Source organism: Pinus tabuliformis, chromosome 3_2 (assembly GCF_031772625.1).
Source record: "Pinus tabuliformis cultivar Carrire ecotype Pingquan chromosome 3_2, CPIR1, whole genome shotgun sequence".
NCBI lineage: Eukaryota > Viridiplantae > Streptophyta > Pinopsida > Pinales > Pinaceae > Pinus > Pinus tabuliformis.
Genome location: NC_142302.1, coordinates 183320333 through 183464511, shown reverse-complemented (window position 1 = coordinate 183464511; position 144179 = coordinate 183320333). Strand labels below are relative to the sequence as shown.

General features: G+C 38.7%; 1 protein-coding gene across 3 annotated transcripts; it reads right to left on the bottom strand.

Annotated features, from left to right (window-relative positions):
• Positions 1 to 39925: 39925 nt before the first annotated feature.
• YY1 (zinc finger (C2H2 type) family protein) lies at positions 39926 to 124499 on the bottom strand. Of its 3 annotated transcripts, none has more exons than XM_089416098.1 (6): positions 124174 to 124499; positions 94687 to 94745; positions 47492 to 47682; positions 46841 to 46930; positions 43671 to 43814; positions 39926 to 40884 (listed from the first exon to the last, which is right to left on the bottom strand). In XM_089416098.1, the coding sequence occupies exons 1-6, from the start codon at positions 124329 to 124331 to the stop codon at positions 40291 to 40293; spliced, it is 1236 nt and encodes a 411-aa protein (XP_089272224.1). In that variant the 5' UTR covers positions 124332 to 124499; the 3' UTR covers positions 39926 to 40290. The 3 variants fall into 3 exon arrangements, with proteins under 3 accessions (XP_089272224.1, XP_089272225.1, XP_089272226.1); XM_089416099.1 differs by having other exon boundaries at positions 43671 to 43763; positions 124174 to 124498; XM_089416100.1 differs by lacking the exon at positions 43671 to 43814 and having other exon boundaries at positions 124174 to 124492.
• Between the last annotated feature and the right edge of the window lie 19680 nt (positions 124500 to 144179).

Here is a 144179-nt window from a genome sequence, read left to right as displayed (position 1 = left end):
GAAATATAGACAGAGGGATTACCAAACCAATCGAAAAACTGCAATATACACCTTGGTAGTAAATTAAAGAGAAATTACCAAGGACTTTACGTATGGCAGTCAATCTTCCCGAATGTTGTGTTAATGCATTACGATCGATAGGGCGGCAGACACAGCTTCCTATGGATAAAGGATATCAGCCTATTGTGGTCTCCCAAAATATACTCGACGGTACGGGGAGCACAAGTCCGTACTGGCACTTGTCGTATCAAAGAGGAGGATTCACCCAACCTTCGATGAAAACGATAGTTACCAGGATTTACGACGCCGAATAATCTCTAGACTAGACTTCTAGATGTTGTGCGTTACGTTCCAAAGCATTTTTATGTTCATTGAGATTTATTTTAGAGTTGATCTTGCTTAGAAGTTTGCCTTTCAAGGTTCACCGTGTGATGTAGATGTAAAATTCCTAAATATGTAATCTAAGATGATAAACAGTTGTTTATTTTCTTTTAACAATGAAAATCTTAGCTACTAAGGAAAGAAGATAATGATTCTTTCAGCAGAAAGCAAAGAGCACACACTAAATGCACTTTTCCTAAATCATTTTCCGCATACAGTCTAAATGCAAATGCGAATGCATGTATTTGTTTTTCAATTCCTTAATGTGAGAATGCCAAAAAGGAAACTAAATGCAGATCTGAACTACTTTCTTCGAAGCGACACTTCGACAATTTTTTTTCAAAATGAAAGGAAGACTAAAACAACACTTTTCAATTTTGAAGAGAAAACTGCTTTCAACACTTTAAATATTAACAATTCAAATCAAATACAATGGAAAAAGTACAATCGACTATCTAGAAGAGGAATACTTTACGACACTCTTCTTCTTGGCTCAAAATGACAGTTACGACACTTTTGTATCAAAAGACGACAGTTCAGTTAAGCTACTTTTGACAAAGAAGGATTGTAAATGATTAACAAATACATAAAAACACTTACAAATCCTTATCAATGGAGGCTGAATAATGTAAAGGAAGGAGGCTTTAGCAATGATATATTGATCATAAGCAGCAAAACTACTTAATAGAGCTGAAAACAAGGAGGAAAAAACCAAATTCCAAAGAGGGAAAAATTATCATTCAGTCATCGCACCTGTCCTTAAGGGAAACAGGGATGCATCTCACCTACAACACACGAGAGGTGCGATGCATACAGGCTGCCAGTTACAGACAGTGCGATGGGCCAGGGAACGAAACTGAGCTTGGTTTTTGCTCAAAATTTGCAGCTAAGTTCAGTGATTTGGGTTGAGCTATGATAGACAGTAAAAACAAAGTATAGGGGTTTGATCTCAAGAGGTTATTGAGCTACCACAAGGACATTTATGATGCTTGTAAGTCAGATGTTCAGTTCATAAACCAACCTGGAGATTGACTGAAGAAGCATTCATCTACTTTGCAGTTGCATAGGAAAAGCAGTTTGAAGGCTAGCTGGCTAACTTCAGGCTCCGTCTGTAGCTTATAAAGCAAACAACAATAGCAAACTAACTAACTAATCGCTCCCCAGCGGAGTCGCCATTTTGTTTCCAGGAAAACTAGTGTCTTTTCGAAATGCTAGTCCCACTAAGATGGGTAGCTATCTTAGAAACAAACAATTCAAAGCGCTTCAAGATTTCCTTTATGTATGATAGATAAGAGAGAAGCAAAGAGGACCAACCTGTATCTTCCGCTTGGCTCCTTGCTTGTTTCCTCTCTCCCTTGATAGAGCTCACCACTCTTTTCCTACTTGTCCCGTTTTAGAGAATACCTATAGAGGTAGAGCAACAAAACACCATCAAAAAATCTTGATCTATGATATCATAAACAATGCAGAATCATAAATACATTAACCATACAATTGCATCTACAAATAACAAGATTCACAAATACACGATTATATGGAGGAAAACTCAAAGAACTTTATTGATAGTAGAAATAGAAGAGAGGATTACAACCCAGTTGTCTGATCCAGCATCATCCTCCGAGCATGAAATCCCTCTTCACCTCATGAAAAGCAAGATCACCCAATAATACAATGTCTCTTCTCAAAGAGAAACCAACAGCACTTCCTTACAAATTACAAAATTCCAGCCTTCTAGATCTCTCAGATGAGGGATCTATATATAGATGTCTTGCAAGGGTGTGAGTCAGCTCTAGGTTTCTGATTAGTGTCATTCCATTGATAGTTCTTGGTTCCACTTAGATATTTCTTTGATCTTTTACTCATCCCTAGGCGAATTTAGAGAGGAAAGTGTCATATGAGAAGTTTCTAGAAGATTCCCTGGGTATCCACTTAGCAAACTATCTCTTCCATTTGTCTATTCTCGCTCATCACACCCCACAGAAGGCTCTTTCAGTATGCATCACACCTGGCTAGTGTAGCAGCCAGTATGCATCACACCTTGACCATGGAGCAGTCAGTATGGTCCAGTTTTGGCCAGTTCTGAGTGGTTTCTCAAGTGGAACTTCTGGGAAATGATGTAATCAGTTGACCATGATCCTTTAGGGTATGAAACAAAACTTTTAGGGGTTAAAGAGCCCTTGGTTTATCGACATATGTGATTGGGGCTTCAGTGCCCAAATATGTCTATAACACAGCTCCAAGTGGAACCTGCACAAAGATTTTTGTCCTCCATGGCAACTCCTAATCACATGCACACAAATATGACGATAAAATTTATGAGAATTGAAATCATATTGCAAACCATAACTTATAATTAGTTATGTCATATGTGAGTTTGAAAGATCTTGAATTATGTTTGAATCTGCACATGTTGCGACCTACCCATTGATACAAGTTTCATGTCCTTCCTATCAAATGGATCTTTGTACACTTAAGAACCACATGCAAATGCTATCTTTGTATAATCGAATGTAAAAAACTCCTTTTTGTACTTGCTTCTATATGAATTGGTATGCTCACTTGTAACCCATGGACCAAATCATTTCCCATGAGGATAAAACTATGTGACTAGCATCCCATGGTGTCTATGTCATATATGGGATTACCAATGAAGAAAAAATAGCTCAATTCCCATTTATAATTATTAACTTTGATGAATGGATCCATAGTTTCCATTTTTTTTAGGTCACCATCCTCTTAAAAAGCATCCCTAATCATTGAATCCTTCTCTTCCAAATCAATAGGATATGTTTCATGTCGATCAATTGCTTGGAAAGGAATGAAGGATGTTTAACTTTTGCCTTAATGTAGAAGAGGTAGGGTGGGTTCTTGAATATTCTTGATGCCAAGACTCTCATGATACTCTTGTTTCTCAATTATTTGTTGATTCTAGATGAGAGAACAATGATATGATTCTACGTTTCTCTCTTCCTTAGACTCTTTAACTTCTTCATCTATGAAAGTAGGAGTGTCTTCCTTTGATTCCACCACTTTGTCGTCCTTGATGAGATGGGACTCTGCCCTATTTTTCTCCTTTTCAGGAGACACATTCAATTATGTGGTAAGGTCTTGTTGATGCTTTTCGTATTTACCACTTGTACCAAGCATTTCTCTGGATATTTTCAAGTAGGCCACATGTTCACTATCATTTTCTCGGTCATGCAATAATGGCTTACAGGAGGGGGGATAAGGTTGATTCACTCTATGGAAATCTTCTTCTTCTTCACTTACTACCCCAACTAAAGGTACAGGACCAAGGCCATCTTTTAGAATTTTTTGTGTGCCAAGTATGGCCTTTCTATTTTTCAGATAATGGAAATCCAATTTTCTAAATCGTAATCCATATTGCACAAAATGCTTCCAAACTTTTTTCAAAATATGGAAAAATACCTTTCCCAAGGATTTGAACCAAATAATTGCATATTTTCTCAAACCTTTAGTGAACTGACTCATGATGACATGCTTATGGAGGGGGGGCATTTTTATTACAATATTTTATAAATGTGGAAAGGTGGTTTGCAATAGATTCCTTGTATCCTTGGAAAATGGATCTATCATGTGACCCAATTTTATAATCATGGGGGGAACCCTTCATACCTAAACAATCAATAGTATCATCCCATGGTGCTCTCCAAGGATGTTCTTTCATCCCTTCATTTATTGTAAAATTTTGTAATAAGGCTAAAATGAAATATAAGATGAAAAATATCATAATGGAGTCAACAATACATACGCTATTAATTCCACCAAAATACAAACAAGATAACTTACCAAGATGTTGTATAGACAAGGTAATTGTGCTTCTCGCAAGTAACGCCCCCATAAAATGTTTATGATAAAATTAGTAGTGTTTTTGAGGTCCATGCAACTTGATATGATTGGCATACACAAGATGAGGTCCCACTATCACCTTGGCCCAAATCCCTACCCTTTTAGCCCAAATCTGTCCAAAAAGGATATGGGATGATTCTCTTAATTGAAATTTCATCCAATAAAAAACTAGTCGTTGACTTATATGGGGTTTTCGGTGAAGTAGAGGATTAAATTATTGTTGTTCCACTAGTTTACTATGTAAAATATGCAATAAACTACTCTAAACCAACAAAATATGTTATTCAAAGTAAGGATATATGACATTAAAATAACTCAAATGAGTGTACTAAAAGTATGGTATCCAAATATATGAGTATTTCTTTGTTTATACCTTTGGTTGGAATGGTTCTTTTTTTAAATTGATTGTCATCCTGTGACCGCAGACTGTAAAATCTATAGAAAAACATAGAAAATTGCAATAATGTCCCTTGAGAAGAGTCATTGAATAGTGCCTTAGCACTCAAGGTCAAATATCTAGTGGTGGGGAGGCTAGGAGGTTAAATATAGACCCTTTTGGACCAATCCTAAGCCTTATACTAGCAACAAAAGGTAATTTCAAGCAAGATGGAAATTAAGTTGTCGAAGTTATAGGGTTAGACCCCATTGGGTGATCATTGACGTAATTATTTTGAGAGTAATAGGTTTCTCATTTCCATTTTAATCTTACATTATTAACTTGAAAATGTGTCAATCAAGTTGTGACATTTCTATCTCTTATTTATCATGCGTCATAACGTTTTTGGTAGTGCATACCCTCCATTGAAAAGTCTATATAACACTCTTTTTTTTCACTCCGTGACCATGTCGAGCTTTATTTGGAGGCTACGAAACCTATTTATCCTTGCCGTGACCATGTTCATGCTTCTCTCTCATACTTTTTTAGCCATGTCCTAAAGGGTTAAAGTGATTATTTTGTCTCTTTATATTTGAACTTGCTTATTGTAGCTTGCATCTTTGTGCTTATCACCATTGTAGTCAACAGTACCTATTCTATGATGTTATTTGATTTATTATTCCAAGCACCATTGTAGTCACTTTTTTACCTTTGTAATTTGTATCTATTGCTTATGTTTCTCAACCTTTATACCTAGAAAGAACACATTTAGGAGTGAACACAACTTCCCAATACCTCTCTCAGATTTGCTTGCATTGGTATATTCCATGCACTTCAATGTAATCATGTCCTTATGCCACTCATTTTCTCCACTATATTTTAGAATTATTTTATTCCTCTGCACATTAAAAAAACATAAAAAAAACAAAAACAAAAACAAAAACAAAAAACAAAAACAAAAACAAAAAACAAAAACAAAAACAAAAAACAAAACAAAAAACAAAAACAAAAACAAAACAAAATAACAAAAAAAAATAAAAACAAAAACAAAACCAAAACCAAAACAAAAAAAACAAAAACAAAAAGACAAAAAAACAAAACAAAACAAAAAATAAAAAAAAGAGTGATAAATCATCATGATCAATAATTATTTTCTACTACAAGCCCATGGTTTTGGTAAGCCATGGAATCCACCTATGGTATTTGAAAGGTGGAAGAAAAATAAATAAAAAATTAATTGTATAAATATCTTTTACCATATAAAACCATTAGTTAATTTTTATCATAATGATTTATGGTATTCAACCCATGATTTTTTGTAACCCATGGTATTTGAAATATAATGAAAGCCTTTGACTCTAGGTAAAAAGACACTTATGAATAGTATAAATACCAGCCTTCACCATTGTAAAATCCATGTGGTTTCTCATGAATTAGTCTTATGACATTTCTACCATTTAATAACAATAATTAAGCTCTTTTCATATTATTTTTTCCTCTACCTTATTTCTTTTATGCACTTGCGATGTTTTATATTGTCAATATTTCCTTAGACAACCTTAATCAATTGTATCAAAGTAATTTTATCTTTGCCATTTCTTAATGCGTGTCTCTTACAAGGTCAAAATATAAATAATTGAATCTCAAGCTAATTTCATTTGACTACAACCTCTCATCAGCCCATGCCACCTCCCACGGTGTAATAAAGGAGAGACAACAAAACAAAAGATGTTATTAAGTCATTGATCAAGGAAGCACTCATGTGACAGAGGACTAAGATGATGAAAAATTTCACCTAGATCCTTCAATGATTACCAAAAGCATTCGACGCACCTTCAATAAGCCACAATTTTGGAGGTGTGACACCTTTCGAGATATCGGTTAAATTTGATATCCCCTTATTTGAAGGCCAAAGAGATGGAAATGCTTTGGAGAAATGGTTAAATCTATTAGAGGGCATTTACTTTGTCCAAATTTTTCCCGACAATGAGATCATCGCTTTCGCACTCCTAAAATCTCTTCCCCATATATTAGATTAGTAGGAAGATCATGAGGATAAATGCAATGAATACAAGTTTGGGATATTCAACACAGGCCCCAGTTGGGAAACTTTTGTTGATGCCCTCAAGGAGGAATTCTACCCTAGAGGGAACTATGATGACCAGTACATAAGATGGACAACTATGTGAAAAGAGAAATACAAAATACTGCTAGAGTGCACCAATATTTTCCATACCTTGCGCTCAAAGTCAGATATCAAAGACTCTGAGTGGAGCTTAGTTTTGAAGTATTGTAGTGGCTTACATAGGTACATCCAAAAAAACATGGATTTCATGGACATCTCCTCACTAGGAACCACTTACTGATATGCTATCAATCTAGAGAAAAAATTGAAGCAAAGGAATATTAGGGTGTTTGGGTCTGCAAATCCACTGCAACAAAAGCCTAGAAAAAGAGGTCCTAACTCATAGAACAAGGGACAAAGCAAGTCGAGCCAATATCAAGATAACTAGCCCAAGTCACAGGTAAAAAAGGGTAATGGGAAGTTGAATAAAGACACTGAAAGTGGTGTGTGTTCCATAAAAACCCTAGCACAACACTAACGAATGATGCTTGAAACAATAATTTTTAGTTATGCTTGAAGAGAAAACACATACCTTGGATTAGATTCTAATTCAAAATAGGATAAAGGAAAACTAATCATCGATACAGAACCCAATGCTACCATTGCAACTGCAAATACCAACCAGAAGAGTTAGAGGAGCCTGAGGAGGAGGAGCACCTCTTCCATTCATAGATGTGGGTGAAGGGGACCCCACTCCATTTCATTATTGACAATGAAAGTTAGAAGAACATGATTTCCACCGGGGTCATCAATTTTAAGTTGTCATCAGTGCCACACCCCCCAACCATACACCATTGGTTGGTTGAACCATCAACAAGGCATACGTGTTAGCCAGCAATGCCACCTTCCTTGCAACATCAAACCCTTTAAAGGTGAGGTATAGTTTGATGTTTCCCCACTTGAACTTTATGATGATATTCTAGGACAACCTTATATATGGAAATGTTATGTTGTTTATGGGTCTTGAACCTGTAGTATCATTATTATTCAGGGGGATCAACTCTACAAAACACGACAGATAGTTCCAACTATGAGAAATTCACTAATCTTGGCAAAAGAATGCACAAAAGTAGTCTCTCATACTTCCAAGTTTGTCATTATTTATAGTTCAACTAAAAGGAGAATAAAAGGTCACTACAACCACCAAACTTCAGCATATGCTCTCTCTACAGAACACAAACATGTGGACAAGCTTGTAAAAGAGTCCAAAGACACATTCACCTCACATATATGGGTACTCTATACTATACTTCCAGGCCAAACATCCATATACATGGGATGACATCCTTTCATATGCTCAACATGGCTACAACAAAGCTCTTCACAACTCTATTGGTCATAGCTCTCTTTAGATGTTTTCGTAGGTTCAGCGAATAACCCCAATGGATTTCACTCTTTTGACTGCATCTTCACCAACAAAGTCTTCCAACACTTGGCTGAAGCAGATCGAGCAACTAAAATTGTTGAATAGATCCAACATTTCCCGCAACAAAGTTCACAATATCATTTACTTTGTAATACAGTAATACAACTACTTTGTAAGACAGTAATACAACTAGATTGATATGCAAACCCAAAAAGTACATTTTAACATAGTAATGTAACTGCACTGATATTCAAACCCCGAAAGCTACATTATCATAAGATAGTATTATTCAGCTTTTATATACTTCATATAATACATAAAACTTTTTTCCTTTGGAAAAAAAAGATAGTAATGTAATTACATTGATATTGTTAACATGTGATATCACAATATAGCGTGATGAATTATTCAAACCCAAAAAAAACTACCTTGGTATAAATAGTCGATTAAATCAATGATATGCAAGAGCATTAATTTGCCTATTTTAAATGTGAACAAATTAACAAAAATAACAATCAACAATGAGGTTAATACATTTTGAGAGGGAAGCAATAAGAAAAACTACTTACGTTTTCAGTTAATACATTTTGAGAGAGAAACGTTAAATAATAAGAGAGACTGTAACATTTATTATCAATGTTCCTCAAGTTTTTGGGATGGGAAGATGCGTGAACAGTGAGATAGACATGCGGAAGCATTCCAAATTTTAGGGAAACAAAGGGACGTCAGAGTGTGTTTATATTTATGTAAATATTATTCAAATTTAAATTTAATAATGTAATATAGTTATTTAAATTTAACAATGAAATACATTGAAATAGAAATAGTAAAATATTGTATACATTAATTTAAATTTATTATTCATTATTCTAGAATTTGAAAATATTGTATACATTGATTTAAATTTATCATTCATTATTCTAGAATTTGAATTTGATTACTACTCAACAAAATAGTAAATACTAAAATATAAAGATTGAAATAGTAAATTAAAATTATTCAAACTCAGAAATAATAATAAAAAATAAAGTCAAAGGCATAAATATTTAAATTTCAGAGTAAATAAATAAATAATATATACATGAATACATGAATCCAAACCATTATATACAAATATGCAATGTTTCTCATATATATATATATAGAAGTAAAGATACATATAATACATATATATTGATGTATATGAATCCAAACTATTATATACAAATATTCAATGTTTCTCATATATATATATAGAAGTAAAGGTACATATAACTAAAAATAGCATTGCTTGCAATCCATATTTGAACCAAAAATACATCAACAAATAGACATTAGCTATACTCAAGAAACATATGGGATTGGAATGGGGGATGGTTGTTAGAAATTGATTGTATCCATAAATTTTGGTGACAATGCCAAATTAACAAGGCCTCACTAATTGACAAAGATATGATCTCACCCCAAATCTTAGGACCTACTATTAGGAAAAAATCAAGACATAGGAAATAGAAGAATAGGTCAGAGCAAATCTAGATAGCCTTATAACTTGCTGGAACATCTGGAAGTGGAGGAACAGACGTATTTTCCAGGACTGCCGCCTGCCGCTTGTCTCCATTCTTCATGTAATTTTGGGGTCTATGCCCACTCCGCTCTAAAATGGCTCCTCATGCCATTCCATTATCAGTGATACATTACTTATAGACAAACAGCACATTTGTATATTTGATACTTTTCAACTCTTCTGGCTCATTCTGAACAGCTCTTACAGATCCTTTTGGGGTTTTTCCTATCTCTGCATGCTCTTTTGGCTTTGATCATTATGTTTCCGCCTTATTGGCTGAGGTTTTATGCTTCTATGTCTTCATGATCATTATATATGATTTGCTCAATATGTCTTGCTATACTGGCAGAGGTTTTAAGCCTTCAATGTACACCTGATCATTATATATTCTTAATATAATCTATACTGATTTTTCTCTCTGAAAACAAAAATATTCCAAAAAAAACATGCTACAACAAATACCTATGATCAAAATCATTGTATATTGGGATCTTCATCTTCAATAGCTTGCTTTAACCATTAAAATAAGATAGAAAAATCTTAACATGTCAAATGAAGATTTTGTTTGAATGATAGAAAAAATTTTACCGAGTCGTAACAAGGTAGTTCAACAATCAATGCAGCCAACATTGAGATACATAAAGGGCTTGGTCCTCTTGATTAAATCCTAACTACATACCCTCGTACATATACGTGATAGAAAAATTTACTCTTCCTTTCAAAAATCCACCTCAAACTCAATATATATTACCTAAGAGACGAGTGAGTTTATTGAAATGGTAGAATATGGTTGAGCTGTTTGACACTGAGAAACGGCTGGCGGGGGGACCCGGGACAGAAAAGAGCCTCCTTCCTTCCCACTGAAGCTCTTCACCCTCTTACTCTCTCAACAACGTTAATAGCTTAGGGGACCTTCGACCTCTTCCACGGGAAGTAGTTTGAAGGGATCAAACTACTTTCAGGGTTTACAATACTTTCTCCGCCTCTCTGAACTACCAAGGAATATGGACCCACAACGACATTCCCGTTTCATAAAATTTACACCCTCTTTTAAAATTCCGTATCAACATCTTCATGAACATGAGAAAAAACAAATAGTAAATGGTAAAACCCCATAAACTTAACTCTCTGTGTTTTATTAGTACGAAAACAAAGTAATACATTAAAAATGGTAAATAGTAAAAACCCATAAGCTAAACTCTATATGTTGTTTTGTTTTACTCGTACAAATGTTGATACAATGTTGTTTGATTAACTAGTAATATTTGTCAACAATGTTGTTTGATTAACTATTAATATCGGTGTGGTTGTAAGATCAAAAAATTAAAGTAATTTTTTTTTTAAATTATAGTAAAAGTGTTTAAATCACGTTTTTATGGTATAGTGGAAATAGATTCAACGCTATCAAAAATTTGTAAAGTATTCAAATAACTCGGATTTACAAAAAATTCTACCAAATTTTATTAAAATCTTGATTTACAAAAACTTCTACCAAATTTTATAAAAATCCTACCAAAATTTCCATGATTTTAGAACAAATCTAAAACCTCGTTAAACTATGGAATTAATATTGAGATGTGGCCAACTAGTGTATTGTGCCTCACATATATTTATTTGTAGGCTGCTAGTGTGTTGACGATGCTGGACCCGCCAACATGTCAAGGGATCTCCGTGGTAAGAAGTCCCAATTAGACCTCAAACCGTTTGGAGTAGGAGTCCCAACAATGGGTATCAACCTTGGATGGTTGTAGAAAGACCAACTCATCAACCTTCTCTTTGTGATCCTCGGTGACGAACTGATGCCATGCTTGATAGTGCGCGATGGTGTCTGCATACTCTTTGATGATGTCCTTCTAGAAATAAACTCTTGCCTTGATTGCTTATGGTTCTATTGATTTGGAACCTCGGTCCAACTCATCATGTAACATGTGCAGCGTAGTCCTGAGCAAGGTCGGACCAGCGATGTACATCTGCATGTTACCTATGCTGACTTTCAAATTCGCACTGGTGGCAGTGAGCATCAGCTAATCAAAGTACACATCGAGCTCCAGTTTGACTTTGTTCTTCTCTTTGGCCTCGGTGAGCGTACCAATTGACAAGGTGCCATACTTTCTCACCACAACATCCAAACTCTTGTACAACCATGCATACGAAGCCTCAACAATGGTGATGAGTGGCAGGAGTTCCTTGTAGTTCCATATCTGACTCTGGATGTGTGCTTTGTCCAACTCCACCTGCGGCTTCATCATCTTGTGCAACTAAAGTGTGGCTCCCTTGTACCTCATTGCCCATGTATGTACATGATCAACTACGGCATGTATGTCTGCGAGTGTTCGCGCTATCTTAGTGCAGCATTGTTGATGACCATGTAGGTGGACAACTGCCTTGTGCACAGTGACGAACCTATCATACAATCTCTGCGTGACTGTCTCAAGAGTCGATACTTCAGCAAGTATGGCCATATTCATATTTTCTCTGGCGGATCCTGTTGATTGTTCCTCTCTCTACTTGGCTACTTGCAACTCCTTAGCCATGTGCTACTCTTTTGCTATCAAGAACCTAACGCTCGAGCTTGTGGCTTCGGCGTAAGCCTTTGTAGCAGTGGCTAAGGCGGTTGGATGTCTTTGTACATCTCACACAATCACCCATTCTTCCAAGTGCGTAGGTGATGCATGCTCATCCGAGGTGTATGCTCTACATGTTTGTACAACACTGTGTTGCGACTCATCAAAGGCTATGTTGTACACCTCTGTTCCTGGATGGTCCCCAAGGAGAACGTTATCCGCTTTTTCACTCAAAAATTTCATTGTTGTTAGAGCTGGTAAATCCTATGGAGTGACCTCGGTTGCTTTTAGCATGAGGTCGATATCTTGATCATATTCCGTCTGCTCCATATCCATGTCCATCTGTTCTACTATCTGTTCATCCTGCAGAGCAAGTTCTTGTTCCTGCGACTGCTCACCCCGTTCCTCATCTATTGTTGGTTAATACTCTTCAACCTGTATTGGAGTAGTTTGTGTTGTCTATGTGCCTTGCACTTCCTCCTATTCTTGTTCCCGTTCATGTTCCTATTCATGCTCATGTTGCGCTTCCTTCTCTCTTTTGCGCAACTCTTGTTCTTCCTTGATCTTAAGTTGGACTTCCTGCAACAACCTCTCTATATCTTCCAGCCTTTGCTTCTCTCTCTTTCTTTGCGCTATCCTCCTGTCGCGTTGTCGCCTCTTCGCATCTATCTCTAAAGCTACCTTTTCCACAAGTGGGTCTTCCTTAAACTTGTAGCTTTGCTCTGTCTCTGTGCCTTCGAAAATATTCCTCTTGCCTTTATCTTGCACAGGTTTGCTGCTTACTGCTACTGTTGTTGTTGCTCCCTATGGTGTTGTCACCTTGAGTGTTGCTAGCCACTCCAACTCATCATGTTGTCGCCTTGGGTATCAACCTTCGATGGTTGTAGAAAGACCAACTCATCAACCTTCTCTTTGTGATCCTCGGTGACGAACTGATGCCATGCTTGATAGTGCGCGATGGTGTCTGCGTACTCTTTGATGATGTCCTTCTAGAAATAAACTCTTGCCTTGATTGCTTATGGTTCTATTGATTTGGAACCTCGGTCCAACTCATCATGTAACATGTGCAGCGTAGTCCTGAGCAAGGTCGGACCAGCGATGTACATCTGCATGTTATCTACGCTGACTTTCAAATTCGCACTGGTGGCCGTGAGCATCAGCTAATCAAAGTACACATCAAGCTTCAGTTTGACTTTGTTCTTCTCTTTGGCCTCGGTGAGCGTACCAATTGACAAGGTGCCATACTTTCTCACCACAACATCCAAACTCTTGTACAACCATGCATACGAAGCCTCAACAATGGTGATGAGTGGCAGGAGTTCCTCGTAGTTCCATATCTAACTCTAGATGTGTGCTTTTTCCAACTCCACCTGCGGCTTCATCATCTTGTGCAACTAAAGTGTGGCTCCCTTGTACCTCATTGCCCATGTATGTACATGATCAACTATGGCGTGTATGTCTGCGAGTGTTTGTGCTATCTTAGTGCAGCGTTGTTGATGACCATGTAGGTGGACAACTGCCTTGTGCACAGTGACGAACCTATCATACAATCTCTGCGTGACTGTCTCAAGAGTCGATACTTCAGCAAGTATGGCCATATTCATATTTTCTCTGGCAAATCCTGTTGATTGTTCCTCTCTCTACTTGGCTACTTACAACTCCTTAGCCATGTGCTACTTTTTTGCTATCAAGAACCTAACACTCGAGCTCGTGGCTTCGGCGTAAGCCTTTGTAGCAGTGGCTAAGGCGGTTGAATGTCTTTATACATCTCACACAATCACCCATTCTTCCAAGTGCGTAGGTGATGCATGCTCATCCGGGGTGTGTGCTCTACATGTTTGTACAACACTGTGTTGCGACTCATCAAAGGCTATGTTGTACACCCCTGTTCCTAGATGGTCCCCAAGGAGAATGTTATCCGCTTTTTCACTCAAAACTTGCTCTGTTGTTGGAGCTGGTAAATCCTATGGAGTGACCTCGGTTGCTTTTAGCATGAGGTCGGTATCTTGATCCTATTCCGTCTGCTCCATATCCATGTCCATCTGTTCTACTATATGTTCATCCTGCAGAGCAAGTTCTTGTTCCTGCAACTGCTCACCCCGTTCCTCATCTGTTGTTGGTTAATACTCTTCAACCTGTATTGGAGTAGTTTGTGTTGTCTATGTGCCTTGCACTTCCTCCTGTTCTTGTTCCCGTTCATGTTCCTGTTCATGCTCATGTTGCGCTTCCTTCTCTCTTTTGCGCAACTCTTGTTCTTCCTTGATCTTCTGTTGGACTTCCTGCAACATCCTCTCTATATCTTCCAGCCTTTGCTTCTCTCTCTTTCTTTGCGCTATCCTCCTGTCGCGTTGTCACCTCTTCGCATCTATCTCCAAAGCTACCTTTTCCACAAGTGGGTCTTCCTTAAACTTGTAGCTTTGCTCTGTCTCTGTGCCTTCGAAAATATTCCTCTTGCCTTTATCTTGCACAAGTTTGCTGCTTACTACTACTGTTGTTGTTGCTCCCTATGGTGTTGTTACCTTGAGTGTTGCTAGCCACTCCACTGTAATGCTGACCGGTTCATTGAGCCTAGAGGAGTTGTAACAATATCTCCATGGGTCTTCCTTTGGCCAATGACACACCCCGTGGATCCAAGGATAGTACACTCTCGCATAGTGGTCCCTACATAAACCATGTGGGTCGTACGGGTTGAAACTCCTGGTGTCGAACTTAAACTTCTTGAAGTCTTCCACTTCAGCATCTACTTCTTTCAAACTCCCGATCGCGTACAACCCAATTCGCATAGGAAGTGTGGGCCATGGTGCCTTATTCTTCCTGTGAAATCCAGTTGAAAACCCTGTGGAGATGTGGTATGCAACCTCTTGCATGACCAACTTCTCTGTGGCAAACCTTGGTAACGAATTGATCCTCGGTGACGAATTGATGCCATGCTTAATAGTGTGCAATGGTGTCCGCGTACTCTTTGATGATGTCCTTATGGAAATGAACTCTTGCCTCCATTGCTTTCGGGTATACTAATTTGGAACCTCCGTCCAACTCATCCTGTAACATGCGCATCTTAGTCCTGAGCAAGGCCATACCGGTGATGTACATCTGCATGTTATCTGTGCTGACTTGCAAATCTATGCATGTGGTCATGAGCATCCGATGATCAAAGTACGCATCGAGCTCTAGTCTAACTTGGTTCTTCTCTTTGGCCTCGATCAGCGTACCAATTAACTAGGTGCCATACTTTCTCACCACAACATCCAAACGCCTGTACAACTGTGCATATGAAGCCTCCACACTGGTGATGAGCGACGGGAGTTCCCCATAGTTCTGTATCTAACTCTAGATGCATGCTTTTTCCAACTCCACTTTCGGATTTATCATCTTGTGCAAGTGAAGTGTGGCTTCCTTGTACTTCATTGTCCATGTTTGTACATGATCAATAGCAGCATGTATGTCTACGAGTGTTCGCGCTATCTTTGTGTAGCACTGCTGATGACCATGTAGGTGGACAAATACCTTGTGCACGGTGATGAACCTGTCATACAGTGTCTGCGTGACTATCTCAAGAGTCGATACTTCAGCAAGTATAGCCATCTTCATCTCTGCTCTGGAATATCCTGCTGATTATTCCTCTCTTTACGTTGATGCTTGCAACTGCTTAGCCATGTGCTAGTTTTCTGTTATCAAGAACCTAACACTCGAGCTTGTGGATTCAGCATAAGTCGTTGTAGCATTGGCTAAGGCAGCTTGATTTCTCAATACATCTGACACAATCACCCGATCTTCCAAGTGCGCAGGTGATGCATGCTCATCTAGGGTGCGTGCTCTATGCCCTTGTACAACCTTGTGTTGCGACTCATCAAAGGCTATGTTGTACACCTCTGTTCCCGGATACTCCCCAAGGAGAATGGTATCCACTTGTTCACTCAAGACGTGCTCTGTTGCTGGCGCTGGTGAAGCCTGTGGAGTGACCTCAGTTGCTTTTGGCATGAGGTCGGTTTTCTGATCCTGTTTCAGTTGCTCCATCTCCATGTCCATATGTTCTATTATATGTTCATCCTGCAGAGCAAGTTCCTATTCTTGTAGTTGCTCGCCATGTTCCTCATCTGTTGCTGGTTCAGAGTCTTCAACCTGTATTAGTGTAGTTTTCTTTGTGTGTGAGCCTTGCACTTCCTCCTGTTTCTGTTCCTGTTCCTATTCTTGTTCATGTTCATGTTGTGCTTCCTTCTCTCTTCTTCGTAACTCTTGTTCTTCCTTGAGCTTCTACTGGACTCCTGCGACATCCTCTTTGTATCTTCCAACCTTTGCTTCTCTCTCTTTCTTTGTGTTATCCTCTTGTCGTGTTGTTGCCTCTTCGCATCTATCTCCAAAGCTACCTTTTCAACAAGTGGGTCTTCCTTAAACTAGTAGCTTTACCCCATCTATGTGCCTTCGAAAATCTCCCTCTTGCCTTTGTCTGGCACATTTTTGTTGCTTTTGTTCTTACTCTGTGTGGTGTTGCTGCCTTGAGTACTGCTAGCCACTCCACTGCAATGATGACCGATTCATTGAGTCTAAGGAGTTGTAACAATATCTCCATGGGTCTTCCTTTGGCCAATGACACACCCTGTGGATCAAAGGATAGTACACTCTCGCACAATGGTCCCTGCATAAACCGTGTGCCTCATACGGGTTGAAACTCTTGGTGCCAAACTTAAAATTCTTAAAGTCTTCCAATTTGGCATCTGCTTCTTTCAAACTCTCGGTCGCATACAACCCAATTCGCACAGAAAGTGTGGGTCATGGTGCCTTCTTCTTCCTGTGCAATCCAATTGACAACCGTGTGGAGATGTGGTATGAAACCTCCTACATGACCAACTTGTCTGTGGCAAACCTTGGTAACACATGCGGAGCTTTCTCCGCGATATACATCCAGCTGAAGGTTCCCTCGGGTGAGGCATACCAATCTACAATGTTTAGCAATGCCTCCATTGATGCCTGGGACATGCAAGGCGCATCTTGTTCAAAGATCATCGTGTACAGGGGGCGATGAAATGGTCACACATTCTAGCCATGACTCCTCGGTAGATGTAATCTGAGAGCAACTTGCAATATGTTCACAACACTCTCTAAAGATGTCCATGCCCAACACATGCTAGGAAACTATTGACGAGCACATATTGCATCGAGCAGGTAGGAAGACATGAAGAATTTTGCTGCTTGATCCTTGGGTGGACTACGAGCATTGGATAGATTCACTTTCAATTGGAGAGCCAACATGTTGGACCAGTTGAACAGTTTTCCTTCACTTGCCAGTTGATGCAGCATTGAAACCCAACTCTGCGGGAAGGTTTTTGTACTCCCTTGGCCATACAAGCAGCATGTGAAGATGACCAAGAACAGATATGCCTTCTTGGGTGTCTTCGTCCTGTATATTTGGTTGGGTGTCGTCCTCAACTTTGTTGGCCCCTTTAGCCAACGCTTCAATATGTCTCTTGTGTTTGTGCTGCCATTGGGAGTGTAGAATGGTGCATCCATCCTGCTCACTAGGAATGGCAAATGGTATATGTCCTGATAATCCTCCATCCTAAAGGAAGCAATCCTTGCTCCACTGGCATTACTTAGTATCAATGTCTCAAGATCAGTGTGTGAGACAATCCAGTGGATCACATTTGCGCAAGGGAACACGGGAAACCTGCATGCAACCTTGTATAGTCCTAACTTATGGATGTTCACATAGACCTGTCGATCCTCCAAATTCTCCTCAAAGCTGCTTGAGAAGATGGTGTTGATGTCTTTCCATGTGATCTTGATGTCCTTCTTGATGAACAGGTGTGTGTCTGTGTACACGGGCAAGCTCATTGACCCCTGTTCAACCACGTCCCCAGTATTGCTTTCAACTGTGTCTTTTGATCCAGCTCTCTTGGAGGCCATGATCCCTATACTTCTAAGAAGCTACTCAAAAACTTGTGGGTGATGGAGACAGAGAAGACACTCATGGCAAGACAATGTCAGTTAAAACATCAAACAACTTTGAGAAAAATTCGGGCAACAAACTGGTGATTGTTGGGCAAGATTGCACAGCACTGACTTCAGGAAGCCGGGAGACTGTCAACTGGAATTGTGCATTGTGCAGTCCCAACTGCCAGTGAGGCTGACTGTTGGTTGGATCTGCGTAATGCGCAGTCCAGGCAGGCTGACTACTGACTGAAAATGCGCAATGCGCAGAACAATCATGTCGGGTTGCTGGCTGGAACTGTGCATTGCACAGTTCCAGCGGGCAGGGTTGGGCATTGCCTCCCAGGATTGCATAGAGAACAGCCTGGGTGCAATGTGGGCAGCCTCTGCGCAATTCCTAGAGGCAATTCAGAGCCTTGATTGCCAAGAATGCGTAAAACTTGCTGAGAGACACAGGATCGAGGCTGAGACAACCGAGATCTACCCAATGGCAACCCGAAAACACGAAGGAGTGAATGTGTGTGCGAAGCTAGTGCATATCTGAGTCAAATCAACATGCATGTGATTCAAGCGAGTGCGGAAATTAGTTAAACGACAAAACCAAGAAACTCATGAAGTGAGCCGTCATAATGGCGACTATGATTGCAAAAATTAGTTAAACGACAAAACCAAGAAACTCATGAAGTGATTCGTCGTAACAACGACTATGAATGCAGAAACAGTGTTATGTGTCTGACACTAAGGAAAAGTAATGCAAAACTTGAAACATCACTTATACAAGCTAAAATGTATTGAAACGCCAGCGATTGTTTAATAAAACCAAGGTAACAACACACATACAAGCCGAAAACTAAAAGGTGACAAAAAACGATAAAAGGCATGAAAAGCAAAACTTACCCGAAAAAGATGTGTCGACTGTTTCTAAGGTTCCTAGGTGCCTTGAGAATGCCAGAGCACAATATTGAATGTGAAGAATGAGCTCTAAGGCATCGTTTAAATAGATTTGGCGAATTTAGGGTTTATGATGCGCATGCCACAAATCTAAGAAAAAGCGACACTTGTCGGGAAGTTTCTAAAAATGGTTTTGCATGTAACTCCTGCTACTAAAAATAGATCCCTAAATTTTAGGGATCCTTTTTGGTTTTTTGCTTTTTCTTTTTCGAGAAAAGTTGTCTGGCATGCAAAGAAGGATTGCGCAATTCTGGAGGGAATCGGGCAACCTGCTAGTACATGTGACAGACAACAACAGAGGGAAAACTTTTGCATTGTTTTTGGATTGAGAGGCCTTTGCTGACTGGCCATCTCTGCACAATTTTTCAGAGCAATAATGTTGGGTTGCTCTACACATTTCCAAAGAGCAGTGCAGTTGGCCAGTTATGCACAATTCCGGAGAACAGTGCATCTAGCCTGGGCTGCTCTGTGCATTTTTGGAGACCAGTGCAACTGGGCTAGTTTCTGAATAATTCTGGATGGCAGTGTAGCTGGCTGAAACTGCACATTTCTAGAGATTAGTGTCGACTGGCCTGCTCTGTGTAATTTCTAGAGCAAGGTTGCATGGCCTGCTTTGCGCAATTTCTGAGTGCAGGGCAGCTGTTGGGCTACTTTGTGCATTTCTAGAGGGGAAGACAAGCTGCCCTCTAGATTTGTGCAGTTTTGCCCGACAGTCGGTTGACTGGATGTGAACCAAGAGTTGGGTGTGCTTGTGGTTGACCAACGGGACAATTGATTTAAACACGAGCTGTGAAATGACATATGAACTCAAATAAACACAAGTACCTAATCAGTGTAGGATAGTTGTGATGATTTCTAGGAGGGAGGCTGCAAAACAAAGCAAAGGAAAAATTTTGGAGGGTGGTTGTAACTGCTACAACACAGCGATAAATGCTAAAATTCCCTACAACTAATGTAGCCTACGCTAGTTAGAGAGGTGCCTGGTATGTGTGAAGAATAAGCAACCTATGGTTTAAAAATGGTTAGCCTACAATCATTAGAGGAGAGTGTGGTTAAGTGCATAGTGATATATCATTAAAAATAGTTTAACCCATGAACATGATGAGTGAAAAAGCAAAAACAAAATCTACCAAATACAAAAAGCTACTTTTTTAAAGTCATGGGATTACTTAGAGGTATATTACATATAACTGTATGTTACTTTTAGACTTATGGATCACTTTCAGTAACCAGATTGCTAAATGACGTTTATTTAGAGGTAGTGATGGAAATATGGTTATTAATGAGATTATGTTATTTTTGGAGTCATGGATCACTTTTAGCCACGAGATTACTTAGTAGTGATGAAATATATGACTAATGTTATTTTTAGAGTAATGAGATCACCTTTAGTAATAAGATTACGAAGAGATACTGATGGAATATATAATTATTAATAATGGGATTATTTAATTCCCTTATGTTTAGAGTCATGGATCATCATTAGTAACTAGATTACTTAGAAGTAGTGATGGAATATATGACTAATAATAATAAGATTACTTAATTGTATGTTATTTTTAAAGTCAGGGATCACCTTTAATAAGGAAATTACTTAGAGATAGTGATAGAATATATAACTATTATTACTTAGAGATAGTGATAGAATATATAACTATCAATAATGGGATTACTTAATTACTTAGAGGTACTTAGGAAACATATAAATATGTTATTTTTAGAGTTATGAGGATCACTTTTACTAACCAGATTTAGAAATAGCAATAAGATATATAACTATTAAAAAACACTAATTTTATTTTATTAATTTAAAAATCAAGTAAAATGATCTTACTAATGTCCAATGCTCACATACTCACATACAATCACCTGGACATTTTTTAAACTTTAAATTCCCAAACCTGAAAAATGAGAAATTTTTAATTTCATTAGAGATAGTGATGGAACATATGACCATATTAATAAAAATTAATCAAATTAATCTTATGACCCATGCCCGCATACGGGAATCAAAATTCACCCGAACATCCTTTAAATTTTAAATTTGAAATGCCCAGGCCATAGATGATGAATCGGGAGTTTTAAAATTCTCACCATTATAGTAATCAAAACCCACCTTTACCTTTGTTGATTTTAAATGCCCAAACCATAGATAAAGAATACAGAGTTTGTAAGGTGTTCACCATTATAGTAATCAAAACAATTACCCACTCTCTGTTCTACCCAAGACTAAAGTTCTCACCATTATTTAATCAAATAGTAGTTATATGGAGTAAGTTCGTTTCTCCCCACACAAGCTTTCTGGTTTAAATAACATATCGTCAAAGTTCGTGGAAAAAAAAAAGAGACCACGTTGACAATCCTAGTTTCTTTCTTTGAGAGGAGCAAGTGCCCCCCCCATTCACTCACTCACTCACTTTTCTTTCAACGAAACCGAAAGGATAAGCGTTATTCAACCATTGATATATGCGACTGGTGAAGTATTGCGTATATTTGCGGAGGTTGGTTAGTTCCAGAATGAATTTATAATCGAAAAATTAGTTTACATTAATTAATGTGCATATTTAAGATGGATATAGATATAGGTTAATTTAATTATTAATTTTATTTTTTTATTTTGATACAATTTTACTGAGTTAAAGGGTTTTAATTAATAATTTATTTTTTCAAAATGTAGTAATATCATATAATTGGACATTACAACTCTTCCATCATGACCCAAAAATGATCAAACTATGTTTAATCCACGGGAGACCCAGATCAAACCTCATTGCTAATAACACCAAGAGCATTAATCCACGGGAGACCCAGGATCAAACCTCATTGCTGCCACTATAACACCAAGAGCATAACCAACCACCTGCAAGTCGGGTATGCTAAGATCCTATGATTTTAGCAAGAGCAGACCCAGCGGTCAGGGGGGTCCGCCCCTCTAGCCGCCACCACAGCAGGTCACTGTACTCCATGAGATTTGAACTTCAGACCTCCCGGGCTTCGCCCATGTGTCTTACCGTCAAACCACACATCACTGCACAAAAAATTATAAAATTTTATGATTGTGGAATGAGAAAGATTTTGGGCATATGGTATTGATGGGCTGTGGTATTGGCCCATGGTAGGGTATGGTTAATAATAACCATGGTAAAGTGAGATGAGTATCCATAGTTAAAAGTCTTGCTAATTGTAAATATTATTTGATTGTGAAATGAAGGATGGCTTTTGGGCACATGGTATTGATGAGTCATCGTATTAGCGTATGGTAAACGGTGGTGAATATCCATAGTTAAAAATCTTGTTGTATTGTAAACATTAAGGTTTTTTTTTGTTTATTAATGAAATTTAAATGTGGTTACAAAATTATTGTTTTAATTTACATGGTGAAATGGATTTTATTTTTATAGCTACTTTTTATATTATATATTTTTATAGCTACTTTTTATATCTTATATATTTCCATGTGATAGAGGTATAATTTAAAATTAATTATAATATTTTTTCTTTTATATTTAATGAAAAATGTTACAAAATTAAATTCAAATAAAAGGATTTTTGAGCATGTTGTATTGATAAGCCATCATATTGTAACAAAACCTATTTGCAAGTTAATAATATATATATATATATATATATATTGTAAGTTTATGTTATAATCATTATTCTATTTTATAAGGTAAAATAGATTTTAATTTATTGTTGCTCATTATATATTTTAATGTAATATGTATATTATGATTTTTTTTTAATCTAAAGTTATTCGTAATTTTACTAATAAAAACTATGTTTATTACTTTTAAATTTTTAAGGAAACTAAATCATCTCTCTTGGACTCTATTAAAATTAATTGCCATGTAAATGTTTACCAATTTACTTATTATAAATTGATCATATTAATACAAACTCAACATATTAAACCGACACCTAAAAAATGTTTACAAACTTTCTTATATTACATCTACATATTACCCCTATACTGAGCCACACTTGTAAACCATTACATTACGTGTATATCGGGGAGATTGCCTAATTACCAACTATGTTCAGCACAACTATCTATAGGGTCTTAGATAGTTTTGTTAAGACAGACTCTTGATGTGAAGTCACCGATTCAATTCCCCACCCGATCGGAGTGATATATTGAAAATGATGATGTAGTATCACCCAAACTTTAAAAAAACTTAATATGAAGTCACCCATTCAATTCCCCGCCCAATCGGAGTGATATATTGAAGATGATGATGTAGTATCACCCAAACTTACCAAAAAAAAAACACCTATGCTTAACGGCACAACTAAGCAACTAAGCAGCACAACTATTTATTTGATGGCGTCTCCAAAACGAAAATCTAATTAACTATTAATATAGAGGAAAGTATTAGTGTCTATGGTTGTAATTAAAGAAAGATATAGTTGCCAGTATGGTTGTCATTAAAGAAAGATATACTTGTCATTTGACAAGTAATTGATATTTTAGCTTTGCATTGAATTTGTATGCAAAACAATAAAACAACCAACATCAAAGAAAAATAATGGATCTTAAAGCTACAACCACCTGGTCCAAATAAGGATTGCAAGCTATTATTAAAATTGTGAAATCAATCTTAAAATGTATTTGACTTAAGTTTGACTAATAAATGATGCAAGAGCATTCAGCCCAAGAAAGATTATTGTAATTAAGTAGACATAGGGGGTCATGTATTTTTAGGAAGTTGGATTCCTAAATGATAAATTAGGCTTTTAAGTGATTTAATTCAATAATTGGAGGAGGTTGTAAGTGCTCTAGAATAAATGAGAACATGAGTAGCAATAATGACAAAAGACCCTAAAGTCAATTAAGACTCTTTAAACATTCCATGATTCGAGGGACAAGAGAGAGACTTTAGGAATTAATTAGAAGTGGATATAATGCACAGAGGATTTAGGAGTTGGTTCAATAGATTTAGGAGTCAATCTAGGATTTACCCTAGAATTAGTTCAACATAACCATTTTGGATATATGTAAGCCTACTGGCAAAATAGTAGAGGGGGAGAGGCCACTGACATTGGAAAATAGGTTTGTGCAAGACCGAGAAGTCTCGAATGTAATCCTTGCTTTTACATTAATATATGCAGACTTTGCTTCCTCACTATGTCAGTGCATTGGGGAGTATTTCATGAATGATTTACTACGAATTTATAGGCTCTACAACAAGGTGCAGGCAAAACTCTGAAGGACGCATTTGAACGGAGTTGATTCAAAGGAATCGTAAAAGGATCCTTGAATCGAATTGAAGATGCAGAGTAAAACTCTGGAGAGAAGGAGCGAAGTGAGAATTCGTTGAGGAATCAGCTCAGGAGGGACTCGCAGCGAAAATAGTAAAGGAATCGAACCCTTTGAAGAGGTGTTGACCACTGGGAGATTTGAAGACTTAGTGTAAAAACTAAGCAAAAGGGAGAAGCATGGAGAGAAATATCGATGCTCAGCAACCGTCAAACCTCGAAGATCAACGGTTCAGATGACGTCGCTGAAGAGCAGGGGGAATATCACATCAACGAAATTAATCATGTAATTTTGGCCGCAAGTGAAAAATCCAGTTTACACTGAAAATGAGTGCAAAACATAGTCAGAATTAAGTTCCGGACTTGAAATCCTATGAAGAGCAGTTTATACCCTTATCGGGTCCAGGCGATTGATCGGATCGGCATATCAGAGTGAAAAGGGTCCGACTTGAGGAGAGTGATTGCGATATTGCGATAAGATCCTAGACTGTCGGATCGAAAGTCCAGATCGACGGCCCAAATCTAATCGCTAATCGCGTTATCAGAGCTGTCAAGGGTTATGGCAATATCGATGATATGTGATAATCGGCATTCGGAGGTGTCAGCATTTCGGGAGGCGAACCCGCCGATAGTTATGAAGGCGAGTACATAGAATTTGAAGTCCGAGTATCTGTGTTCGAAGCGAAGTTATAAGTATTCCTTCGTATTCGCGTAAAGTGTTGTACCGATGCTTTTAACGTAAAGGTATGAATTGAACATTCTAATAGGTGAATATCGAAGTCGAAAAGGAGGTGAGGCATATATCTATGCATGAACCACAAATGGAGCGATGGCCGATTGCGATGGAATTAGCCTCGGGAAGTGTGCAGAGACCGTACCAAAGCAGGGAAGAGGCTTGTTTGTGGGATTTTCCTGTGTAATGGGGTTTATAAAGTGAGAATTGCCGATAGAAGGTTTTATACGTTAAAACGTATATAAACAATGTATTAAAGGGTTAATGAGAGGGTCTTAATTCCCAATAGAAGGAAATACAAGAAAGACTTTAATAAGTCATATGAGAAGGTTAAGGGGTGATTTAGTCCCGATAGAGGGTTTAAAACGGGGTGATTGGGCTCCAATGTAAAGAACTGTTATATAGGGCCTTATCCATTTATGGTTGGAAGATTTGACTCCTTTGAGAGTCAAATACCTGAGACAATTGTGTTTGTGCATTTTTATGCATACTGTGGGTATATGCGCGGGGGTAACCCTACATCATTAGTGGTATCAGAGCAGGTTTGTAATCAGAGCAGAATTGAAATCAAAATGAGGACTCCTTTGAGAGTCAAATACCTAAGACAGTGGTGTTTGTGCATTTTTATGCATATTGTGGGTATATGTGTAGGGGCAACCCTGCATCATTAGTGGTATCAGAGAAGAATTGAAATCAGAGCAGATTTGTAATTAGAGCAGAATTGAAATCAGAACGAGGAAGATTTCCTATGAAAGGAGTTTGCACACAAAAGAAGGTAATATGCATGAATGAATGATAGAGGCTACAGTGGGAGATTGTAGCAATTCTAGTAGAGGCTTGGAGTAAACAAGAATAGAGAATTCCTTAAAGGAAAGAGAAAGCAAGATTGCTTAATGCAAGTTCTGAAGGGAAGAGACAAAACAGAGGACAATCCATTCAAGGAATAAGTGAAATGGTGAAACAATATCACGCTGAGATCTTGAAGGGAGGTAATATGTTATGTTTTAAATTGAGAATGTGTGTTTTTATACTAATGCACAGGTGACAGCAAGAGAAGCTGTGAGAGGAGAACCAGATGTGTTCTTGAAGACAGAGAAAGGAAAATACTCTAAAGGAAAGTGGCAGTGAACCTGAAGAATCCAACAAGAGATTAGACAAAGAGGAACGTGAGAAAAAGTGAGAGATTGCAAAAGCCTAGAAGGAGCAAAGGTGTTGCTCAAGAAGAGGTTCCAGACAGAGGACCGTGCTTACCAAAACACTGAGTAAGTGTAATATTCCCAATTAGCCATGGCTAATTGGAATATTCGATTTTGCTCAATTTTGCCTTCTATAGCTATTTATAAATAAAAAGGTGAAGAAAGGGGGACATACTCACTTCATGAATAAAGACACTCCCTAGTAGCACAACGTTGTAACTTAAAAGGTGAGCCAAGGGGGGCCAAAGAACCACGTAGAGGAGGGGCCCACGTAGACACTTGGAGTGACTGCGCAGATGGTGAGAAACACGTGGCAAGAGGAAAGCTACATTGGAGGAGGTGAGCCTTGGGATTGAGAGAGGCCAACGTTATAAAGGAGAGAGGAGCCTCCTCATTTTGGCATTCGATTATGTGCATTTGAGCTAGTCACTTCGACTTTGAGCACGCTCGTTGTTTAGCTAGTCTGCAGCACTGCTTAGTGCATTGAGTGTCTCCGTTCGGAGATCCCACCCTTAGCCTCGGGGGACTTCGAGTGCCTGCTCAAGCAAGGTATTTCCATCAGTATTTTTGCAGTATTTTCATCAGCATTTTCGCTGGAGGATTGAGCATCTTAGATGATTGCGTAGTCTTGAGAGGGATGACGTAGTTCTTTCTGGCAGGAGTTCTGGATTGAGGTTTTGCAGGGGGATTTGTGCTGGGAGGTTGAGCAAGGGATCAGCCCTTGCATATTGGAGGGTTTTTGCTGAGTTTCAGGCAGAGTTGTGGTGAGCTTATTTCAGTGGCAGCGCAGAGCCTTGAGGGATTGCATGGGTCCTCAAGGGGGCGATTTTCGATGGTCGACCATTTCAAAAAAGCTTTCTGGGTTTTTCTAGGTTTCTTGAGTAGAGTCTGACTCTAGAGTTTCAGCGTTTTCTGAGGAGGGAAACAGCCCCAAATCCTCATTTGATTTCTAGCAGCAACAGTAGCACAACAGTTCTCCGGCAGCTTGGACGCAGTTCCGAAAGAGAGGCCACTCCTTTTTTATTCTGAGTGTATTTTTTCACTTGCTTTGTGCAAGTCGAGGTGCCATCTTTCTGATCACCTCCTGTACTCATTCTATTACTCAGTATAATAAAATGGCTTAGCATTTCTCTCTGCATTTCTTGAGTATCTGCTTATGGTTATATTGTTATATGTTGCGCCATTGTTATTTTTATCTCTTTGAGCTTCCCGGCTACTATACCACTTGTGTGTTTTCTCCTATACTCTTAGACAGAGTCTGGAAAGGGCCAGGTAGCCTCCAGATCTCGTCATCTTTTCAGAGGCAACATATCTGGTAAATGCCCTCCCAATCCATCTCTGGTTGGAGTTTGCTTGTGTTTGAGGAATATTCCTGATAAGGGATATTATAGTGGTATCAGAGCATAGATCTGGCTAAGCCTGTGGAGCTAGCAATTTATGACACCGAGGGAAAAGCCCTATATCTGTTACAGAGGTAGGAGATACAGAGACATTGGGCGTAGGTTGGAGAACACCTACGGAGAGGGAGATTGTGTTCCAGTGGTGGACGTAGAACAGGAGGAGCCTGTGGTGGACGCAGGACAGGAGGAGCCTGTGGTGGACACAGGACAGGAGAATCCGATGGCAGATGATGACAGGAAGAGATTTGCGGACATGCTCCTCAAATCAGTGCAGGATCTGTCGAGGCAAATTGAGGTGATGGGACAAAGATTCACGGCAGTAGAGGCTAGACAGCGTGAGAGCCCACGGGTTTTCCAGGTTGGTGAGGGATCTGGTGCATCCCACCATTTGCTAGAGCAGCATGATACTACTCAGCAAGTGGCCTCACATGCCCCTACATGCTCCACCATGCCCACTTTCTTAGGAGCAGACACGGGGGCCAGAGCCCAGCAGGAGGCAAAGCCCGGTGATATGGGCAATTATTTTGCAGAATACCACGCCTATGGGCAGAAGTTCAGGGAGGCTCTCTCATTCAGAGACTTTGTTCAGCTCCAGCGGGATAGTAGACCCCGCAACCATCACAGAGGGTACCGGCATTATCATGATGGTGACACCCACCGTCAGCTAGTAGATTCCACTTGCCTACATTTGATGGTTCATCAAACAGTTCGGCAAGGTCTTGGGTGGAGAAGTTGGACACCTATTTCCAGCTTAACCAAATGTCGGAGGCAAAGGCCATCAAGGTGGCGATATTACATTTGGATGGTGAGGCCCAGGATTGCTGGTTCCATGGGATGGTTACACTCGGACATTCCACAGTGACGACATATAACGAGTTTACTAGGAGATTGATAGAGAGATTTGACCGGAGGGATCCGGAACAGCAATTTGTTGAGCTGACCAGGCTCAAGCAGACAGGGAGCCTAGAGACCTACATTTCAAATTTCTTTAGGGTTTCAGTGATGGTGTCAAATCTATCCACGGCACAGAGGATCTAAATGTATGTTGAGGGGTTAGCAGAGCCACTTCGGGGTCTAGTCAGATCCGCTAGACCAACCACCCTTCAAGATTCTATTAGCAGGACCCAGGACTTACAAGATGTCTTACCCAGGACTCGGACACCTTACCCCCAGCGACAGGTTTTTCAGCCTAAGGGGAAGGATGTGAGGATTCTGCCTCCGAAGGGGAATCCAGGACGAGTGCAGCTTGATGATGATGCCAAGAGGGAGTTGAAGAAGAAGCAGTTGTGCTTCACCTGTCAGGAGCCGTAGGCACCAGGACATAGATGTGCTGCTGGAAAAGCACATTTTATTGAGGCCTTCTCCAAAAGCAGCGGGGAAGAGGATGAGGAGGATGATGTGGAGGCACGAGTTAGTCATGTCGCGCAGGATCGTTTGCCACCTCCACCACCACCAGCAGATGGTGCAGCTTTTGCACCTACAGGAGGGGCCCTTGCAGCGTTGTGAGGAGTTCCCAAGTATTTGATGTTGCGCGTATGGGGGACAATATGTGGCCAGCGGGTATCAGTTTTGGTTGACAGTGGGGCAACCCACAACTTCATTGATGCACAGATGGTTGAGCGAAGAGGTATACAGACAAAGAGCTTCGATGGCCTTTCAGTTTTGGTCCTAGGAAATCAGAGCATGGTGTGTGCTCGTTATGTTCCAGAGTTATCAGTGACGATGGGCACCTACACACTGACTAACCACTTTTTCGTGGTCGATATTCTGGACACCAACATGATATTGAGTGTTTAGTGGCTTATCACTCTAGGGAAGGTCACGACAAATTGGAAGACCCTAGAGATGGAGTGGGATGATGAGAAGACAGGGAGGCATGAGATGATACGGGGATAGCACACATATCCGCCTCAGACTGTTTCGGCTCATCGAATGGAGGCAGTCTTTTGGAAGGGAGACGTAGAGTGGGCAGTGGAGCTGTGTGCATCAGAGGTGGGGACTACAAGGCAAACAGTGCACCCAGAAATACAGTCCATCCTTGATCGGTATGCCATAGTATTTGGGTAGATTCCGCCAGGACAGCCACCGGATCGGGGGTTTGAGCACACCATTGAGCTTGAACAGGGCATACAGGCAGTGATTACTACCCCCTATAGGCATCCCAAGGCCTATCGGGATGAGATTGAGCGGGCCATTCAGGAGTTACAGGCTCTTAGGCACATTCAATCAAGCATGAGTCCTTTTGCTTCTTCTGTGGTGTTGGTGAAGAAGAAGGACAGCACATTGAGGATGTGCATTGACTACAGGGCCCTGAACAAGAAGACCCTGAAGAACAAATACCCCATACCCAGGATCGATGAGTTGATGTACGAGTTGAGAGGAGCATGGTTCTTCTCAAAGATTGATTTGAGATCTGGGTACCACCAGATTCACGTGAGGGAGCAGGACATTCCCAAGACCGCCTTCAGGTGTCACTATGGGCACTTTGAGTTTCTAACGATGCCCTTCGGGCTAACCAACGCCCTAGCTACATTCCAGTCTTGCATGAATCACATCTTCCGCAATCACTTGAGGAAGTTTGTGTTGGTATTCTTTGATGATATCCTCATTTACAGCAGGACTTGGGAGGAGCATCTCCAGCACATTGAGACAGTATTACGCATCTTGGAGGAGCAGCAGTTCTATGCCAAGCTCTCCAAATGTGAGTTCGGGTTGACGAAGATGTTATACTTGGGACACATCATAGGAGTGGACAGAGTGAGGGTCCACGAGGAGAAGATCAGGGCCATCAGAGATTGGCCGGAGCCGAGAAACGTGACGGAACTTCGAGGATTCATTGGCATTTGTACTTACCACCGAAAGTTCGTCAAGGGTTTCTCACAGCTTGTTGCACCCCTGACAGATTTGACAAGGAAGGGGGAATTCAGTTGGTCGGATACACCGCAGCAAGCCTTCGACAGACTCAAGGAGGTTATGAGCAGCTGCCCAATGCTTGTGTTGCCAGATTTTACGCAGCGATTTGTTTTGGAGTGTGATGCGTCGGGAGAGGGGATCGGCACAGCATTGATGCAGGGAGGTCACCCTATAGCCTTTGAGAGCCGGAAGCTCCCTCCGCACGAGAGGTTGTATTCTATCTACGACAAGGAGATGCTGGCCATCATGCATGCATTGGCTAAATACCGGCAGTATTTGGTGGGTAACAAGTTCAGGGTGAGGACTGATCACAACAGCCTCAAGTTCTTTTTGGAGCAGAAGCAACTACAGAAGAGGCAGCAGAAGTGGATCAGCAAGATCCAAGCATATGACTTTGAAATTGAGTATGTCAATGGTAAGAACAACGTGGTAGCAGATGCCTTTTCACATAGGCCAGTCACGTTGTCTCTTATGAGCTTGGACGCAGACTGGAGGGCTCGACTCTTGGTAGAGTACTCCAAGGACAGATTTGCGTGTGAGGTTCTGGATGGGTAGGTGGCGGATGACAGGTACAGGGTGGTCGATGAGATCATCTACTACAGGGACCAGATCTTCTTGGCTGAGGGGTCTCAGCTCAAGAAGAAGATACTCCAGGCGTCACATGATTCACCATTGGCAGGCCATCAGGGGTTGACCAAAACCTACAGGGCCATTAGAGAGATGTTCTCATGGAAGGGCCTCAAAGAGGACGTACTCCAGCATGTCCAGGAGTGCGATGTTTGCCAAAGGAACAAGGGGGAGATGAACCATCTAGCAAGACTATTGCAACCTCTTCCCATTCCGAAGGGGAAATGGGAGAGTATTTCGATGGACTTCATCACAGGGTTGCCCATGGTGCAGGGCAAGGATTGTATCTTTGTCGTCGTTGATCGACTGGCAAAGTATGCACATTTTTTCGCCATATCCACACACTACACAGTAGCACAGGTGGCTACGATGTTCTTCAAAGAGGTCTTCAAGCTACATGGTCTTCCTAAGACCATCATCAGTGACAGGGACAGTGTTTCATGGGCGGGTTTTGGCAGGAGCTTTTCCGATTGGTGGGGGCAGAGTTGACACCGAGTACCAGTTATCACCCATAAACGGATAGGCAGACAGAGATAGTTAACAAGTGGTTGGAGGGCTCCTTGCGTAACTATGTCAGTGGGCAGCAAAGAGCATGGTTGAAGTGGCTACATTTGGGGGAGTACTGCTACAACACTACACATCACATGTCCATCGGTATGTCACCATTCTATGCTTTGTATGGATATCAACCTTTATCTTTTGCTGACGTGATGTTTGGTGCTAGCAAGACTCCGAGAGCCAAGATTTGGATCCAAGAGAGTCAGGATATTTTCTGAGCTCTCAAGGATAATATTCTACAGCGCAGAACCAGCAGAAGTTGTACGCTGACAGGGGTCAGGTGGAGAGACAATTTGAGGTAGGGGACTTGGTCTACCTACGATTACAGCCATAGCAACAGTTGTCACTGAAGCAGAAGGGGGCTGAGAAGCTCAAGCCCCACTTTTATGGGCCATACAGGGTGATACGTAGGATTAGACAAGTTGCATATGAGTTGGAGTTGTCCCAAGACAGCAAGATTCATAACATTTTTCATGTATCATGCCTAAAAAGGCATTGGGGCAGCGTGTGACAGTGACAGATGAGCTACCACCCACGGATGATGAGGGGCATTTGGTGTTGCTGTCAGAGGCTATTATTGATACCAGGGAGAGGCGGCTGCAGAGCAAGACAGTCCGGGAATTCTTGGTGAGGTGGAAGAATTTACCGGATAAGGATGCCACTTAGGAGAGTGAGAAGATCTTGCAGCATCCATCACTTCAGTTGCTTCAGGACAAGCAACATTTTTCCGGGGGAGACTGTAATATTCCTAATTAACCATGGCTAATTGGAATATTCAATTTTGCTCAATTTTGCCTTCTATAGCTATTTATAAATAAAAAGGTGAGAAGAGGGGGACATAGTCACTTCATGAATAAAACACTCCCTAGTAGCACAACGTTGTAACTTAAAAGGTGAGTCAAGGGGGGCCAAAGAACCACGTAGAGGGGGGCCCACGTAGACACTTGGAGTGACTGCGCAGATGGTGAGAAACATGTGGCAAGAGGAAAGCTACATTGGAGGAGGTGAGCCTTGGGATTGAGAGAGGCCAACGCTATAAAGGAGAGAGGAGCCTCCTCATTTTGGCATTCGATTATGTGCATTTGAGCTAGTCACTTCGACTTAGAGCACGCTGGCTGTTTAGCTAGTCTACAGCACTGTTTAGTGCATTGAGTGTCTCCGTTTGGAGAACTCACCCTTAGCTCTGGGGGACTTCGAGTGCCTGCTCGGGCAAGGTATTTCCATCAGTATTTTTGCAGTAGTTTCATCAGCATTTTGGCCGGAGGATTAAGCATCTTAGATGAATGCGCAGTCTTGAGATGGATGATGTAGTTCTTTCTGGCAGGAGTTCTGGATTGAGGTTTTGCAGGGGGGTTTGTGCTGGGAGGTTGAGCAGGGGATCATCCCTTGCATATTAGAGGGTTTTTGCTGAGTTTCAAGCAGAGTTGTGGTGAGTTTATTTCAATAGCAGCGCAGAGCCTTGAGGGATTGTGTGGGTCCTAAAGGGGCGATTTTTGGGGGTCAGCCATTTCAGAAAATCTTTCTAGGTTTTTCTGGGTTTCTTGAGTAGAGTCTGATTCCAGAGTTTCAACATTTTCTGAGGAAGGAAACAACCCCAAATCCTCATTTGATTTCTAGCAACAACAGTAGCACGGCAGTTCTCCAATAGCTTGGACGCAGTTCAGAGAAAGAGGCCACTCCTTTGCTATTATGAGTGTATTTCTTCACTTGCCTTGTGCAAGTCGAGGTGCCATCTTTTTTATCACATCCTGTATTCATTCTATTACTCAGTATAATAAAATGGCTTAGCATTTCTCTCTGCATTTCTTGAGTATCTGCTTATGGTTATATTGTTATATGTTGCACCATTGTTATTTTTCTCTTTGAGCTTCCCGACTACTATACCACTTGTGTGTTTTCTCCTATACTCTTAGACAGAGTCTGGAAAGGGCCACGTAGCCTCCAAATCTCATCCTCTTTTCAAAGGCGACATATCTGGTAAATGCCCTCCCAGTCCATCTATGGTTAGAGTTTGCTTGTGTTTGAGGAATAATATTCCTGGTAAGGGATATTACAATGAGGAAAGCTTAGTGAGGTAAGATTGCAGCAAGGATGATTCGTTGTTGCAGAGGTTTGTTGCAAAGGAGCTCATGAAGAAAGAAGTGGAGAAGATGACTACTGATAGTCATCGCAGAGGTTCTGAGAGAAGCCAACGGCAGAGGATATGAGAAGAAAGATGCCAAGGCAAATGGCAAAAGGATGAGTCAAGAAGAAATTGACAAAGAGATTGCAGAGTTAAAAGAACAACTCAATGCATTAAGGAGAATGCATGAGGAAAGCCAGAGACTAGGTTGGGTCTTGAAGAGGAAGCCAGTGGAGTGGCATGAAATGCAGAGAAGGCTACAGCAAAAGCAAGTGAAGTCGCTGATGGAAAAAATCAAGGATGTTGAGTTGGGAATGGAAGAGTCCATTTGTGAACCAGAACACGGAGAAATTCTAGGAGAGACTGAAGATGAAGACTTGAAGCATGAAACTTCAAGTAAGGCCAAAGGGACACATGGTTTTAAAACTGACAATTTGTGTATGTTTGCAAGAGAAACATGTAAAGAAGGACAATTTGTTGATATTGTGATAAAGGAGGAGAAAGACAAGCAGAATCCAAATTCTGTTTTGGAAGAAGATGAGATAGATAAATCTCATATGCAGTTGGCAAAAAATATCAAGGAACAAAGTGAATGGATTGAGGAGATTGAAGAGGAGACGATCAAAGAATTTCTGAGTAATAAAGAGAACTTGGAACAGCAATGAGATATGATGGTCGAAGCATCAAGTGGGACCACAAGGTCTTATGTTTTTAAATCTGATAGTTTGTGTATTGCAGGAGAAAAACAACCTTTGGAAGATATATTCAAAGGAGATGAAGATCTAAAAATAAAAAGTGACAAAGAAAAATTTTCAGAAGAGGAGGAATTTGATTGCATACAAAGGGGAAAGTCTATGGATGAGTCTATAGAAGTTTTCATGGAAATGAGGAATCAGGATCTTATTCTGATGAAGAATGAAGAATGAAGAAATATTGTCTCAAAAATGTAATCAAATGCATTTGATTAATGCTATTGATGAAAAGCAAATGCAGGAGAATGTTAGTGAAGATGATGAGACAAGGATAACTTTGGGAGAAGAGATACAGAGGGATAGAAAGGCAAAATGTACTAAAGGAGACGAACATCTACTAAAAGATGTTAAGGAAGAAAGAAGTCGATGAAAAAGACTTAGCTAAGGGAGAAAGGACTTCTGATGATCTATCCATAACAAGGGAAGGTATGGAGAATTGTGTAAAATTTCCAAAATATACTCCAATTGAAGTTATTGAGTTATATAGAAAAATAGATTTTCAAAGAAGGGAGTTGGAAAAACAAAGGATAGGTGTTCAAGATAGAATGTTGAAGAAGGAAAACAAAAGAATTGTCATGAATGACAGTCACAAGAAAAAGGAGATGGATATAAAAGTTCAGCAGATTGACACTGCAAGAGAAAGAGTTCACTATGGTGGAGAAGAGCAGGAAGGTATCATTAGGACAGATGGTGTGGAAGAGAGACTAATGGGCAATCTCATGAATTCTTTTGAGAGTTCAAATCAGCGTATTGATGTGCTGACAGAGAAGAAAGAAACAGAGCAGCAAATTGAATTGTTGCCAAAGGAAGATAAGGCACAGAAACCTTATGTTTTTAATTTTAACAAGTGTTGTGAGGGCAAGTTTTGTTGCAATTGCTGGAGGAGAGTTGGCACAAGTGAACAGCGAAGTAAAGATGAAAGAAGAAGACTTCATGGAAGAATTCAATCCATGGAACAAAGATGTTAAATTGCTTAAGAGAGTGTTGAACAGTCATAATTCAATCATGAAAGAGGGTAAGGATGATAAGGACGCAGTGAGCAAAGCAACCAAGGAAAAAGTTGGAGCAAACAAAGTAGAAGTCAGCATAGCAAGCAAAGCAAGAGTCAGCATAAGAGATAGCAAAGCAAGCAAGGCAAAAGTTGGAGTAAGTAAAGGAAACCAACAGCAGTTTGAAGAACTAGTGGACAATAGCAACAACCTGAAACAAAGACAAGGAGACAGAAATATGCAGCAAAATATGAACCAGTCCAAAGATGCATTGGAAACAGAAATTGAAGAGATATGGGCGCTGATGATGAAGCAATCCAAATGGAGAAAAATGACAGCAACAGGAAGAAAGATCAATCAGAACTTGAATCTGATTGACAAGAAGAAGAAAATGGAGCAAAAAACAGCGGAAGTGCAGCAGCAACAAGGGAACAAAGCATGTGGACAATTACAAAACAAAGTATGGGATCCAGGTACACAAAGATCAGAAGACACATGATCAAGAGATCGTGAATATTTTCTACTTTGGGAGTCTGATGCATGAGCATTCAGCCCAACAAAAATCATTGTAATTAAGTAGAAATAGGGGGTCATGTATTTTTAGGAAGTTGGATTCCTAAGTGATAAATTAGGCCTTTAAGTGATTTAATTAGATAATTAGAGGAGATTGTAAGTGCTCTCGAATAAATGAGAACATGAGTGGCAATAATGACAAAAGAGCCTAAAGTCAATTAGGACTCTTTAAACATTCCATGATTCGAGGGACAAGAGAGAGACTTTAGGAATTAATTAGAAGTGGACATAATGGACAGAGGATTTAGCAGTCGGTTCAATAGATTTAGGAGTCAATCTAGGATTTACCCTAGAATTAATTCAATAGAACCATTCTGGATATATGTAAGCCTACGGGCATAATAGTAGAGGGAGAGAGGCCACTAACATTGGAAAATAGGCTGTGCGAGACCGAGAAGTCTTGAATGTAATCTTTGCTTTTACATTAATATATGCAGAGTTTGTTTCCTGACTGTGTCAGTGCATTGGGGAGTATTTCATGAATGATTTACTATGAATTCATAGGCTCTGCAACAGGTTGAAGGCACAATTCTAAAGGACGCATTTGAACGGAGTTGATTCAAAGGAATCGTAAAAGGATCCTTGAATCAAATTGAAGAAGCAGAGTAAAACTCTGGAGAGAAGGAGCGAAGTGAGAATTCGTTGAGGAATTAGCTCAAGAGGGAGTCGCAGCAAAAACAGTGAAGAAATCGAACACTTTGAAGAGGAGTTAACCCATGGGAGATTTGAAGACTTAGCATAAAAACTAAGCAAAAGGGAGAAGCGTGAAGAGAAATATCGAAGCTCAGCAACCGTCAAATCTCGAAGATCAACGGTTCAAATGACGTCGCTGAAGAGCAGGCGAAATATGGCATCTACGAAGTTAATTATGTAATTTTGGCCACAAGTGAAAAATCCAGTTTACACTGAAAATGAGTGCAAAACATAGTCAGAATTAAGTTCTGGACTTGAAATCCTACGAAGAGCAATTTATACCCTTATCGAGTCCGGGCGATTGATCGGATCGACATATCAGAGTGAAAAGGGTCCGACTTGAGGAAAGCAATTGCGATATTGCGATAAGATCCTAGATCGTCGAATCGAAAGTCCAGATCGACAGCCCAGAGCTAATCCTAATCGCGTTATCGGAGCTGTCAAGGGTAATGGCAATATCACCGATATGCGATAATCGGTTTTTGGAGGTGTCAACGTTTCGGGAGGCGAACCTGCCGATAGTTATGAAGGCAAGTACATAGAATTTGAAGTCAGGGTATCTGTGTTCGGAGCAGAGTTGTAAGTATTCCTTCGTATTGGCGTAAAGTGTTGTGTCGACCCTTTTAACGTAAAGGTATGAATTGAACGTTCCGATAGGTGAATATCAGAGTCGAAGAGGAGGTGAGGCATATATGTATGCATGAACCACAAATGGAGCGATGGCCGACTGCGATGGAGTTAGCCTCAGGGAGTGTGCAGAGACTGTACCAAAGCGGGGAAGAGGCTTGTTTGTGGGATTTGCCTTTGTAATGGTTTATGAAGTGAGAATAGCGGATAAAAGGTTTTATATGTTAAAATGTATATAAACAATGTATTAAAGGGTTAATGAGAGGGTCTTAATTCCCAATAGAAGGATTTACAAGAAAGACTTTAATAAGTCATATGAGAAGGTTGAAGGGTGATTTAGTCCCGATAGAGAGTTTAAAGCAGGGTGATTGGGTTCCGATGTAAGGAATTGTCATATAGGACCTTATCCATTTATGGTTGGAAGATTTGACTCCTTTGAGAGTCAAATACCTAGGATAGTTGTGTTTGTGCATTGTTATGCATTGTGGGTATATGTGGGTATATGTGCGGGGGTAACCCTGCATCAATAAAACAAGCGGTGCCTCAAGTCCCAACAAAACCAACCACAAAGAATAGTGATCTTAAAGTTACAACCACCCTTTCTCTCAGTTGTGTTTGTGCATCTTTATGCATACTGTGGGTATATGTGCGGGGGTAACCCTGCATCAATAAAACAAGCGGTGCCTCAGGTCCCAACAAAACCAACCACAAAGAATAGTGATCTTAAAGTTACAACCACCCTTTCTCTTAGTAACATCTTCATGGCAACCATCGCTGCTCATAATAACAACTCTATTTAAGATTATGAACAAAAAAGCGAAAAACGTTTATTAACTAGTATTAAAGAAAACGTTTATTAACTAGTATTGAAGAAAACGTTTGTTATCTTAGTATGAAAGAAATTACACAAAAAGCAAATAAACGATATTAAGAAAAGACTTATTAACTAGTATTAAAGAAAACGTTTGTTATCTTAGTATGCAAGAAATTACACAAAAAGCAAATAAACGATATTAAGAAAAGACGTTTATTAATCAGTACTAAAGAAATTACGCAAACAATCAAATAAGCAAGAAATCTAGTGGATATTTCAATATAGCTAATCCTTCTTATGTTGCTTAGATTGAGACTCTAGAGGATGGACACAACTATTTTGTAACTATCAAAAACGCTTAAAAATAAATATCAACAAAGGCTTAAAGCAGAGTGTATCATACCTCCCCTACTCTCACCTAAGATTTAAATCGACCTAAAGAAATGTTTCACACCTTTAGCACACTTTTTCAAGAGATTAAGACCAGCGCAAGTCCCTTTTTTAATGTCCCCTTTTCGAGAGATTAAGAGGTTAAGGTCAAGTGCAAGTCCTGGGTAACTGTTTCAATAGATTAAAGTCAGTGCAAGTCCCTTTTTCAAGAGATTAAGGCCCAGTGCAAGTCCTGGGTACCTGGGTAACTTTGCTGGAATAGATATCCCACACACGTGACTTCTTGAAAGGGATCAGATCTTTTGAGTGTCATAATTCACCTACATTGTATCTTGAAAGGGAACAGATCTTTCTGGAGTATCATAATTCACCTACATTGTAGGTAATATACCCAAATTAGTGAAGGGAAAGCAACCCTGTAATTCACCTAGATTTCATTGTAATATATACCCAGATTGGAGAAGGGCAAGCTTGTTCTACAAGTAATAATGGCGTTGGAAAGCATCTCGTTAACCCGGAGAAAAAATAAATAAAAACATGTGACAAGGCTGATAATATTCACAAGAAAGGACGATACATAGTCTGCAATGTTTTGACGTCTTCGGCATATGGCTCCATCCAAAAATTATTTGTAGCACATATTGGCATTCTGCTAGACCAAGAACATAGTCAACTGACTGATAGTAGACTACTTCAACTGTAAGGTTTTTGACGTGTTTGAAGACCAGGCCCATAAAAGGCATCATAATTGTATCATGGAATATATTCGTGAAACGAGTAGAGATTGGGAAGCATCTTGTTAACCCAAAAGAGATGAGAAAAAACAAAAAAAACATGTCACAAGGCTGATAATATTCACAAGAAAGAACGATAAATAGTTTGCAATGTTTTAACTTCTGAAAGCTTCGGCATATGGCTCCATCCAAAAATTATTTGTAGCACATATTGGCATTCTGCTAGACCAAGTAGCATAGTCAACTAACTGATAGTAGATTACTTCAACTGTCACGGTTTTTGACATGTTTGAAGACCATGCCCATAAAAGACATGGTAAGTGTATCATAGAATATATTCGTGAAAAGAGGACATAAGATACTTCTTCAATAGGCCACTGCAATTACCATCAATATTCTTAGCTACCATGAAATCAAAGAATCTACTATATGCCACTTTCAGAATGAGATGCAACCACTTCATTCATATTAGAACCAACATAATAGAATAGAATAGTGCGTAGCAATGAGTCAGCTTCAAGGATAAAAGGGCAGTATGCCAGATAAGAAAATCTGATCGACTTTTAACAGTCAAATCCATGCACACCTGATAAAATGCATAAATGATCTTCTCTTCATAGCTGTCCTATTTGATGATCCCCCTCATCAACAAAAGTCGACACATTAATTATGACCTATTCCTCTGAGATACTTATTTCTCACATCTTTCCTGTATGACATTTCAAAATGTGTATTCACTTGCAAAAGAAAATTTGTTTTACACGACTTGATTCTTGCCTGTAACAATTATCTACACCTACATTAATTACCTAGTCCATGTCATCCTCTGTTTCTTCTTCATCAGCATCATCATCGTCGTCATTGTCATCTTCATCATCATCATCTGTTTCTGTCCCATGGCCCCAACCTTCATTATCTGTATCTTCCTGGTCTTCTTCTTCTGTCTCTTCACTATCTTCTCGAGGATGTCCCTTCCCAGGCTCTTTTGATTCCACAATTGCTCTGGAACTGGTTTTCGTATTTAAATCAACAGCTGCTGCATTCAAAAACTTTCTATGAAGATTTGTTGCAGAAGATGTCTTTGAATTAACCCGAAGTCTCCCTCGCCCAGAACCTGTCATGATGCCAGTATTCCTACCATTTCCATCTTGGTCGCTTCCCTGATCCATTTCATCTTCGCTATCACTTCCATGTCTTCCATTTTCTTCGATAGCATAACCTGCGTGTTCTCTTCTGAGATGAAGATTTAACTTATACTCGTGTATGTAGCACTTGTCACAACCCTCGTAAGGACAGGCAAATGGACGATCCGAAGGGACAGAGCCATACAGTGAAGTTGGAGCTTTTGGATGAGGAAACTCCCTTTCAGTCTGAGGGGGCAGCTTCACCGCATTTGCCAAATTCTGCATGCCAGAACGATTTATTAAGTGCATCTATCACAAACATTTTCCATAAATTTCTAAAATTGTAGATTTGCTTAGGCAATTTTACATATTTTCAAATCATTACGAAAGAAACCTCATCCTAGTGTGCTTGAAATTGGTGACCATTGCATGTCTCTAATAGAGTGATGAAATTGGTGACCCTTGCATGTTCCTAACAAAGTGTAGGATAACTATAGATGAACACAGTAAGTACATTTCACCTTTAATACGGGATCTGTCAAAATATCTATTATCAAGGAAAAAGTACTTCAAACTTTGCTATAAAAGAGTCTCAAGTGATTTGCAGATAAAATAAAATATAAATTACCAGCACAATATTAAATTTCGGATTCCAAAAAATATCAACCCAAGAAACATCGCACTAAACCTAAACAGCAAATAATCAAGTCGCTGTCTTACACCAGGACTCATACCTTGGCTTCAAACAGCAAAGACATTTCCTTGGAATACCAAGATGAGTAAGGGTGAGTCAAGAGATCAATCTAAGTGACAGGCAGATAAAATGCATCAGTAAGATATCCTTTATATAAACATAAGCGATGGATTCTCCAGTAACTCGAGAGATAGGCAGATTTAAGCACCCGTACCTGATGTAAATATACAGGAAGTTTAGTTAAGTGGAGAGGACTGTGCACTCCTGAGTCCTAACACAACCAGGAAGCTAAATGTAAAAGGAATCCCGAGACAATTTGATCAAAATGGCTTACTAAAAATATACATCTTGACTTATCATGTAGGTAGCTTCGCCATTGTAACTATGGTAACCCTGACAAGAGGAACCTTAAGGAAAACTACCAAACATAATCGGGCTCTGGATAGCTTTGGCCAGCTACTCTCTCATGGCTCCCTTAGGTTCTTCCAGGAGCAGTGGATAGCTTTGGCCAACTACTCTATCATGGCTACCTTTAGGTTCTTCCAGGAGCAGTGGTAAAGACATAACTTCCTGGAAGTATAAATAAATAAATCGATGACAGAATACTACCATGAACACAATCTTTTGTGGCAGCTTTCAAATATTTTTCAATTTGCATAGATGTGGCTCAGTGTGTCCGACGCTCCAGCTATGGGCCTGCAAGGGTGAGAACATATAAAACAATGGGAGAATTGGTGCATCAATTTTCCTTTGTATAAAAAAGGAGATTTTCAGACATGGTGCTGCAAGCATAAATTTTTTTGTCAAGAGAACGTTATTGGCAGCTGGGCATGGTGGTACGAGTGTGACTAAATGGGGGATTGAAGAATCCATACAACTATGACTACTAAATGGGGGATGGAAGAATCCATACAACTATGACTACTTCCAAATGCAGTAAACTCGGCAAGTTGCCTAAAACACTATTAGGATTTAGTTTCCCACAGAACAGCAGGCACTTAGTTTGCATTGAGGTACCCAAGAGTGTTAGAGAATCATGCTACATAGCTATGGTTCATAGGTATGCGAACACCAGTTTTGAAATTATAGTGGAGGGGAGGTGCATCACATAATTTGTGTACATATGTGAAAAAAAAAAGAACTAAAATTTATGTAAAGCAATAAAAACATGAAACCATATCCAGATTCTGAACCAGAAACCAAACTCTTCACCATTCAAGTTTCAACATCGATACTCTACAATTTATGTGGCTTTACCAAGACTCAGGGCAAGGGTACACAGTTTTGAGAAGTGTGAATCTTGAGGAAAGCTAGTAGGTGTACAGTCAATAGTTTCGCACTAGGGATATGGGTTGGGGCTCTGTAATAGGTTGTCATACAATAGAAAACACACATCCAAGCTTTGTATGGATACTGGACATAAAATGCACAGACTAAATATCTAGATCAGCTAGTTGGGCATGAGACACGCAGGTCACACTCTTAGGATAGTTTGCTGGACAGCTTCATGCAGCATATCACATGACATGGAAAATGTGAATCAGACCTTAAATCAATTTTTTGGGAATGGGTCAGACCTTAAAAATGAGAATCCCACTAACAGATTAGATCATACAAATCATAATTTCGGATTGTTTCACAGAAACATCCCTCACGTTTTGTACAGGATGCCATCATGCACCAGGGACCCCAGAACAGGGAAAATTATCACAGCTTCATGCAGCATATCACATGACATGGAAAATGCGAATCAGACAATAAATCAAATTTTTGGGCATGGATATGAGTCAAGACCCTAAAAATGAGAATCCCACTAACAGATTAGATCATACAAATCATAATTTTGGATTGTTTCACAGAAACATCCCTCGCGTTTTGTACAGGATGCCATCATGCACCAGGGATGTGGGATGTATCCCCCAGAACAGGGAAAATTAACACATGGACAGCCAGACACAGGGATGCATCTCACAAGGCTAGGGACGCATCCTTTGGCCACACAGCAATCACACATGTTGTCAGCAATAATGACAACTAGAAAATATAACTCACTTCCACTAACTTAGAGACGAATCACCAAACAAAAAGTTCAAATCGCAGATGCTACGAGAGAAGCAGCATATGGCTCACAAGAATACACAGCACAATGCACATTAGTGGATTATGGGAGAGCTCTTAATTTTCCATCCTGAGATTAGAGTAACAGGAACATTACAAGTACTGAAAAGTGTCTCATAGTGCTGTTACTAATCTGATACAAACTTCAGCTAACTATTAAGATCTAAACTATATAATCAGTAAAAGAAGGAAAAGGAGCAAAAAAAGGACTAAACAAGAAAAGAATACTCCGGGATTATATAGAACCACTTGCCTTCTCATGTGTAGACTTTATGTGAGCTTTTAACTTGTATTCATGTGCATATCTTTTTCCACATTCTTCGAATGGACAAATATGATAGTTCTCCTGTGAATGTGTTCGCATATGTGCACGCAAGTTAAAATCCAAAGAAAATGCCTGCATTCGATGCTCTAGTATCAGTGTCATGTTGATGATAAAATATTTTGCTAGTTAAGAAATTTTCTGATGATAGAATATTTTGATTGTTAAATGCCCACAATTATATAAGAAAAGACTTTGCTGAAGAATCATTTTATTTGTAGGTGAAAGAGTGAGCAGAAACACCATAAATTTCAACTCCTCATCTGAAGATTATGAAACATAATTTGCGGAAACATTAAGTTAATAATAATATACATAGTTTCTTTCTTTGATAAAACTAATAAAACATCGATTCATAAATATCTCATCTGATGTATCCCGAAGAAACATCTCACCATAACCCTGATTCATAAGTATCTCATGCAATGTATCTCGAAGAATCATCCCACGATAAACCTTAATAGCAAAAGCCTTAAAATTGAAAAAGAAAATACATCCTGACAAGATATTGATATATATTTGTCTGTCAGCTTGATGTCTAGTGGTAAGTTTGAGCACTTCCAATGATGGTGATCCAGGTTCAAATCCCAAAGTAGTGGTTAAGTGCTGTGACTTACAAGAGGTCTCAGGTTCAACCTCCTAGGCTGACTACCTCTATGATGTAATTGATACTGAAGCCTCACTCAATGTCCCTGCCAAGTGTGGCACACTTTGTCTACACCACTCACTTTACACTAGGTACCATCCTCGGAATGAGGGGAAATGTTTGAGAGTTTCTATATATATGAAAAATAATTAGCAAATATTAAAATAATAATATATATTTTTGAACAATTAATATATATTTTCATAAACCTAATCAAGAAAAACCAAACTGCCTGAAAATAATAAAACCCAACTACAACACTCCCAAGAAAATAAAAAAACCAAAGTAAACACCAACAATCACCAATAAGATGATGAGAAAACATGTCTACGAAGATATTATATACAAATATGCACATGAGTTGCCTTATAGTAAATAACTATACAAGAGCATACAAATAAATACAAATGTGTAGAAGTAGACAACAAGAGTTTGAGTCTATCATTTTTAACTTTTGCCAAAAAGTGCGCTGAATAAGCACGATTGCATCAGAACTCCCAAGTAAAAGAGAGCTTTAAATTAATTCCTGCTCGTTATTGCTATATGCACATACACTTGCAAACAAAAGGCAGATATGTAATGAGACTAATTGATTTAAAAAGCAAGATCCCATTTTATAGACTTTTATTTTCTAATTATTTTAGATACAAACTCGCATTATCGCCCAAATGGGGAAATATTGGCCTGAATTAAGTTTGAACCAAGCAAATGATGCATTTTGAAGAAATTTATGTAAATCAAGCTTAAATATGGATAAGATAAAGGTAATTTTATTAACGCACTTCACAAGTAGGTCAAAGGGACTGCTGAGTACAATGATGTCATTACAAAGCGGAAGTACCAAAAGGCCTCCCGTAAAATGCAAGATGCAGAAGTAAAGGTAGAGTAGAGAGTGAGATCTAAGCTGAGGCATGAACAGCCCTCAACCCCAAGCCCAGAAACCTGCTTTGGGGTGGAGATGTATAGAAGAGCAATCTATGTATTATTTCAAAAACAGCTCAAAATTAAGGCATTTGATTTTATTACTAGTAACATTAAGATTCCAAAATGAAAAATCACTGCTACACTGGAAGGCATTCCCAAGGTTAGGAAGCATATTCCCCAGACACAGTTACTCCAGTGGGTACATTTTCCTGAGTACCCTTTTTGGGGGGATGCCAGGAAACACACATAGTGACGTCCCCATGAGAAAACGGGGATGCCCACAAGTACCAAGAAGAAGAAAGAGTACTTCTGGAGAATCCCAAAAATATGTGGCATGGAGAAAAGTCAGTATTAAAGATAATAGTTACTAAATAGTACGCTAAAAGAGAAAAGCCCCAATCCTAAAGCATCTACCCAAACTCACATTCACATTTATCCTTTTTCATAAATTTGAATTTCAAATTTCTATTATTTTGGGCAAACCTATGTTGTGGATGTCAACATCCCCTATGGTGTTCCCTAAAATTTGAAGGGTGCCTCCACACATCCGCTGGATGCCTTCTAAATTCCTGCATCCCTCCTACATGGCCACATCCCCACACCCAGTGAAACATTGGACAAAATCTTTCAATAGAGAGAAAATTTAGACAAAATTCCCTTTGAAGCTGAGGTATTTAGCAAATTAAAACTGGAACTGGAAGCGCTGTACGAGATTTAACAAGACTACATTTCTATTGTCTTTTTAATATATAGATATATATATATATATATATATATATATATATACAAATTTTAAATAATTGATATATAGGCCTTTTTCTGTCTTTAATTTTTATTTCAGAAACAAGCAAGAAACAGCCATTAGAAATGATAGCCATTTCCTGAAAAATGCAGACTCTTACTAGATAAATGAACTGGATTTTGCAAGAATAGCCGTTGTTTCTCATATAATGTCTTTCCTTTCAAGAAATGGGAAATGGCTATAGCCCATCAGAAATGGCATTTCTGATGCCATTCCCATTTCAAATGGGGATTTCCCCAGAAATACCACCTGTTATGCAATTTGTGGTAACAGGATTCTTATTGATTGTTATTTCCCTGGTCTTGGAATAGCCTAGTAATGACTTTGCTCCTCGTCTCATTTCTGTGATATCCTGCAGAATGAATCTTTCAATTCATTCCCTTCTATGGAACCAGAAGAAAACACCAATGATAGTGACAGATATTTAAACATTTCTTCCCCACAAATTCCCTCCGCCACAACTAGAGTCTCCCCAACATGATCTTTAAATTCACTTCTGTTTGAAATATAAATAATATGTTGTTTAAGCTTAACAACATTTACACTAAAGTAAAGATGCACAACAGATATAAGACCATTGTAATAGCATAGTTCTCACATGGCCAATCAAAAACTAAAAACAATGAAAGCACAGATAATCATACATCCAATCAGATAATATTATGTTGCAACTATCAATTAGCTGAAGAAATTCGAGAGTAGAAATGTGGGCCTTATAAAGGTAGTCACCTTACCACAACCTTCATGTGGACATGTAAAATGCTTTTCTCCCGTATGGATGAGAAAATGCCTCTTCAGCTTGGAGCTATCTAAAAATTTCTGCAAGACATCACCTTTGTGTCATTAAATCAAGTAGTGGAAAATATAAGCATAACAACGGATATCTGTGCTCAGCATCTTTGTGTGGAATTGTTTTCTCCCAAGAATTTCCCAATATTTCTCATCTTGACTCTTTCGTTGCATGCATTCAGATACATGTCATGAGTTGAGTTTGAAGTACAAAATTAAGCTTTATAACGACATAAAAGGCACACAATATGCTCAGCAGATTAGAAAAATGTGTTAAAATTGAGAATGCTCTGCAGTTCTGCAGTTCTAAGCAAGACACGAAAGTCTGTAAATGAGACCAACCTACCACATGACTGTACCACTAATGTTTAACCAATAGCAAAGAAAGACACAAGCACAGTCATTATGACAGCAGACACCTCAGCAGGGGATGCAACCATAGGTCCAACTATGCCCAGAGTTGTATATGCTTATATCTATCTTAAGTTATATAAGTTTATTCATAGTTATGCTGCCCTTTTAGAGGAATGAAATGACACTAACACGTGCCCATATGAAAATCAAAGGTTAGACAACACAGTAAATTGTTACCCTGCCACATCCTTCGTAATGACAAACATGTTGCTTCTCCCCATGCACATGTGAATGCTTCCTTAGAGCTCCAGCATCTGTAAAAGTCTTCCCACAACCTTCATAGCTGCAAAGAAAAACCCTTGGAGGAAGTGTTTCAGGCTCCGGTTCCTTCTCTTGCTGTTTCTCTTTCAGGGTTTTCAAGGTATCCTCTAAACAAACACCAGTACAGAGATATTAGTTTTCCAACAAAGCTATGCATTTCAGATACAGATGATAAAGAAATTCCAAAATCTAAGCTAATAATAAACCTGGGCATGTGCTTCATCAGAGACAAACATTGAAATGTCAAGAGACAGATATGAAACTGGCCATGACTAATTGATATGGCCAAAAATGGAGTAAGATAACAAGAGCTGAACATAACTTCTAAGCGAGTAGAGACACCACAAAGTTGCTTGAAGAGAATTCAAGATTTGTATTATCCACAAATTCTGGATGATGATACATGTGAGAAGAGCGCCATTTTCTAGAAAGTATAACTTCACATAAGAGTGTCGTGTGGCCTTTTCTTGTGTACAATTATCTTACATGCAACCAATTTCTTTTTGAGACCTACTCTACTTCCCCTGATTATGGAGAATAATGTGGAAATGCACACATGATTACAATGATTATAAAAAAAAATATACTTGAGTAAGGTAGAAATGCTTTTTGAGACCTACTCTACTTCCCCTGATTATGGAGAATAATGTGGAAATTCACACATGATTACAATGATTATAAAAAAATATACTTGAGTAAGGTAGAAATGCGCACGTTTGCACATGACCAAAATAATTACAAAAACTTTGCACATGACCAAAATAATTACAAAAACTTTACGCTTGAGAAGAATCTAGGTTGAAGGCTCGTGAAACTCTAACCCTAGAATTTTGGTGGAATTCTCCTAGAAACCTAGTGCTCCAAAACAATGAAAGAAGATACAATATAGAAAAGTACAAGATAGGGGGGGCAGTGTGCTCTGTCCTTTGCATCTCTTACATAAGATGATGAATGAATGATGAATGAAAAGACTATCCTTCATCTATTTATATGAGACTAAGGGAGAACAACAATATAGTGTGGACATAAACCCTTACAAGCAACCTATTTCTAACAAGTAGGTCCACACATGAAAAACACTCCACTCCAAAAGACACATGCCATGCTCCAAGGTGATGTTGTCCAACAGCAAGGCTTGAAGGAATGAACACTCCACAAGATTTTTCCAATGCTCCACCACAAGCCTTCCAAGCCATGTGCTCTTCCAAGTCCACCACACCTACATGACCACTCCCTCAACCCAAGCATCCTCAAGTTAAGTACAAGCCTTGATGCAAACAATCCAAGTGTGCCCAAGCCATTTAGGTCTCAATGCCCTCCTCCAAAATGTCCAATGCTACTCTTCTAAAGCAAGGCATCCTCCAAGCGAGCAACCAATTCCGATGTGCCCGGAAGGCATGAACACTCCACAAGATTTGTCCAATGCTCCCCCACAAGCCTTCCAAGCCATGTGCTCTTCCAAGTCCACCACACCTACATGACCACTCCCTCAACCCAAGCATCCTCAAGTCAAGTACAAGCCTTGATGCAAACGATCCAAGTGTGCCCAAGCCATTTAAGCCTCAATGCCCAATGCTACTATTCTAAAGCAAGGCATCCTCCAAGCGAGCAACCAATTCCCATGTGGCCAGTATGAAGGAGATCACCAAGCTATCTAAAGGACTCCAACACTATTCAGAATATCCATATTCAGACTTTTAATCTTGTCCATGGATCCCACTGAACAAGTTAAACTTATGGTTGGTCTATAAAATACATACCTAGATAACATATGTTAAACAAAAATGAAACCAAGTTATACTCATCATTAATCTATCAAATACATATCAGGATCACATATGTTACACAAAAACAGGCCCTCCAATGGTTTTCTAGAACACCCATAAAAGTAAATCAACTGAAGTAACATGTAGCTATCATATCAACTTCATAATTTCACTGGACTGTGGGGACCCTTCCGATGAATGATGCATACATTCTGCTTTTACTACTCTGTAGATAAAAAATTCGTTTAACTTCTTTGGTGATACTTATGTGGTGCATCCATTGGTTGAGAAGGCTTACTAGAAATTCTCACTCGCTTGCCATGGAATTATAAAGACAAAAAACTACCACAGAATTGAGAAATTACTAAATTGGGCCGTTTGAAAATTCAGGTTGTCTTAATATCATTAATATTCTTTATCCTATCTCATAACTTGATTGTTCCTTTTGGATTTTGAGTTCTAACTCTCCTGGTATCTAGCATGTCCTATGAGTATTTGCTCCTTTTTCATTATAACTTATTTTCCCATACCAGATCTACCTACATATTGGCTAGTGTATATGCTACACAGTTTGCCACCCTTTTTCTAGTTGCAATCGTGCATTTGATAAGGATGGCAATAGAAGAGACAGCTCCTTCAAAGGATGATTCAGTCACCAGTTTGTGAGGTGTTAGTTAATTCTTTCTCTTAGCCCAGGTCTTCCCACTTTCTCATTGGTTCCTTGTGAAACTCTTACTATCAAATGTTTGATTCCTAATGCCTTCCCCAAGTCGAGTCCTTTACTCAAAGCCATCAGCTTTCTGCCAAATCATCCCTGTTGGATGGGAAAATAACCCAATAGGATATCCTAAAAAGTTATGTATGGCCCCTCCAATGCTAGCTCTACCTGCATTCCCTCTTGGTGCTCCATCAAAATTCAGTTTAAAACTGACTTTGATGCTCACCGTTTGGGAATGTAAGGAGCAGTTGGTCGATCTTCAGGTTAGGATGAGGCACATTGATCCTTTGGATTCCCATGTACATTTAGCTTTTGTTGGTCTTCTACATACATTGGCTCTTCATCCTGACTCCTTCCACTTTATCATTATGATTTCAGATATAATTTGGATATTTTCTCTTGTACATGCATAAAGGACTTTCTCTATACCTTAAAAATCCTATAATTGTGCTCTATTTAGTTCCAAGTCAACATTGTAGGAATAATTACCCACATTATTGTCTCTATTCTAGATTTGAAGAGACTTCTTGATCAAATACAAAGAAACCTTTCTATGATGTTATGTATGGGGTGTTACATTTGGTTCCTCGTTGTACCACTCCCACATTGAATGGGGATAGGGCATTAGATGAACAGGTGGTCAAAGGATTTTAACTATTGTAGCACATTATACATTGTAATGGTCCTGTTACTCACCAATTTGTATGTGCCTTTGAAGATGAACAGAATGGCACTGGCCCTCATGTATTCTTCTTGAAGTGGCATCTGGAGCAGTGAGGTTGGTTGATGCTGAAGGTTTTCTTGGACAATACTATAGTCAAATGACGTTTAAGTTATGTTGGGACATCACAGCAAAGCCACCTATGAACCCACCATTATGGATGGATTTTTTGTACTTAACCAAAAGGATCTCATCACAAAGGTGATTTTCCAATAGAAGATTGGATATAAATCAAATGGGGTTCCAATATCATCCTAGCAGGATATGCATATGGTCCCTATTGCCCCATCTGATTCTATTTGGAACTAATGAATAAAGATTTTAGAGAAGGCCACAGTAGCAACAAAAATTGTAGAACATTGTTGCTACAACTAGTCAAATTGCTGGCCAAAATTGGAAAAAGGCAAACTTCATAGTTGGATTCGCACTATAGAGAGACATCATAGAATGCGAGAAGGATAACAATCTCATCGATCTGAGGACAACGTCAATGATTCTATATTATATGGATTCTGAACATACGAATATCGCATGACCTCAATGGCTCGAGTGCTTGAAACAATGATTCGATGCATCATTGTGGAGTTTATATTATGGCTTGCACTCCATTTACGCACTCAGTAGTTTGTTGTGGTCCACTCAAAAGATATAACCATGTGTGTGACTACAATTTAGTAATCTCGCACTTACAGTGGATGGCCTCAATACATGATGACAGTGACTGAATACTAAGTATTGACGTCATAGATTTCAATTATGATCACACCGCTACTGTGGATCGAAGGTTCTGTACAATGGTTCATTCTTTCCGTAGCTTGCTACAAAGTTATATATCAAGACTTACAAAACTGGACGACATCATCTTGTTGACTTGAACAAAATAGGCTGTAGATCGCATAGATGGTTCATTGGCTCGCAAACTTCAGAGACTCGCTATCTATATAGAATCTTACGAAAAGGAGTCTTTATGTCAAAGAAATTCATACCAGCTCGATGATAATTAGAAAGAGCGACGGCTTTGTTAATGTAGAATAAACGAAAAAGTTTGGTTGGGTCACGTCTCATTATTTAGACAACAAGTGGGCTTACAATTAAATGGACGGATCGCTCCTTCATTGACAAATTAACGAGGTCAAGGTAATATTGACTGAATAAGTACTTGTGACCTACCACATATAGCAAATATGTTGAGCCGACCTTGGACAGCATCGAATCTCTATAGCTTTAGATCAATTATGAGGAACTACGTCTTCACAAGCAGAGAACCTCTCCAGCTACTGAACTCTAAAAAAAAGACCGAGATTTTTGAGTTTGATAAAAAATCATTTCAGTAAGAAGAAATCTTGGTGAAGACAATAGTAATCTCAGAAAGATGGTGGCATAAATGAAGAAAGTCCTTCCAAGCAGTTTCTCAGACAGAAGTACGCAATCTTTGTGAAGTATGCATATCTAGCTTATAAGTTATAATGGATAAAGTGTATGTATATTTAATAAAGGTATGTTACATAGGATTTTGTAGCATGTTTTGTATGGTTAGAATCTAGGGTTTATAAGACTTTGCAATTTTATTTTTATTTTGGTATCTAGGGCTCATAAACCCTAGATGAAAGTTGGATTAGAAAAACCTAGAAAAGGAAACTCTATATAATTGTTCCCTCATTGAAAAACCCTAGCTCTTGATATCTAGGGTTTGCAAGAAGAATCAAGGGAATATGGTAAACCCTAGCGAGGGTTGAATTGGATAAACCCTAGGATATGACATCAAAACCCTAGGGTTGATGTTTCCAAGGAAAAGATCAAGGAATTTAGGGTTTGTATTTAAGGGCCCTAGGAGTTTACCCTCTGAAAAAAACCATGGAAACCCTAGATCATCAAAAATGACATCATGTTATTGTCTTTGTGTATTTTGCTTGGTTGTACTTGTTCATGAAAATTATAGGTGCATAAAGCAAGCAAGATAAGGAGGATAAAAGAACAAAACAAAGCAACACTCGTGCTTGTTTAGTACTTGAAAATGATAATCATTATGGAAGAAATTGATGCTAATAGGGTCATTGTTGATGAAAGGAGTGAGCATGCATCATTGTATTTGCTAGAAGAACCTTGATCTAGTATGGCATCATAGGTAGAAGCATGTGATAGTAGCATATTTAGAGTCTACTTGATTGAATTGCTTTGATAGAATCATCTTAAGAATGAAAGGTTTGGGAGCATTTTGCATAATGTTCATCCATACATTGTCTAACATTATGTTAGAGGTAGTTATTTTGCTAAGATGAATCCTCAATATCCTATAAGAACCATCATTTTGGGAGTTCCTGGAAAAAACATTATGACAAGGATTAGTATATATTCCATTTTGTATGGAAACAATACTCTTAAAAGGATGAAGGAATGCAACTGGTCAAATTGCAAGCTCATTGTGCTAGATGATTATCTGAAAGATTAAGAATGCATGTTTAAAGTAACTTTTGGGTAGGATTCATATAATCTTGTAAGAAAAGTTGGTCATAAATTATGCATAGTGAACCTTTCATTTGGTTGTATGATGCCTAAGAAGATGAATTTGACTTAATAATCAACATCTAATATAATCTCTAGAAGAATAATGGTAACTTTGTAATCAAGTTCAATCCTTGGGCACTCTAATGCATGAAGGAAGATTCTAGTAGAGATGGACCATAAGGATGTTGATACCTTGTTGAGAAGGTCGACATGATAAGGTAAGTCTAATGTTAATAATTATTATTGGTTATCTGGTTAACATATTGTTTTTGCTACCTGGAAAGATAGCGGATGACAGTGGAGGCAAGTTCAATTGTATGGATGGAATATATGAAGAATGTTGAGGCAAACTCAACATCTAATACCTGGCAATTATGAAGTCAAGATGAATAAAAGGTGGTAGTGCGAGAAGATAACCGAAGGTCAAAGTTCGTACTATAAAGGAGATCACTTTCATAAGGTGCTATGATCATCCTGAAGTTTGGAAGGCTCAATATAATGCCTTCATTGATGATGACAAAATGAAAGTGATGTGTAAGATTGATGACCTAAACCCTGTCAAAAGATTTAAGGAAGAAGATGGCTCCATGATAGCAAAGAATGAAGCAGACTCGATACAATGAGATGTAGAGGAGAGAGGGAGCCAAGCAACTATGGAGAACTAGTAGTTGATAATCTTATGAAGACAAGCTAGAGAGCTTGTGGTTATGACTTCCCAATAAGAAAGGAAGTCAGGAATCCCCTTCTAGATTTGAGAGGGAGTAAAGGAGTCTCCTTGAATAGGAGCAAGGATCTATTCCTCAATCAAAAGGAATGGGGATATCTTCTCTGGTTGAGAGGGTGTGATGTTGTATATCACATGTTCATTCTCTTCTTCATGTGTCTTGCTCTTTAACAGCACTAATAGCCGTAAGTCTAAGTGAAGCCCTTGAAGTGAGAATGGTGGAGGATTGGATAAGCATTTATGGTTTCCTTGAGGATATAGCATCCAAGAAAGGAAAGGGACCGACGTTCTTTGAGGATAGGACAGGTGTCCAAGATAAGAGTGGTAGAAGAGGACTGATATTCTTTGAGGATTCAGATTTGGAGATCCAAGATAAGAATAGTCCTAAAAGAACATACCTTGTGAGCATCTGAATGGAGTATGTGCCTTGTAGAGGTAGTGTGGTATCACACATAAAGCTCCCCAGCATAATGCTCTTGAATAAAGATGAGCATGTCTAGTTCGGCCTCAAAGAAAATGTTGGTTATAATGTTGATGCTTACAATATGGCTTACCAATCCGACTCTTCTTATGAGAATATTTCAGTTTGAGAATATCCTTGTTCCAAGTGTACAATTATGAATATCTCCCTAGTTAAAAGGAAGTGTTGGAGAATGTACCTAGTTTCTATCTTCATAATTTGTACCATTATGTATTTTCTGTAAGAAAGCAAAAGAAAAGGAAAAAGAAAAATTATTATTATTTTCAAGATAAACATGTTCTACATGCTTTTAGGCTTTTGAGTCAAAGAGTCAAAGTCCTATTTTGGACCTATTGTAAAAGAAAATGAAAAATAAAATTTTAATGTAATTTTTGGAATAGAAACCCCTCTAGATGCCAAGTCAGCCTACATGATAGGTTGGCCTTGCCCCAATGGACATGTCTATGTGCACCCTTCCAATCTATATAGATAGAGGGAAGATGAAGCTCATTTGGACACACACTTGGATGGATTCTTTGGTGTGAAATATCGCAGAGAAGATGAAGATGAAGAAGGCCGAAATCTGGGAGAAGATTTACCTTGGTATTGTTGCACCTGTTTTGTCACAAGTCCAAGGAAGCAGTGGTGCAAATTTTATCGAAATTTACAATCATCAACCAACACTTTGATGTATCATTGTAAACCAAATTTCTGCCAATTGTAACGTAAGTGATCCTAGTACGACCGTTTAATTTTGTAACAACACCTAGGTAAGCCTCTGATTTTGGCGGCAAATTTCATACTAGGAATTTTTTTAACCTCACCGCATTATGTGTCTTTTTAAACATGGATAATCGGTAGGGTTTTTCCTCCAACTTAAACCCCAAAGCTAGGGTGGAATTTATTGAAAAAGTCTTAAGTGAGTCCTAGTGTTATTGTAAAAGTGGTTTGGGATTAATTTAAGCTATTTGGCTAAATTATTTTATTACAGATCACTTGGTCTACTAGATCATATTGTGTCACAAAATTGGGTAATTATTTTGAGGGTCTATAACGAATGGGTATTCCCCCTTTGAAGGCTAATTTTTAATTATCTAATGTAAAAAATATTTTAATGCATGGTCACTGGCAATCAAACACCATGGCTAAAGTATTTGAGGGTGGAGAAAATAATTAATCCCCTCTTCTGTCAATTTAATTTAGAATCAGAAAATAAATTTTAGAGAAATTAATTTCTCCAAGTGGAAAATGACCAAAAAATTCGTGGGTTAGAAAGTTAATTTTTGGAGGTCCCCCACCAAGGCAAAAATCGATTTTTTAAGATAAATTAAACCCGTGCACTTTGGTGGTTAAGTCAAAGTCAATTTTTTGAGGAAATTAATAAAATAAAAATGGGTTTTATGAGAAATTCAAAAATTCCTCAAAAAAAAAATCAATGGCAAAGATTAAAAGATGATCAAATATTTATCAACGATCGAGATTATTTTGACATGGATCAAGCCAACTAGTCATTAATTTCAATTTGGAGGATTTATCTATAGATTAGAAGCCATTTTGCTTCTCAAGTCATGATGATGACTCTGGTTCTAGATTGATGTAATTTTGTAACACTAGTATTGATCCATGGATCTGTTGGAAACGTTTGAATATCATAATAAAAGACTTTGGGGTTCAGTTCATGGTGTCTTTGCCTCATTGATTTGTGGTACGTGATGGCTATGTGCTTTCCTATATTGTGCTAAATTTTTATATAAGCTTATTATTTCATTTGCCAATGATAAGAACATTATATTTGTATATTTTGCGTCTATCGTAAGTAATCTGATTCACCATATGCCTAACAAGTTTTCTTGAAGAAATATATAGAGATTTGTAGGTACACCAACCCTTGGGCTCCAAATTCACAAATTGTGAGGATGGGCTGACCTTGTTTGGGCTCCGGGAAATTTATATGATTTTCTTACTTCGTTAAAGGTTGTGGTTAATACTCTATATATCGAAATACATTGGGCCACTGTCATTATTTAAAAAAGTATTTCTCAAAAATTTTCATTCTACAAGCATTTTATATTTATATTTTGTAAATATTTCGCAAAACAATTTTATGTAAAATATTTTTCTAACCCTTGCTTTGCCACAATTGGGGTTTGGAGTTTTACTTTTGAATTTTGTATATATTGGGGTTTTGGGGAAAAAATTATTTTCATTTGTGCAGGTGAGCTTCAAAGTTGATCAAGAAAATTTTGTTGGTGTTTGGAACTAGATCTAGGCCCTTGAGGGTAAGGTCTAGTCTCCATTAAACTTACAGGGCCAACATTCAAGATTTTGCAGTAAATTTGGGCGATTTTTGAAGATTTGAAGTGAAATTCATTTTTTGCAAGGGTTTTGAAAATTTTTAGGGCCTCCTAGGCCCAGTGTTAAGCCTCTAGCCCTAGTTGCAGCCCTCCTTCCCTCTTTGGTTGAGCCACAAACCTAAATTTACCTTGGATCCCTTGGAGCCTTGTCTTCTGCCCCTGAGGGCAGTGGCAGCCTTGATTAGGCCTCTAAAGCCTTGCTGAGGGCCCCATCTCCTCCGTCAACCCTCTTTTTCCGTCGTTGGCCCCTCTGTCCTCCTCCGTGAGCCTCTGCTTGCCCTCAACCAGCTTGCCGCAAGACCTTTTGGGCTCCTCTCCTACAGCAGGCCCCAGGGGGCCTTTCTCTCCTTCAACAACCTTCCTCACTTGGCTGCTAGGCCCGGGGGCCTGTTCTTGGGTGTCACAGGCCCTTAGGGACTTGATCCCTTTTCGGCAGCCCTTATTGGGCCTCCCTTTGCCTTACGGCAGGCCTAGAAGGCCTCTCTCTCCTAGCCGCTAGCCTTACTAGGCTTCGCGTCCACTTCCTAGCCTTCCTCTAGCCCTTGTGCATCATGTCAGTCATTCATTGGAGTATCATTTGATTTTTGAGCTAATTCTCTATGGTTGCAGGAAATACTCCATTTGTTTTAAAGCTAACATTTGTGGTTGCAGTTGGCTAGTCCATTGGAGGAATTGTGGGCAATTTTAATAGCCATCTCCAATGCCCAAAGGCCAAGTGGTTTGATTCCTCCAACCCTCGCTTCCTCTCTGTTTCACTTACAGTCATCTGAGCATTGCATTAACAGTGGTAAAAATCTCATTTAGATGCCATAGAAATCATTAACAAGTTACCTAAGTTTACTAACTAATCATTGGACAAATTGGAAAAAAATAACTTCAGTTGTTTCATCAATTCTGGGTAACCATCTTACTGTTTTGGAAGGTGTCATAAGGTCTGAAATATAACAGTGGTATAAGCATTCGTTTCTTGCATACATTGTCGTCTCTTCTACACTTAATAAGCTCACTCACATAAGCACACAAATATAAAATCCAATATCTTGTTGAATGATGCTCAAATTGATTAGATATTGGCATTACTTAGCATTGAAGATCTAATTGCAATTTTGATATTATCTTGTTGACATAACTTGGAAAGTTGCTAATTATACATCTTATTGTCTATCTCTTGAATAGTTGTCATTGGCATCTTACATTTGGCTAATTGCTCTAAGTAGATAAGGGCTCTAAACTCTTTTACTTGCCATTGTCACTATTGTTTCATGATTTATATACTTCACTTTTGGCATATTGATAGATCATTGTGAAGAGCAATAAATTTATTTCTTTTACTTGAGCAATTATCTCTTTTATTTCTTTTACTTGGCCGTATTGAGAGTCTCTCAAAGGCCCAACAGAGTTCTCAGTATGAACAGGTCATGTATATGAAACTTTGATGTTTGGCTCTAAGTGGAACACATTGAAACACAATAGAATCAGTCCTGACAGTAAATATATCAGATGTATAAGCTTCTCCCTGCTAAAAGACAACACAGAAACTCAGCTTGCAATCATTAACAAAGATTGGCACTACTTTGGAGCATTGCAGGCATGTTCATAATTTCAAAGAATACTTCAGCTAAAAAGGAAGGCACTTAGTTTGCAAGTCATTTGTAGCTACAAAGAGATATTTAAGCAGCTAAAAAGGAAGGCACTTACTTTGCAAGCCATTTGTAGCTCCAAATAGATAGCTCACTCCCTTATCCCATCTTTGTAGATTGTACGACACCTAGGTCAAACCTCTAAAGGAAACAAGTGAGTCCCCCTTAGCCTTTGATCCTATATCCACTCCATTTCTCTTCAAATGTATTGATCCTTGAACCCATTAGCCCCAAAAATATACTGGCAAGCCAGGGCACCGTTCTTCTATCTTCTATCACCTTTTCCTTTCTAAAATCCTTTAAACCATTTTCCTAGAGGTTTACTCACCGAAATCACCTTGTAATTCCTAGATTGTGTGTGTGTGTGTGTGTGTGTGTGTGTGTTTGGATTTACAGCTGATGGAATTGCTGGCCATAATTGTAACAAGGAAAACTTCTTGGCCGTATTGAGAGTCTCTCAAAGGCCCAACAGAGTTCTCAGTATGAACAGGTCATGTATATGAAACTTTGATGTTTGGCTCTAAGTGGAACACATTGAAACACAATAGAATCAGTCCTGACAGTAAATATATCAGATGTATAAGCTTCTCTCTGCTAAAAGACAAACACAGAAACTCAGCTTGCAATCATTAACAAAGATTGGCACTACTTTGGAGCATTGCAGGCATGTTCATAATTTCAAAGAATACTTCAGCTAAAAAGGAAGGCACTTAGTTTGCAAGTCATTTGTAGCTACAAATAGATATTTAAGCAGCTAAAAAGGAAGGCACTTACTTTGCAAGCCATTTGTAGCTCCAAATAGATATTTAAGCGCTGAAATAAATTTGTAGGGAGCCAACCTGATGTGGAATTTTTGAATATGGCTAGGCCAACATATGTTATAAGGTTAGGCCTGACTTGTTTTGGTGAATGTCAAACACAGGTTGAACAGAGCCAACCTATACAAAGTTGAATCGTGATATGGTTAATCCAGCAAACAGGGTTGACCTAAACTAAACTATAGAGTAGGCAAGCCTATAATGTCCAAGACCAACCTTGTGTTAAAATTTACCCGAACCCGCACCCAGTATTCAGTTCCCAGCAATTATCAGCTGAACAAATACATGGCTAAGTTCCTAAGCAAAAAAATATTTAGCAGAAGCAAAATTATTCTATCTGAATCACATGCACATAAACAAATTTCTGCCCAGTGAACAGTTCTTTGTGAAAATTTCACCACTGAAATTCTATTGCAGCAACTGGAATTAATTCTTCTAACTGATAAATTAATTATGCAGTTTATTGCTACAGCAACAACGAATTATCACACTGCAATCTTCACAAATAAAATACTGCCGAAAATAAACTGGAAACTGAAAAAATACTGGCGCGCACACAAAAATATAACACCATTATTTTTCGACAAAAGTCCCCAGAAAAAACTCAATGTGGGATAACCGGTGCAGTAGTTGGGGGTTTTTATTACTAAGCAACAGTGAGAAATTCTGCATACAACTAGATGTCAAAATCTGGCAATCCTAAAAAGAAAATACAGGAAAAAATATTATGAGGAATTTTCCTTACCCCACAAACAATTTGGGCTCTGACTACCAACTCCAAGTGAGTTGTCGAAACTGGCCTGCGCAAACCCTGTGTCGCCCTAGCGTAGAACTGGAATAAGCATTGCTTGGAACAGTTGCTCCTCAAGCCATCATGTCTACTACTGACTAAGAAATTTTCTCGGGCACTCTAGAAAATCCCCCCGACCTGTAGAACTGAAAACGAGCTTCTCTACAGCAAAATCGAATTACCCTCTAGAGACTCTGTGCAACCCCTCTGTGGCTATCTCTACCTCTCTGCAAGCTACTCTCTGGATCTAGAAAAGTTCCTCTGGACTCACTGTCTTTTCCCCTCTCTGTCTCTACTTCCCTACTTTGGCTCGAACCCTTCCAGCAATTGTTGTTGTTCTCCCAAAAATCGAACTGCCCAAGGAAATCGATCTCAAGTGTGCTCCTCCATCTACCCATTGACTTCCTCTTATAATCTCCAGTTGGGACTCCAACAACCAAGATTAAATCTTAATCAATGGCTGAGATTATTTCCTAGTCGATCTATGTGAGTTTTTAGAGAGAGCTCACCTTCCTCAATTAATTATTGTTAATTAATCATTTTCCTCAAGTTAAACTTAGCAAAATTTAACTATTTATTAACTAACTTAATTAAGGCATCTCTAGGTGGATTTTCCTTAAACCTTTGATGGGTTATGGAGTCCTAGTGTTTCTTAGCCTCTCTGACAATTGTCGAGACTAGAACACCATCCGATGTCACAAAAACTAACACTCCCTCTTAGCGAGGAATGTGTTCTAGTGCTTAAGTGCTCCAACACCACGTCTCTGCATCACCCCCCCATACACATTGTTGATGTCTGGCCACTATGATTGCCTACCACTACGGAACTCTGATGGTACATCTATGTTGCTGCTAACACTGCTATACTGCTACCAACTCTGCATCCGCACTGCAACTCCTTCCTCAACTGTTGTTGTTGCTAATGCAATTACTGCAACTGAGAAGCATTTGAAATATTGAATCAATTGTCTTTGTGTTGCATCTGTTTCCTAAGCATCTGACTGTCTACTGAAGAATTTGCGTCGCTTCTGACTCTGCACTGAGCCTCCTACTCTGTTGTCAACACTGCTCTATGTTCCTCAACAACTAATTGCTACTAGTCTGCGACTGTCACTTTGGAATCTGACTACATCAACTGACATTGGTCCATCCTACTACTGAATAGTGTGGGCCCCTCAATGGTCCATGAGGAAGACACCTCAATGGATCCTACCCAAGTCTACACAACTCTAGGACTATAGTTCCATATCACCCCACCTCACTCCAGGAGGTATAGTTGCAAACATGGCAAAGTCTTCCTCCAGCCTGGAGGACAACTTGTCTATCTCTGTGGATGTTGTCCTACTCCTCCTGTTGTCCTTCTTCCTTTGAGGACACTGAGTATTGTAGTAGCCATAATTGCCACACCTAAAGCACTTGACCTTAGATAGGTCCTTATTTTTCTTCTTCTCCCCCAATCCCTTACTAGGACCCTTTGATGCAAGGGCCACATTTTCTTCCTCCTCCTCACCTTTCAAACCCTTATTGTTGCTTCCACTAATGGAGGTCTTCACAAGAGCTCGCATCATCTCCTCCTACTGCAGGTGTGACCACATCATGTCCCATATAGGTAGAGCATCTCATTCCAAGATGCCTTGGACGAAGATCTCACAATCCTCTAAGATATTGTTCAGTGCCAGACGCACAAGCTCTGTGTCTTGAGGCGCCTCCCCAACGGCTGCCTTCTGGTGAGAAAGGGATCAATGCCTTCACCCTAATACATCCTAATGTTTCTTAGCCTCTCCTTCGAGAACATTTGCCACCGCTTGGAAGGATTCTGATATACATGTGTGAGAGCATGTCAAATCTCCTTGGTAGTGTTCTTGCCAGATATAGGTGAGACTATGGTCTCGAACTCCATCAAGGATCATCTGTTTTGCCTTGGCCATTTCTTTCATGTACTCTTTTAGTTGATCTACATAGGTCGATATTGCCATAACACTCTTTGCAAAGGACTTCAAGCCAAATTCATCTAGCAAGAAGGACGTCATGGCCTTCCAGATGACAGTTGGAGGCTCCCTCCAACCTTTCCTGATCTGTAAAGCCCAGTTGTGGCCATCTCTGAAACTAGAACGAAAATCTCCCTCTTTCTCTTGCTCGACTGTTGATTTTACTATTCGCACTCCATTCTGGAGTGAGAAAATTTGCTTACAGCTACTGCCGACTGCAACTAGAAATTTGGATTTTTAAACTAGAAACCCTCTAAGAGAAATTCCCTGTGTGTGCACTTCCTCTTCCACCCGGTGTTGATTTTGCTCTAGCAAAATTGTTGCAAAACCCTTATGCACCCAAACAAGAAATTTGCTCAGTGAAAATACTAATTTGCTTCAATGGAATTGCTTCTCAGCTCGACTGCTGCCTACTGGAACTGCTAAAGGCTCTACAAATTTTTCTTACCACCTGCACTAGAAAAATCAAACCCTTTGTCCAACAGTTCGAACTGCCAAGCCAACCTCTATGCAAATCTGGAAATCGAACTGCCAAACTTCCTCTGAATCTGGACAATTTCTTCCTTCTGCTTTTGAGCTTCCCATCTGATCAATTTTGCTCTGTTACCATGTGAAAATTTCGTACTAAAATTCTATTGCAACAACGGGAATTAATTCTTCTAACTGATAAATTAGTTACGAAATTTAATGTTACAACAAAAACAAATTAATCGCACTGCAATCATCACAAATAAAAATACTGCGGAAGATAAACTGGACACTGTGAATATACTGCCACTCACACAAAAATATAACACCATTATGTTTGGGCAAAAGTCTCAAGAAAAACCCAACTTGGGAAAACTAGTGCAGCAGTTGAGGGTTTTTATTATTAAGTAGCAGTGAGAAATTTTGAGTACAACTAGATGCTGAAATCTGGCAATCCTACAAGGAAAATACTAGCAAAAATGTTAGGAGGAATTTTGCTCGCCCCACAAGCAATCCCGACTCTGACTGCCAGATCCAAGTGAGTCGTCCAAACTGGCCTGCACAGAGCTTGTATCACCCTAGCGCAGAACTGGAATACCTGGAACAGTTGCTCCTCAATTCGTCTTGTCTACTTATGACTGAGAAACTATCTCTCTAACACTCTGGAAAATCTTCTCGACCTCTGGAACTGATAACGAGCTTCTCTCCATTAAAATCGAATTGCCCTCTAGAGACTTTTGTGCAACCCTTGCGTCAACCTCTCTATGGCTATCTCTGCCTCTCTACAAGCTACTCTCCGGACCTGGAAAACTTCCTCCAGACTCACTGTCCTTGCTTCCCTACTCGGGCGCAAACTCTTTTGGCAATTGTTGCTGCTCTCTGGAAAATCAAACTGCAAAGGAAATCGATCTCAAGTGTGCTCCTCCATCTACCCAACGACTTTTTCTTATAATCTACAGTTGGAGCTCCAACGGCCAAGACTAAAACTTAATCAATGGTTGAGATTATTTCCTAGTAGAAATGTGTGAGTTTCTAGAGAAATATCACCTTCCTCAATTAGTTACTGTTAATTAATCATTTTCCCTAAGTTAGACTTAGAAAAAAATTAATTACTAATTAATTAACTTAATTAAGGCATCTCTAGGTGGATTTTCCTGAAACATTTTATGGGTTATGGACTCCTTGAGTTTCTTAGCCTCTTTGACAATTATCGAGACTAGAACACCATCCAATGCTACAAAAACTAACATTCTTCATAAATTAATTAATTAAAGAACTTACTTTGGTTGTCGTCCTGGGATAATGGCCCAACTGAGAAAATACAAACTACAAAGTTGATCACCAGCCTCTCACTGCACTATCTCAGACCTAGCACATGCTCACTAAAAAGCTTCTTTCAAACATATGCTATTGTTGTGTCTTAGCCTCAACATTTGGGCTCAATTTATAACTTTCCTAAGTTAAGATTGACAACCAAAATTAGCTTGTTAAGTTAGTTGAAGATAAGTGACTTACTTTACTTAACTATCCTATCTTTAGCTTTCTCTACTTTAACTCAAGTACAAGCCATAAATTTAGCTTGCTTTGCATGCACATCTCATGCATATCATGTGCAAATCACTTACACACTCTGCATGTCGCATGCAAGCTCCTAAATAGGCAAATCAAGGTCTTTCTAGTCAAGGGACAAGACTAGTACCTTTCGAGCTACAAAATTCAACACTCCTCTTAGCGAGTGAGGTACTTTTGGAAGAACCTCCTCCACTTGGATCTGTCTCCAACACCACCATGTTATCTGTTGTTGTAGTTGCTCCCTTTGAACTAGAGGACTTCCCTGCTACCTTCCTCAAAATCTAATCTGAAGACTTGTTCCTTTCAACCATGCTCCTAAGATCATGCTCCTGAGTGTCTAACATTGTCATATCATACCAATTGAGGGTCCTGGCAATACCTGAAGAATCACTCTTCCTTGCCACATGCTCCCTTTTAGCAACTGCCATTGTTCATGCATCCAAGATCCCCTCAGATATACCTATAGGTTGTCCCAAAACCCTGTATGACTGCTCCTTTCTAATGACAAGCACTACAACAGCGTCCAAGGCCGCTCCTTCTAGATATAGAAGCATTTGTCCATCTCGGAACAAAAGTCTATATCTAGCATCCTCCAAGGCCAATACTGAGAGCATGTGAAACATCAACCCTGGAACATAAAACATCCTTATCACCTCCAAAAATCTTCCTTACTTTCGCTGGAATGTGACACATCAAACCCCCTTCATTAGATGCATGGTACTAGTCCCACTAAACACATCGCAGCTCGAGCCTGCCTCTGAAATATTGCGGAACACTGACCTCATCCCCGTCATGTAACTATACGCTCTGTTGTCCACTAGCCATAACCTACTCTCTTCATACACAACAGTACTACTGTCAAAAACACAGGCGACTAGAGAAAATTCCTTCTCAAATATCTTTGTAAAGTCATCAATCTTAGTCGATGTTGATGCAACCACCTGATCCTCCTTCCTCTTCTTCTTGTATGGACACTAGCTCACATAGTCACCAGTCTTGTGACACGCAAAGCACTTCACTTTGTTCATGTCCTTCATGGAAGCAAATCCCCCACTTCCCTTTACTTTACTTTTTCCCTTTAAATCAAGAGAAAATTTCTCCTCACATCCTTACCATCATGTTGGCCCACAATTTGGAAAATCTCCTCCTTTCTTCCTATACAAGATTGTCCCACAATCTATCCCAACTGGGCAGATTTTCCCATGCAACAATCTCATCAACAAAGACATCCCATCTCAAAGGAAAGCCACTCAAAGCTGATCTAACCAACTCTTCACTATCAATAATTTCCCCCATTGCTCCCAAGTCATCTCTAATATGAGTGATCCTGGTTAGGCATGGCGCAATTGGGTTAGTTTCCAACATCTTTGACATTTCTCACTTTCTCCTTCAACACCATCTTTTTGTTTTGGTTTGTACTCTGGTATAGCTTGGTTAAGGATGCTCACATATCAAAGGCATTCTTCTTCCCCATCACATGAGGTATAGCATGGTCTTTAATGGAGTCTAGAATTATTTTCTTGGCCTTCACATTCTTCTTATTAAACTCAACCAATTGAGTAAGATCTTAGGAATTTGAACAACCTTCTCCACAATGCCCAACTCCTCAAATAATAGAACAATTCGCTCTTTCCAGTGGCTAAAATTTCCTGCCTCGTCCAACCTGTCCTCGTAACGTAGCCCAGTAGTCATCTCAAACCCCGTTGACCAACAGTAACTGTGTCAGTTGCTGCAGTCTGCAAACACCTACCAACGTCGTGGCATTGCCCGTCAACTCGTTTACCCATGTGCTTTGTCATCCTCCCAACAACTTTTATCACCTCTGCAGTCCACAATATTGATCACCACCCCTATCAATCCAATGATTGCTTCGTAGACTTGGTTGGTTGGCTATGGGAATAGTCAATTAATTTGCACCCACATCTACCTACCGGGTCATGTGAACTCTCTCGAATGAACCATGTTGTCTCCTTCCTGGCATCAATGTGACCACTTCCTGCAGCATCTATTAAGAACAGCTAACGCACATTGCCTCCCCGGCTCTACGTCTCGACTGCAAGTTGCTCGATGATGCCACAACTTCTTGTCTCCTCGACCTACTCTTCCAACTGTCGATGTCACCTAGCTAAGCTATTGTAGTCTCGCTAGAAACGGTTGTCTACTACCGTTGTCGCCTCTACTCGACCACCTATGCCATGGACCCCTTGTCGATGGTTGCGAATATTCTTCTTTGTGCACACGATCTCATAACTTTTCCTTCTCACGTCTACACAGTGTCAATCGGTCATGCCTATCCATTTTAGTGCTAGCAGCTACCCCTTCAGTCTGGCACTGTTGGCTCTATGGTTGGCCACTTTCCCACTCAGCCTACCTCCGACTATGGTTTGACAATCTTATCAGCCACCAAAAAGTCTCGATGTTGCTTGTCTGTTGTGCACTCGATCTGATAGGGTCTTTACGGTTGGTCAGTTGCTTGGGTGCCTCCTTTGCAACTCCTCAACTTGAATGTTCTTGGACGTCTGTGTCATGGGCTAGCTTGCCAGCTTCCCTGGTGACAACTGCCCCCTACGGCTGCTACTAGTGGTCGATAGGTTGTCAAACTAGCTAACGGTTGGTTGGGTTGAGCTATCTACCAACCACGACAAGCCTGCATGCCTTGTCTAAACTTTTTTCTTTTTTTCTCCAAAAAAATATGGGTCCCTGTTTTTTTCACTCGTTTTTTAATCTTATTTTATTGCTTTTCTCCACTAAAAAAACTCGTAAAATCAAAATTAAAAATCAAAAAAATAGATAAACAAATAAATAATCTCCTTGCCCTTTTAAATAAAAAATCTTGGCACCTTAATAAAAAATTTGGTTCATATGATCCCATCCAACCTAGATCTGGCAATCCAATACAAACCTGGCACTTGAAATTCTAAGATCGATTTAGAGTTAGGCTCTGATACCAAGTTAGAATTAACCCAAACCCAACACCCGATATTTGGTTCCCAACAATTATTAACTAAAAGAATACACGGCTAAGTTCCTAACCAAAAAAAGATTAGCAGAAGCAAAATTACTCTATCTAAATCACATAAACAAACATTTTTTCCCCAATCAACAGTTCTTCATTAAAAAATTAATCATGGAACTTACTTGGGCTCCCATCCTGGGATAATGGCCTAACTGAGAAAATACAAAGTACACAGTTGATCACCAGCCTCACTGCACTATCTCAAACCCAGCACACGCTCACTTAGAAGCCTATCTCAATCTTGTGTTGTTGTTATGTCTTAGCCTCAACACTTAGGCTCCATTTATAAATTTCCTAAGCTAAAATTGATAGGCAAAATTAGCTCGTCAAGTTAACTGAAGATAATCGACACTACCTTAGTTAGTTATCCTATCTTTAGCTTTCTCTAGTTTAACTTGGCTCTTGTTTCCATGGACGACTAGCTAGGGTATCTAGCCAAATCCTTTACAAGAGGAAATTTTGGATTATGTTCAGACAGGTCTCTTCCTTTGAGATCTTTCTTGAGGATCTCCAATTTTGGTTGATTTCTCACAGTGATTCATATGTAAATTGTTGTGCTTGTATTTCCTTGGATAGGTAGCTTTCTTGAGGGTTGTATGAGCTTAGTATTCACTGGAATAAATCATAAGAAGCCCTTTCTTCTCTCGGGCCATGACCTTGTGAATACCTATTACCATCGATAAACCTCAAAACACTAGGTCTTGTGCGTGGGAGCGTGTTAGCTTCTTTGAAGCATTAAGCCTTTATTGTATCTCTCCTTGAATGAGCTTTGTGAAATCACTTCATACCTAGTTATCAACATATCCGTTTCAAGTAATTTCCTTCCTACCACTACCAGGACTCCTCCCATCGGTGAAAGTCCATAAAGAGCAGAGGACCTTGACTGAGGTGGCAATGGGACATTGTCCCATTGTTGTCAATTAGTCTAGTAGTTGTCCTTTAGGTTTCCCTTCCCTAAGGATGTGTTGGAATGTGTGGTAACATTTCTGGCATTGTTGTTGAGGAGGAAGCAGGTATACCTCCTTGGCATAATATTTGAAGAGGTGATTCATTTAACAAAAATACAGACCCTCTTATCGCGACTCCATTGGAAAAACAAGCCCCTTGTTCTTCATTGAACCTCAAAGTCAAGCTCGTAGGGTGAAGCAAGCATCTCTCAAGGCATCTTTGAATTCACCTTGGTGATTCCTACATGATTGATATGTGTCACCTAATAGGATGTCCTAACTTTATGAAATCCCCGCCTTGGATATTGCTAGCATTCCTGGGTACCCGAACCTTGTCACCTTACGCACAATACTCGGGGTGCCCAAGTTTGATGGTGATCCATCTTCTGCTATTGATCATGTGACAAGATTTGCTACATATACCACAAAAGCTAATGTGGTTCATCATGATGTGCTCATAATGTTGTTCATAAGGTCCCTTCAAGGTCATGACTCATGGTTGCATAATTGCAAGCCTAGGAGTATTTCATCAATTGAAGCATTCTATGATAACTTTCTGGAGCATTATTAAACTAAGGACCAGGCTTGCCCAACATTAGATATTGATTTTCAAAAGGAAGCCTTCATTGAATATAAGGAGGATGATGAGGAAGAAGCGGATCCCTTTCTATATCATCAAGATGAGATCATCAATGAAAACATTAAGGGGGATCTTGAATGGAATCAAGATAAGGAGTTTGATTAAGAAGGTTCCTTAGAAAGTAAAATTGAAGATAGCCCACATCTTTTTCAAGGAAGTTCTCTAACATTGTACATATCAAAGACATTGAGAAAGACAACCCCATTAACCCCTTGGACATTAGTGATTTCTTGCATATTGAAGAAGGGAAGTGGGAGATCACGGGCCATCATTTCGACAAAGATCACATCTATGACACTGACGAAGACAAGGAATTTGTGGAAAGTAAAGTTGAGGCTAGCCCTATTTATGTCAAGGATATTATTCTTAATGATATGCCTTTTGAGCCCCTTGAAGAGCAAGGTGATCCCATGGCTCCTTTGAGAATTGAGGATGAAGCCTACTTGCATGTTATAGAAGGGAAATGGGAGGTTATTAGCTACCACTTTGACAAAGACCCCATTTACGAAGTTGATGATGAACCTAACAAGGATCTTGTTTTGCCTTGTATTCCATGTCATCAAGAAACATGATCACTTTTGAGCAATCCTTGGGCCTTAGTATTAAAAATGATGCACACATGGTGGTTCCCTGTTTCAACATGATCCTTGCAATACGCAATCTGATTGGTGTAATTCCCCTACCTGCCTTATTTTCCCTCATATCCTTCTCGACCAAAGCATGAGGACATAAAAAGGAACTTTGTGAATAAGAGATCCTTTGAGAAAAAGTTATGGGGTTTGATCATTGATTTATCAATATTCTTGACTAAAGGAAAGACCCAATGGTGCAGGCCTGACTCATATTCCCCTCCTTTGTCCGTTGTTCCTTTACATGATTCATGGTTACTTTATTTGCCCACCTCCCACCCTTGTGACCTTGCATATGAGTGTCATGATTGTCACGTGTGCTTTCAAATATATATCATAATTGATCATAGGGATAGGAAATATGATTCTGACCTGATGATATGTTGGTTACATTAGATATATGATTATACTTAGTATTCGCATAGTGTATCATGCATGTTAGAGTAAGACGCATTACATATTGATTTCACATAGCTATTATCATCATATCATGTTCTCATGCTAGAATAGGTGCATTTAGATTAGATTTGCATCATAGAATAGATTTTCTTTCCTGTATGGTTTTATTATGTGATGAAAACATGGGTGATAAAAGTACGCTCAGGACACATGCTTCCAACATTGTTTGTGATCTATAGGATACAGGTTTGTAGTTCCAGAGGATTGTTGATGTTCTCATGACCTCCCATTCGAGTACATTGTTCATGCACTCTAAATTGAGCTTGAATTGTTGATGTTATCATGACCTCCCATTCGATTACATGGTTGATGCACTCTACAGTGAGCTCATGTCCCAATTGGAGCCAGAAGTTACACACCAAAAGTGGAGGACCCCACAAGAGGATTTTTCTCCTAGATTTGTCTTCAACCGGCAGCCCCTGACAGCCACCAAAGTAGACAATATATTGTGCAATTTGATCTCTGCCTCCTTAGTCAGTCACTTTTCCACTAGCCCATCTATCGAGAGCATATGTTTGAAGGCAGGCAATCCAATCCTAAACATATGTTTTTCATTGTGCAATCAAGTGCTTATGCTTGTTTTTTCTTGAGCATCTGGGGCATGAGATTACTAGGTAACTTGGAAGAAGGAAGTGTTTTGGTTGTAGTTTTGTTTGCTTAGCTTAAATAGGGGGTTAATCCTTAATCCTAATCTTGTGGGATCTCCCCTATTGCCCTACGGCTTTAGGAAGGGCACCACTTGAGAACCCCCAATTTTGGTACCACAGCCTCGTTTTCCCGTTTCATATTTTTCACTCCCCTCTGCACATTACAAGCCCTGTTTCATCATTTTCCTTCTCTAGGTCCACATGACCATTCGCTCCACAAGGTACTGGTGCAACCCCTCCCTTTGTCCACATGTCTAGGTCGGGCCTGGAAATGTTGCCCTGGAAAAGCATATCATGGCCAAAATAAACAAACGGAAAGAAAATTATAAAATGCAAAAGATGGCCAGGACATTAAAATAGCACATGGGCAAATGCCAAACATGAGCTCTACCCCTTATCATTATGGCCATCACCTTGGTTCCTAAGGGCCCATGAGTGCCCCCACATCATTAAGGAACCCATGCACGTCCCAACCGTTGGTGGGCAATGAACTAACCCACCATAAAGGGGTAATAATTGCTTACATTATACACAGCATGCTCTCATTTGCCTAGAGCCCCGAGAAATAATACAAAGAAAAAATCAAGAAAAGGCAAAAGGCTAATGAATAAGGGTGGAAAAACAAAGTCTAGGGTAACTCATGCATCCATGATTGCTCCCTCCTACACCTATAGACCCAAATATGTGGACGTCCCTCATCATTACCATCCTTGAACCCATGGCATTTGGCCTTGAGACTCGTGTTCCCATCCATTCATTATCATTCACATGACACCTATCAATTGAAGGATGTACCAGGGGCATGTCTTTCCCCTTAGGGGCTAGAAACACCTAATAGGATTATTTATAACTTTATTAGCTACTCCTACCTAGGGAGGTAACACTATTATGAGCTTATAGGGGATGCGTTGAGAGCCATGGGACTCCATCATGTGTTTGAGCATCATTTCATGCCATGGGCACCCTCAGCACCTTCAGTGGTTTGCTCATTGCCCCACATTATTCACGAAATGATGCACTTGGGCCAACATGACCCAATTGGCTTAACATGATCATGGAAGCTAATCCAAGGCCAAGAGGAGGTTTGCCTCACCCTTGAGACATGGGAGGTCAAGCACCATCATCAGAGCCCTCATTTGGAGCAATCCATGGGCTTATCTTTCATCAAGAGACCCATGAAACCAGCATTTGTGCCCAAAGCCCACTATGGGGCACCACATGATGACTTGCATGGAAAATTAGAGGTCATACCTTAATCCATCTTTATTGGAGCCCTCTCTCACATCATGGCACTTTGAGGACCCAACATGGCTCTCCGACAACCCCACATCATCATGACATCATCAACACGGATTGCATATGGATGGCTAATTCATAACTTATGATAGCTACTTGGTGGACCTGTGACCAAGGCTTGATCTTAGCACAATATTTTATAATTTTGGGGGCTCGTTAGGCTAATTCGATTTAGAGAGACTCGTATAAATAGAAATGAGTCTCATTTGTGAGAACTCATCATCATCACTTGGGATTTTTGGCCCTCTTGGGCAATTCGCACTTTTTCTCTTAGAATCATTGAAGCATCTTGGATACACTTTGATATTTGGAGCTGATTTTTTATCTTGTCTTGGAGCTACTTCTTGAACAAGGAAGGTGGCAAGTGAAGGCATGGGACAAAGATGGGAGGATTTCTTGGCATATTGTAATGAGGTGGTGTGGAAGAACATGATCTAGGGGTCAAAGTCAAGCAAAATAGTATGCGATTAAGGATAAAGAGCATGCCAAAAGTCTTTGGGGGAGCTTTATTGTTCCAACAGAACAATACCCCCAAGGAGCTTCATTTTTCCAACTAAAGAACACCACCTCCAATAGATTTTTGGCAATATTTGCAAATCGTTTTTCCATCAATCATATCACAATGAGCCCATGTAGTGTCCTTGGCTTTTGGAGTCATGGAGGTTGATTTGAAATCTTTACTTCGATGACTTTAAAATGAATTGCATAAGGAGCATGAAATAACCATAAGTGCAATTACACACGAAGAAACAAACACATGAAGCAATGACAATGACAACACTTACACCAAGATTTGATAACAGAATTCGTCTAAAGATGGGACTATCTCTGGGCCCTGCTTCTAGTGAGGAGTCCTTTTATATTATCTAAGCAAAATTGGCAAAATTACATGGAAATACCTCAAATTTGGATATGACCAAAAATTCTACTCCTTAGATCCCAATTCTAACTGCACCAGTGGATTCTTTGTGAAATTTAAAGAAAAATGAGTATAAACTTCATACAGTTCAGGAACTATCACCTATGAACACCCTTAAGAAGCTTCACCTTAAATTCCATGCCACAATAACAAAACATTATGAGAATATTTCTGCAAAATATCCCTGGATTTGTCTCGAAAAGTGTGCCTGCATGGGTGTGAGTCCCTGCTGCCACTTGTCGGTCTCACTCCACCTCTTGGGCGCACTCTGTATGCGGGCTCCACTCTGCAGACGAATAGACAGTTTAAATAATTTTGTGGGCGAACATATCAATGGTATAGTTTATAAATGGCATGTTAAGTTTTAACCATAATATATTTATGGCAAACCATATCTCATGTTGTCACATCACATCCCATATTCGTTGGTTATAAACCACGTGCTTTTGTTGTTTAGCTGGATGTGAGATATGTTTGTTATCATAATCAAGAGGTTGTATGGGTTTACCCCTATCGTTATGCCCCAAACAAATCGGCCCCATGGACTAACCTTGGCGTTTGCATGACTTGTTGTTGGTCGTTTGGGGGGGTTTCTCTAAGTCAAACCAACAAGTCTCCCTCCCCATTTGGCTATTAAAAAAAATCTTGTATATAAATATAGTCCGCTCAACTCATATGTAACGAGAACTTGGTTGGCAAAACGATATGTCAATGGGTCGACACCTTCAAGGTCAGGGGTTTGACCCGAACCATTTCCACAAGCCCTCTTTTTAGTGTAGAGAAAAGTGGCCAACCATAGGGTGCCACATGGTGCCCAATGATTGTGCCATGTGTTACTCGTGGATTGGTCCACATCATGCCATGTTGCGCTAACTTGTCTACCTATGTGTTTGCCATATCATGCTGACCTTTCTATCTGCATGTCTACCAAATCATGTTGACCTAGTTGTCTGCATGTCTTCCATGTCATGTTGAATGGGTGCCATGTATCCTATTATTGTTAGTGCCCCTATTTGCCTGTTTCCACAAAACTTCAAATGACCATAACTTTGTCATACAAAGGTATTTTGATGTGTCATTCATTCTATTGGAAACCTCTTGCCAATTTATACGATTTGGTGCAACTTCTGCTGCAATTTTAGGACTTTACATTTTGAGCCTTTTCAGGTCCTCCTAGATTAGTGGCTACCAGCTAATTAAATATTTGAAATTTGCAAAGGAAAAAGTCTTCAAATTAAAAAACAAAAAAAAAGAGTTGCAACTAAGTAAAATGGAAAACCTAAGATAAATTTGGGAAAAAAATGGGACATGTCGCATGAATTGTACACAAGAATGCGACAACGCTCAGGGCAAGGGTTGCCAATCTAATCCATGCCCTCTTCGTTTAAGTTGTCTCCTAATTGCAGACTAAGGGGGGTCGTCCCTAAGGATGAGGAGATGAACTACTTGTTGGAAACCAACAAGTAAAGGAGACACAACTAAATGGCCTAGCAACTTGGTAGGGATTTAAGTGGCAAGAATGATTATTAAGCACCACTTGATTAGATTTATTAAGATTATAAGTTAGAGACTGGTGCCTTTGAAATTGATTACTTGCACAATTTGAATTAGAATTCCAAATCATCGGATGAACAATTGCTGTAGTATGAAAGTTTTGTCCTATATGAAATGCGAGACCTAGGTCTATGTGAGATGCAAGCTCTTGGTTACTTTTAATTATATGTTTAATCTAGATTTATCCTTCTTCTCAATTATTTTGGAACTAGTCTCGAATGCAAGTTGTAGAGAGAAGTCCAAAGGAAGGAGGCTAAGGCCTCATTAATGATACCTCCCGTGGAGTTCTAACCACCTAGGTGCCTTCGTTCCTACAAGGGATTGCCCGCAAGAGAACTGCAAGGTCACCTATGTTAACTACAGATGAGGGTCTAGAGTCCTCAAATTGCTTGAAGAAGGTGGTCCTATCTTCTTACAACCAAGCTTATGCTTGGAGGTAAATTTAATGCACTTCTAGTCCTAGAATGAAGATGCAAGATGTGAGTGAATGCTTCAGTGAGATTATTAAGCGAATTAAGTACCATAATTCAAGAGGATGCTACGTCAACCCCCATAACTCACTGAAAATGGGCTAGCCATTGTGGGCACTATAAATAAGACTTTAGAAGGGTCGAGTTGTAACTTATGTTAAGCGTTGAATAGGTCAAATTTAGCCCCCAGTTGTCTATCAAGCTATGTGATAATCGGGCCACCAAGAGAAAAAGGGGTTTCATTCTCTTTTCTTGCACTTTGTTCCATGGTAAAGCAAGGTCGTCGAGGTGGATAGAGCAAGGTGCCCCCCCCGCATGGATCCAAATCGCCACATCTTGTACAGATCCGTGGGGGATCCGCAGTTTGGAAATCCGAAACCGCAAATCAAGCTGGCAAACACGGTCCCTAGAAATTCATAACTGTGTCGGCTCAAACCCCGATTCCGAATTTCTGAATCGCGGATCCACAGCATGTCGGGCACGGATCCGTACGGATCCCGAGCGGATTCGATGTCTGATGGGCGGTTCCACAACAACCAACCCAAAAAGCATTTTTTTTCTCTAACTTGAGTTGCGGGTGGGATTAGATTGAGTTAGGGAAATAATAGATGGGGATAAAGCTTATGTCCCCCTCTCATCTCCTCACTCTTGTATTTTTGGAGAGCTTGGAGAAGACAGGAGAAGAGAGGTTTGAGGACAGCTTGGAGGAGAAAACACATCCAAATAGAGGAGGTTGCACAATAGAAAAACAAGAAACAAAAAACTCATTCTGAATCAAGTGCAACCTCTAGATTTGGTAGCTCATCTCCCCATGGTACTTCGACAATCTCTGGAAGTAGAAAAACAATAGGGGATTTCCATAATGTTGTTGGGATGGATGATGTGGATGGAAAGATACTCCAGTTACTTTGTGCTTGCAGTGTACCATTCAATGTGCTTCGCTCACCCTACTGGCATGATATGGTTAAGGCCATCAATGAAGCCCCAAAAGGATACAAGAGCCTCAACTATGAGAAAGCTAGAATAGTGTTATTACAAAGAGAAAAAGCAAAGGTTCAAAGAGCTTTGACACATTTTACAAATGAGTGGGTTGATTGTGGGGTATCACTTGTATTAGATTAGGTGGACAAATGTTAGAAACCAACATTTAATAAATGTTCTTGGTGTTTTTGCTAGTGGTGTAGTGTTTATTGCATGTCATGACCCCTCCATCAACGCAACTTCCCAGAACATTGCAGATCTCCTATTGCAATCAATCAAAGATGTTGATCCTAATAATGTGGTTCAAGTGATCACTGATAATGCAACAAATTGTAAGGCAACAGGAAAAATTATTGTGTGCTCATCCACACATGTCTTGGTTTGGGTGCTTGGTGCACACATTGAACCTTTTGATGCATGATACTGTGAAGCATAAAGAATGTGGATGGATTAATGAACTTTACAAGAAAGGGAAGCAAATCATTAAATTTATCACAAGGAATACAAGGCTAAAATATTTTATGGCGCTTACTCCAAGTTGTAGTTGGTTAAACTTGCAAAAACAAGATTTGCAAGTTATTACCTCACCTTTAGGCGGTTGGTGAAGGTGAGACAAGCATTAACTAATATGGTGACCTTTGAATCATGGGAGGATATTAACACTGATAGAGATGGTGCTAATGTAGCCAAGGGCACTATTCTTGATAGTTACTTTTGGCCACAGATTAAATTTGTTTTGCAATTCACTAAACCAATCTATTACATGATCAAGTTTGCAAGTTCAGACTAGCCAAAAATTGGGGAAGTGTATGAGCAAATGGATAGCATGTTGGGGCAGATTAAAGACATTGTTGAGCCTAGAGATATCACCTTGTACAATTATATTTGTGTAGAGGTGGAAAAACGATGGGATATGTTAAACATTCCATTGCATACCTTAGCATATGTTCTAACACCTAAATACTATCATCCATCATGGCTTTCAACACCAACACCTAGGGGGGCAGGAGAAAACCACACCTAGATCCGGAGATTGTATCTAGTTATATGAAAGCATTAGATAAATTAGTCCCTGATGAGGAGTCGTCTACCATGCTACTGAAACATTTGAGCAACTATACACTTAGCGCTGGTCGATTTGGGAGCATGCATGCAATTAGAGATAGAGAGAATTTATCTTCTCGAGTGGTGGAACATGCATGGGCGTGCTACTCCACTTCTACAAACTTTGGCATTGCGGGTGTTATCACAGGTAGTAAACACTTCTTTTGCAAAGAGGTGTTGGAGCTCTTATTCTTTCATCCATAACGTTAAAAGGAGCAGATTAAATTTAGATCGGGTAGAGAGCTTGGTTTATGTTCACTACAACTTGTGATTGTTGTCCCATTACTATGATGATGCAAAGACTAATAAAGACCTTAAGGTTTGGCACAAAATCCAAAGGAGCCCAATTTGGAGGATGGATTGTTGCGATTAGAGCAATTGGAGGAGGCTCTTATCTAGGAAGATGATGATCGAGTTGAGATGCCACCCCCAGTCAACACCAACAACAAGGGCTTCATCTTCATCAATTCCACTGCCACAACTTCCAGAGCCACCATCTTCACCATCTTCTTCATTGCCACCATGCGGAGGCTCACGTCCTGTTCGTGGTGGAAGGAGGAGAGATAGTAGATATATTTATAGTTTACTACTTTTGTCATAGATTAGACTTGTAGTCATGTTGTGAATTTGAACTTTTTTGTCTTACACTTCCTAGTTTAGTGTGTACTTGAGTCTTGGTGGTAACCAAGTGGCCTATTTTGTAAACATTATTATTTGAATTTTGGACATGACTCATGTTGACAATTGCTCACTTGCTAGATAAGTTACTTGAATGTTTGATGATTTTATCTTCTAAATGTTTTATGATATGCTTACAAATTTGAAGTATGTATGTAATTGCTAGAATCTAGATGGTTGATGCTCGAATAATTAATCATTGATGTATCATGGAATGGTGGATGCCATATCTATCTTAATTTATGTAAAAATATGCATGTTTTCATGTCTTCTAGATTTTTGGGAAATGATGCTTCTGTGTCCCTGCTTCCAATAAATGTCCTCGCTTCATAGCTACTTCGTGCAACATTGGGATAGAAAGTGAACATAACAGAGGGGTTTTGTGTTTTGTAGCAACTAGTGGGCCACTTGCCTTAAGCAACTACGTAGAGAGTACCTTCTCCTTTGCGCATGCATCATTTCCATTCCAAACAAAAGAGAACAGAATGTCCTGGACTTCCAACTAGGTTTTCTCCCGAAAGGGTTTTTCACACCATATCTTGTCGTTCATTGTGATTAGTGTGTTAGTGTTTCACAGTGCTCTATTTCCCTCACTTATATACTACATGCACAAATAACAAAACCAGTGTTAACATATTAGGAATCTAGAGGAATTAACCCTTCATAATATAGATTTCAAATTATTTAATTAGATCTTTTGTGATGAATTATCCACTAGAATATCCACAACAATGACTAGGTGTCTTTAGGTCCTTTATGTGATGTTGCAAGGGATCCAGATGTCAACGAATCTTTTTTCAGTAACCCTCAAGATCCGATAGAGGAGAGATTCTCAAGGTTAGAATAGCAAGACACAAATATTAGCCATAATATGAACTTCCTTATGGTAGCTTTGGAAAAAAAGCTTCGAATCGAAGAAGACAAAGGTTTTCACTCGAGGTCACATCAAAGGGAAAATTGCAAAATGAGGAAGAACCAAAGGAGGAGTCTAAGAAAGAACTAATAAAGAACAACCCAGTGTGAGTAGTGTGAACAATTCACAGTCCCTGTTCAAGATGGAAGCAAAGGTTGACATCAAACCGTATCAAGGTGAGATTGACTGTTAAAATTGGCAACTAGAGCCAAACTCCATGTGGGTCATCTTATTTATGGCAACTGATATTTTTCTTGGATCCCTCTCATCAAGAGGTATAGGATTAATCTAAAGATCATCCGATTTCGATAAGTATTCCTGGAGTTATGAATTTATTTGTGTTATAAGACAATTCGTCAAGGTCGGCCAGCAACTAAATAACACCCACATGTGCTCAACGTTTCAGTATAAAAAGAGTTGACTCGGTGTCCTTTCAACACACAATTCACTCTTGATTTCTCTCCACTTGTTTTGGGTTTTAGTGGAAGAGAGATCAAGGAGTGGAAGCCCTAGATGTTGGAGGAAAGGAGGTTTCTCTAGCCGCAGCAAAGAAGATAGGTCAGCGAAGCTATGGAAGGGATCTACGTTGACCTAAGGGAGCTCATGGAAGAGATTTAACGCAGCTATGGCAGAGGCCTTAACAAGCCCTAGCCGCAGGCCTAAAGCATCCTTAACGTAGTCCTAAAGTTGCCCTAACCACAGGTCTGCCCAGCCCTAACCGCAGGTATGTTCAAGCCCTAGACGCAAGTCTATTGAGGTGTCTTGGGTGCAAGAAAGGGAAGCGTATGATGCTACAAGAAGAGGCCATGGCAGCAAGGGAGTTAAGGTCTAGTTCAAGGCTAACTGAGTTGCTGTTAGAGGGCCGAGGAGCTGAGCTTAGAGGCCGAGTTGAAGAAGGGTGATCACAGGTCTGTTTGGGGCAGCGAAAAGGTAAGGGAACCCTGTTTTGAGTGGGTTGTAGGTGACAGCGTGGGACTGTGGTAGGCCACTGTCTTGACCACCTCAAAACAAGGACAATGTGGAGAGGTTGAGGGCTCAAACATGCCCAGAACAGCAGTGTGCTAGGGGAGGAGTATCATGAGGGTGTGCCGCAGTTTTCCTGAGGGCTATTCAAGGACTGTGTGAGGATTTTAGGGCTTACCTAGTGCCCTAACCAGAACAACCACGAACAACAGTTTACAAACATATTTGGAGCAGCATTTGTATGGTGAGTTGGCAGCTAGATACATGGGACAGCAAGGTCACTTGGTGGAGAAATCAAATAGGACAACAATCAGTGACATGGTGCAACAAGGCTACAATGAGACAACAGCAATAGAATAGTGCTACAAACTCATTAGGACAGCAGCAAGGTACAGCATGCCAAATGTGACAGCTAGGCAATGGTGCTTGTTGGAGCATAGCAAATGGGACAGCAGTATGCCACATGGGACACTAGTGACAAGCGTGGTGCAGCTATGGCACATGGGACATTGTGGCAGCATGGTGCAACAATGACACATGGGACAGCAGTGGCAGCGTATGGTGCAGCAATATGATGTGTCCAGCATGGTTATGAGGTCCAGCATAGTGATGATGAGTGCATCCTGGTGCAACACGGTGAGGTGCAACATGATGATGAGGAGCAGCACAATGATAGGTGCAGCATGGTGATGGAGTCACCTAGGAGCATCAATTGATGCAGCTTGTCTTCAACTAAGTTCAGCTACCTCATGTATCATCTACTTAGAGATGATCTATGCTCTTATTTAGATAAGTCAAATGTTGACTTCCGTTGTATATGTACTATCTCTCTCTCTCTCTCTGCTGAACTATTGAAGAACATATAAGAAGAATTGATCAAGGGTTTTCCCACATTGGGGTTTGTCCCTGGCTAGCGCCACATCTTGTGTCCTCTTGTCTTGGCTTGTCTGTTGCGATCTATTTTTTTGTTCTATCTGCAATTTACTTTAATGTTGATGTGATTGCTAATCTGGAAAAGATATTGAGCTAAATATGAAAATTGAAATAAATTGTTCTACGCATAGAACATACCTAAATTTAACATGGTATCAAAGCTGAGGTGAAGACAAAGCCCAAGCAAGAGTGAAAGAGAAATCACCGAAGACAGTTGGGAAAGGACAAAAGGATCAATGGATTCCTCATCCCTCTTCAAATTTACCAAGGGTGAAGTCGAAGCAAGGATCATTATCATAATAGCGCAGCGGAAGCTTCTGATGACCTAAAGATCACTTCAATGGGAAGTTCAGATCTAAGGGTGGATGGAAAGGTGGATGCCTTCGGTGTAATAAGTTCGGCCATTATGCGAAGGAGTGTCCGAGGTAGGGACACATTACTTGATGATGATAACAATCATTTCAAGGACATCTTCAATGATCGAAGGAATGACAGTTAATGCAGGTCATCAAGGAAATGACCGACTCTTCAAAGAAAGCAAGGAACCCCAAGTATGAAGAATCAAATGTTGTTTCTGATAAGATAAAGAAGCGCTATCTTGTATTGGCCCTCTCCTTCAGACTCTTTGGGAATCTGGCTTATTGATTGTAGTGCTTCAAAGCACTTCAACAGATAGAAGGGTGCTCTCTCTAATTTGGTAGAGATGGAAACAATCATGGGATTATATTTGGAGTCGATGCCACCTATCCTAAAAAGGGTGTAGGGAATGTTACCCCTCAATTGAATAAGGGTAACTCGATTCATTTATAGAATCTCTTTTATGTACCTGATCGCAAGAAGAACGTAGTGTCCATTTCGGCAATGGAATTCAAAGGTTTCAAGGTGGCATTCATTGATAGAAAGGTAGTGTTTGAAAATGGAACTTTCAAAGATGCTTTTTGAGTTCAAGGTTGACAGATTGCATTAAGTTGCAAGATGGTCCATTGGGGATCATGTTGGTTGTCACATCTCATCTATAGCACCGAAGGTCTACTTATTAAGGGGCCCTACCCAATGTGAGTCAAATGGTGACAAGGATACCTAAATTCAAAAGGAGCTTGAAGGTACATGTCTGAGATGTACCAAAGGCAAATCTTACAAGGAGACCATTTCCCTCATGTAGCAGGTCCAAAGATTTAGAACAACTCAAGGGGTTTAAGATTCATGATCGGGAATCTCATGTATGCAGGTGGAAGAAAGCCCTCTATGGCTTGAAGCAAAACACCCCGGGCATAGTATGAGAGGATTGGTAGCTATTTCATGAAGCTGAGATTCACTAGAGTGAAGCCGATCCAAACCTTTGCTTGAAGGTTATGGATGATACACCTCTCACACCAGCACCTTCTGAGGACGACCTCTTTCTGACAGGTGCAGACCTTCTCATTTGCAAAAGTAAGGAGTTGGATTCCAGATTTGGAATGGTAAATTGCAAGCCCATAACTATCTCGTTGGAGCTTAACTTTCAAAAGTTTATGTGGTAGTAACGCCGAACCAGATTTGGGAAATGCCTCTGAGTTTCATAAACTCATTCACATTGATGTTCTTGGTTAACTTTCGTCCCGACATATGTTTTGCAGTTAGCATGATGAGCTCATATATGGTTGAGCCTCACTGGATTGGTGCCAAGAATCTGCTGAGATATCTTCGGCGCATAATCTCTCATGGATTGAGATACACTACCGGAAATGTGAAGCTGCATGTTTATTTGAATGTTGACTGGGCAGGCAGTGTGAAGGATCGCAAGAGCACTTTTGAGTGCTGGTTCTCTTTGGGTTCCACTTCGATATCCTGGATGCACAGGAAGCAGAAGACAATTGCTTTGAGCACCACTGAGACCGAATACATAGCTACAAGTATGATCTCGTGTGAAGTTGCCTGGCTGTGGAAGCTCTTTAGTGACCTATTTGTACACATGATGGATATGACCGTGTTCTTCTGTGTCAACCAAGGGGGGATACGATTGTTGAGGAATCTCGTATTCTATGATTGCTCCAGCATATAGACATCAGATACTACCTTATCTAAGATATGGTACGTCGATGAGCGAGGAGGCTCCATCGCATTGAGACTGATGTGCAGGTCGCAAACATTCTGTCAAAGCCTCGGGGAGAGGTCAAATTTGTGACTTTCCCGAACGACTTGGAGTGGTTGAGAGACCCTCTTATGGGGTCCTGCATGATGCATGCATTGAGCTCTGGGAGCTCCGGCAAGCTTGGGGTACTTCTTGGAGCAGCAAGTGACCATAGGGAAACTCACCCTCCCCTAATGGTGCACTGTTTACAGGGGAATGGTTCAACCTTCCCCTGTGATACCTTGTGGCGACTTATGGACAGGATGGTGGTTCTCTTGTCAAGGCATCCTACCCATACAGTCTGGGACTCATGGGAAGTACCTCTCATCTGGCCAATGAGTAGGGAAATGGGGTTAGGGACCATACTCCCTATGCTAGGATGACCTCCCTTGATCTGGGATCAATGAAACTGATCTTGGATCAATATGAGTGGTTTGAGACACTCTCTTGTGATATTGATTTGGGATCAATGAAACTGACTTCGAGTCAGTAAGAGTGACATAACTCGCTCTCTTTTGGAACTGATCTGGGATCAGTAAGAGTGGTATGACACACTCTCTTCATATGGAACTGACTTCGAATCAGTAGAAAACTAAGTCACCTGACACGGGGATTCGAGATTCGTAGGATTCGGGATTCGTGGCGTCGGATTCGGACACGTTGACCCCCCAGAACAGGACACGTAGGATTCGTTATATATTATTTTATTAAAAATATATATATATATATATATATTATATATTTAAAAAAAATAATATATATATATATATATATTAAAAATTAGATATTTCTTACACAAATTTTACTTAATGATACAAATTTATTGATTTCAAATATAGATCTTCATCTATAGCTATTAGCATGCATAGTACATACAAAATTCAAATACATGTCAGTCTATTATCTATTTCTTATGCTTGGCCCTCTTGCCACCACGAGAAATGTCTAATTTTTTAGTCTTGTTGTAAAATCAGGATCTTTGTCATTAATATCACCCTCTAAGCATTAATATCCAGAGGTATCTTTGTCATTACCTCTGTATCTATACAGTGTATAGGGATCTTTGTCATTAATGTCACCCTTTAAGCATTAACATAAGATAGAACAAGCATAACATGTCAAGTCAAGATTTTGTTTGAGTGATGCGTACATTTTTAGGAGGGTCATGATACAGGAGTTCGACAACCAATGTCACTAACATCAAGGTACATAGAGGGATTGGTGCTCTTGATTAAATACAAGTTCCATACCCTAATACATGACAAAATTCAATGGAAACATTGCAATCCCCCAATCCTAAAATCCTGAAAAAACTGATAAGTCTGCTGGATTTTGAATGAAATCTAAAATTCTACTTTCTCCATATGAAATCCAATGAGGCCGAAACCACTCTCAAACATCCTGAGTCATTTCATGGTAATGTTAAAAATTTAAGTAAAAGGATGAAAATGAAGATTCAAGGAGAATGTCACTTTTACTTTAAGAATTTAACATTACCATGAATAGCATATCAATACTAGGGCCTAGACTTGATCATTAAGCTGCCAAAATGCTTGCCAAATGAAAATATGCATGGTTGTAATGACCAAATGCGGCCTTCTCATACCCGTGCAGGTCACTTTTGCCGCCTAACGAGTCCTAGAAAACAGGACACCCTGCCAAAATCATGACACACAGTCGGATTCAACGTGTCAAAATAGGACACGACGTGTCATGGTTTTTGGACACGAATCTCGAGAGAATCGTGTCGGACACGATGGATTCGGGATTCATGGGGCCTATAGGACGAATCCAATTATCTAGGTAGAAAATGGTATGAGACATTCTCGATCAATTCTTCTTCTTCATGGTTCAGCAGAGCAGTGCAGGGCACTGATGGCAGAGATAGTACAGTCGGACAGATGGATTAGCGGATGGAGTTCTCCCTAGTTGAGAGGGAGTGTTAAAATTGGAAACTAGGCCCAAACTCCATGTGGGTCATCTTATTTATGGCAACTGATATTTTTCTTGGATCCCTCTCATCGAGAGGTGTAGGATTGATCTAAAGATCATTTGATTCCGATAAGTATTCATGGAGTTATGAATTTATTTGTGTTATAAGACAATTCGTCAAGGTCGGCCAGCAACTAAATAACACCCACATGTGCTCAACGTTTTAGTATAAAAAGAGGTGACTTGATTGTCATTTCAACACACACTTCACTCTTGATTTCTCTCCACTTGTTTTGGGTTTTAGTGGAAGAGAGATCAAGGAGTGGAAGCCCTAGATGTTGGAGTAAAGGAGGTTGCCCTAGCCGCGACAAAGAAGACAGGCCAGCGAAGCTATGGAAGGGATCTATGTTGACCTAAACGAGCTCATGGAAGAAGTTTAACACAGCTATGGAGGAGGCTTTAATAATCCCTAGCCGCAGTCCTAAAGCAGCCCTAACGCTGTCCTAAATTTGCCCTAACCACAGGTCTGTTCAAGCCCTAGACACAGGTCTATTGAGGTGTCTTGAGTGCAAGAAAGGGCAGCGTATGATGCTACAAGAAGAGGCCAAGGCAACGAGGGATTTAAGGTCTGGTTCAAGGCTAACCGAGTTGTTGTTAGAGGGCCGAGGAGCTGAGCTTGGAGGCCAAGTTGAAAAAGGGTGATCACAGGGTTGTTTGGGGCAGCGAAAAGGTAAGGTAAGCCTGTTTTGAGTGGGTTGTAGGTGATAGCATGGGACTGTGGTAGGCAACAATCCTAACCACCTCAAAACAGGGACAGCGTGGAAAGGTTGAATGCTCAAACATGCCCAGAATAGCAGCGTGCTAGGGGAGGAGTCTCATGAGGGTGTGTCGCAATTTTCCTGAGGGCTATTCAAGGACTGTGTGAGGAGTTTGGGACTGCCCTAGTGCCTTAACCAGAACAGCCACGAACAACAGTATACAAACATATTTGGAGCAGCATTTGTATGGTGAGTAAGCAGCTAGATACATGGGACAGCAAGGTCACTTGGTGGAGAAAGCAATAGGACAACAATCAATGACATGGTACAGCAAGGCTACAATGGGACAGCAGCAATAGCATAGTGCTGCAAACTCATTAGGACAACAGCAAGGTACAGCATGCCAAATGGAGCAGCTAGGCAATGATGCTTGTTGGAGCATAGCAAATGGGACAGCAGTATGCCAAACATGGAATGGCAATATCACTAACGATGGGATAGCAATATGCCACATGGGACAGTAGTGACTAGCATGGTGCAGCTATGGCACATGGGACAGTTGTGGCAGCATGGTGCAACAATGACACATGGGACAGCAGTGGCAGCATAAGGTGCAGCAGTATGATATGTCCAGCATGGTTATGAGGTTCAGCATAATGATGATGAGTGCAGCCTGGTGCAGCAAGGTGCAGCATGACGATGAGCAACACAATGATATGTGCAGCATGGTGATGGAGTCATCAAGGAGAATCAGTTGAAGCAGCATGTCTTCAACTAAGTTCAGCTACTTCATGTATCATCTACTTAGAGATGATCTATGCTCTTATTTAGATAAGTCAAAATGTTGACTTATGTTGTATATGTACTATCTCTCTCTCTCTCTGTTGAACTATTGAAGAACATATACGAAGAATTGATCAAGGGTTTTCCCACATTGGGGTTTGTCCCTGGCTAGCGCCACATCTTGTGTCCTCTTGTCTTGGCTTGTCTTTTGCGATCTATGTTTATGTTCTCTCTGCAATTTACTTTAATGCTTATGTGATTGCTAATCTGGAAAAGATATTGAGCTAACTATGAAAATTGAAATAAATTGCTCTAAGCATAGAACATACCTAAATTTAACATCGACACATTTAAATTAAATTATTGGTTGCAACAGTTTATGGCATCAGAACAAGTGTCTTTGAGTACTTTGTGGGATGTTGCGGGGGATTCAAATCAGTTCAAGTAGAAAATCATAAAAGCCCAACCATAGTCTATGAATCTATCTTTAGTAACCGTCAAGATCTGACAGAGGAGTTATTCTCAAGTTTAGAATAGCAAGTTGCAAATATCAACCATAATATAAACGTCTTTATGTCAGCTCTAGCAAACAAGCTTGGAATCGAAGACGACAGAGGTTCTAATGCAAAGGTCATATCATAGGGAAAATTGCAAAATCGGGAAGAACAAAAGGAGTCTAAGAAAGAATTTGTCAAAATAACCTAGATCAAGTGGTGTGAACCATTCACAATCCCTGTTCAAGATGGAAGCAGAGGTCGACATCAAGCCATATCAAGATGAGATTGACACTTTGAAATCAAATCACTAGTTGCAGCAATTAGATGTCTATTTTAGTGTTCACCACTTAGAGGAAGAATAGAAAATTTCATTTGCTCATTTGAAACTAGAAGGCCATGCCCTAATCTGGTTAGAAAGACACACGAAAACCCTAAAGGCTAGATGGGGATGCCCCAATAACTAAGTGGAAGGATGTTAAAACTCTCATTACCTCTGGGGGATCTAGACTCTACAAAACCCTCTGTGCAATGATGTTCAAACCCAAAACAATGGATAAGACTTGTTTGTAGGTATACTACCTGGAAAACATAACCCAAAAGAAAGGGCAATCAAGTGGTTCAAAGCGGAAGGAACGCCATGAAGCTTCCAGGGAGGGGAAGAAGTGGAATGGGGTAAGGACAAGAAGACAATAGCTCAATCACACCAATGCAAAGATCCTAATAGCCACTACAATATTGTTGGTCACGCAAAGGAGAACTACTACAAATTACATCCATTGCTCAACTTGAAGAACTGAAGAAAAAAAAGGTGCAAAGAAGAAAAACCTCATAGCCATAGATTTGAGCAATCGAGTGGAATGAAAGTTGAAACTCAAACATAGATAAGATTCTCTGCACATTAGTGCAGAAGGGAGTAAATATGAGTAGACTTCAACAAGAAGAGAAGGAGATGACCAAAATTTGCCATATAAAGATATTGCTCAAGAATACAAAAATTGATGCTTTGTTCGACTTAGGATCAAAGATGAATCTTATGGCAACAGATCTGGTCAACAAACTTGGACTAGAGGGCTTGTGCAGTATTGATGTATGTATTGATGTATGCCAATGCATGACAAGATATTGTTGGAGTAGTCTCTTATAGCTACAGATCTTGTGACAATTCCAATTCATCATCTTCTTCCTCTTCAAAGTCTTACACAAAGTAATTTATTCTCATCACATTCATGCCCATTATTGTACTCTCTGTCACAATTGAAACATAGTCCTTTCACTCTTCTAAGTTCTTTCATCCATTTGCTAAGGTGTCAACCTTGCTAGTTAAGTGAGGTGAGAAGAGGAAGCATGTTCTCTATAGTTGTTGGTGGCCATATTCTTGCTTTTAAATTTCCTTGCCAGATTGAAAGCATGTTCTAGGGATTTAGGTTCAAAGATACACACCTCGAGTTGCAATCATTACTTGAAACTCTATTGTTAGATTTACGAAAAAATTGAGTAATTTTGTTAAATTTTAATTAATGAAGTTATGGATACTGAAAAATCAATCAACAATCTTCCCTTTTTTTTTTTGGTATATCCTTCTATCTTGAGTGTTTGTGGAGTATTGATGTCGGCCAATGCATGACAAGATATTGTTGGAGTAGTCTCTTATAGCTCTAGATCTTATGACGGTTTCAATTCATGATCTTCTTCCTCTTCAAAGCCTTATGTATCTCATCACATTATGCTCATTATTGTACTTTCTGTCACAATTTAACCATAGTCCTTTCACTCTTCTTTCATCCATTTATTAAGGTGTCAAATATTATTGGTTGAGTGAGGTGAAGAGAGGGAACATGTTCTCTGTAGTTGTTGGTGACCATATTCTTGTTTGTAAATTTCCTCGCTAGACTAAAAGCATGTTCTAGGGATTTAGGTTCAAAGAGATGCACCTCTTGTTGGATGCTCTCCTTTAAAGTTTCCATAAAGAGGTCTAACAAATTATTCTTGGAAATGTTCTTTACCCTAAGGCTCAACATTTGGAATTGTTGAATGTGCTTTGTAACTAGACCTTTTTGTTGAAGATTTACAAATTGACTAAAGAATCTATTGCTATTAATATTCAAATAATGTGCTATCAATGCCTCTATAGAAATGGACCAAGATACAACAAAATCCTTTTTCCTTTCACAAAACCATTGATAGCATACATGTTGGTCTTGTTCTAAAACACGGATGCAATATTTACCTTTTGTAAATATGCCACCTAGTGTAGATCAAAGTATTGCTCCATCTGGAATATCCATGTTATAGGATCGTTGCCATCAAGCATCCTCATATCAATCTTCAGAATGTAGTAGTTCCCGAATGAATTGAAGCCATGATGATGTGGATCTTGGATTGAAAATTGATGATTATAGTTCTGTGATTCAATATTTGTGCTCTTCAATTGCAATAAAATATTCCACCTATGTGATTGAGTCTCAACAGTAGCTTCTCCTTATGTTCAAGATTTCCGTGGATCTTCGTATCTTTTTCAGAGAGACCCCTTAATAGAACAGTTTGTAATTATTTTTATGGAGTTTTGTATTTCTTCCTTACTTGCATTCATCTTCTTTTCCATTTCATCCATCATTTCTCTTTTAAAGTTTTCTTGAAAACCTGATAAATCCACTTTTTTCAACACAGAACCATTGATTTCATTAACTTTCTTCTTTAATTGGGAGAACATAAATTCCAAGCCTTCACTTTCTTATAAGTCTTGGATGAGCCTTCAAGAGGTTTAATTGGTGTAGTAGCTTTTGGATCATTTTTCTAAACCATGTGAGAAAATAATAATAGAACTCCTCTTTATCACTATTTCCAGTCACCCAAAAAAATGAATCTTCTAATCAAAATTATGTTATTTGTCAATTACATAGCTTTAAAACCTTGATTTGGACAATATTTGGATGGCTTTTCTCTTGATAGATCCCTGATGTTTGAGCCCTTTTGAATCTAGAACTTTGGTCTACTCTGATATGACTTCTATGTGATTCCATAGGGGTCTAACCAAAATTTGATGTGTCAAGTGAAAGTAATGGTAACTTTCACAAAATTTGCGATTTTTTGCCTCTTCATACAAGTAAACTTATATAGCATGCCACAATGTCCAATTCTTCAAATATAATTATGCAATTCTTACCTGAGGTACTCCTGTAAGTCTCCAATTCTTCAAATATAATTATGCAATTCTTACCTGAGGTACTCCTGTAAGTCTCTTGGGATCCTTGAACATTTCACAATCTGAAAAGACTCAGAAAATATGTTATAGCAAAAACAATAAGCTTACTTATTTGAAACTGATTTTAGGATAATTCACAAACATAACTTCCACCAAGTATATATCCAAAAGTATAGTGAACAAAACACTGAAATTTGAACCAAATGTTCCCCAAGATCTTGCCTCAATATGATCCAAGTTCCATTGTTTGAAATTCCCCAAAAAATAAAATAAAATAAAATAAAATAAAAAATTTGTAGCAAAAATGACAAACTGGCCTATTTGAAACCGATTTCAGGAGCATTCAAGAACCCTAACTTCCCTATAGAGCATATCTCTGAAAGTATAATGAACTGAGATCTAAAATTTGAAACAAAAGTTCCCAAATATTTCTCTTGAATATTCTCAAAGTTTCACCGTTGAAACCTCCCAGGGAAAAAAAAATTTATAGCGGAAATGTCAAACCAACTAGTTTGAAATTGATTTAACGAGCATTCAGGAACCCTAACTTCCTTATAGCATATCTCTGAAAGTAGAGCAAACCAAGATCTGAAATTTCAACCAGATGTTCCTCAATATTCTCCAAGTTTCACTGTCTAACACCTCCCAGAGAAAAATTATAGCGAAAATGCTAATATGATGGTTTGAAATAGCAAAATCTTAGGGTCATATGCTTTGATACCAAATCGTATGAACCTTACAACTTAAAAGTGATAAAGAAACCAATAATTACAATCCACTTTAAGGGGAAACCTCCTTTTACAATGAATAAAATGTACAAGATTTAATGATCCTAATACTTGGTGACACTACTAGTATATATATAGGAGACAAGGGTACAATTATAAAAAACAAGACCATAAGAGGTTCTAGCCTACATAACAATATAACAATAGAAATGTAATTACTCAATACCTAAGGCTTAATAAGTGGTTTTAGGGTTAACATGGAGCTCATATAGGGCTAAAGAAAAATCTGATCACTTTCCCCTTGTAATAAGTCTAGCTCATTAAGGAACACCTCAATCCATTTTCTTAAGCCAATGGAAATTCCTTCAAAAAAGGTTGAATTTCCAATTCTTAAGTTCTTCTCAACTTTCTAGACTTGTTTCAACATTGTGGCCAAACTTTTGTTCCTTCAAAAATTCTTTAGCTAAACAAATCATAATTTGGTTAATAGTTAATCTTCAAGACTTTGTTGTAACATGCGCAAACATATAGCCCCTAGACATCAACTCAAACATAGAGTAGAAGCCAATTCTACCTTGTACCTCAATCACGGTAGCATTGAGGTTTGCTTGTCAGTGTTCTACTGTTTGCATAAATACCAAATGCATTGGCTACGTCTCCTAGAGTCTTTGTCAATCTTTGTCTCTTATATGTTCCTATAGTCTTTGTCTCTATATGCTAAGGATCTTTCTAACAATATCAAACATAGTGCCCCTTCTCCCTACAATTGAAGAAGATCATATTCTCAACCCCTTTTGGTATGCTTCAAAGGGTGCAAGTTTTTCATAAGAACATGGCAAGTCGTATCCATGTTGAAGGGGTTGAAGCATGGTTGCAAGGGAGAAGTCGCCCATCCCCTTCGAATTGGTCATTATCCTTTGTCTTTCATTTTCATCCTTTTACTTAAATTTTTAATATTACCATGAAATTACTCAGAATGTTTGAGAGTAGTTTCGACCTCATTGGATATGGAGAAAGTATAATTTTAGATCTCACTCAAAATCCAGCAGACTTATCAGATTTTCAGGATTTCAAGATTGGGGGTTTACAATGTTTCCATTGGATTTTGTCATGTACTAGGGTATGGGACTCGTATTTAATCAAGAGCACCAAGCCCTCTATGTACCTTGATGTTAGTGACATTGGTTGTTGAACTCCTCTATCATGACCCTACTAAAAATGTACCCATCACTCAAACAAAATCTTGACTTGACATGCTACATTTTTTCTATCTTATGTTAATTGCTTAGAGGGTGATATTAATGACAAAGATCCCAAGATAGGCAATGATTTTGATGATATGTAGCTATTTGTTATAGCATGATTTTTTTGGATGCTAGAGGCCATCTAGAGCCTATTTGTTGATGTATTTACAGTTTAGAGATGGATTGTAGTCGATAATATTTTAGTTATGTGCACCCTTACATGTTGTATAAATAAGAACTTGTATGTTGTGGACATGGTTGATGAAGATTGTAACTTCTAGATAATTGATATAAGGTTTAATCCATGTTTTTATGCTTTTTATATCTAATTCATCATTCTACATGCTTTTGTTGACATATATGCATCAAAATATATAAAAATATATATTATATATAAATTCACTCCAGGTTTGCTCCCGACTCGGGATCTTTTGAAAATGTCGCTCACCGCTCCCGCTTTCACTCCCAAGTAACCTTGGGTTGAAGAATTGTAGCCCTTTCATCATTTGTCACCTTTTTCCTTAACCTTATCCCTAAATTTCTTAACATCGTCTAACCAAATCCCTTACCAACATGCATACAAGATCACCTAGACATTAGCAATGTGTTTACCTCTTCCAAACAGCAACTAAATGGGAGGTCCAAACCTTCCTCCAACTCTTCCTCAGGGCAACATTCTATCTTGAGTTTTCTTCATTCAACCTTTGATCTTAGAAGAGATTGATCTAGTGGACCATGATCTAGTTGTTGGATCCTTTCCTTCTGTACATCTCACACCTGTTGCAGCCTTCCACAATGAAGTTGAGCATTTTCCGTATTTCTTTTAGCTTAGATCTTAGGCTTGCCTTTGCTTTCTTGTTCTTTATATAGAAGATATTTTGGTACTCCTACTTTCAATTGTATCATTGTACTCAGCAATCCCATTGCACTACTTTGTTGTCATTCATTGGACATTAATATAATTATGTCATATTGAGATCAAATTCCCCACGTATACTTCTTTTACATTCCAAAGGCTTAGATAAACATTTATCTTTGGTGATTTCAATAATTTGCACCTTCGGAAAACAGCTTTTTTCCTTGAGAACCATTTGTTGATTGGCAACTTTCCAATGTCTCAACATAGATAATCTTTTTGGTGTCTCCAACAATCTACTCAAAAACTTGGATTTTTTCAAACAGTAACTTATTATGTCTCAACACATGGTCGATATTTTTTGTGAATTTGATGAATCTTCTCCTCAAGAACATGGATTTCTCCTAGGAAACATTTTATCAAACCTACAACTTCCTGATGTCTCAAAACTCATCAATTTTTTTGTTACTTCGACAATCTACTTCTTTGGTGAATTGTCAATATGAAAATCCCCATGTCTAAACACTTGCTCAGCTTCTTGACCTCAACAAATGCTACTTCTGAACCTTTAACTGAAAGCCATTTTGGGTTCAATGAATTTTCAACTGACAATTGTTTTCAACATCAATCAATTTCTCCCATCAACTGATAAATTCCGCACATCTACAATAGAATTTCAATTCTGCACAATTGCAATAGAATTTATATCATCAACAGATAAAATTTTCACAATACCACATAATACCTTACCATCCCCTAAGGGAACTAACTATGTCCTACAGCGCATAATTTTTCGAACCTTTTCTTCCACAAGTATTGTCCCAAGTTGAAGGCTATGGAGTTGAACCAAAAGCTTTAATACCAATTTGTAATGCACTCACTACACATCCCTTGAGAATGGGGTGCAAATCCGATTTTTCTTATTCAAGTAGTATAGTAGAAAAATTTTACTCATGCAGTAGACCTACTAAAATTTCATTTCTCCCAGCAGATTGAATAAGAACCAACAAATTTTGCATGCTTCTATGGAACTATTAACCATGGATAAGAAATAATAGAACTACATTAAAGACCAAAATTTTATAGTGGTATAAAATACACGACTTAATGGAAGTGTGTAAATGTAATGTACTTGAGAATAATATGGGGTACCTAAGACGTATCCATGGGGATAATGAATGTAATGTGGCCATAATAATGAGTATTCCTAGGGTGCTATGCCAAATACCGCTTATTATTATATCATTTCGTTTTAATTACATATTGGGCCTCTTCCATTACTATAGCCACATAACATTCATTATCCCTTTGGGTACCTCCCTAGGCATATTATAATAAAGTACAGTAAATAAAAAAATCTGACATAAAGGTGTAGACACGCTGTGTCTGAAAATTATATCGAGATGGATCCTTGTAATACTTGTAATTCCTAGCAGCCCTAGAAGTAAAGGGATAAATCATAATACACATTGCATACTAGAGCATTTTCTTTGGGATAGAAATCTATAAGTTAAGATCATATCTCAGCAACACAGAAGATAAAAATGTCCAAGAAATGACCAAAAGTAATCAATGGGACTGCTCAATATAAAAGTGTTAATACATAGTGGGAGCTAAGGCCACTCCTATAGAAATGTAGGAATGCTTTCTTATTTTAAATTAATCCCAAGGGAATCCATCAATGATTTCCCCAAGAGTTGTCCAAGTAATTAAGATAAGTTGCGGATTAGTCAAATCCAAAGACAATGAAACTTGATCTCGACCGCCAAAATTTCTTGAATCATATGTTGTTAAGCATGCCTAATGAACATACCAGCAACATATCCAACCTGTATGATCATTTAGTTACGAGAAACAAATCATGCTCAATTTTTTTCCACAGTTTCTTCATCTCTATGTCATTTACAAAGAGTTTGTGACATATAAAACCGCATGTTATAAAAAGGTATAAGTTCATCACCTCTAATATTTTAGAAGTCTAAAATTTTATCAAGTTACATCTTTCATAATGTAATATGCTAAAGATACTGTATTTGATGGTTGATGACAATAAACGACATGGCCATACTTATATATTATTTATCTTTTAGAAAAAAAATTACTAACCAATGCTAACAATATATGCAAACAAACAACAATGTACAAAGAGCTAATATAAGGAAGGAAAACATTAAAATTATACAAACCAATGCCAGTAATGTATGCAAATAAACAACAATCTACAAAGAACATACAGTCGGAAGCAAAAACGAATTATCGTAGAAATTATAGAAGGAAGCAAAAACTAAGTATTGAAAAAGGAACTCAAGGAAAGCTTATGTTACTGACCTGTTACCCATTTCAAAAAATAACACTTCCCATTATTGAGAACAGTCTCTTGAGGCACCCTAAAAACAAAGCAATAAGTCATTGGATATTCTGAGATGAAACTTTGATGAGAAGACAAAACAACTATTTCTATAAAAGCATAAAATAATGCCTTCAAAGTTTTTGTGGCCCAAGATAAGCTAATTTTATAATATGGGTTAAAGAAAAACTATTATAAGCAATCTTTAAGCTGCCATTGAAACTACTGAACCACATTGCCTGATAAGCTATCGTTATAATTTACTTCGTTTAATAACCTTCAAACAAACCTATTTCCATATGTAATACTATTTTCTATTAATAGCATTTCTGCCTTGATACTATTAGTGTATGTTTCATAATGATCATATCATGTATTACTTAGAAAAGGTATTGAAGTTATATTATGTATTACATGGCTTAGGACTTTAATATATCTGTCGTGGCTTCAAGTTATGATAAATTAATAAAGTGACTTAAAATTTAATTAGCATGTCACCTATACTTCGGTAGGTAGTTTTATAACCTACATCTCTCTCATGAGACATCTCTATGCATTGACATGCACACATGTTTAAATATACCAAATCTCTTTCTCTCCTATTTCTCTGTATATTTTTGCAGGTGATGTGTGTTTCTAAGGCATAAGTAGGGAAAAAGTAAATGTGCTTGCAAGCTGATGGAAATTTCCTCAAGTCTAAACAAAAAGGGTATGAAATGCTATCCAACTTAATGAAATCAACATAGCAAGTTAACCGAAAACATTATGATTCCACATCTATTTTCAATCATGCATGAAAACCAATGAAACAGAGCTCACCAAATTAGGTGAGTACCAGATAAGTCAACTCGGCTTGCTAGATTTGCAAGACGAGTTGACATTCCAGTCAAAACCCATCGTCTCCAGAAACCCCCTTGAGTTTGTTGATAAAAATTGGTCAGCATATTTTCAGACCTTTCTTACTGTTTTGCACCATTTTTCAATCATTCTTGCCGTTGGTTTTTCTTGAGATGCAATTTTTTCTGTTGTTGAATGGTTGGACATTTGAATAAGCTTTTCAAGGTTTTCTGAGATTTCTAGAATCTATAGGACTCTCCATGATTTTGGAGACCAAAATTTTTCAGACCATGACTTTGAAGTTTGTCAGAATTACATTTTTTTGCAACGGAAAACACATTGGGAAGCAGATGCCATATCTGAGGAGCTGGGGCACACAATTTTGTAGGTATACAAATGATCTATGCATTAGGACAATATTTATTTATGTCATATGACATAAATATGTTGTCAAAATAATGGTTAGCATAATAAATTTGCCTTGTGTCCTGTAAGTGTGATAGGTTTGACACATCACATGTGTCTTCGGGTGTCATAAGTGGTCATCATAAGGTTGTTACATGGAATATTGAGGCATAAATTAAATATGAGGAGGTTCTACGAGCCATCAAGGATATTTGTGAGCATTGCTACATGTCTTTCTCAATGCTATTTAGAAAAATGGTCAAGGATTCGTTTCACTCCTCAAGAATATATATTTGTACTATACTACCCAATGTACATTTTATGGCTTCAATATACAATTGCTCTATGGTTTGCTGCATTGATTTCAGTATTGTGTGATGCCTCCATCCTCTTAGATCCACATTTGGTATCAAAGTTGAAGTGCCCAAGACAACCAAAGGTGCCTGCTCTATCAAAGCTGGAGAAGAGCTGAAAGAGTGCCAAAGAGAACCAAAGGTGCCTCCTCTATCAAAGCTGGAGAAGAGCTGAAAGAGTGCCAAAGAGAACCAAAGGTGCATGCTCTATCAAAGCTGGAGAAGAGCTGAAAGAGTGCCAACGGTACTCTATCTTGTCAAGGATTTGAAAGGCCAACTCGTTGTAAAGCCATCCTAGGTGAAAGAGCTTGTGAAGAGAGTGTCGTAGCCAAGGTATGACAGGCCATGATAAGAGAAGAAAGTGTGACAGAAGTAAGAAAGTAGAGTGTGTGAATAGTTATTGAAAAACAAGTGCTCCGAAGGTGCTCTATCTTGTTAAAGGTTTTCCCAACTCATTGTAGCTGAGTCGCAATAAGAGAAGACAGTGTGAGAGAAGCAAGAAATTGTGAATAATTATTGAAGACAGTGTGAGTGCGAAATTGCAAATAATTATTGAAGAAAAAGTTTGTTGAGTGCAAGAGTGAATTTTCAATGTAGCATTTTTCAAACCCTTGATGAGTATAGATTTAGCTAAGTTACCAGGATTCGGATACGGATCCAGATTCGCTAGTTTTTTGAAAATCCAAGATCCGGATACGGCAAGGATACGTCAAGTACAAAAAATATAATAATATTAATAATAGACACAAAATATATACTTCTTAATATATTTTTGACTTGACATATCAAAATGTTAAAATGCATACCTGAATTACTTCTATAACCTTTTTTTGGTCTTAATCATTTCAAAAAAATATATTATGCACTAGTATAGAGTGAGACCTACAAATTGTTTGATAACTTTAAGAACCTTTTACTAATAGAAGTCCAAGCCATTTCAAAGATATAATGGCTATCATTATTTTATAAAATATATAAAGTTGAAATTATAAATTTGAAAAATATGATTGAGGTATTCTCTACAATGCTAAAAGTTTTGTGGCAGAATTCCTTTGCTTACATACTCAAAGTAAGCATCGATGGGAATATAGTCTATATGCATTATATTTGCATGAAAAAATAAATACTATAAGTAAAAATCAAATTTCTCATAGTTACACTCAATTTTTGTAAATAAAATTATATATTGATACATTTTTATATATATTAAAGCTAAATCATTTTCATTCAATTTGTGCTTTTACCATATATTCAAGTTCATCTTTAATTATCTCTTCAAATTAACAAATTGTTGTTTTTTAAGTTTGCATTCATAAAACACCATCATTAGTTTACAACCACACACCTATATTTTAAGATTATTAAGACAAAACTAAATTTAAAATTATAATATATATATATATATATATATTGAAATTTGTATAAATTTTATATATCATTTTAAATTTTAAATTAATTAATAAAAATTAGAAAAAATACATATTTTAAAATAGAAAATTAAAAAAAAAAAAATGTTAAAATTCCAATCTATAAGTCAAAACTAAATTAAAAATAATAAGCAATATAATTTAAAAAATACATACCTATATTTTAAGTTTATTAAGACAAAACTAGATTTAAAATTATATATATACATATATTTGAAATTTGTATAAATTTTATATATCATTTTAAATTTTAAATTAATTAATAAAAATTAGAAAAAAAAATATATGTTAAAATTCCAATCTATAAGTCAAAACTAAATCTAGGTCTCTTTTGATTACATTTTGTTCGAAAATGGCCGCCAACGACGCTGCTTCCCCCCTGGCTTCCCTCCATTCGAATCTTGACGCCACTAGCTGTCTTTCGAGTTTTAAGTTTTTAACTCAACAGCCATTTCATGTCGGACTGACTTGTCTCCGAAACTTAGCTTTTCTGCATCGTTTCCATCAACCGATGGATTTTGCAGCGTGGTGAAAGTCTGTAATTTTGGACGGAAAACTGATGTTATCTAAATTAAAAATAATAAGCAATAGAATTTTAAAAATACATATAAGAGCACAAAAATGGCAATATTCGGGAGAATATAAAGTCTTCCGCTGTCCCTCCGAGGTTACTCTATCAATGAATCACTCGGTTTTTTTGTCTGCTGTCGTTCGCTCTCCGCAGTGCCATGGAAGAAAATAAAAAACTCTGCGGAACTATCTACTCTGCGTCTACATGAGACCCATGAAACCCAAATGTGATTCCCGCAGACACCACGAATGTCTACAAAGTAAAAACGGCATGGCAAAAAACTTAGAAATCCGGGAAAGTGAAACGGGATCCGTTTCCAGATTTCAACATCCGTTTCTAACAAACATAAATACGCCACGTGCCGGTTCTTGGACGTATTTAGGCAGATCCGGATCTGAATCCGGATCAGATCCGTGGATCCTGTACCCCAGAGGGCCGGATCCAGTAACTCAGAGATTTAGGTATTTGTTTCATAAAGCTTCTTGTTGCGAATAGAGATACCAAGAAAAAGTTTGTTTCTGTCTGAAATTGTCAGTACCATTGGAAGGAAAGATGAACCCAACTCTAGCATACCTAGTGGTACTTCCAAATAACTGATTTTCCAACTAACTATCTAGAGTCTCCAATTCCATTGACAAATCATAAAGCAGGGGATTGGGCTCAAATCTTTAACAATCTCAGGAAAAGGCTGGAATCATGGCAAAAAGGAGGCAAGTCCATTGCAAGAAGGTTAGATTCTTTACCAGCAATCCCTATGTTTCAGAGTTCTGTTTTAATGGCTCCAGCTATACCCTTAATGAGATGGAAAGTATTCGGAGAAGATTCATATAGAGAAGCAAAAAATGGAAAAAAAATGTCCCTTACTATCCGGGAGAAAAGTCCTTCACCCAAGATGGGAAGATGGGTTACGAATCAGCAGGTTAGAGCTGGCAAAGAACCATTAATGCAAAATTATTTTGGAGGGTTTTAGTCTTTAGAGGAACCTATAGCATTATGGATTAAAATTTGAAGGTCAAAATACTTGGGTAAGGAACAACCTACAGGTACCTTAAAGAAGGATCTGTTTCCGAAAGGCTCTAGCATATAGACAGAATCTGCCAAAGCAAGTCAGTAACTGACAGGTATGCCTTCTGGGATGTTTGTGATAACATAGAAGAGATGTTTTATGCTAGAACCCTGATGGAAGTGAAAACTACTCAATTCAAGAAGGGTACTTATTATGTCAAGAATAAATTCTGCAGAAAAATTAGATCTGCAAAAAGATGCAGCATCCAACAATCTGGTCAAAGATTCTTTTTTCTTGCTTAACAGCAAAAGACCATTATTTCAGAAGGGACTGAAAATTTTAAAAACAGGGTGATTTAGCCAAACAAGTTCGGGAATTATGAAGTAAAGTGGATAGATACAGCATCAGAAAAACACACGGCAAGAAATAGCACAATCCCCATAGAAATTGAATATCCTAAAATAGGTTTGGAAAGTTTATCCTGGTTTCATAGTCTGGTTTGGGGAAACCAGGAACAATGTAATCTTTGAAAGGATATTTTCTGAGGAAAGACGAGCATTGGAACAAGATCAAAAGGGCAATCACTGAAACTGTTAAAAGTTAAACCTGGGAAATCTGTTAACTTTTAAATACATTCCATATACAGAATCAGAGTTTCTTAAATCCCTGGAGCTAAACTCAGCCTCATCTTCCAATAAAGGACAAATGTTAAATTTTTTAGTCAATCAGCAAGTTTCGAACTCTCCATAGAAAGGATGGGTGAAAGTGAACATCAATGGAGCTTCTAAAGATAACCCCAACCTGACATGTAGCTAGGTCAGGAGGGGTGCTGAAAGATATCATGGACATATCCTTACGACCTACAATCAGTTTCTAGTGAAAGGGGAAAATAATGAGCAGAATTAGAAGCCATAATCTTTGGGATTAGGGAAGACATTAATATAGGTTTCAAGAGTAATTTTTAAGGAGATTCTAAAAAGGTAATCAACCTCTTAAATGTAAAATCTAAAAGCTCATCATAGGAGCTGGCTAGCCATACAGCGTTGTGCAAAAGAGTTGTTCAATCCTTTGAGGAGTGCAAGTTTGATCATGTTAAGAGATCAGCCTATCAAGTGGCTGACTGGTTGGCCAATCAGTCATCAGCTTCCAAAAGCTGCCAAAATATGGCTCCTGGATAGCCTCCCTACGAAATGAATTGAAGAGTGGAAAGATGAATTGCCTAGGTAACTGTCCCCCTTCTCCCCCTTCTTCCCCACACCCTCCTTTCTCTCATTGATGGTACAGCCCATCCAACATTAGTTGGGCACAGCTTTCTACTTTTTGTTGATTTTTTGTATTTTTTAGTACAATCAACCCAGACATGAAGTTGGGTTATCCTGTCACCTTCCCTCGTCATCATTCCACTTCTATGGCGATTGGGCTTCTTAAGCAGATTAGCAGGTGTGGCCCTTCACCATGGTTACCACTAGATTTTCTCTCCTTTGTTTGTCAGAATCCAACATAATAATGGCAAATAAACGCAAAAGAGTTCTCCCCAGAACAAAAGTGTCAACCTCGGTAGAGGCCCAAGAGAGGAACCCTCCAAAGAATGGTTCAGCTCCTTCACAGCCGAACAGGGTCATCCTGCAAGCTCTTCTAAGTGTGATTCACTGGCCCCCAAAACAGAACATACCACAGTAGAGAAGTTGTAAAATGCTCTCCATGAATTTAAACAGAGTTTTAGAGACAGAGATAAGTGAAATTCAAACAAGCAAAGTTTGAATCGGTATTGCAAAACTCAGGATCAGCAAAGAATCACTTGAGCTCATCAACTTGGGAAACCAAGAAAATCCGAAAACAGCAAGAATAAACTCAAAAAACTGAGCACCTGAAAAACTCAGGGAAATCAGAAAATACGGAGAATCAAAATTTTTGCATTATTGGTTTGACAAGAAGACAGAGGACTGTGTAGAAAGATCGATAGCCTCATGTAAAGTTTTGTAGATGTTCTATGCTAAGAGCAATTTCACTTTTCTCACAGCAATCATACAAGTAGATAAGCAAAATGCAGATAGAACATATAAGCAGATCTTACAGAAGACAAATCAGAAACAAGAAAAATGTATGTGTTTGTTTCGGCGGTCAACAGGATGCTTCAACCAGCAAAGTCTCCTTTGGTCAGCCAGCCCAGCATGTGTCACAACAACCCTCCAACCAGTAGATGAGTCAACCCAAGTCAGTTCTACAAAAGTCAACGCTGTCCTGAAAGGTCAACGCAGGGGCAGCAAGCTAAAAGTCAACGCAGCAGCAAAACGGTCAACCCTTTGACCTCGATTTTTGTGCCAGGTAGTATGGCCTTCAAAAATCGAACCTCCCACAAGTTTTCAGCTTGTTTGGACCAAGCGTTGACCAAAGTCAACGCTGGTCAAACTTCTGCGAAACCCTAGCAGCAGAAAAAATCCTCTTCGTCCTTCCCACGTGTGGCTGAAATTCGTCCTCCAGGTAGCTCGTACTTTTTAGGATGAGAGAGGAAGATGTGAGTTGTGTTGTGATCAAATTCTCTCCAACTTTTCCTGTATATATATATCCATCAATGAGGGTGTGTGACACATCTGTTGGGCATGTGAGCCTACATTACAAAACTGGCTGACCTTTGCACATATAATTTATTAAGAATAATAAATTCAAAATATAAGTTCTGCTCATCGGATTAAGACTATTTTTATATGGATTTTACACCTCTCAGAAAGAGGAATCCAACAAAAATATTAGCCTCTTAATCTGAGCATCAGAACATGGAGTTTGGACCTAGTTGTCCAAATTTAACACTCCCTCTCAACTAGGGAGAACTCCATCTATTAGTGCAATTAACATCGTGAGTCATCCCGCCGAAACTTGCTTTGTTGGCTTCTTTATTTCAGAACAGAAGTGGGTCAGTCACAAAGACATCATTCCCCGACTGACATAATCAGTCCAGAGGTCCCAGACCTCACAAATCTTGATCCCAGATCAAGTGGTTGGACCATGCCATCCTAGATAGAGAGTACGGCAATCTCTGATGCGTCCATCAGTCTTTGCTAATAGTCTCTAGCTTTTCCACACCTCATTGGCCAAATGAGAGGTACTTCCCATGAGCCCTGAACTCAATGGGTAGGATGCATACGGGGCACAGATTAAATGAGTGGCGAACCAGCTCAATAATCACAAGGGTGGGGCAGAAGCATTATGAGTGCTTATAGCTCCGAGAAGCTATCCCCAAAGCCCCCCAGAGCTCCCAGAGCTCATCGTCCAACAGGACCCACATCATAGGGTCTTTCCACGACACCAAGACTCTCACGGAAGGTTAGGAACTTGACCTTCCCCAGGGGCTTAGTGAGAATATCCGCGACCTGCTCATCAGTTCCTATATGATCGAGCCTTACGGCGCCTCGCTGTACCATATCCCGGATAAAGTGGTACCTGATATCAATATGCTTGGATCGGTCGTGGAACACAGGATTCTCAGTCATACGAATCCCACTCTGATTATCACAGAGTATTACAGTGGTATCTAGCACATGTTGGAACAGCTCACTAAAGAGCTTCCTCAACCAAACTGCTTCACAACAGGCCATACTAGCAGCAATGTATTCGGCCTCCGCGGTGCTCAAAGCCACCGACTTCTGCTTCCTGCTCATCCATGAGATCGAAGCAGAACCAAGATTGAAACAGCATCCAGATGTGCTCTTACGATCCACCACACTGCCAGCCCAATCAGCATCAGTATATCCCCGGAGTATCACACTTCCGGCAGTGTATCTCAGCCCATGGTTTATCGTGCCCCGAAGATATCTCAAAAGATTCTTGGCACCAACCCAGTGAAAATGATGAGGCTCAACCATCTGTTGACTCAAAGTATTCACTGCAAAACATATGTCCGGACGGGTGTTCACTAAGAACATCAAAGCTCCTATGAGTTGACGATACTCAGTAGGATTGGCCAAGATAGGCCCTGCAGCGCTGCCACTCAACTTCTTAAAGTTGAGTTCCATTGGTGTCGACACGGACTTACAGTCCACCATCCCAAATCTTTCCAGAAGCTTCACAATATACTTTCCTTGAGAAAGGAAAATCTCTCCAGGTCTCTGCCAGACCTCCAGGCCTAGGAAATAGTGCATCAGTCCTAGGTCTTTCATCTCGAACTCAGCAGCAAGCTCCCTCTTACATTGATGAATGAGAGGGTCATCACCTGTCAGGAAGAGGTCGTCCACATACAGCACTAGAATGAGAGGCTTTCCTTCCTCAACCTTAAAGTAAAGGTTTGGATCAACATTGCTTCGAGTGAAGCCCAGCTTCATCAAGTAACTATCCATCCTCTCATACCAAGCTCTGGGTGCTTGCTTTAACCCATAGAGGGCTTTCTTCAACCTGCAGACATAAGTGTCTCGATCTTGAACTTCAAATCCCAGAGGTTGTTCTACATACACCTCTTCCTTTATTGCACCATGCAGAAAAGCGGTCTTGACATCCATCTGATGAAGACTCCATCCTTGCGTAGCAGCAAGGGCTATGATGGATCGGATGGTGGTATATCGAGCCACAGGTGCAAATATATCGTCATAGTCAATTCCTTCCTTTTGAGAGAAGCCACGGGCAACAAATCTTGCCTTAAACTTTTCAGCACTCCCATCAGATCCATGTTTAATCTTGTAGAGCCATTTAGCGGTGACAACAGATTTGTCCTTCGGTCTCGGGACCACATCCCAGACATCATTCTTCATAATAGCCTCATATTCTTCATGCATAGCATCCTTCCAGGCTTGATGCTTGATGGCTTCTTCAAAAGATCCAGGTTCAGATTGTATAATAGTACACATGGCAGCTAGATACCCTTGGTATCTACACGGCTTCTTGCTTTCTCGGAATGTTCCCCTTGGGGCAGCATGACCCTCAGCATCTTCGAGGGTGTCCCTGAGCCATGATGGCCTCTTTCCTAGAGAAGGGGAAGGATCAATAGAGTCCATTGGCCCTTCAACATCAGGCATAGTCTCATCCTGGGGTTCTTCCAGATTTCCAGGTCTTTCTTCATGGTTTTCTTCAGATCTAGGAAGATCTACTACTTTCTTCAGGGAAGCATCTTCGTCAAAAGTGACATCATGGCTTATCTCTACTTCCCTTTGACCAGGTACATAGACTCTATATGCCTTAGAAGTCTCACTGTAGCCCACAAACATTCCTTTCTTCCCAGTAGCATCCAGCTTACTTCTCTTTTCTTTCGGCACATGAAAATAGACAGGACATCCAAAAATTCTAAAATGTGAGACATCAGGTTTCTTACCAGAGAAAACCTCTTCGGGAGTTTTGGAGTCCAAAGCGGAATGAGGGCATCGGTTTTGAATGTACACAGCAGTATTTGCAGCTTCTCCCCACAGAAACTTTGGAAGACCCTGGTCACATAGCATGGCACGGGCAGCTTCCACAATAGTCCTATTCTTGCGTTCAGCAACACCATTCTGCTCAGGAGTATATGCAGTGGTAGTCTCCCTCTTAATGCCAGCTTCTCTGCAAAAGTCTTTGAACTCATTTGACTCATACTCAGTGCCATTGTCAGTCCTCAAAATCTTGATCTTCTTTCCGGTCATATTTTCCACCAAGGCTTTGAAGGTACGGAACCACATGAAAGCCTCATCCTTCTTCTTCAAGAAGTATATCCAGGTTTTGCGAGAGAAGTCATCAGTAAATGTCATATAGTAAGAACATCCCCCCAGGGATGTTACAGGCAACATACCGGAAAGATCAGAATGGACCAGTTGCAATATTTCAGATGTCTTTGTGACACTTGAGGGGAAAGGTCCCCTTGTATGTTTTCCTTCAGCACAGCCCTTACATACACTTTTATGATTATTTCCAAAATCAGGCATCCCTGTCACCACCTTCCTTGCTTCGGGAAGAGCCTTGTAATGAAGGTGTCCAAATCTTCGGTGCCATAGTTCGGTTTGACGGATAGTATCACAAGTCATAGCTCCCAACGGACTCCCTCCAACCTGGTAGAGTGTACCAACTCTAAAACCAATTGAGATAGCTTCCTTGAAGCTCTTCTTCCACATGAGTACCTTTCCATCAGAGAAAGTTACATTGAATCCTTTGTCTTCCATGGCAGATACAGACACAAGGTTCTTCTTCAATTTGGGTACATAGAGTACATCTTGTAGATGGAGGACTTGTCCTTGAGACAAGTGGAGGGTCACAGTCCCGATCCCTTTCACAGGATAAGTGGCATTATCCCCAAGGATAATTTCTAGATTAGTATCCCTTTCAACCATGTCAGAAAGTGCTTCCTTGAATCCGCTGATGTGTCTTGAGGCACCACTATCGATTAGCCAGACATCCATAGTGTCGGGCGGAGATGCAGCTGAGAGAGCAGATATTAGAATATACTCATTTCTTTTATCAACAACATTAGACTCCTCATACCTGGTATTTCTGGTCCTTTTAGAAGGTGGATGGTTTCCTTCAAAGTGAGCCTTCCTCTTTCCTTTGGATTTGTCATTTCTTTGATTCCCATTCCTTCGGTTGTTGTTGTTGTCGTCACTATCGGGAGAATTCTTCTGGAAGGGGCATTCTCTAGCATAGTGTCTAGTCCTATGGCAGGTGAAACATTTACCCTTCTTCTTTTGAGTCTTAGTCCTTCCTTTGTCCTTGGAACCACCAGAGTTCTTCTTTCGGGAATGAGCAACATAGGCAGCATTTCTTTCATTATCAAATTCCTTCATCCTTGTTTCTTCTTGCATACATCTAGACAGAAGCTCATCAAAGTTAGGGATGGTATTATTGTTGAGAATGGTAGTTGTGAATACTTGTCATTCATATGGAAGTCCTCCAAGTGCGGTGAGAACCATCTCACGATCAGCTATTGTCTCCCCAATAGCTAGCAGATTGTTCCTGGTTTCGGTCAACTTCATAAAGAAAGTTTGAATAGACTCGTCTCGGCCCTTCTTCATATTCTTCAACTTGTTCTTGAGGAATAGCACTTGGTTCACATTGTTTACTCGGAACATAAGTATCAGTTTGTCATACATCTCCTTGGATGTGCCTAGTTCAGATATTTAGGCAACCAGACTCTTATTTATGGATTCCCTGATCAGCAGTTTTGCTCTGATTTCTCCCTTCTTATACTTGTGTTTAACAGCAGCAGAGGCATTTGATGGAGGTTCTTGAATCTTCCCTGTCACATGATCTAGGAGATCATGATCTTCTAATTTGAGATCTAATAACATCTTCCAGGCATGGAAGTCATCACTTCCAGTCAGCTTGTCATTCTCCCTGAATTCAAGCTTAGAGGAATCCATTTCCTTCGATGATGATTGCTATAGATAGAGTTTGTCTTCACCTCAGCTCTGATACCATGTAAAGTTTTGTAGATGTTCTATGCTAAGAGCAATTTCACTTTTCTCACAGCAATCATACAAGTAGATAAGCAAAATGCAGATAGAACATATAAGCAGATCTTACAGAAGACAAATCAGAAACAAGAAAAATGTATGTGTTTGTTTCGGCGGTCAACAGGATGCTTCAACCAGCAAAGTCTCCTTTGGTCAGTCAGCCCAGCATGTGTCACAACAACCCTCCAACCAGTAGATGAGTCAACCCAAGTCAGTTCTACAAAAGTCAACGTTGTCCTGAAAAGTCAACGCAGGGGCAGCAAGCTAAAAGTCAACGCAGCAGCAAAACGGTCAACCCTTTGACCTCGATTTTTGTGCCAGGTAGTATGGCCTTCAAAAATCGAACCTCCCACAAGTTTTCAGCTTGTTTGGACCAAGCGTTGACCAAAGTCAACGCTGGTCAAACTTCTGCGAAACCCTAGCAGCAGAAAAAATCCTCTTCGTCCTTCCCACGTGTGGCTGAAATTCGTCCTCCAGGTAGCTCGTACTTTTTAGGATGAGAGAGGAAGATGTGAGTTGTGTTGTGATCAAATTCTCTCCAACTTTTCCTGTATATATATATCCATCAATGAGGGTGTGTGACACATCTGTTGGGCATGTGAGCCTACATTACAAAACTGGCTGACCTTTGCACATATAATTTATTAAGAATAATAAATTCAAAATATAAGTTCTGCTCATCGGATTAAGACTATTTTTATATGGATTTTACACCTCTCAGAAAGAGGAATCCAACAAAAATATTAGCCTCTTAATCTGAGCATCAGAACATGGAGTTTGGACCTAGTTGTCCAAATTTAACACCTCATCAAAGTAGAAGAGAAGGACAAATACAAAAATGAGGCTTGCAAACACAAAATTATCAATTTCCTTGAATACCCAATAAATTGTAGCTAAACAGCAAGATCCTATTGGTCTCAGTAGCTGCTATGAACATATGGCTTCTAGCTTCTTTAATTTCCCTCTGTTATATTCAATATGCAGCTGTTGGGTTTTAAGATCAAGTTTTCAATTTTAGCTTTTTGGTTTGTTTCTGTTAAAATATCAAAGGTTGTAGTTTAAAAAGGCCCTCGTTTTGGGATGCCCAACTATGCTCTGATGACTATTTAATATTTATGATGTACAGGAATCTTGGATATGGGAATCCCCGGATGCGGGTGTCATCAAGCTAGGACATGGGGAGCCACATGCCCTGCATGTGACGCCACGTGAGGATCAAGGCTCATTAAGGCACCTCGCCGCCGAGAAGCCAACCCAGGATACGCACTGCGCGGTCTTGAATGCGAGCGTAGGGAGTAATGGAGAACCTACAGAAGGTATTCAATGCGGACAAAGCCCGAGGGAATGTCAGCTGGCTTAAGAGGGAAGGAATGTCGATTTTCTGGGCTCAGAACGCCGAACCAGCGACGTGGAGTTGGGAAGGAAAGTGTGGCGATTTTGATGCTAAGGAGGAAGGCATTTACTCAGGCAAGGATTGCGTCTGGATTGTTTATCCTGGGCTTAGTTATTGTGCAGTTGAGTTTGGCCTCAAACCAATTTGGGGCCAGCGCTCAACAAGGAGAGACCGCAGCAAAACGAATTGGGGAACAGCCGACGCCATGGCACGACTGCGGGAAAGGCAGCCGTGTAGGAGAGGTACTGAGCGTGGAGAGCCCTCGCGTCCCCCTACAGCAGATGTCCACCATCATTGATGTTGCTGCTATTGCTACCGAAGAGCGGGAGCTACACCAATTCCAGCCAGTCAGTTCTTGGAGGCCGGTGGCTCCATTGACGGAGGGCCCATGCTTCCAGCATTTGGTTCTGTCATTTTCACCTTGGGCAGTTCGAGGGAGAATGCCAGCATCAACGCTCATATCTCAGTCCTGTTCACAAAGATACCGGAGGAGAACGAAGAAGGCACCCACTCTGTCTCAGCTGAGGCACCTCCAGAGAGCAAGAGGGAGAAAAGCCCAATGGTGCCGCCCTCAACGGCAGAGGGCAACTCAGAGACGGAGCTGCAGCAAGCCCCTACTCAATTGCAAGAGCAGGAGCTGCCGTCCACCGCGCAGGATCCCATGGCGGGCATCCCTGAGGGGCAAGGCTGGTGCAGAATCATTGAAGAAAAGCCTGAAGATTAAGTCTCGGAAGCGTTATCTGGCAAACACTGCTCTGCCTCAGGTCTGGTATGGGTTCGGGGTTGTGGTTGGTCTTGGGAGTTTGCTAATTATCTGTGTTTGTATATTTTCAGATAGTGTTCATGTTCAAGTCGTCTGTAGTCTGGGTAGTAATTCTGGCAAAGTCGGTTATATGTCTTTTTGTTGGATGCCCCTGCGCGGGTTGTTTGGTTATTATCTGGGAAAAGCTCTTTGTTATATGTTTTGGTACAGTTTGGAGGTGCTGCCCCTGCGAGGGCGAATTTTGAGTCATGTAAAGCAACCCAGGAAGCCACAGTCGGCTCTGGGCAGCATGTTTTTCTGAATGTAATGCTCACATGTACATAATAAAATAGTTAGTTAGTTTTGCAGAGAAAAAAAAAAGAATCTTGGAGATGGGAATTAATATATATAAATAAACCAGAAACCAAAATAAAGGCCAAAGGCAGGATAATAAGATGAAATAATCTTTTTTATGTCCTACAAATGACCATAGAAAGGAAAACGGTTATTATGATGCAAGGCAACAAATTACCTTAAAATATGAAGCTATTTATGAAGAAACTTTTAGTCTTGAAGGATTGATGAGAGTTACAATCCTCTTTCTCAAATTGTCACTCTCATCAACTTGGAAGTCACTTATGTCAAACCATCAATTATTCAAAAAACATACAATCTAAACTTGTTGTATAAAAGGAGAATATTTCTTCGAGCAACAAAAGACCAATGTAGAGAAAGTTGAAAGTTGAATTGTTAAATGCAATGTTGCGAACATCGGCATCGGGATAAAATCGGCAAGGGTCCGGAAAACCAAAAAAATCGTAAAAATCGGGAAAATATCGGTAAAAATCAGGAAAATATCGGTAAAAAATCGGCAAACATCGGCAAAGTTAGGATTCCATAAAAATATTTTGAAAAATCGGCAAACATCGGCTAGGCCAAAAAATCATGATTTCGAGATAAAATCAGGATGTTATGGAGATGTTCGCAACACTGAAATGGCCTATATCTTTAGTTGAACAACTGCAACAATGATTGATGAGGGTTGAATTAATGGAAAAGAAGCAGTAACTATTTGCGCAAGTGACAAATACAAGCAAAATTAATTTTTTTAATAAAATTATTAATTTGCATATGTATAATTAGTAATTACAAAATTGTGAAATAAAAAATTCTTATGCTTAATTTGAAGTGTTCAAATTTTTTTGGAAAAACTCAAGACATCGGTCAACAAGTGATTATAGTTGAAACTTTAAAGGAAAACCACGAATATAATTTTTTTGAAATAGTCAATTAATCTCTGCCATTGAACATACAAGGTAGTTGAACAACACGATTTATAATTGGGAGTAAATTCAACATTCAATACAAACAGATATCCCTAACATTTTGGAGATATTTATTTTTGTTGCTTGTAAAAGTGCCAAGATCAATCAGCCTATCCAATTTGATGTGTCAACTTCTACACATTAACAACTAATTCAAGTCTTGAATCCAATCAATGTTGCCATTCGATCATATAAACAATTAATAGGTGAACAATCCCAACAAGCTATCAATTCACAGTTGCGGCAAGAAAATTTCCTTAAATTATTTCAACTTGTTGGAAAGGTACCCAACAATGTAATAATCTAGGAGGAAATCAATCAACTCTCAAAGATAATTCCTCAACACAATTGCCTGCCCCCAGCCATGAGTTTGTTCATAAGTTGATTGTATTTGCTTTTTGTTTGTATACTTTAAAATATTCCCCTTTCATTTGGATGAAAATTGATTTGAAAAGATTTAGTGGTTTTAAATTATGAAAATGAAATTTAAAATCATTACTTATTTTTTGATAATTTATTTTCCATAATTAACCATTAGAAATTTACAAGATTTTAATTCTTTAAAAACAAGGTTATTTTTATTTTTATCTTTCATTTTTTTCATTTTTCCGAGGGATATCTGGGCAGATCAACCCAAAGGGATCACAACGCGTCGACCAAACTAGCAGAGCCTAACCCGAGAGCGTCAAGGAGAATTGACCATGTGACCTCCATTGGAAAGGTACTTAGCAACACGAAGTCGACCAAATGAGCTAACCCTCGAGGCTTATTTTTATCTTCCATTAGTATCTAATATCTGGAGTTATTATGGATCTTAGGCTGTAATATGATCCCTCAATCATGTTCTTATTGATCAAACAACATTATCATTATAATTTACAATAATTATCGAGTATTAATTAATAATGTTATTAAGAACATTAATTAAGAAAACTATTTATTATTAAATATTAATTAATTTATAACAATTAAATATTAATTAATTTATTAGAATTAATTAATATAAATATTAATTTCATAATATTATTATAAATTATTTATAAACAATTTATTTTATTAGTTATAATAAAATATTAATTAGTTAATAATATTCTACACTCTAAAAGGAAGGTTTGCACATCGAGGAATTTGATCCCTCTCGACGCATGATAGATCCAGTGTTAGATGTATCTATGTCAGTTCTATCATTGCATGTGTATGTTACCTAATCAATACAAATTATTGTCTTTATTTCTCCTCTCACTATATACTTGCTTAATGCAAGTCTCCTAGTTGTTATTCATCTATGGATATGCAAATGTTCCATCAAGTTTCTAAGGCACAAGAGCATGGGAAATGCACATGGGGGATACCTCAATTCCTAAGCTTGATATTTCATCATTTCTCTAGCTGATAAATCTCCAAATGCCAATTACAAATGAAATGGAGGGAAACTCCTTGACAAAAGTATACAAATAGTAAATGTGAGTAGTTAGATCCATGGTTGACAATATCAAGGCAATGGACACTATCCTCTTCAAAAGAAATCACCCTCATCCAATAACATGCAACAATAACCTCCAAGAGAGGACACACCATCAAAAAATAGGCATTATACCAATTCAAGTGCTAAATGGTTCCACGGAGAATTTGCACTCAAAGAATGAAATCTACAAAATATAATAAAATATGCTTCAATCTAGGAGGATGTGCTCAAAGGTCCACCTACAGGGGCTCACAAAAGTGTGTTCTCCAAGGTGCAAGAGAGACACAACAATAAAATATTCCTCCTAAGAGAATGCTCCATAACCAACCTCCAAAAACAAAAAGCGGTTCACGGGATGCATGCAACCAATCCACGTGCTAATCCCAAGGCAATCAACTCCATGAATAAATGTGCAACATGAAGTAATCAAACCCCAAAATAGTAAATGGGAAACCTCCAACAAAATAAATCCAAATAGAAAAGGGCATCTTTGGGGTTTGACCACATCAAAAATCCATGAAATAAATAAATATACACCGTGAGAATAGCAAAATTTAAAAAGTGTCATTACAAGTTTGCAGTTCAAATATAGTAAGATGACCAAGTATATGCATGTAATGTGCCACATGTGTGGCCCTCTAAGTATGCCACACAACTCCTCATAAGAAACCTCCAAAATCACTACCAACTAACCCCTTCAAGTGTGAAAAAAAATCCAATGACATAGGTCATCAAAGCTACTAACCTTAATTTAGATAAAATAGAATAATTTAACCAATGAATAGTTAACTCAACCTCAAAACGTAAGCACAAAGGTTAATGATCAAATATAACCATAGGACCCCTCCAATTAGTCACAAATAGATTAAATCACCACGACCATGTATGCCAATGTGGGGTACACTCTAAAGTATTGTACTATGTAAATAAAACTAACAACAAAACATAGAGCCCAACCTAAGGTCATCATCCAAACTTAAGGAAAGAGGTTAGATCACAATCAAAACATATTTAGTACATTCCCCTCTAACTCAAATATAGGAAACACATCAATGAAGGTATTAACATCATTAAAGCATTTTCCACTAGATGATGTCTAGCAAATGTTACATCATTCAGTTATATCACCTAGTAAAATCCCACAAAGGTAACATGTATCATTCCACAAAAGCAACATCATACGAGAAGGAAGCATAACAAAGTGCTAACTCGTCCAATCATCAAGAGTGTGTTCCCCCTTCACACATCCAACATGAAAACCATGTAGAATGCCCATTCCTAATGACACCAACACCATAAATCAACACAGACAGTAGGAAACATCAACAACATCATGAAACATCTACCTCCTAACAACATCATCTAAACCCTTAGAGGCAAATCATTCATACCCAAGATAAGCATACATACCAAACCACACCATAATGAGATAATATGCTCCACAACCATCCATAAGTGTGTAACCAAAGGCAAACATGTGAGAAGACCACCAAGCAACGAGCACAATCATCCAACCAATGAAAAGTGAGACTCCCCCAAGCCATAGACCTCAAAGGAACTAGGAGCAAACCTCCATCAATGTGATGGAAATCACGAAGTGGAACCTCATATGATATGAGGTGTAACATTTCCATAATGCACAACATTATTTCATACATCCACTAAGTTGATTGCGCTTGTCCTGAAAAATAAATCACAACCCTTTAAATAGGGAACTTTGCCAAACTATTTCCTATTAACACCCTAAAATTAGGCTCATTTCTCATACTAACTCCCTAACAATTCACTACTCTAAAACCACCCTTCTCGACATAATTGTTATTATTATCCCAAACAAAACAGTAATGTATTGATTTTGGTTGTCCATAAAAATACATCACAACCCTCTAAATAGGGAACTTTGCCAAACTATCTCCTACTAACACCCTAAAAGCATAGTTTTAAAACTTTGACTCTGACTCCGAACCAGTCGAGGGTCCACTCTGACTCCAACTCCGACGCTTACTCTCACGCTGACTTCATACGACTCGACCTAGTTGATTTCAATGACTTGGTCTTTGTAAAAAAATACATTAAATATTTAATTTTTTTATGAAAAAACATAATTTTAAAGATTTTCATTCATGTTTCCAAACTCAAAGCATTAGAATATGATCAAAGTATGCTCATGAATATATCTATTATATCAAAATGGCACCCAGTGCACAATCCAATACATGTAATATATAGAGATCAGAACAAAAACACATAACCAAGGAGGCTCTAAATGGCCTCTACAACAAAACATCACTAGTCACTAGTCACAACTGCTAGAGAAGCCAACATCATCTAGCTCAGACTCTGAATCAGAGTGAGACAGGGAAACCCATGCCTACTCCTCATCAAGATCTCCAACTGCAACTGTAGAAGTAGTAGCACTAGCACGCTGAGATAGACGAGCTATGCGCTTGCGTCGTGGTTGAGTAGAGGAAGTGCTTGCAACTGGAGGACTTGGGGTTGGGCCTGGTACTAGTGGATCTGCATTTAACTTAACATTATGTTCAAGTAATGCCTCCATCTCTAAATCCAGATCAAGACCAATATCCTCATCAGGGTCAAACTCGGTTGGTTGTCTCTCCACTACCTAATCTGATGTTAGACCAATATCTTCCAACACAACGGGATCTATATCAGGTATTTTGTTCAGCAATTGGTTGCGTCTTAGCTGAAGGTTGGACATAGACTAGATCATTTAACCATTTTTTGTTCCAAATGGTTTCTCTTTTTAGTGTTAATCTTCTCAAAGACAGATCAATTGCGCTCACACCCAAAGGCACTGGAAGTTTGACTCAAAATACGGATTGCAAACTTCTGCAATTAAGAACAATGGCTACCAAATGCCTCCCACCATTGTGCTGCAAAAAACATAATTGTGTAATGAGTTAGCTCAACAAATTATATACAACTTTCAAATTATAAAGTTATAAACAATTTAACAAAAGAGGAATTTGAAAATTGAACTTGTTTACCTAGCTCATCTTCTTCCGTTGCATTCCTTGCTAGGTTCTTTCTCTGCTGAAGCAAGTGATCTGTCGGGATATCTCCAGCTAGTCACTCTCCTTAGGACCATGCACTCAAGGCACTCAATCAATCCATCTCTAACCTCCCTAGCCAAAGCTTTTGCCTCCAGTGCTTTATAATGATTCCTTGGGTTCAGAAAAAAACCCAACTGCATTTATAGGGCGATGGGGTTGATTGTTCCATCTTTGATCAATGATTTACCAAATGGGCCCATACTTAACCACTCTATCCTTGTATGTGCCCGTAGCCAATATTTCCCCATCCACCAAACACAACACATTAACTAGTGGCTTAACAACCTTCATAATCTCTGCTGCCTTTTTCCAAAATATTTCTTCATTAACTTTTTTTCTCACATCTTTGTCATCCTGTTTGTGAGCCCATTGACAATTCATTCCATTCATCACTGGAAAACATCCTCTGCAAGTTTCTATGTTGGGAAAGCATAGATTGCAATATCAAAAAGTGAGTTGCAAATCTAGTGATGGCAAGCCTAACAAGGTCCTTGCCCCTTGTGTTTTTCCTCATCAGGTTCAAAATCCATGAGTGATTGTAGATATGTTTTGTTATGCTTTTGGCATGCTCTACAGTGTTCTTGACCTAATCTATTTTACCAATATCCTCAAGCATGAGGTCTATGCAATGTGCAGCGCATGGGGTCCAAAAGATGGTTTTGTGTTTTTTCTCTAACATTTTTACCAACAAGAACATAGTTAGAGGCATTATTTGTGATGATCTGAACAACATTAGCCACCCCCACCTTGTTAACAACCTCATCCAAAAGTTGAAACAACAAGTGTGCATCTTTCACCCTATCAGATGCATTAACTGATTTTAGAAACATGGTTCCTTGTGGGCAAAAGATAAGAAAAATTATGATGGTATGATTCCTTTGATCAGTCCATCCATCTGACATGATCGTACATCCTGTTTTCGCCCATGAACTTTTGAAATATTTCAAATATTCATCAATGGACATAACCTCTTTTTGCAAAAGTGATCCCCTTAACTCATGCATAGTAGGGCCTTTAATGCCCTTTCCAGCAGCAAATATCGCATCAAACATAGGTTCATAATATGGTGAACAAGAACCATTAAAGGGGATATCAGCATCATACCACCATCTAGCTATGTAACCACAGGCCGTTTCTCTCAATTCTTTCTTCTAATGGTCATCTAAAGTAGGCTACATTTGACCTATATTAGCTTGAGGACCATGTGCATTATTAGAGGGAGAGGAGGTTGTGACTGTGAAATAACTTTTGATATCACCCCTCTTTTTAATTTTACCCTTACCCTTTTCTTGAATAGACTCCAAAGAGGGAGGAACATAGCAAAAAGGGTTGGATGCATCAACGCAAGGGATAAATGAAGAGCCCTCACAATCAAAATTGGGGTTGGCAGCCATCATGTGTTTTATACTCCTCTTCCTCCCAATTTCAGCCTCTATTTGTTTTTGCCTAGATTTTTCTTCCTCCAACTTGTCAATTTTTTCTAGCAACTCCTTCCTGATATCCCCAATTTGTTATGTTGGTGCTACACATGGAATGAATGCCCCCTCCACCTCCCTTAATTCTTTTATGACAAAATTTGCAATGCATTTGATTATCAATTATTTTAGCATATGCCCGAGCAGCATCTTTCATTCTAGGAGCCATTTTCTGATATTTGGACTTGGAAATGAATGGACAAAAATCTGAAAATGAAAAGAAAGAAAAAAACAACTCTTCAATGTTTGTTTCTTTTACAGTAATTACTCTTTTCAATTTCCAGATTTGCAAAAAACAAAAAAAAATAAGCAAAGGCATATTTGAGAAGTGAAAAAATATACCTCTAGGCTCTAGCCTCCTCAATGTTGCTCCAAAAAACCAAATCCTCAATGTTGCTCCAATGACTACCCAAGAAGCTCCTCACTACTGCTTCAATGGTTGCCCAAGAGACTCCTCATTGTTACTCCAAAAACCAACTCCAACTCTTCACAAACTCCTCACAAATGCTCACACAAATGCAATGAGACAGTTGTGAGGAAATGTGAGGGGGTCGAGTAACTTTTATAGGCTTGGGAGAAGTTAGATGGAGTGCAAAAAACCTAAAAACCAAAAAAAATCAATTTTGGAGTTTGTTTTTCACTCTGTTTTCCGTCGCAAACCGACTCTGCTTGGTTATGACAGGCTCAGTCGCGCTAGCCGGTCCGTTATCGAGTCGGCTAAGTCGGAAATTTTCATGTAATTTCCATGTCATAATATGTAAACCAATCAAAATCCTTTAAATTTAAAGGAGGTACATGTCCTAAATAATTTTAAATTGTTTAAATTTGGGTATTGAGGAAATATTTTATTATTAATTTGGGTATTCATGAAATATTTTATTCATATGATTGACCTACGTTACCTATATGAATTAGAATATCAAAAAAGTTATTAATGCAATGTAAATCTTGATATTAGTGAGAAAATATAAATTAAAAATGCAAGCCATTTGACATTAATAACCATGCCCCAAAAAACACCAAAAAATAGTTAAATTTAAAATATACGTAGGCGATTATATATGAAATATGAATATAGACAATTATAGTTAAATATAATATTGTTAAATAGTTAAAAACGTATTCCAAATCCCGGATGTGGGTGTTCACAAGGGATGATGTGACGGTAGAGAAAAGGGTCGGCAAGTGGCATAGCCACATGACCACCCGTAAGCTCACACACAGCGTGATAAAACTATCTTACAGCCTTCATAAATGCCTTTCAATGCGTCACTCAAACCAACTTACCAATGCCATCCCGCCTCGGCTTTGCATCATGGAAACCTCAAGTGCTATTCGGCCCACATCCTCGTCTGTTTCTGCTCCTCTGCCTCTGAATTGCAAGTGCCCCCTGGCCATCGTGGAGCCAAGCACGCGCACGACAACAGGCAGGCGATGCAATATTCTCTGTTGTATTAAATTCGGAAAGGGCAACCACTATTCGCAGAGCCTGGTATGTAACTTGACCCTCACTTTTGAGCCTTCTGCCTCTAATAACGCCACCCAAAGTGACCATTTCCACTCAGTGCCTACTTCTCACAGTCAATTCCTTTCTCCTTATGCAATTATGCCTCGACTGCGCCAGCAAATGCGTAGCAGGAGGGGCAGCAGCAGAGGCAGAATGCCCCATTCTTCGCCCTCAATGGTCTCTGACTCCTCCTCCCCCTCATCAAATTACTTCTCGGCTCGTTATCCTGAAACACGCAATGGCAGAGGTCGCACTCACACTGTTCGCTCCCAGCCTTCGCAAACCTGTCCATCAGCTACTGCTCTCCATTCCAGCTCTTAGCACTCCAACTATACAGCTCAATTCACATACCAATGCGCATTGGATCGACCTCTTATCAAGGCCACCATTATAGTCACGTTTCAGGAGGAGCCTTCCATCACTGAAGGATGTCCCACACGCGCAACGGAGAAGAATGATACAGTCACGTTTTAGGGTGAGCCTTCTGCAGCAAAGCAGAATCGAGAATCTCTGGCGAAGGAAGACACGAGTAAACTGCTGAAGGACAAGGATGATCTCAATGCCTACACATGTCTAATAATTGAAGAACACTCGTCGGCACCAAATGACAACTAAACCAACACGTGTCTTCAGGTTTCAGGTTCCCGGCACCCAGTCCTATGGGTTTATTTTTGCATTTTTGAGCAAAATAGTTAGTTTTGAAGCTGCTTTCAATAGAATATCGCTCTATGTTCACATGCTGGTTTCCCCTGCGAGGGCAACAAATCTATTTTGGACTGGACTGGTTTCCCTCTTCTGGGCAGTCTTCATTTTGTTTTTGTTGCAATATGCCATGAACCTTGGCTAAGAACTGCAGAGGCCAGAGCCTCCATGTATCATTTTGTTACAGTAATAGATTTTAGACATATTTAAAAAAATTAATTAATTAATTAATTATAAAAATAAAAAATAAAAAAAAAATCGTATTCCAAAAAGGACAAATTATCAGATTCCGGGCATAAATATTTAAATATAAAATATATATAGACTATTAAATATAAAATATAAACATAGACAGTTATAGTTAAAAATAAATTATGATTATTGATAAATATTAAATAGTTCATAAATGTATTCCAAAAAGGACAAATTGTCAAATCCAAACTGTAAATATAAAATAGTTAAATAGTTAAAAAAATATTTAAATATAAAATTGTTTGAAAACACATTCTAAAAAGGACAAATTACCATATTTCAGCCAAAAATATAGAATATATAGTTAAAAATAAAATACCTAAATATAATTAAATATAAAATACTTAAAAATTAGTTAAACATAAAATAGTTAAATAGTTAGAAAACATATTCCAAAAAGGACAAATTACCATATTTTCGCCAAAAATATATATTCTAAGTGAAATTGTGGCTTCAATAGACAATGTCATTAAAAAGCCATTAAAAAAAAAGTCAAATATAAAATATATATATAGAGTCTAGACAGTGATTTTAATAAAAGAAGTTCCAAATATTGAGGGATTTCAATAAAAGTAAAATAATAGAAATAACATATTAAAAAATCATATTAAATCTCATGCTAAAAAATATTGTGGAAGATAAATAAACAGTAAAGTAATATTAAAAAATTGTCTACATGACACTTTTTATTAATATCTTAATTTTTCCTTGGGAGACCACGTTTAGGCTGAAATTTCCTCTAATGTAAGCAACCTTTTACCCTCCTTGTCCTCCTAAATTGTTAAATTTCTAATACCAACCCCTCAAAATGAATTCAGCCCAAGGAAATTGGCCTCAAGGAAATCTGCTCCAGATGAAATCATCCTCAAGGGAATCTACTTCTTGATGCAATTGGCTTGAAGAACTTGGCCTGCAAAAACTTCATCTACATGTTGTCACTGATGTGCACTGTGAAAAATCTAGCACTCTAGCAACTTGGCCTCCTCCAGATAAATACAATCTCTCTGGCAACTCGGCCCTACAATCTCCTCCTACTTGGCCTCCTTGGATTCGCACAAACCCACTCGCACTTCTCCTTCTCTGCGCACTGGTCAACTAAGCCACTCGCATTACAAAGAAAATCGCTCTCTCTGAATGATGACTTGAGCACACTCGTGCATTCCATCTTTAGGTTTCCCTATGAGGTTTTCCTTGCAAAAAAGGGCATTTTATTGCCTTACTTTTTCAATTGCTTTATGAAAAAGAAACTTCCATGTTTCTACCTCCTTTATACTATAAAGGAGCCTTTTCCTACTTACATGTTTCTATCTCTTTTTTACTAAAAAGAATACCTTACCTTTTTCAAAGAGAATTTATTTGAATGAAAAAGGTTAAGTTGAAAGGGCGATTACAAAGATTTTTTTTGTACAAAATGAAAATGACTTTTTATATCGGCGACATATTTTATAAAGATGAAAAGCTCCATTTACTTAGGAAATTAAGGGTAGTTGTGAAAAGAGGTGGAATTATTATATCATATTTTCATAAGGTTATTGAAGGATGAACACATTCCTTTTCCACCAAGGCCCTCCAACTCTATGTGATTGCCTTAAAAACCTTGCACCTTTTTTCCCATCATACCAGTGATTGCAAAGTAACTTCTAATTTTGTGGATGACCTTGATGAAAAAGGACAAGTCTATCCTTTCTCTAATCTCCCCTCCCCCCCCCCCTTCGCCATTGATGACAAGGACATGTCCATCCTTCCTCTATTGAGAAGAAGGAAAAGACATCAAAGATGCACCTCAATTGACACATTATACAAGTGTTTTGTGAAGTATTAAAGGTACATTAGAGGATTGCATTAACAAATTGTAAATTTTTGCTCCTTTATTTGGATAGTATGACGACCTTGATGAGAGATGGATGCATTGTATTAAAGAACTCGAAAACACCCATGCTCATGATTTTTGAAATCCCCTTAATGACATATAGGCAAAGAAAGACACACTTGACACCTAGCAAAAGAATATTTAATCTTCCTTTCATGCATATTCTCATGCACAATTAACTACATGGGTCATTGCCTCATTATTTTAAGAAGCATACCAATGATAACAAACCTTTGGATGCTTTAAGACTTCGTCACTAGATATAGGTCATCTTAATCTCTTTATAGCAATTATTTGGGTGGAAACAAACCTACCAATATTTTGCAAAAACTTAATCTTACGCCACGTCTTGATTCATCTTCTAATGATATGTCAAAGCTTGAAGCTGTCTCAAGTAATGACTCTTCTCCTATTGATTTGCAGAAACCACATCCAAAACCTTCCAATGAGCCAACGCTAAATACTTTGCCATACGAGGTTCCTCATCATAGAGAGAGGGGGCATTGTCATTTTCCATCAAAGGATCAACATTCCATACTCATTGGTATGCTCTTCCAACATGCCAAAAAGTAAGAGATGTAAATGCAAAAATCTTGGGTTAGTACCACTAGTGGGACTTATCGCAATTGGATTAATAAATGGTAGCAGTGACATGTGAGATCGACTTGTTCTAAGATGGTATTTTTACATTGTGGTGGTAACAAAGGCCATTCATGTTTCCTAGAAAGAGTCTAAAATCAAGTAAAATGGTGGGTTCCCCTCCATAATGGGTACACTTTATAGGCCTAAAACCAAATCGGAAAAATGGAAAACCCCTAAATTGGAAAATCATAGGATTGGAACCCCAATTCCAGAGAAGAAATTAGAAAGTATGTCCTGAAACATTCATAGCTTAGGAATTTGAAAGAAACGTAATCCAATTTAGAAGGTAAATTCTTAAACTCCCTAAGACTAAAGGCATAAAGTAAGTAACATATGAATCCATCACCTTCTCAGCACCAAAAAAGGTGAGGAACAAAAACATTTTTTCACAATAAGGATTTCATAAAAGAAATACAAATACCACCCTAAGGACGTAGGTGATTCCAAATTGGCAATCAACATGAAGAAGTGGCATGGCAGTCACCTAAACAACAAAAACTTGTTGGAACTTGGACGAAACTTAGTATCTGCTTTGCAAGTTTAACTTCAATTAGTTGGAATAAGTGAGCTCAGACTTTAACCAAAAAGCAGATGAGCTGGCCAATGAATGTGTCAAACACGAGTATAGGAAATTTATTGGTTACCAAGAATCTTAACAAAAGAACTATATTTTGCTACCAGCTATGGGACAGATTGTTGGCACATATAAGAATCTGGAGACGATTGGCGGCCAGGACTTCAAGATGTTAAGACAGGGAATAAGTAAATCCAAGGGAAACCCAGATGATCAAGACTTGGAGAATAAAAGAGAGAGAACAGAAGTACAAGGCAAGAACTGATGCATTCTACAGCCCACGAAGATGCGTAACGTGGCACAAAATAATAATAAAATTTAGAAAATAAATATAGATCAGGTTACAATTTTTAAAATATTAATAAATCAACTTAGATCCATCTTAACCCTGGAACTATCAAGTGCTGAGAGGAATCAAACCCCTTCTGCAATCCTCAAGCCTTCACACCTTAAAAATTTCTTCACCTCAAGAATCCATGGCTTGAGGGAAGCTAAGCTAGTTTACATCAAGTTAGAGAGAGTAGGGTCAAGCGAAGTATGGCCTTGAACTCAAGAGCACAGAGAGGTAAGATCAAGCTGAACATTCACACTCTTGTAAAAGAACTGAATAAGGGTATGCCGCTATTAGTTTGAAAATGACTCAATAGTTCACAGATCAAGAGGATGACCTAAAGAAGTCTATTTCATGTCTCAACTTTCAAGTGTCCTGCAGAACCTGTTTGAGGGTGAAGGCTACGGCAGACAACACAAATTCTCTTTAAGAATCTCCAACAATCCACACAAACCTTGGCATGACAAGAATATGCTTACTGTACAGCACTGTAAGCATAAAGAAGACAGAATGAAGAATGATATGCACTTAACCAAACTAGCTGTTGATGAAGATGATGAAGACAGATAGTGTCAATGCTGATGATCAAGTGCGGCCTTCAGGTTTCATGTCATATCTCGAAATATTATCTGATGGTGATAATTTAAGTTTCTGATTGGAAGATAATATGACTATCCAAGTTCAAGGCAAGTAAATCTTTGCAACTACTCTCCATTTTCTAGAGTGAAGTGTACGTTATTATTAAAACGCTTTGTCAATTCTTTGAAAAAATCAATCTATTACTAGTTTGGAAGCAGAGTATCTAGAGACAAGGGAATTACCCGGCTCATCCTTTCAGTTATTTAAAAGCCATATACATCATTGAAACTTCCAAACTTCCAAAATGGGTGCCCCTAGGTAGCTCACTTGACAAAACCGTGTTATGTAAAGTCATGTCAGTTACCAGTAAAGTCAAGTGAGTTATGTGTTATCTAAATTCATGTCAGTGTTATGTAAAGTCGGTGAGTTATGTGAGTGATGAAGGTCCCATGTTCCATTCCCCTAGACTACCTAGAAATTAGCAGTTATAGTGGTAGATGTGGTCGTGGTCCGAATGAACCAGGGTCAGAAGAGTACTGACGATATAGTAGGGTAGAAGTGGTAGTGGTCCTGATTGACCAAAGTGGTAGCGGTCCTAATCGACCGGGATTAGGAGAAGAACGTTAGAGAAGAAAAAAAACACTTCCAAACTGGATCCCTTACAGTATTCTGCAATTAATGGTTCTGAATCCTGATAATGTAGGCCTCCGATACAAAGCTGGCACTGCTCGCACATCTTCAAACAAAACAAAAAACTTTTTTCACCTGTTCCAGACATGTCAAGCCCGGTTGTTTTCTTGATCAGAAATTAATCCAAAAGGCATGGCCATTCAGTGCCATAACTGCCCCCTCTGCCTGCCCCCAATAACGACAAATCCCCTTGGCTGGCACTGGCCGTTTCCGAGGTTTATCGCCTCCTGAGCTGGAGGAGGGCAACGATGTGTCGGAGCCTTTTATCACTGATCCTGAGCTGGCTGCGGAGGGATAAGGCTGCTACCAGAAGACAAAGATGCCCTTCTGTACAATGCGGACATGATTCCTGCTGCTGCGTGAAATGACATGACAAACTGTGAAAGCTTGTTTACTTTCCACGAAGTCTGATTTTATTTTGATGTACTCACCTCAACATTGAGTCTGTATGCAAATTTTCTTTATGGTTCTAAAGCTTACTAGCTAGCTAGGATCCAGGTACTTCTAACAAGTGGTTAGTTTAAAATGCTTTGTACATATTTCGATCAATAGGAGTATTTTTTGGATTGAAAAAAGTGGCCCAAAAATCTAGATAATCGATGTGCATGGATCCCAACCACGAGAACAATTTAACAATATCGTAAGGGAATGTAAGGATTAAGTACTTGCATACTGAAATTATAAAAACGGAAAAAATCGACCTCAGACTAAGGCCCCGGTTTGCTATTATTCTCGCAAATGGCCTCGTTACAAAGTTTATTGACCCTGATTAAATAATATTTATTTCTTCGAATAATAGAAGAATAAAGACAATTACAAAATGCTGAACAGAAAATGTCGAAACGCACCATTCTTTGATCCATTTCACACCCGCAGATTTCGTGGACTTCGGTTTGTTTTGGCCGGCCTGCTCCTCGTGTTCCTGCGGATTGGGATAGGGATGCTGCTGCTCCAGTGCCTCCATTGCCCTGCTGTTCTCGAATGGAATTCCGAGATTCGAACTCATCACCTCTTGTCCTCTTCGCTCCACCTCCCCCTCGCCTCTAAAACCCTGACAATATCTCACTCGCTCGCTGTTAATCTGACAATGTAATTGCAATAGCAATATGCACACATATTAAGCGGACCGACTAATTACTGGGAGCGATCGATACGAAGAGTGACGGACCATTATTATAAGCTCGTTCGACAGCTTCGGTGACGGTCACGTGGACTTTCTGGAGGCGTAGGTGCCACGCGTCTTCAACATAAGCGCCTTTCACAACCTCAAAGGACGTCCCTCCTTCTCTTAGTCCTCTCTTGACTTCATGAAGCGGAATTAAAAAATAATAATAACTACTCTAATCAATAATAATAATTTAAATTTAGAATTAGAATTTAATCTAATATAAACTATTTCACCATTCTTTTGGTTTAAAAGGGCAGTTTTTTTTCTAAGAGTTTAATAAAAATAAAATTATTTTAATTTTATAATTAAATTAATTTTATTTGGACCATTATATAGTTTGAGTGGGTCTAATGATTAAGAGCATGTATTTCCTCTTAAGATATTACAGGTCAAAATCAGAGAGTGGTAGAGTATTTATGCCTTTGTGGACTTAGCAGTCAAATCACTGCTTGGAGGTGGGCCCATTGTCCCTAAATAAAGGAGTCTCATACACAATTTGGTGTTCAGCTTGGTCGTGATCTTAAAATTAGATAATAATAATAATAATAATAATTTCAATGTAATTAATTGAATTTAATTGAAGTGCTTTGAGTATTATTGTGATTTATATAATTGTTCATCTATGAGATGTCTTTGAGGTTACCAAGGGTATCAGCTAGCATGATTGGCATGCGTGAAAAAATAGTGGCAAAGAGAAAGGTGTGTCTTGGGAAGAGAACCAATGTCACTACCTATTTGGACCCTACCGACGTGTGGCGTTCACACCACCTTCAAGCTCAACCACAGCAAACTTTATCAAATCAGTTTAAATGCAAGCAAGTGGTGGGAGAGGGACCTCAGTCCCACATTCCCAGGGTTCACATTTTCTGACCATTGAAGCTAATCATGGATGCATTTCAGGGAAGAGTGCACATGAATTGGGTGTTTAATGTGGGTGTTAACATGCGTGTCATAACACACACTTGTCCTTTTTGGCTTATGATCGCTTAGGCAGTGTTTTCCGCCCGTTTGATCTTCAGGTCATGGTTTCTCTTTATAAACACAGGGATTTCGCCCCAGGGTGGTGAATTTTCAATATTGTTTCTAGGTCTGCAAACCATTTCCTACTCTCCCTCGACTACTGCTCACCAATGTTGGCACTCTACGAATTTTGTGAAGGTTCGTCTATATATTTACATCCTTTTTGTTTCAGCTCTTATTGTCAATTCACTAGTTCTTGCCTATCGTTTTGGCTTGATAATCCGATTAGTTATTGTAGGTGCTCATATCTTTTGTTCTCTTTCTACACAACATAGTGACGGGTCCCACATTCGAGTTGGTCATTGTGTTGCCTTCTACGTCCTCCAAAATTGTCGACTCTATATGTATATCATTTAGTTGTTCGATCCTAGTATCTGGTGTCTAGTACTCCAGCACATTTTCAGTTTGGTTTTGATAGAATTAAGGGCATGTTCTTCCCAAGTTTATTTTGCATAGTCCCCACACATCATTCCCACCTGCAAATCTAGTTTCAAAAGGAAGTCTACCTTCAAAGGTATGTAGGGTCGTTCACCTTGTTTACGGGTGATGATGCCCTTATAATGTTTCGCCTTCACTCTCATTCCAGTTTCTACATTCCCAAAATATCACCTCCCCATTATTGTAGTCTTCGGGTTTGAATTTTGGTCACACCAATTGTTTCAACCAAGTTTGGTCATCCCAACCGCATTTGTGTATACCAATTGTCTTCATGACTACCTGGTTGCACTGAACCAGTCGTCGGGGTGGTGTCGTAGGAGCATCCCCCTCTCATCGTTGGCGTTTATTCGATTGACACTCAATGGCTTATCACTTCAAATCCATCCACCCTAAAGTGAGGAATGAGATCCTTCACTTCGAAGCCAAGGAATTTGGTGATTAGACATATTTTTCTGATTCTGAAATCAATGGCAGCACCTTCAGGTGGACTCCGGATCCTAACAAATTTCATAAAAGGAGACTTTATTTCCTTCACTCAATGGTTATGCATTGTCAACTAGAAACCTTGCTTCACATGGTTATTCATGACAAGCAAGTCTACCACTACCAATTATTTGCAGGACAAGAGGAGATCAAATGGATCCTCCGGGACATAAGATACAATCTGGACGATATTGTCAGCATATTAACGCGGGTTGAACGATACGTGGTGTTTGATTCAAACTCCAGATCAGATTCGCAGCCTCACACATGAGTTGTTATCAATGCACCAATGAAGGATTCGCCCTAAGGAAACTCCAATGCTCTCCCTCTAGTCATTATATTAGGCTAATAATCTCTTATGGCACTCAACTCCTCATTTTTGTATATGTTATGCCTACTTCTCCTATGTTTTTATGGTTCTCAATATGTCTTAGTATGTTATATGTGAAGATTGTTTTATTTGATTTCCCAGTACACACCAATGCATGTAATTACCTTTGGGCTAGATAGTTTGAATGTTAGTAAGTTTTCCTTGTTTATTTTTTTGGCTAAACCTGGGATCATGGGAACATGGTTTGAATATTCTACTTGTCTATGGGATCCTATAGAGTTTTTGGGAAACAAAAGCTATCAATGTAGCATTAGTTGTTTCGTAACGCTCTACAACACAATATAGGAGTGATGTGTATGTGTAATGTAAGAAAGTTTGTCAACATTTTTACATGTCGGCCTAATATTTTTTTTGAACTATAACGGTTATATTAATTATTTAAAACCGGTTGGGCCGAAACCAAAACAACCATCATTATAATATTTAGTATTCCTTTTAGTTGCAGCTCTCCTTTTCCTTACATAGGTGTAGATTTACTCTAGATTACGGGATCGGGTTCCATGTGGGTTCTTCATCATTCTTGCTTAAGACGCCTTGTGGCAAGGGGCATGCCAGGTTTGCTTTTGCGTCTGCTTCCTTATTTGAGCCACGTAGAATATGGAAAAGGAGATAGAAAGAGAAGTCTTGGAGCACGTATCTCAGCCTTTGAAGTGTCTTGTTGAGCACCGGATTGCTGAAGTGGTCCTCCGAATTTAATATCTTTATCAAGATTTCTGAGTCCCCGAAGACTCATATTTCCTTAATGCCTTTTTCACGTGCTATCTGACAAGCTTTTAGCAACCCAAGGATTTCTGCTTGGTTGTTGGTTCTCTATCCAAGTCCCTAGCTGAAGTTATCTTCACGAATACCATTCGGGGAGTAGATCACTCCGCCTGCTCCTGCTGTCCCTGGATTGCCTTTGGAGGCACCAAAAAAAAAGATTGTTGTTTTACCCTGTTTCCTCCACCAAGCTTGAAAATTTGCATCTGCTTCTCGTAGTCTCCATACAAGAGATTTACTAGGGCATGTGGTGTTTTTTATCCTGTCTTGAAATATATAAGTTCCCATCCATTTTTTTTCTTCCGGGAGAAGCATGTTATCGTTTTTAAGGGGATGATTGGACACAGTCTCGAGGAGTAATGCTTTTTCTTTTGCTGCCACCTTCAATGGGGGGTTTGGAATGCTGTTGAAGATCTGGTCGTTTCTGGCGAGCCATATTTTCTAGCAAATGTATTTAGGTACTGCTTTCTAGATTATGTTCCATGTTGTCTTTCTTTGGGTCATGTGGGGATAACGCATTCTCCAGGTGCTAAAAAGGTTAGCTACTTTGGTTTGCAATGGGGCAAAGACATTGAGGCCTTAAAGGATGCAGTCCCAGACTTCTTGAGGAAAAGAGCAATCCACAAACAAATGCTCCATGGTTTCCTGGGCTTTGCAACAGAGAGAACACCGATGTGACCCGTGAATACCTCTTTTGGTCAGATTGTCACCAGTTAGCACTTTCCCATGCATTAATACTCAAGTGAAGAAATTTATTTTGGGGAGACCGAGAGGGTCCCAGACTTGTTTCCACACAGATGCAGTATGGCTTGAAGCTTGTTGTGGTTGAAGAGAGACAAATCCATTTGTTGTGTTGTAGATTCCAGTCTTTCCCCATCCCCATTTGTCCGTCAAACGCTTGTGAACCGGTGCTAGTCCCGTTAACGCTTCTTCCAGGAGGGTCTTTTCATTGCGCATTTGATCTGGAACTCGGGGGATTTCCCAAGTTCGCCATTTTCCGGAGTCGTCCCATGTCGAGATATCTGCCAGGGCGAGGACTCTCTGCTGAATGAGCCAGCTCATGATTTCTTTGATTGCTTCATTTTTGCTCAAAGGTGACTGTCCCATTATGTTGTCTTGCCAAAGCAACGTGTTTTTTCCATTGCCAGGAATGCAATACAAGTGATTTTGGAAGAACTCTATCCCACAGCGGTAGAGATGCCATATCGACGTCCCTTTGATGTTGTTATCTATATGTATGTTCCTTAGCGATGAGCCTTTTAGATATTTTTTCTTTATGACCTGACTGACAGGATGTTTGCTATTTGAGAAGAGGGACCAAAGTATTTTACCTCCAAGAGCCAGATTGGCAAGGCCTGGGTCTCTTATTTGCAGGCCTCCTTCAGAGATGGGGCATTTAACTGTATCCCAATTCACTAGATGGAATTTTCTTTGATTTCCTCTTCCTCCTCTCCATAGAAAATCCCTGATAAGTCTGGAGATCTATTCCGTGATCTTCTTTGGAGCCAGAAGAAAGGAACCCTGATAAATAGGTAGGGAGGACAATGCAGATTTTATAAGGATGAGTTTGCCAGCATTTGTTAGCCATTGACCTCCCTAAGCTGTATTCTTGGACTTAATTTTGCTTATTACCTCTTTCCACAGCGATAATTTGTTAGAGCCGAGGGTTATTGGTAACCCAAGACATTTGATTTTATCCCAAGTATCGAATCCCAAAAAGCCTAAGGAGAGGGCTATTCTCTGAATTGCTTGTTGATCCACATTCCACCCATATATTGCACTTTTCCTTTTATATATAAGAGCTCCTGATATGCTGCATAATTTTTTAAGAATTCCAATGTAAACTTTGGCTATCTTGATGGAGGCTCCGCCCAAAAGAAGAGTATCATCTGCAAATAGTGTGTGATTAAGAGGCTCTAGCCCTTTCGTCAACCTGACTCCTTGAGCTGTCCTTGCTTTCTTTTCAGCTGTCAATTTTATACTTAACGAGTCTGCCATTAGAATGAACAAGAAAGGGGAGAGGGGGCAGCCTTGCCTTATTCCCCTTGAGGCTGAAATAGTTTGTTGGTCTGCCATTAACTAAAGGAGCTATCCATGGCTTTTCAATGCAAACTTTATTCGAATTGACAAAGTTAGAGCTGAAACCAAAGGAAAGGAGGACTTCGTACAAGAAATAAAGATTTACCCGGTCAAATGTGTTTGCCATGTCTAACTTTATGAGCATACCTTGCTCCTGTCGAAGTTAATTGGAATGTATGACTTCTTGCACCTGTATTACATTGTCCAAAATATGTCTCCCTTTGATAGAGCAACCTTGGGTGGGAGAAATGGGTTTCCCAAGCAGTGGCTTGATTCTGTTTGCCAGCAGTTTTGTCGGGATTTTGTCTGATGCATTGCAAAGCGAGATTGGCCTAAACCTATCAAAAGTGCCCAGATTCACTTCTTTTGGTATTAATGCAAGGAAGGTAGAGTTAGTACTACCTCCCACTTTGGATTTTTGATGAAAAGGTTTAATCATCCTCAGAAGATCAGTTTTTAGTATTTCCCAACAAATTCTATAATAATGAATTCAGAAGCCGTTAGGTCCTGGTGCCTTGTCTGGTTCCTTGGACCATATTACTTTACAGATTTCTTCCTCAGAGAAAGGTTTCATAAGACTAGTGTTGTCCTCCTTGCTTACCAACGATGGAATGTGGGAGAGAAATTCAGAGGTGACTTCTTCACTCCCACTCCTTTCCTCTTTATACATATTCTGGAAATGATCTTCTGCTGCCTTTTTTAGCTGTTCTTGACCTTTGAGCACAGTCCCATCTGAGCAAGTGATTTCAGAGGTATGATTTCGAGATAGCCAGGTTCTATATTGCCTATGGAAGAAATAGGTATTTCGATCTCCAGCTTTAAGCCATAGGCTACGAGACTTAAGCCTCCAAGTCTCTTCTTCATGGTGGAAAGCGCAAAATGATTTTATTTGGGCAACTTGTTCTTTTTCTAAATCTGAAGCAGAGATCTCCTTACTTTCCAAATCCATTTGTAGATCTGATAAAAATTGAATTGTCTCCTTTCTATTGCTGGTAGGAGAATTTGAGGGTTCTTTAATCCATTTTTCAGGGCTCTCTTGGTTATTTTTAGTTTCTGCTCCCACATGGAGTTGGAGATCCTATCACAGGTATGGACCATGCCTCCAGAATAGTTTCCATGAACCCTTCTTTCCCTGACCAAAGCGGGTTGAATCTAAAGGGGATAGGGCCCAAATTTTCTTCCTATTCCAGCTGTAAGAGAATAGGTTTGTGATCTGAGGCCAGCTTTGGGAGAATTTTCGAGGAGATCAATCTTTTTCCTAGCAACAAAGAGCTCTATGCTAGGAAGCGATCTAGGCGAGCAGAGATGTGTTCTACCCTAGCTCTATTGTTTGTTTAGGTGTAAAGACCTTTCTTCGGGTTTGAAGTCAAGAAGATCCCAATGAAGTATCAACTCCTCTACTAATGGAAGAATTTTGTCCCTGCCACTATTGCCACCTCTCTTTTCTTTTAGATCAATGACAAGGTTGAGATCTCCAGCCACTATTATATTCTGAGGGGAGTAAATGTCTAAGAAATCAGACAAGGTCTACCAGTGTTCTTTCTTCTCTGTAAGGTAGACTGGAACATAAAGGTTGAAGAGAGAGATGGAGAGCTTACTAGAGAGGTGTCGAAGTTCAGTGAATATCCAATGTTGGGTCTCAAAGGAGCTTTCTAGTTGATACTTGTCCTCCGACCACAATGTTGCTAGGCCACCAGAGGTACCTCTTGCACTAATGACCTTTCCTGCATTTTTTCCCCATTTTAATTTGTTGATCTCAAGAAGGGTTTCCCCTTCAATATTAGTCTCTTGGAGCATGAGGATCTCGGGAGTTTCTATTTTCAAAAGATCTTTGACTGCTTCAGCTTTCGAAGGGTTCCCCAAGCCTCTGCAATTCCAAGAGACTAGTTTCATTATTTAGCGGGATTAGAGTGAGTTGATCCCCCCTTAGAGGGCCTCGTTCTGGTGTTTCTCCCAAGAGACATTTCAATGGTGGATTGGTTGCCTTGCATGTTTTGCCTCTCTGCCTCTTCTTCCCTGGCTTCCTTATGAGATTTCCTTCCAACTCTTTTAGAGGTTCTCTCGAATGTCTCGTCTTCTGATAACCCAGAGGTTTCCGGGGGTTTTTTTCCTTGTCATTTCTACATATGTGGGTGAGGAGGAGGTTCATGCTGGGGAGTCAAGTTGGGTTACTTCCATGTTCTTCTTTTTTTGCTTCGAGTGAGGGAACTTGTCGTTCAATCTCCTCTATCTCTGTTTCTGGAATTTCAATTAAAGAGCTGAGGGTTTCAAATGGGTTTATTGTGGCCGTTGTCTTTGGTTGTTCTCCTCTTCCTTCCATTTGAACCATTCTTGTTAAGGGAGTTCCAGAATCCATTGGTACCTCTTTCCCTTTATTATTGTTACTCACCTTGGCCTGGACTGTTTTCTGCACCTGGATCCATTTCTCTCCTTTCAACTTCTCTAGATCTTCCTCCTTTTTTTTGTTTGCAGTATCTTGCGAAATGCCCATATTCATGGCAATTTCTGCATTTGAATGGTAGCTGCTCGTAGTCTAACTCTTGGATATAAGACCAGTTTGCTATTGTTAACTTTACAGCTTTAGGTAACCCTATTTCCAAGTCGACTTCGACGCATATTCTTACACATGAATATTGATCCCTTCTCTCTGCTCTGTCTATGTATTTTCCCAGGGTGTTACCAATCATTTCTAGTGACTTCGGGTTCCAGTAGTGCAGTGGAAGATGAGGGAGGCGCACCCACACTGGAACTGTTGATGGCACATCTTATGTCGGATTGAAATCTGGTGACCATGAGTTTAGACACAGACCCTGAGGTCCCATGAAATATGGTCGATTCCTAAAGATGAGATTTTTGTCTTCTACTGAATAAAAAACAAAGACAAAAAAACCCTTACTAACCAGGAAGCTTCCGATGCCTTCCTTTACTGGTGGTCGCCAGTTCCTCTATACCCATGCCTCAATAGCCTTGGGGGAAGGCCATAGCCCTGTAAATTGACTGATGAGCCCTCTTTCAGCGAAGTTCAAAGTAGATCTGCAAGAATCTTCAATGGGTAGGGCGACTGTGGGAATGTTGTCCAGTTTCTTTACAAACTTGCGCTAAGTTTCCCTTGTTGGGCGTTTACTATTGTCGTTGATTAGCTTCTTGAACACAAGGATCTCTGGTGGAGGAGGGGCCTCAATGCCCCTTCCCGTGGCCATGGCGATGGAGGGAGTATTCAGATTGCACCAGGGGCTGCTGCTACGCGTGCGAAAGATCGAACATCAAGTTTTTTCACTGTCACGAGTTCGGGCACTATTCCACCACTTGTATCTAGATTTCTTACCACACAATTCTTTGATTTAAAATAACTTCATGTCATGTCAGCTTAATATTTTGAATTTATATTAATATGTCCAATTTATAATACATAAAGGATTATGTCTGATTTATAATACGTTAAGGATTGATAAACATTTACATGTCAGTTAAAAGTAATATAAAACCTAGTATGGGGGAGATTTGTAGTGTGTGTAAAAAGTTCAAAGTAATATAAATAATGAAACTCAATTTGTTACATTGTAATTTTGTTTTCATTAATAAAATTACAAATAATGTTTTAGATAAATGAAAATCATAATTACGTTGATAAGTGTTTTCTCTGCGGAGTTGGGTGTGCAAACATTATTCAACCCCACCAATCACAAAGCTTTATTTTCGTCTTCTCCACCAATCAGGGAGCTTTATTTTTGCTCTAATCCAAATCTGCCACATGGAAAAATCATCGCGGAGGTTCATGAGCGTTGTGTCGTGCGCCAACGTCTCAGCCACCATCCCCTACTCTCTGCCACCATCCAAAACTATTACCACACCAAATTATTGCCAAGTAATTTGGTATTATAACCTATGGGCACACTTCACTTACATAGCATATTATGGATGGTCCGATCAAGATTTTCAGTTGATCTTGGTAGGACAACAAAAATGCGAAGCGGCGGTGGGGACTAGTCGCCACATTTGTGGGGCTCTACACGCAAGTTGACCTTTGATGCTTCCTCGACACATAGTAGTAGCACAACCCCACAATGAAAACCAGAGCTACTACAGCGATAACAACCCAATGCTATCCAGGTTTTTCTCCCTGACCCACCTCCACCTCCGCCACTGCTGACGTCACAGTCGCTCAACGTCTCGTCGCTACCCGAAGAGCCTAATGAGACATAGGGTGGAGATGACCCAAGTGAATGGGATTTCCCTATCTGTGGATTGTTGTCTGTTAGAACCGACACTCTCAAGGCAAACTTCGGGATTGCACCAGACAACTGATTGTTTCTTACGTCCAGCTTCTTTAAATTCGGCAGCACCTCAGATAAACATATTTGTCAACATGCTTCACCAAACTTTCTACAACCTTACAAAGAATGAATGCGCCATCCTTAGTGGAGGGGGAGGAATCACATCACTATACGACTCATTTTGCTGCCATTTAAACACATTTTGTTGTCATTTAAACACATGTCGCTCTGAATAAATGAATCTACAACCTAATCTAATTTTTTGATGATCAACCACAATAACCAAAAATCCAAGCTCAACTTCTAGAACCATGGCAATCTACAATCTACACATACACTTCGCCTGCCTGCAATAAACACCAAAGAAAGGAATAAGCTCAAAAGAAGAACTAACCGAAAGTTGTTATCGCAACCCTCTAAGTAATTTCCTAGTTTTCATTCGTCCAGGATGGTGAAGATCCGCCTAACTAGTGATGTATAAAATTGGCACCATTGCCCTGGCTGGGAGAGAGAAGTCTAGAGAGATTATTTATCGAATTAGATCTAAACAGACTTTGTGGAGAAGGATTTGAATTTAATGTCGCCCTTTTTCAACTCTCGCGTGTTATATGAGTTTAGAATATCATGTTGGCCTTTGTTGGATGGATGCCTAACACAAAAAATAATGAAGACCAATGCAATGAACAGTTCGAAATAGTGCTTCATTATTCTAAAGAGAGTCACTCCTTGCCCATAGATTACTTTCATACGCACCAACAGCAAAAGGAATGTGTGCAGGCAACCCAGAAAATGTGGTTGATCAATATCATTATATGTTATGTCAAATTGATCAAAAGGGGACAACTCTATCATGTACTTGTTCCTCCATAGTTGATTGAAGTCTTGAACTAAATGATGATACAAGCTTTCTTTCTCGTTGCTCCATTTCTTCTTATGTGGGATTAATCTTTGTCATTATTCACCTTCTCCTTGTCTTTGATCATGTTGGATTGCGATCTCTCCTCATTGGAACAATGAACAAATAAACCAAATTCCTCTGGTAATTCGTTCTTGCAGGCCTTATTCAATTGCAGTGTAAAGATTTGTGTTCAAATGCAGTGTAGATATCTATGCATAGACATAAATCAAATGTTGCACTCATAATCTAAATATTGTAAAATGTTGAAACCACCACAGTGTGAATATTGTAAAATGTTGAATCAAGAATAAGATGCTTGTGGGGGTAATGGGTGGATGAGTGTATAAGCTGATAAACGGTAACTAGATAAATATATTTATAGATTGGGGAGAAAGATAGGACACAAGGTGACGAAGAGATTGTTGTAGCAAGTTTAGACATATATCTAACAATCTTGATACATAGTTATCTATCAATCTATGTAGTAACCAATGTTCAGATCACACTCTTGAACGAAAAAAAATTCTCCACATACACACCAACATTATTCCCTATTCCTTAAATTTATTTTTGGTTCCCTATTCCTTAAATTTATTTTTCAACCAAAACCCATAGACCAATTTTTTGCATTTCTTTTAAAAACTTATTTGATTTAAGTCCAGTTTCTAAAAACTTATTTGATTTAAGTCCACTTTCTATTTACGTACGTAGCTTTTATACGATGTATAAAAGTAATTGGGATACTAAAAAGTAAAACAATTCCAAATATAAAATTGAGATTTTTGATGTTGTTATACACATATAAACCATAAACTCAAATAAAATCAAAATAGATAGATACATTCTATAAATAAATAAAATAAAATAAAATAAAAAAGGAAAAGAAAGAAATGAATGTGGGTGAAATATACGTATATAAACCATAAACCATATCTATTTCAAGAGTACTGCGGTTGCAAATATTTAATTATCATTTTGCAATCTTAATTCAAGGAAACTAAGAAAATAATATTGATGTTGCAAATATTAAATTTAAAGTGAGCGATTAGAATGTTTGTAATTAATTGTAAAATTTTAAGCTATAAAATAAAAAGTAAAGAAAGTTGAGGGAATTATTGGCCGATCAATCTACACATCTTATCACTCCTTTGATTACAAAGAAGCCGAGGAAATTTGTTTTGATTGTAAAAACAATAATACTATTTAAATAACCACGCATCATGTATTCTTATTTGGTTGTAGTTAAAGAATTTGTGGTTCATTTATGTTTTGACGCATTCACATTATTTTTATTACTGATCTTAGTAGGTATGGGTTTAATTAATGTGGCATTAACATTAGGGATACAACCAATAATATGCTAAAATTGAGTTGTCAATTACATGTTTATAGTATTAAATGAAATGTATATATATTTTAGGAAAATTTATCATAAGTCAGTTATCAAATTAGTCATAGAAACAGTTAAAATCACACAATCACAACAACTCAATCATATATTATGTACAAATGGTGTATGTGCAAAGACACTCACACACACAAATTTACATTCAGATTACTCTATTAAATAGAGTTTCTGAGATCCAACTTATTCCTAAATTAGATAGAGAGGTTGAGAGAATTTCTCAACCAACACAAACCAACTTCTTAAATATGGAATGTAAGCATTAACTCCAACATCCCCCCTTAATGATTACATTACATGAAAATAACGAAATAATCAAGCTTATCAGTAGATGCTCCATCAAGTTGCCTCATAACCCTCGGAAAGGTGTAGTTGGCAAGTTGGATTCCCGAGTTCCCTTCCTCAACTCCCGAATCAAGGACCTCCCGAAGTCAATTACTGGACAGCATCCCAATCTGTCGCATAACCTCATTAGGAAACCACCACGTCTACCACTAATGAGGGATCCTTCCCTAGATCCGCAACTGCCATACTATCTGGACAACCATCCATATTGAGCCTTACTGCTACTTGATCTTCTTTCCCAGACAACGTTGCCCTTCCTCATCAATGCCTACCCCTATTTTGCCTACAAGGATAACGCCGATCAAATCCCGCTGGACTACGTTCTCTTCCAGCCGAACGCCGGAATGGTGGACGAAGGCAAGAATCTGCACTACAGCAACATGCTCCACGCTCAGATAGACGCCGTTTATTCTGCGCTCTCGGTGCTCGATTACTCCGCCATGCTCCGTTAGAAGTTGTCTTCATCAATTCTACACAGCTCTGCGCGGTAGCGTTCATTGCAACTCCGATCATAAGACTACCCTTAATGAATTTCTTCCCAATCAAGATTCCCAGTGAAGGGCTACAACCTGGAAAAACGAATTCGACAACAATGCGTGAACTTTTTGTTCGCTGGTGTTCTCGTCTGTCACACATCTGGCAGCAGGTTGAGGTTGATTTATAGCGGGTGAGACCCACAAATACGAAGGAACGGTGTAAACCAGTTGGCTGATAAAAATATTGGAGTCCAAAAACAGCACCGCTCAGGAGATCGCTGCTCAGGCAGAACAGAGAAACGCCCAGTTTCAAACGCTCAGGAGATCGCTGCTCAGGCGTACGAAAAAAAAATAAATTAACATAAGAAATCAATTTTCACTCTGATTTTTCAAGGATTTAGACTCACAATACACAGGCCTCTGATCCTGTGCTCTCATACCATGATAAAAATAGCTAAAACACACAATTACAAAAACTCAAATCATATATTATGCACAAATGGTGTATGTGCAAAGACACTCACACACCGATTTACATTCAGATTGCTCTATTAAATAGAGTTTCTGAGATCCAACTTATTCCTAAATTAGATAGAGAGGTTGAGAGAATTTCTCAACCAACACAAACCAACTTCTTAAATATGGAATGTAAGCATTAACTCCAACAATTAGTAGTGGCTTAATCGTTATTCGCTACTTCCTTTCAACATTGATAATGTGAAGAAGGCGGGAAAATTTTCAGTTGTGAGGAAGATGTGTAATTTATTACGTTTTCAATATGAAAATTTGTAAGTTATTCCATTTTTAATATGGAGGTTATATATAATATTTAAAAACTATTAATAACAAAAAAAAAACATATGTCTATAGGGGTCACAAGTCACAGGGTCAAATCTCCTCGACGTCCTTGGGTTTAGGCCTTGCTAGTTTGGTCGACAAAAACAAAAGCAAGTGGAAATTAAAAAGTTCTTATGGTTAAAGTAGTTCTTATAGTTATTGTTCAAAACCAACATAGAATCATGTTAACTCTAGATTTATCAAGAGTTGAGAGGGATCAAATTGAGATAATTGAGTTGTGGCAAAATCTAATTTGGGAAGTCCTCTTCTCAATATTAAATGTTAAGAGCACATTATAAATGTTTTTATTATATATCATATAATTTGTAATATTATTTTTTAAATATACTTTTTCCTTTTGTTGTGTAATATTTGAATATTATTTTTATATTATATACAAAAATGTTTATATAAAATTCATTAATTTATTTATTTTTGTAATTATAAGTTATTTATAATATTATTAAATTAAATATTTTATAATTTTTATAATTTGATTTATAGTTTTAATTTTGAAATATATTAATAATATCATATTTTATTATTTTATATTTTCATTAAATATAAGAGTTTTATATATCAATATATAGTGTTAGTCGTGGCAAAATTTAATTTGGGAAGATGATAATGTAGAAATTAATCTTTTTCATCTTGAATTTTGAATGTAGAATACAAAGAAAAAACATATATACGTAGACATTCCCAACTAAAAAGTTTATATTTATATAAATGTGGATAATATACATGTTACTACTAGAAGGACTCATCAAAATTCAATATCTAAAGAGCCACTTCCCTAAAATTCCAAACAACAGCTGTAATTTTGACATTATATTCACCATTTTTATTGACAAAAGAAAAACATTTTTATAATGATAAAAAATGTTGATGCTTAACAACTTGTTTCAAGAAATATCTCAAAAATATTTGCTCATCAAAGAGATATTGAAAATGATGAGCTACAGGCTTTGGATTGACGGTGAATGGGTGCACTGCTAAGACACTCCTTGCGATAGGTCACTGGTTCAAATCCCCCATGGGTGCTTACCTACCAAAAAAAAATGACGAGCTACAAATAATCATAATTATAAATGAAATTCCATGATTTCCATCTCCTAGCTATCCCAATACTCATAGAAACCAAAAATGATAGGATATAATTCCAAATCTTCCTTTGGTAATTCATCTAACTTTTGATTCAACCTTTGTAGTTGTGCTTGAAAGAGTACCATTGCAAATGATAGAATAAAATTTTGGATTTCCTAAAGAACGGGGGCAATACATACATTATCCAACATAATATTTTCACATGTCCAATCTATCACCAATTTAGAGTCACCCATGACCTCTAATTTAGATACACCCCAATTGCTTGCAAAATGAAGAAAGGTCCATAAAGTTAAGAACTCAACCTTTGTGTTTGAGCCTTTGCATGAACAATGTTGAATGTGATCTATAAATTGCGATAGATATTCCATTGGAATAGTTTTTCACAACAAATTTGAAAAAATCACTAAAATATTCACTGTTAATTTTTCCTTAGATTCCAAGTTCTTTAATTAGTTGATTTTTCACTTGATTAATTAAGAGAAATAAACAAAAATAAAAAATAAAAACAATTCACAATAGACACAAAGATTTTCTCTAAGAAACCCTTGTGGGGAATATCTAGCTAGAAGGTGGGGCTACTTTGCTAAGTTTTATTTTTTATTTTCATAATTTAATTGATAACATTTTAAAATAACCCAAAGAAATTGAACTCCTCTGCTATGTATCTTGTCTCTGCAAAAATTGTCATTGTTCTGGGATATTTATGCTTAGTGTAACTTTCTTCTTAAATTTAACCTCCTGCTACATTCTTTAGAAGATACATAGAAACTCAAATTTAGATTGTATTTCATTGTCCATATATTTCACTTGATTACTTCCTTCCACATTCTCCTCTCCTATCGGAGTTCCTTTGCACCTCTTGGTGCAATTGTTGGTATACATATTACATTAAAATATATAACTTATAAGTAGCAACAATAAGTTAAGATCCATTTTACTTTATAAAATAGAATAATGATTCTATGACCATATTTAAATTTAATTAATAAGCACACAAAAACTTAAAAATTAGAATATAACAAGATTTTTAGCCATGGTATTCACCCTCACTTTATCATGGATATTTACATCGTAAGACGTTTCCCTCTAAAACCAACTCCTCTCTGTGCACTCTTGTCATCCCTTTGTGACATTTGATCCATGGTTAGACGATTAAATTGTGTTATTCCATTGATTTGAATTGCACTGACACAAGCAGTTTCTATTTTCCCTTTGCATATATGTCGTCGTCGTATATACAATTGACGTTATGATCCATGGTTAGAGGATTAAATTGTGTTATTCCATTGATTTGAATTGCATCGACACAAGCAGTTTCTATTTTCCTTTTGCGTATATGTCAACGTCGTATATACAATTAACATTATGTGTTTCGGCAGCAAGGGTTTTCCCACATCCTTATGGCAACTACCTTACGCTTGTCTGCATTGTCTTTCCTGTCGCAAGCGCGATCTCTGTCGAAGAAGGGGGACTGCCATGGCTTGCCCTGCCATTCTCAGATGAAAATACAAGGAAAAAAACACGATCAAGCTTTTCAGGTCGATAGCATTTCGTGCCTTGTTGTTCTGGAAAAAAGGGGCAAAGTTATAATCCTCTCATCCTGGTAGTGAAGTTTTATTTTTATTGTCGCCACTATTTAAATTCCCTTGTTGATATTCTTTAGTAGTCAATGAATAGTAGTTTGAGAAGTCCATTTGCAGTGAAAGGAAATGTCGCATTTGGTTCTGAACCTTCAAGACAACATCAATGGGTAACATGGGTAGTTCAACTTGAATGTCCTCAACATAGGATCACCCTTTTAGCAAGTCATAAGCATCGGTTCTTGCAGTATGTACTGATAAATCACTAATTTCTAAAGGGAAATAAGAAATCCTAACTTCTTGACCTGTGCTATTTTTTGTATCAATTTATGATATCTATTGAGAATAGGTAAACAATGCTTACCAACAACAATGCAAAGGCACAAGAAATTAATCAATTTCAGAACAACCTTCAGATATTGTTGTTGCAGATGATGTAATTCAACGTTTTCTCACTCTGTCTACTTCCCGGGTAAGCTCTCTTATAACCCTATATCCAAATATGTTTTGCATTCGACATTTAATTTTAAGCCCATTATTCAGCTCACTGCATCTATGGCTTGCCATTGGTTTCTACTATGACCAGGTATTGTTGTTTCCACTTGTCACGCCTTTTTCGACTAGGATCTAATTAAAAATATTGCCCACTGGTCCACTTCTAATTCAGCTATTCAGAATTCTTGCAAGTCAGTACTCTGAGCATCAATTGGGAATATGAAAATTTTTAATCCCTAAGCTAGGGTTTTTTTTGTCTTCTAAGGCTCTCACATTTAGGGTTACAAACATTAAAGAAAAATTCCTTTATGGATGTGGTGTTAGGATTTGTAATCCTCAACTACTCTATGCAGTAATTGTCTTATTACTGTTTAATTTTGAGACAATGTAACGTGTGCCTTCCGGCACGGGTCACTCTAGAATAGACTCAACACTTATTTATTTTTTTGTCCTTCCATGCGATAATAGTTACAGAGAGTTTCAAGATCGTCCTGCTGATTTATAAGAAGGTTCATAATTTAATTCGTACTATGCAATGTGTGTCGAGGGCAATATTTTGCTTGTTTGCTTGGACCAATTAACAACATAATCAAAGTGCAACTTGGGTTACGAGCTGTTGTTGCTGCCAAGTAACAACAAACTTGTGCATTCTAAAGACTCTACCTCCAATGACAAGTCTCCACTTACTATTAACACTATTGCATCAAAACTGCTTGCTATCTAGACCGCCCCAATATTCATTTTCTTGCATTTTTGCAAATCTGGCTTTTGTAGCTTATCATGATCTAGAATGGGGTATGCCTGTTCACGATGACAAGTATTTGAGATTTTATCTTTGATGGGTGCATAGGTGGGAAAGAATTGGCTCACAATATTGAGCAAGTGTGAAGCCTTTAGGTATTATTTTTTTCTCGCCCATATTTTTTTCTCTTGAAACCTTGATTTGGGCATCTTTCTTCTTGCATTTTTACAGATCCGACTTATGTAGCTTATCATGATCCAGAATGGGGTGTGTCTGTTCATGATGAAAAGTATGTGGAAATTCTTTTTGGCTCTTTTATCATCGGCTTTCTAATTCTTCTACTTCATAATTGTTGTGAGATTGGTGTTGAATAACCATGGTGGTAGGTTTGAGCTCTTAGCTTAGCAAGTTCAAAATCAGAAATCTTGGAACTAATTACTTTCAACTCCATTGTGCAGAATGTTGTTTGAGCTTTTATCTCTGATGGGTGCATAGGTGGGAATGAATTGGCTCACAATTTTGAGCAAGCGTGAAGCCTTTAGGTATTATTTTCTTCTCACCCCTATTTTTTTCTCTTGAAATCTTGATTTGGGCTTCTTTCTGTTGTTCTTCTTCATCTTAGTTCAAACAAATTTTGCAGAGATGCATTTGTTGTGTTTGATCTGTGTGGTTTAATGATTGAGATAACTCATAGCCATAATGATGTCTCAATTTCAAACCCAACAATCGTAGAGCCATGGAAATCATGTCATTGGCCAAGTTTGACGGTGTTTGATATGCAACATTCATTCAAAATATGTTATCCCTTTGTATACTCGCAACCATAAGGTCCAATAACATTGTAATTATAATTTTATAGATTTATTGCAAGAATATTTTATTAATTATAATAAAAATTTAATAGGTTTGTTGCATAAATATTATATTCATTATTATAGAGTAATCAAAGATGTTTGATATTTTGGAAAGCGAAAATCATTTACTATATATAGTGATTGTTGTTCCTTTTTCTCAGTTTCATTATAAATGTCAATCAATCAAGAGATAGTTACACCCAACATGGAAACTATGATTCCAATCATATGATTTTACATTTATACCCTTATTCCATGTAGGGAATTATACCCAAGATGGAAATGGGATATTATTTGATATTTTGGAAAATGAAAATCATTAATTTAATTATATATAGTGATTGTTGCACATTTTCTGAATTTCATTATAAACCAATCAATGGAGAAAACATCTAGAATGCAAGGACATGATGAGAATGTTGGAGGACCATTCGAAGGGACACATTACATTATCCAATGAGCATATGACAATTTTGAATGTTGTTTCAAGAGGGAAAACTATATTTCTTACAACCTTTGCATGCACAGGCAAGAGCTATCTTCTTAATTTTGTAGTAAAAATATTGAAGAAATTGCATGGTCCAGGCTCTGTCTTTGTAACAACCTCAACTTGGATTGCAACATTCCATTTGAATGGCATGACTCTACATTCCTTTACTGGAGCTCCACAATTTGCTGTGATTGAGAAAGGACTGTTGACACTGATTGAAAAGAAAAACATAAATGTTAACAGATGGAAAAATTCTAAGGCATTGGTTATAGATGAGATAAGCATGATTGATAGAGAGTTTTTGATCAATTAAATTATGTTTCCAATAATCTAAGGTAGCCATCGAATGAGAAAGGGATGTGGGGTGGGTTGCAGCTTGTGGTGACATGGGATTTCTTCCAACTCCCACTGGTGATGCGTCAGAACTTGGACAAGTTCTTTGCCTTTGAAGCAGATTGCTGGGATGAGTGCTTTGACAAGAAAATTGAATTAACCCATGTTTATATGCAGTCAGATAGGGAGGTAGTAGAGATGATGCAGGAAATAAGAAGAGGTTTGTGGGACTCAAAAGCCTTGGCCAAATTGAAAAACTACCATGGTCCATTCATGGATGAGTTTGTGATTAGATTGTATATGAGGAATGATGATTTAGGAGGGTGAATGATGAGAGACTGAACACTTTGGGGCAGGAAATCATCACTTTTAGTGCTGAGGATGAAGGAGAAGAGTACGAAAAGAGTAAGCTAAAGATTAGAATTGCTCCTGATCAGATTGGTCTTTACATAGGGGCGCAAGTGATGCTTGTCAGGAATATACATACTAGTATAGGACTGGTGAATGGCGCAAAGGGCCAGATTGTTGATTTTGTAGGGATGACACAAAGTCAAAAGTTATTAGTCCAACAGGGCTTTGGCTAAAGGTGATATTTCTCTATGGGATTGAAAGGATTATGACATCAAAATCCTAGCATGTTTATGAAGGTGAGGTGAAGGTGGCTACCCGAACACAGG

Excerpts from the sequence above, each read along its gene's own strand:
- YY1 (XM_089416098.1), bottom strand. The coding sequence starts at position 124,331 with ATGAGTTCGAATCTCGGAATTCCATTCGAGAACAGCAGGGCAATGGAG. Across the intron at positions 94,746-124,173 it reads GTGAAATGGATCAAAGAATG|GGTGCCTCAAGAGACTGTTC; the intron begins GTGCGTTTCGAC and ends CTTTGTTTTTAG. Across the intron at positions 47,683-94,686 it reads TTTTTTGAAATGGGTAACAG|AGGATACCTTGAAAACCCTG; the intron begins GTCAGTAACATA and ends GTGTTTGTTTAG.